Here is a 127,566-nt window from a genome sequence, read left to right as displayed (position 1 = left end):
AGAGGGAGGGAGAGAGCGAAAGACAAAAGCGGCTGTAAAAGAGCGCTGCTGGGGGGGGAAAGAGTTCCTTTCACAGAGTGTGAGTTGTCTGGCCAGGAGTAAAGTTGTGGGGGAGGGCAGGAGTGTTGAGAAGGAGGGGGTAGTGGATCACGCCAGCATCCAGCTCAAGAGCGGGTCAGCGGGCGATGGATAACAGGACAGCGGGCTGTGGAGCTTACTCCATATGTCAGTGTGAGTAACCTCAACTGGTCCCTTGTTCGCGCTGACATAGGAGTAAGCTCCACTGCCCGCTGTCCTATTATCCATTACCCACTGACCCACTCCGCTCTATGATCTTTGCTCTTGAGCTGGTCTCCTCACTGTTCAGACGGAGATCATTGCCAGAGGTGAGCGAGCCGGCAGAAGGCGCTGAGATGGCAGTCGGTTCCGCTGTCTGGTCCCGGCGGCCGCTTGTAGCCACGCGAGCTGCTTCCCTCCCCGGCCACAATGCGGTGGCTCCACGCCTGGAGCGCCGTGGAAGTGGTGAGTGAGTGGGTTACTGGCATGATCCCCGACCCCCTCCTTCTCAACGCTCCTCTCCCCGCAACTTTACCCCTGGCCAGACTCTCCACACGCTGTGAAACGAACACTCCCCCCAATTGGTCCCTTGAACTAGTATTGTCATTCAATAAGATCACAACTGATTCAACTTGTCCCGGTGTGCTCCTGTTTTTCCCACCATCTCGCCACCTGCCGTCACTGTCCACACCCCCCCCCCACCCATTCAGCAATTCAGAAAGAAGGAGATTTGGAAGCCTTGGGCAAATTGAATTGTTACTTTTTTTTTTACGATGAGGAGAACAATCTGCACATGTGCGGTTTAAGATTTTTTAAAAGCCGACTGACTGCCTACCCTGAGTAATTACTCATGGCACGTGCGTGAATATTTATAATTATATTTATATGAAAATTGTTCCCAATTGGGCCCCGCACCTCCTACGGCCGGCCCTGCTAGAACTAGTCACTAGCCGACTGGCTGGGACATCTTACAATGTCCACATTCTCAGAATGCACCTAGACCAAACTCTTTGTTTCAGATGAACCCAAGATTATCTTGAGGTTTAAATCTTTGTTTTAAATTGTAATCTGTGCTCCATGAGGGAGAGTGTGTCAGTAACTTTGTGGCTTCACTTTTATCTTGCTAATCTTTGCAGCAGCGTTTCTAGCAAGAGAATCTGTTTCAACTCTGGAGCCATGACAATGGCTTCATCACTGGCTGTGCCTCTCTTAGTTTGATTAAACAAAAGCTGGCCACAAAAGTATCATTATCTTTGTAGTGTGGATTTCATCCCCTTTATTATTTCTTCCTTTTGATCCCAATTCTAGGAGCTCTCTGATGCTTACGAACTGGTTTTAGAAATCAAACTGAACAGGCTATATTTGACTAATTTTATCAACAGGATCTATAGATAGGAAATATAGACTGAAATGCACTGCTGAGGTTTAGGGCGTCGAAATTTCACACTTTAAAAAATAATTCTGAAAAAGATACACTTTTTATATTGATTGAGAGAATGACAATCCACACTTTTTATGGAATGAAATAAGTGAAGCAGTGAAGCAGTAATGCTTACCATTTAAAAACACATATCACCTGCATTATGTAATCAGACTTTACAGTGCAAATGTAGTCAGTACTGGAAACTGCTCTAAACTAAACTGTAAAAGGGTGCTAAATCACACTAGTGAAGCAATGAGGAAGCTTTACATTTTAACTGCATGTAAAAACTCTGGCATGTAGAAGTCGCAGAAAAATAATGATGAATGGCATAGTTTTACTGTTATTTTTCACCACAGTATCTGAGCCTGCATGCTTTGGGGTCAACGTTTTGAAAAATAAGTTCAGATTACATGCGCAAGCTAATGACAGTCAACTGCAACAATTACATGATGACTGCTCAGCTGGCAGATAATTCAAATAAACAATCATTTTCTTTGGTTAAAATTTGGCTTCCATTACCAAAATATTCATCTTTCCTTTGTCAATGTGAAGCTGAACCCAACCTGTGGGCCACCCTCCTCCCCACAAAATATTACCTTGTTACCTGCATGTGGATAATTATAGATAACTAGACTAAGTGGGACCCGTTGGGTCCCATGTTCACACGGGAGGGCTGGTCCCCCGACGCAATATTCCACCTTTCCACCAATTCCAATATTGGTGGCCAGTAGGGGGGGCTTTCTGGAGTGCTGGTATGGGTTCTTGAGGTGGCAGCTCAGTCCCTCAAGCCTCATCTGCTGGCAGCTCACTCACGGCTGGTGGGCTGGCAGTTGAATCATGACTATTCCTTGAAATTCCATTTCAAACAGGGTGCAAGGCCACCAAATTCAAATCCATTTTCCTCCCATTTCAAGCAGGGTGCAAGGCCACCAAATTCAAGTGCAGTTTCATTCCACTTCAAGCTGGATCCACGGCCACCAAATTCAAGTGCAGTTTCATACCACTTCAAGTAGGATGCAATGCCGCCAAATTCAAGTGCAGTTTCATTCCACTTCAAGCAGGGTGCAAGGCCACCAAATTCAAATGCAGCTTCATACCATTTCATGCAGGGGGGAAACCACCATAAAACCACACAAAACACCAAACTCACACTTCAGTAGACATTCAGTGTGTTCAGATGATTCACAGTTCAGACAGTCATGACCTCTTCCTCCCCCATCATGCAGAGACTGAGCCACACCCACACTTCCAAGTTTTATAACCCCTCACCCCCCACCCCCACCGGAAAGGGTGTGGCTTTCATGGCGTGATTGACAGGAGAGAGATTCTCAACATTTTTTAAAAAACTAATAACACTTTTATTTTTCATTGATGGGAAGAATTCTCTGCACCTGCTCAGCGGAGGGGGACTGGGTAAGATGGCCAGAAATCACAGCCGTAAGTGGTAGCGGTTTATCTAAAATCAATATACAGTGCAAACAGGAAGTAAGTGCATTTGCAGTAGTGCCTTTCAACTTCAAGCCAAAGCACCCAAGCCACCATTTGCAGTAAGTAGTGTCTTTCAACTTCAAGCCAAAGCACCCAAGCGACCATTTGCAGTTAGTGCCTTTCACCATCAAGCCAAAGCACCCAAGCCACCATTTGCAGTAAGTAGTGCCTTTCAACTTCAAGCCAAAGCTCCCAAGCCACCATTTGCAGTAAGTAGTGCCTTTCAACTTCATGCCACCATTTGCAGTAAGTAGTGCCTTTCAACTTCATGCCACCATTTGCAGTAAGTGGTGCCTTTCAACTTGAAGCCAAAGCTCCCAAGCCACTTGCAGTAAGTAGTGCCTTTCAACTTTAAGCCAAAGCTCCCAAGCCACCTATTTGCAGTAAGTAGTCCCTTTCAACTTCAAACCAAAGCACCCAAGCCACTTGCAGTAAGTAGTGCCTTTCAACTTTAAGCCAAAGCACCCAAGCCACCATTTGCAGTAAGTAGTCCCTTTCAACTTCAAGCCAATGCTCCCAAGCCACCATTTGCAGTAAGTAGTGCCTTTCAACTTCAAGCCAAAGCACCCAAGCCACCATTTGCAGTAAGTAGTGCCTTTCAACTTCATGCCACCATTTGCAGTAAGTAGTGCCTTTCAACTTCAAGCCAATGCACCCAAGCCACCATTTGCAGTAAGTAAGTGCCTTTCAACTTCAAGCCAAAGCACCCAAACCACCATTTGCAGTAAGTAGTGCCTTTCAATTTCAAGCCACATATAAGCCACCATTTGCAGTGTTGTGCCTTTCAAACCTCATGCCACCATTTGCAGTAAGTAGTGCCTTTCAACTTCAAGCCAATGCACCACGCCACCATTTGCAGTAAGTAATGCCTTTCAACTTCAAGCCAAAGCACCCAAGCCACCATTTGCAGTAAGTAGTGCCTTTCAACTACATGCCACCATTCGCAGTAAGTAGTGCCTTTCAACTTCAAGCCAATGCACCCACGCCACCATTTGCAGTAAGTAATGCCTTTTAACTTCAAGCCATTGCACCCAAGCCACCATTTGCAGTAAGTAGTGCCTTTCAATTTCAAGCCACATATAAGCCACCATTAGCAGTGTTGTGCCTTTCAACCTCGTCAAAGCTCCCAAGCCACCATTTGCAGTAAATAGTGCCTTTCAACTTCAAGCCAAAGCACCCAAGCCACAATTTGCAGTAAGTAGTGCTTTTCAACTTCAAGCCATTGCACCCAAGCCACCATTTGCAGTAAGTAGTGCCTTACAACTTCAAGCCACACCCAGCCACTATTAGCAGTTTAGTGCCTTTCAACTTCGTCAAAGCTCCCAAGCCACCATTTGCAGTAAGTAGTGCCTTTCAACTTCAAGCCAAAGCAACCAAGCCACCATTTGCAGTAATAGTGACTTTCAACTTCACGCAAAGCTCCCAAGCCACGATTTGCAGTAAGTAGTGCCTTTCAACTTCAAGCCAAAGCACCCAAGCCACCATTTGCAGTAGTTAGTGCCTTTGGTGTACCAAAAACAACCTGGCACTAAACCCATCAAAGACAAAAGAACTTGTCATTGACTTCAGGAGGAAGAGGAGAGAGGAACCTGCTCCCTTATACATCAAAGGAGACATGGTGGAGAGAGTCAACGACTTTAAGTTCCTGAGAATAAACATCTCCCAGGACCTCAAATGGCAAATGAACACCGTCACTCTCGTGAAGAGGTCTCATCAGCGGCTGTATTTCCTAAGGTCTCTACGGAGAGCTAACGTCTCACAGCCGCTGCTGCTGTCCTTCTATCGATGCGCCGTGGAAAGTATCCTCACCTATGGAATCCTGGTGTGGTTTGCCAGCTGTACTGTGGCTGAGAGGAGGGCGCTGCAGGGAATTATAAAAACTGCGCAGCGCATTACAAACGCCAACCTGCCCTCCTTGGATGATATATACAAGGCCCGATGCTTGCGCAGGGCCATAAATATCAAGAAGGACACATCCCACCCTGCCAACCACCTTTTCACTCTGCTACCCTCCGGGAGGCGATTCAGGTCTCTGCAGGCTCGCACTGGTAGACTAAAAAATAGTTTCTACCATTGTGCGATAAAAGAGCTTAACTCCAATAGTGAACACTGGGAAGCAAGAAGTAACTTCGAGGAATACCGCTAAATTCTTTTAATCTCTTTTAAAAATGTATTTATATTCTACTATTAACTGTACATATGTGCATTGGTGTCGTGTTGTATTTCTTTTAACGAAGGAGAAGCAAATGGAATTTCGTTGCTCAGTTTTGTGCAATGACAATAAACATATTCTATTCTATTCTATTCTATTCTTTCAACTTCAAGCCATTGCACCCAAGCCACCATTTGCAGTAGGTAGTGCCTTTCAACTTCAAGCCAAAGCTCCCAAGCCACAATTTGCAGTAAGTAGTGCCTTTCAACGTCATGCCACCATTTGCAATAAGTAGTGCCTTTCAACTTCAAGCCAATGCACTCAGCCACCCAGTAAGTAATGCCTTTTAACTTCAAGCCATTCACGCCACCATTTGCAGTAAGTAATGCCTTTCAACTTCAAGCCATTGCACCCAAGCTACCATTTGCAGTAAGTAGTGCAAGCCACCATTTGCAGTAAGTAGTTCTTCAACTTCAAGCCAAAGCACCCATGCCACCATTTGCAGTATATAGTGCCTTTCAACTATATGCCAAAGCACTCAAGCCACCATTTGCAGTAAGTAATGCCTTCCAACTTCAATCCAAAGCATCCAAGCCACCATTTGCAGTAAGTAGTGCCTTTCAACTTCAAACCAATGCTCCCAAGCCACCATTTACAGTCAGTAGTGCTTTCAACTTCAAGCCAAAGCACCCAAGCCACTATTTGCAGTAAGTAGTGCCTTTCAACTTCATGCCACCATTTGCAGAAAGTAGTGCCTTTCAAATTCAAGCCAATGCACCCACCCCATTTGCCACCATTTACAGTAAGTAGTGCCTTTCATCTTCAAGTCAAAGCTCCCAAGCCACCATTTGCAGTAAGTAGTACCTTTCATCTTCATGCCACCATTTGCAGTAAGTAGTGCCTTTCAACTTCAAGCCAATGCACCCACGCCACCATTTGCAGTAAGTAGTGCCTTTCAACTTCACCCCATCATTTGCAGTAAGTAGTGCCTTTCAACTTCAAGCCAATGCACCCACGCCACCATTTGCAGTAAGTAATGCCTTTTAACTTCAAGCCATTGCACCCAAGCCACCATTTGCAGTAAGTAGTGCCTTTCAACTTCAAACCAAAGCACCCAAGCCACCATTTGCAGTAAGTAGTGCCTTTCAACTTCAAGCCAAAGCACCCAAGCCACCATTTGCAGTAAGTAGTGCCTTTTAACTTCAAGCCAAAGCACCCAAGTCACCATTTGCAGTAAGTAGTGCCTTTCAACTTCAAGCCAATGCTCCCAAGCCACCATTTGCAGTAAGTAATGCCTTTTAACTTCAAGCCATTGCACCCGCCACCATTTGCAGTTAGTGCCTTTCAACTTCAAGCCAATGCACCAAGCCACCATTTGCAGTAAGTAGTGCCTTTCAACTTCAAGCCACACCCAAGCCACCATTTGCAGTAAGTAGTGCCTTTCAACTTCAAGCCAAAGCTCCCAAGCCACCATTTACAGTAAGTAGTGCCTCTCAAACGTTCAACTTCAAACCAAAGCTCCCAAGCCATTTGCAGTAAGTAGTGCCTTTCAAATTCAAGCCAAAGCACCCAAGCCACAATTTGCAGTAAGTAGTGCCTTTCAACTTCATGCCACCATTTGCAATTAGTGCCTTTCAACTTCAAGCCAATGCACCCACGCCACCATTTACAGTAAGTAGTGCCTTTCAGCTTCAAGCCAAAGCAACCAAGCCACCATTTGCAGTAAATAGTGCCTTTCAACTTCAAGCCAAAGCTCCCAAGCCACCATTGCAGTAAGTAGTGCCTTTCAACTTCAAACCAAAGCTCCCAAGCCACTATTTGCAGTAAGTAGTGCCTTTCAACTTCATGCCACCATTTGCAAAAAGTAGTGCTTTTCAATTTCAAGCCAATGCACCCACGCCACCATTTGCAGTAAGTAATCCCTTCAACCTCAAGCCATTGCACCCAAGCCACCATTTGCAGTAAGTAGAGCCTTTCAACTTCAAGCCAAAGCACCCAAGCCACCATTTGCAGTAAGTGGTGCATTTTCTACTTCAAGCCAAAGCTCCCACCACTCTTTGCAGTAAGTAGTGCCTTTAAACTTCAAGCCAAAGCAACCAAGCCACCATTTGCAGTAAAAAGTGCCTTTCAACTTCAAGCCAAAGCTCCCAAGCCACCATTTGCAGTAAATAGTGCACTTCAACTTCAAGCCAAAGCAATCAAGCCACCATTTGCAGTAAGTAGTGCCTTTGTACATCAAGCCAAAGCACCCAAACAACCATTTGCAGGCAGTGCCTTTTTACTTCAAACAAACCATATTTTCATTTTCAAACCACATTAAAGGGAATCACAGTTGTGTGGACATTTGTTCAGTGTTATTCAGTGCTCAGAGAGACGTGACCCTTGACTTCATCCATCTTGAAGAGACTGAGTGAGGCACACACCTGGTTTTATAGTCCCTCCCCCTCCCTCCAGCAGGGGCAGCAGAGAGAATGGTGAATATTTTTAAAATATTAATATCTCTCTGATTTGTCATCGTTGGGAAAAATCCTCTGCTCCCTTAAGGCGGGGGGCTCTGAGCGAGGTGGCCGAAAATGATGGCCGTAGGTGACGGCGTTCTGTCAGAAATCGCAGCACAGTGGGCCAAAAGCGGTCAAGATCAGTGTTTTAGTAATATAGATAGGAACATTCTAAAACAGAAATGCAGTGTTGAATAGAACATTGAATTTTAGGTTTATTATTGTCACATGTACCAAAGTACAATGGAAAGCTTTGTTTTGCGTGTCCAATCAGATCATACTATACATAAATACAATGTCACGTCAAACTCAAGTATAATAGGTAGAGCAAAGAGGAAGATACTGATTGCAGAATATGCTGTAGTTCTCAAAGTTGTAGTGCAACAGTTCCATCAACAAAGTTCAATGTCCACGATGGGGTAGAGGTGAATTGGACAGTGCCCCAGTTTATGGAAGGATTGTTCAGAAACCAGATAACTGAGGGGAAGAAACTGTTTTTGAGTCTAATGGTGCACACTTTCAGAGTTCTGTGGCTTTTGCCTAATGTGACCAGGAAGAAGAAGAAATGACTGGCGTGGGACGGGCTTTTCATTATGTTGGCTGCTTTACCGAGGCAGAAGGAGTCAGTGGTCTGGTCTGTGTGATGGACATCCACAACTCTGCAATTTCTCAATGTATTGGGTGAAGACTGGTGCTGTAGACCGAGAGGTTTCAGTGACTTGCTCTTCTAATTTGCTGATACCATCCAACCCTTTGGTAGCCCTTTCAGCAATGTACTATTTCCATTTAACCATTAGACATAAGACATAGGAGCAGAATTAGGCCATTCAGCCAACCCTGTCAGAGTAGATAATGGCTGATTTACTGCAATGTCATGCAATAATGGCTGATTTACTTTTTTCTCTCAACCCCATTCTCCTGCCTTCTCCCCATAACTTTTGATTCCTTCCTAATCAAGAACATCAATATCCCCTTTAAAAATACCCAATTCCATGGCCTCTACAGCCATCTGTAGCAACAAATTCCACAGATTCACCACCCACTGGCTAAAGAAATTTCTCCTCATATACATTCTGAAGGTACGTCCTTTTATTCTGAGTCTGTTCCCACTAGTTATTGTTTCTCCCATTAACAATATAACTTTGTTATACCCTTCCAATACATAGGTGAGGGTCTCTGAGGGGATCCATGTCATGATAGGAAGGTCCGCCCACAGTAGGACTTTTTGGACCCTGCCTGTCCTAGTTTTACTAGTGCAGGACAGCAGTCGATTACAGGCATGTAGCAAATGGCTGCATCAGGGGCACGGAGGCACTATTTAGCCATTTTGTCGGCCAAAATTGGGTCTTTGTATCTTGTTTGGGTTAATCTCCCAGTCTCGAAATTTCATATGTTCTACTAAAGTGATTAGAGCTTCTGAGATCTTTCTTGATGTGTCCTTGTAACAATATGTCGTCAATATAGTGAGCCACCTTAATGTCAGGGGGCTAGGGAGCATTTGTCTAGGTGTGTGACCACTACTCCATGACATAATGTGGGGTTGTTTATATACTCCCGCAGTAAACGGCAAAGGTGTGCTGCTTCCCTTTCCAAGTGAAGACAAACTGATCTTGGGATTCGTCAGCAATAGGAATAGAGTGCAAGGCATTGACCAACAGATACTGTGACTGTTAAAAGGGGTGCATTCTTATTTGACTGGTAATAGTTGACTGTTGTTCACCAGTTGCCATCAGTTTTCTTAACCAGCCATACTGGCCTATTATAGCTGGAAACTGCAGTTCGATTGATTTCCACCTGCCCGACTATTTTTTCTCTGATTTCTTTATGGCTTCTCAGTATGCCGTTATGGGAATCTGGACAGGTTCCCATTTAGCATTGCCCACCCCCACTATCATACTCCGTATCCAAAACAGGGATTTTCCCAAAACGGGCTGTATGGTGAATCCCCTTAAACAGATCCATGCCTTGTATGTTTTCAGGTACATCTGGATTGCTTTGGGCAGTAATACTGGAGTCTCAACCTAAGAAAACGTACGGTTATGCTTATGCAAACCTGCAGATTCTGATGGTGCATTTCTTAAAAAGGTGATTTTATATTTTGTGTGTTGTATATTAATATTCACATAAATGCAATAAATGTTCTTTGAATACAACCTTTTTTTTTTAAACGTTGAGGAATTCTGAAGAATTTCTAATTTCTATATAAATATAAATAAAACTTTCCTTATTCATACCGATGCTGTATGGGCTACAGCAGAAAACATTATTGACAAATACACAACATAGCTATTTTACTTTGGGGACTGAAAGAAACAAAAAAGATCACTAACAATAATATGCAATAAAATTTCCAATAAAGTCCCAACAATGAGTTGGCATCTATTTTGCATCAATATTTACAGCATCATAGAACACTCAAGGAATCCGTTCAGCCCATCAATGGTAGAGTAATCTGCAAGTCACGTTTACCCAGACTCTGTAAATTACTTTCCTCAAGTGAGTTCTAATCCACTTTTGAAATAGTCATTGAATTTTGATTCAAATCTTCATAGGTAATAAGTTCCAAGTCGTAGTTACTCTCTGTGTAAAATGCTTGTCTTCATATTGCCCCTTCTACCATTCGGCCAACACTTGACTGGTCCTTGAACCACCTGCTAATAGGTACAGCTTCTATTGTACGTCTATGTATAAAATTTGCCATCAGCACATTAAAATGTCTTTTTTCATAACATTTCAATTTTTCTGTGAATCTTCTTCCTGAGATGCATCTCAATCACGTTAAAAACATTAAAATTGTATTATTAATTTCCATGTTTATACTATTCTTTTTGAATCTCTTCATCTTCGGCCTTTGCTTCAACATCTATCAGTCCTGAATAATCAAACTGTACTCCTGATTGTTTTATTTTGTTCTCAATCTTCATCACTCTTTCTTTTAGCTTCTGTTGTGCAGCATTGTATTCGGCCAGAAGGCGAGCAAATTTGGTCTGCAGATGATCAATTGCAAGGTCCAGTCTTGTCACTTTATCCTCTATATCCTTTGGATCAGCTCCAAGCAGGGCAATATCCAGATCCAGAAGACCATCCTTCATGAGAATCTGTTTCCCCTTTTCCTCCAGCATAGCTTTTGCATCTGGATACTCCGTGAGGGCTTCCATGAGGTCATCCTTCGAGAGGCAGAACAAATCTGAGTAGCCTATACTCTTAATGTTTGCTGTTCTTCTGTTCCCAGCTTTGCTACCTTTGATGTTCAGAATACTAATTTCACCAAAGTAGCTGCCATCACTGAGAACCACAAACTGAGTAATTCCATCATCAGCAACGACTGCCAGCTTCCCTTCTTTGATGATGTACATCTCTCTACCAATGTCTCCTTTGCGACATATATAATCGCCGGGGCTATACACTTGGGGTCTTAGCTTCAATACCAACTCAACTAGCAGGCCAGCTTCACAATCTGCAAAGATGCGAACTTTCTTCAGTGTATCCAGATGGACGTTGATTGCAATCTCTGCTCTGAGCTTATCTGGAAGATACTTCAAGACCTCTCTTTCATCTACAGCTTTTTTGTTTGACCACAGGTAGTCAAACCATTTGATAACTCTCTTCTCCAAATCTTTGCTGACTTTTCGGAAGCGCATGTACTGTTTGATGCCATCAATCCTTGATTGAAACTCTGCACGAGCTGCATTCATGTTGGAAATCATGGAACCAACATTACCAACAATGGTGGCAAAAATCAGCACTCCAACCAAGAAATCGCCCACCACAAAAAAGTATTCTGAATCCAATACTGGAGGAGGGGTTTCCCCAATGGTGGTTAGTGTCAGTGTTGACCAATAGAGGCTGTATATATACTTCCTAGCAAGCCGAGAAAATTCTGGAATGGTTACATCTGGATATACCCATGTGTCCGTTCCAAACCCTATAGCCTTTGAAATTGAATAGTACACGCAAGCATTCCAATGGATGATAATTACGATGTACATGACAAGATTGGATATTCTGAAAATATTCGGGTAGTTTGTTCTTGTTTCAGTTCTTGACACAAACTCAAACATTCGACTGATCCGAGTCAAACGATTTAATCTAATTTCTGGATATTTTAGTCCCAAAAGGAAATACAGAATATCAGTTGGTATGAGTGAGAACATGTCTAATTTAAACTGCAGTGTAGAAAAATAATTTTCTCTGAGCTTATTTTCATCATGGACTAAGAGACCTTGTTCCAGATAACCTGTAAGGGGCAAATAAAGTATTAAAGATATTAGAAAACATTTTCTGCAAGGATGCAAACTGTGCAATATGGAACAGGATGCTGCAATGGACACTATCTAAAATTAAAGAAAGCACAATTGAAACATACTATATTAAAATAATAGCAATAAATATCTTGTGTAAAGCTTCTGTGTAAATCTATACAAAAGCAGTCAAAAGCAGTCAAATAACATGGATCTCTGGATTTTTCTTTACCTTTAACAAAACAAAGAGTCTTGCTTTTCATGGCCACATCGAAACGTTAAATAAAACAAGAATGTTGTTTTTATTATGCAGATCCTTTATGGACCATTATTTACTTAAGCATTTTGCTGGGATCTGATTATCCCAATTATAATATTGAAATGAGGCTCATGCCTGAAACAGGAAGATACCTGGGGCACTGAGTATTTTCAGATTTTCAGGTTGCCAACACTTTGTTTCAGCCAAGTGGATCAATTAAAAATTGTCCTCATGCAGATAAAAAATAACTCCACAAAACAATAAAAAGCACACCCACCTGTCCTTGTCCTTAACAACATGTCAATTATGTAAATAACATCTGATACATAATCAAGGATGAACCATGCGATCAAGTAATCTGCTTGGAGTTCATCAAAACATGCTCTAAACAGGAAATGGGAAAACATGCGTTCATTCAATTAAATATGGTTATATTTTTCTACAGTAAAACTATCAACTAATTACCATATTCAAGAGTATCAGCAGTGTTTTTTTTTAAATTATGAGTTTTTCATTATTGAATTTCAATAACAGCACTTTTCCTTCTAGGATTTGTAAAGACATGATAATTCATGGTTTAGCTAGACTCTCAGGCTTCGGCATAATATTCATTTCTTCTAACTTACAGTTAAAGTAAGTCAGCAACACATTTATTTGTCTACCCACTGAGATTTCTAAAATAATTCACATGAAAGATATTAGCACTTTGAATACAACCTCTCAAATGCTCTGTCAATGCACCAATGTATGTTAACAAATGACAACGATTCCTGCCCCAACCTACCTTGCTATGATCAATGTCCAGTTATACATCACTGGCATAGTAATTATCATGAGCCAAGTGTAGTACATGTTTCCTGCTGGGTCCAAAACGGGTATCCTTTTTGTCCATCTAAACAAACTGCACAGAAGTTAAATCTCCATTATGGTAAAATTATGTTACATTTTAAAAATATAATCATTATGAGTGATTGAATGAATGAAGAACTACATTGAACAACAAAGAATCTAGAACAGTACAGAAATAGACCCTTTGGCCCACAATTTCTGTGTCAAACATGATGCCAAGATAAATTAATATCATCTGCTTCACATGATCCACTGTATATACCTGCATATCGCAAACTATCCATAAGCCTCTTAAATGTCACTATCATATCTGACTCCACCATTACCCCCTGGCAGCACATTCAGGCCCTCACCACCCTCTGTGTAAAAATATTTGTACCTCACAACTCATAGAGTCATACAGTGTGGAAACAGGCCCTTCAGCTCAATTTGCCCACATCGACCAACATGTCCCTCCTACACTAATACCACCTGCCTGCGTTTGGCCCATATCCCTCTAAACCTTTCCTATCCATGTACCCATCTAATTGTTTCTTAAACATTGCAATAGTCCCAGCCTCAACTAACTCCTCTGGCTGCTCGTTCCATATACCCTTTGTGTGAAAAGGTTAGCTCTCAGATTCCTATTAGATCTTTCCCCCTTCACCTTAAACCTATCTCCTCTGGTTCTCAATTCCCCTACTCTGGGCAAGGGACTGTATGTCTACCCGATCTATTCCTCTCGTGATTTTATACATCTCTATAAGATCACCCCTATACATCCTGTGCTCCCAGCCTGCCTAAAGTTCTTCTGGAGCTCAGACCCGCGAGTCCTGACAACATCCTTGTAAATCTTCGCTGTACCCTTTCCAACTTGACATCTTTCCTATTCCCAGAACTCCTTTAAACATTGCCCCTCTCACATAAAGCTGTGCTCTCTAGTCTTTAATATTCCCACCCTGGGAAAAAGGTTCTGACTGTCTACCCTATGTATGCCTCTCATAGTTTCATATACTTCTGTCAGGTCAACTTCAACCTCTGACGTTCCAAAGAAAACAATCCAAGTTTGACCAACCTCTCCTAATAGCCAAATTATTCTCCTATTCCAGGCATCATCTTGGTAAACCGCTCTGCAGCTATTTCAGAGCCTCCATATCCTTCCTGTATTGGGGTGACCACAACTGCACACAACATTCCAAATTTATATTGGCTGAAAAAATATATTATGTGTTACAGCTTTCTAGATGAAAACGGCAATTCAATTCCAAAATAAGTAACCATTGAACAGAAAAATTCCAAATCTTAGACTTAGGCTTTACACCAATTAATCAAGTCAAGGGAATTTATTGTCATGTGTCCCAGATAGAACAATGACATTCTTGCTTGCTGCAGCACAACAGAATATTGTAGGCATAAATACAGATCAGATCAGTGTGACCACATACCATGGAATATATATATATACACACATAAATAAACAAATAAAGTGCAATAGGCTGTTATAGTTCAGAGGTAGACAAAAGTGCTGGAGAAACTCAGCGGGTGCAGCAGCACCTATGGAGCGAAGGAAATAGGCAATTTTTTGAGCCAAAACCCTTCTTCAGACTGATGTAGGGTGGGGAGAAGAAAAGAGAAAGGAAGAGGAGGAGCCCGAGGGCTGAGGGAGAGCTGAGATGGGGAGGAAGGGAGGAGAAAGCAAGGGCTACCGGAAATTGGAGAAGTCAATGTTTATGCCGCTAGGGTGCAAACTGCCCAAGCGGAATGTGAGGTGCTGCTCCTCCAATTTCCGGTGGTGCTCACTCTGGCCATGGAGGAGGCCCAGGACAGAAAGGTCGGATTCGGAATGGGAGGGGGAAGTTGAAATGCTGAGCCACAGGGAAATCAGGTTGGTTAATGCGGACCGAGCGGAGTTTGTTTGAAGCTGTATTTAATAGTCTGATGACTGTGGGGAAGTAGCTGTTCCTGAATCTGGATGTTGCAGATTTCAGGCTCCTGTACCTTCTACCTGATGGCAGCAGAGAGATGAGTATGTGGCCAGGATGGTGTGGGTCCATGATGATGCTGGCATCCATTTTGAGGCAGCGCCTGCGATAGATCCCCTCGATGGTAGGGAGGTCAGAGCCGATGATGGACTTGGCAGTGTTTACAACTTTTTGCAGCCTTTTCCGCTCCTGGACGCTCAGGTTGCCGTACCAAGCCACGATGCAACCGGTCAGCATGCTCTCCGTTGTGCACCTGTAGAAGTTCGAGAGAGCCCTCCTTACCGACTCTCTGTAATCTTCTCAGGAAGTAGAGGCACTGATGTGCTTTCTTTACGATTTCATCAGTGTTCTGGGACCAGGAAAGATCTTCGGAAATATGCACGCCCAGGAATTTGAAGTTCTTAACTTTTCCACCATATAAATGGAACGTTGGGTCTCCATCCTACCCCTTCTGAAGTCCACAATCAGTTCCTAGGTTTTGCTGGTGTTGAGAGCCATGTTATTGTGCTGGCACCATTTGGTCAATCGGACAATCTCACTTCTATACTCTGACTCGTCCCCATCAGTGATACGTTCCACAACAGTGGTGTCATCGGCGAACTTGATGATGGAGTTTGCACTATGTCCGGCTACGCAGTCATGAGTATAGAGTATGTACAGCAGGGGGTTGAGCACGCAGCCTTGAGGTGCTCCCATGCTAATTGTTATCGAGGATGACACATTTCCACCAATACAGACAGACTGTGGTCTGTGAATGAGGAAATCAAGGATCCAATTGCAGAGGGATGAGCAGAGACCCAGATCTGAGAGCTTGGTAACCAGCTTGGAGCAGATGATGGTAATAAATGCCGAGCTGTAGTCTATGAATAACAGCCTGATATGAGTTTTTGTTGTCCAAGTGGTCCAGAACGGAGTGGGGAGCCAGTGAGATCACATCCATTGTTGATCTGTTGTGGCAGTAAGCGAACTGCAGTGGGTCCAGGTTTTTGTCGAGGTATGAGTTGATTTGCGCCATGATCAGCCTCTCAAAGCACTTCATTACCACAGACGTTAGTGCCACTGGTCGATAGCCATGAAACCTACTACCTGCCCCCTCGACACTGTCCCCTCTGCCCTCCTAAAGGACGTCATTACAACAGCTGGTCCCAGCATCCTCGCCATCTTCAACAGCTCTCTGGCCACTGGCACTGTACCTACCTGCTTCAAGCATGCGGTGGTCCAACCACTCCTGAAAAAACCTAACCTCGACCCCACCTTGCCAGGCAACCACAGACCCATTTCTAAACTGCCTTTCCTCTCAAAAGCCCTTGATAAGGTAATTTTAAGTCAATTTATACCTTACCTTCATCAAAACACTATCTTGGAAACTTTCCAATCAGGTTTCATGGCTCACCACAGCACAGGGTCTGCCTTGCTGAAGGTACATAATGACCTACTCCTCACCGTCGACTCCGGTGACTGTGCAATTCTGCTCCTTCTTGACCTCAGTGCAGCATTTGATACAGTCGACCACACCATCCTAATTGACCGTCTCTGGTATGGGGTTGGTATTGATGGCACTGTCCTGAACTGGTTCATCTCCTACCTCAAAGGTAGGAGTTTCCCGACTAACATAGGCAACTCATTCTCCTCCCCAGCTAATCTCTGCTGTGGGGTTCCACAAGGTTCCATCCTTGGCCCCATTCTCTTCTCCCTGTATATGCTCCCCTTAGGCCAAGTCATTGAAAGGCACAGCATTTCCTTCCATTGCTACGCAGACGATACCCAACTCTATCTCCCCCTGAAGCCCAAAAAACAATCTAATCTGTTTAACCTTACCCACTGCCTCGAGGATATAAAGTGTTGGATGGCCCAGAACTTCCTCCAACTAAACGAGAGTAAGTCTGAGGTCATCCTTCTCGGCCCCTCGGACTCAATCAAAATGATAGCAGGCAGTCTTGGAAGCCTTACCCCACTACTCAAACCTCACGTCAAAAACCTTGGCGTGATATTTGACTCAGCACTGAAATTTGACAAACAAATCAATGCCGTGGTAAAAGCTAGCTTCTTTCAGCTTCGGATGATAGCTAAAATATAACAATTCCTCCAGTTTGATGACCTGGAAAAGATCATTCACACATTCATCTCCTCCCGCCTAGATTACTGCAACTCCCTTTACTCTGGCATCAGCCAATCTTCTCTGTCCCGCCTGCAACTGGTCCAAAACGCCGCAAAGAGACTCCTGACGGGCACCCGAAAAAGGGACCACATCATCCCGATCCTGGCCTCTCTCCACTGGCTCCCTGTGCGGTTCCGTATAAACTTCAAAATACTCCTCCATGTCTACAAAGCCCTCAATGGGCTTGCCCCCACCTACATAAAAAGTTTTCTCACCCACCACTCCACCTCTAGGCCCCTCAGATCAGGGGTTGCTGAATATCCCGCGGTCTAGGCATAAGCTCAGGGGCGACCGCGCCTTTGCGGTTGCAGCCCCTAGACTGTGGAACAGCATCCCCTTCCCATCAGAACTGCCCCCTCCATCGACTCTTTTAAGTCAAGACTAAAGACTTATCTACACTCCCAAGCCTTTCCTGACGTCCTCTGAGTGAGGGTTACATGTATATATATGTATGTAGTCTGTTTTGTTGTGCTATTCTTATAACAAATGTAAAGCACTTTGGCCAACGAGAGTTGTTTTTTAAATGTGCTATATAAATAAATGTGACGACTTGACGATAATCATTGAGGGGTGGGCGGGGGGTGTGGGGGCGGGGGAGGGGGGGTGTGGGGGGGAGTGTGTGGGTGTGGTGAGGAGGGGGGAATTGTGTGGGCGGGGGGGGTGTAGGGGGGGGGGGTGTGGGGGTGGGAGGGGAGGTGTGTATGTGGGCGGGAAGGGTGTGGGAGGGGGGGGGGGGGGGGTGGTGTGGGAGGGGGGTTGTGTGTGGGAGAGGGGGGGGTGTGGTGGGAGGGGTGTTGTGTGTAGGGGAGGGGTGGTGTGTATGTGGGCGGGGGGTTGTGGATGGAGGGGGGTGCGCGGTGGAGGGGTGTGTGGGCGGGGAGGGGTATGTGGGGGACGCTGGGCTGGTTCGGGCTGGGCTGGTTGTGGGGTTCTCTGGACGGGCTGGGCTGGTTCGGGCTGGGCTGGTTCGGGCTGCTTCAGGTCCCTCCGAAAATTATGTCCGGTTGGAGACCTCCGCCGGCCATCCTCAGATCCAGTAAAGTCACGATGGCGCAGGAAGGGGCTGACCGTCCCGGGGAGTGATAGGAGAAGAGATCGACCTGCGCACGCGCGGTTTTAAAGATTTTTAAACCTCACTAACTTTTACAACATTCAACGACTGGAACGAAACTTGGTGTACTCGCAACACAGGAGAAAGGCGAGTGAGCTGGCGAAAAATTGTAGCGTTATTGCGCAAATAGAAAGACTGTGCAAACCGGAAGATAAAAAGATCAGAGTTTTAATTATGCATAGATTTTCATTCAATTTCTTGAAATTAATTTTCCCACTGGCCATGGAGTGATCCCAATTTTTGTCTCCATGATCCAGAACTTTAGCAACTAGTCCATTAACATAAGGAATGCACAACCATACCCTTAGCAAGGATTGCTATCAATTCTACTATAATACTATAAATTAATCGCATCCCTTGAGTCTCCATGTTTATAACCATAAAATAAAAGCATGTCCAAAACTTAAATCCCCACAGCGTATACACTTTATTGAACAGGATAAAATCCAAGGACACTTACTCTGCCAGGCTCATCTTGCCGTCGCTCTTCTCGTCGTTCTTCTCGTCTTTCTTCTCATCTTTCCCTTTTTCTTCCTCTTTATTTTTATTATTCTCTTTGTCCTTTTTCTTCTCTCTATCCTTTTTCTTTTCTTTTTTGCCATCAGTTTTACTGTAACATAGATTGGTATTTGACACTTGTTCAATGTGAAACATGGTTTCAACAGAATATACTTTCCACTCACCCTTTTTCTTTTTTATTCTTTTTGGATTCTTTCTTTTTTTCTTTTTCTCTGAAAATGAAGATCATATGTATTACTAGTGTTCAAGAAGGAACTGCAGATGCTGGAAGGTCGAAGGTACACAAAAGTGCTGGAGAAACTCAGCGGGTGCAGCAGCATCTATGGAGCGAAGGAAATAGGCGACGTGTGTAGTATGTATTACTAGACCAGGAGCTAGACCACTGGGCCCAAGGCATTATTCCAACACTGATCCATAGCCCCCAACAGCGCAGGCGTGGCTGAACGGTTCCAGTTGTGACACCAGAGGACTCCGTTGTGACATCAGTCACGACAACCCTTCCCCAACTGCGCAGGCGTGGCCACCAAGTGGGACCGTGACCGCGACGTTTTTAAAGTTCAAAATGGCAATAACCTGTAAAATATAAGATCAATGTGAACGCATCTCACTCTCCCTCTTCACTCCCCTATTCCCCTCTTCCATTATCCTCCCTCGCCCCACCCTCCACCAACCCTCCTCTGTTTCCTCCCATAACCCCCTTCCTCCCCTCCTCCCTCTTCACCCCCACCTACTCCATTTCCTCGCCATCCCACTTCCTACCCCTATCCTCCTCCATTCCCCCTCATCCCCAGCACTCCATCCTCTTCACCCTCTTCTTTCCCCGCTCCTCCTCCCCTCCCCCACTCACTCCCTCACCTCTCCCTCCCTCTCCTTTACCCTACCCTCAGTCACACCGTCTCTCCCTCCATAACCCCTCTCTCCTCCATACCCCCTCCCCTCCCCCCTAACCCTTTTAATGCAATTCTCAATAAAGTAACCTCAACACAATGTTAGCTGTTAATGAAAACGGATCCCATTGTGACGTTGAAAGCGGCTGACGGGCAGGGCAAGTGGAAAAATAGTTTTGTAAAGTGTTTTTTTCTAAAGTTTAAAATGTGAATAACATAAACTATACCATCAATCGGAACGAAACGTGGCTAAAGCAAACTCCAGGACAATGGCAAGTAAGGTGGGCCAAAAATTGTAGCGCTATCGTGTACCATTTTGGTGCAGTTCCGGGAGCACACGGACAGACACAGACAGAATCACAGACATAGAAACAAACAAGATGAGAATTTTAATAATATATAGATTCTGTATGCCATAATTAATATTTATAAACCCATCATTCACCGTAATTGAGGCTTTCACAATGTGGCATATTTAAATTCTGATGTTATTAAAATGTTTCTATTTTAATAGGACGGTCCAAAAGTTAATGAGATTAAGTAACAATTGAGTTTACATAGCCCTTTTCCAAAGCTCGGGATAACTCAATTTGCTTTATAATTAATAAAGTAATTCTGAAGTGTAGTCACTGCTGTAATGTGGCAACCAATCTTTGTATTCTCTCTAACACAAATGAATCAATGACAACATTATACAGTATGTTGCCCATGTTGATTGCGCATGGTTAAATGTTAACCATGGACAAACTATCTATATCTGAAGGGGCAGATGGACTTCACATTTCATATGAATGAATGCTGAAGTCAGTACTCCTTCAGCACTTAATTGAAATGCCAGTCCATGTTATGTTCTCAAATGCTTGAAATAGGGTTTGAATCTTCTGATTCAATGGAGAGGATGCCACTCTGCCTCATATATATGATACGTGCATGTTTTTTGAAATAATCTTATGAAATGTACAGTGACAATTCATAATTTCAGAAATACAACTGAATACTTACTCATCATTGTTATTACAGTTGTTAACGTTGGACAGCTCCAACTCAGAAGCTTGGGGTTGATTCCTAAGAGACAGCAAACCGGTTGGAAATATTGTTAACTTAAAACAAAATTCATAAATGGAGTATTTTTGAGAAGACATTGATCTGAAATAACTTTGCATTGATGAATATGATACATCCCAGTCTTAAAATGCAGCAGAAATTGGCATGTAAAGGATATTAATTAGATTTTACAGTACAGAGGTTATACATCTTTGGTAAGATTGTCAGTGATTTCATCTTCACTTGTGTTCAGAACAAAAGCAGATTTTCCAGGAGAGAGTTTGTGTGATACCGTTGTCTTCTTGGAACTCCTGAACATCCATCTGACAGCTGAGTGTAAATGTGCAGGATTTATTGTCAGAATCATGGTGCCCATGGAAGTAATGTGCTTATCAATCACAAATGTAATTGATGATAGATAAGGTAACAATTGTTTTATTCCCCAGAGAAGCAGCGTTATAAATGTTCTATTTCATAAATTGCTAGACATAAAGACAATCATTTGTTCCACATAGCATTTATTATTTTGTGAAATAAACAGCCAGAACATTTCATTATCAAGTAGGTTTGCCTGTGTCACTCGGGAGGGTTTAAACTAGATTGGCCGAAGAGAGGGTCTCTGAACAAAAACAAAGCAGCTGAGAAGTTGGGGGCAAATACAGAAGTCAACGGGACACACGACGAGGAGATGCACACAAAGAGATGGGAAAGACCACCGATTTAAAATTAATTTATTTCATGCTAGAGGCTTAACAGGTAAGGCTGACAATCCCACAGCATGGAATTGCTTAGGGGATTGGGATATTATAGTCATAACAGAAACATGGTTAAGAGAAGGGCCGGATTGGCAGCTAAATCTTCCAGGCGTGATAGAGAGGAAGAGGAGGTTGCCTTTTTGGAAAACAAGGGCATAACTACAGTGCTCAGAGACGTCATTCTTGAGGGATCATCCAGAAGGCTATATAAGTAGAACTTAGAAACAGGAAGGGAATGATCACTTTGATGGGACTGTATGAGAGCCCCCCCAATAATCAGTGAGAATTAGAAGAGCAGCTGTTTACGGAGGTTACAGATAGCTGTATGAATAATAGAGAATAATAGAGTAGTATTGGTGGGAGTTTTCAACTTCCCTAATATTAACTGGGTCTCACCTAGTGCAAAGGGCTTAGATGGAATGGAATTTGTTAAACATGTCCAAGAAAATGACTTTAATCAATATACAGAGGGCCCTAGTAGAGAAGATGCAACACTAGGATTTCTCTTTGGGAACTAGGAAGGGCAAGTGACTGAAGTGTCAGTGGGCGAGCACTTTGGGATAGATAGGGACAAAAGCCAATTTTGGAGACAAGAGCTTGCAGAGGTTGATTGGGTGAGTCTGTTTGCTGGTTAGGGGGTGACAGGCAAGTGGGAGGCTTTCAAAAGTGAGCAGCAAGAGCAAAAGGGGAACATGTTCCTGTTAGGATTAGTACAAGACTGAGAAAGACAGGGAATCCCGATTAATGAGAGATATTATCGTCAGGAAATAGGATGAATACAGTTGGGATCAAGCAAATCCCTTGGTGAGTATAAGTGGAGGAGTATGCTTAATGAGGCAATCAGAAGTTAAATAGAGGACATGATATGGATTTGGCAGGCAACGTACAAGAAAATCTAAAGACATTCCACAGGTATATTAGTAGTATTAAGAATCACAAAAATTAGCATGGCTATCTTTGTGTAGAGCCACCAGAGCTGGAGGAGTTATTAAATGAATATTCCTTATCAGTTTTTATGGAAGTTAAGAATTGAAATATATGTTGTAATGTCTTAGACCATGTATGAATTCTGAAGAGAGACTTTAATGGTTTTAAAGTGTGTTAAGGTTAATACATCCACATGGTCTGGGGTGGAAGATTGCAACCTTGACATGGTCCACCCTGTTCGACAAATGCAATCAACCCGATATGCACGAACATTACACAAAGGTCTACAACTTTAGGCCATACGCAAGAAGAAGAAGATCCACATGGCTTGGCCAAGTGCAGCCTTGGACCTGTGGGAAGACTTCTTTAGCGAGAGGTTAAGTTCTAGAAAACTGGAGGAGAGCTTATGTTTATTTTAGAAGGGCAGCAAAGAAAAGCCAGGGAACTACAGGCTGCTGAGCCAGACGTCAGTGGTGGGAAAGTTGTTGGAGAATTCTGAGGGACAGCATACAGTATATCAGCATTTGGATAGGAAAGGACTGTTGAAAGATAATCAGCATGGCTTTGTGCATGAGAAATTGTATTTTGTTAAATCTTCTGAAGAGGTCATCAAGGAGATTGATGAGGCTAGGGTGGAAAGGGTGTAAAGAAATTTGCCACAATGCTACTGGGACTTGAGGGAGGCTGGATAAGCTGGGACTTTCTTTTAGCATAGGAGACTGAGGGACAACCTAATTGAATTTTATATTATAATGAGGGGCATGCGTAAAGTGAACGCTCACAGCTTTCTCCCCCCAAGTTAGAGGATTCTAAGACTAGAGGACATAATTCAGTTTCAGTTCAGGTTAGTTTATTGTCACGTGCACCAAGGTACAGTGAAAAGCTTTTGTTGTGTGCTAATCAGTCAGCAGAACAAAAATACATGATTACAATCGATCCACTTACAGTGTACAGATCATGATAAGGGCATAACGTCTAGTGCAAGGTTATGCCAGCAAAGTCCAATCAAGGGTTTTACATGAATTATCCCAGAATTGAGTAGGTTAACCAATGAGCACTGGACCTGGAGTTTAGAAGAATGAGGGCAGTCCTCATTGAAACATACACAATAGTGAAAGGCTTGGATTGAGTGGATGTGGAGAGGATGTTTCCACTAGTGGGAGAGTCGAGGGCTAGAGGTCATAGCCTCAGAATTAAAGAATGTTCTTTTTGGATGAAGAGAAATGTATTTAGGCAGAGGGTGTTGAATCTGTGGGATTCTTAGCCGTAGAAGGCTGGGTGGATATTTTTTCATCAGAGATTAGTGATTAGTACAGGTGTCAGAGGTTAGAGGGAGAAGGCAGGAGAATGGGGTTAGGAGGGAGAGATAAATCAGCCATGATTGAATAGCAGAGTAGACTTGATAGGCCAAAAGAAGTAGTTAGTAGTTCAGCACTGCTCTCTGGTTGCAGTAGGATGATTCAGTTGCCTGATAACAGCTGGGAAGAAACTGTTCCCGAATCTGGCGGTGTGTATTTTCACACCTATATCTTTTGCCTGATGGGAGAGGGGAGAAGAGGGAGTGGCTGATTCTTAATTATGCTGCTGGCCTTGCCGAGGCAGTGTGAGGTATAAATGGAGTCAATAGATGGGAGGTTGGTTTGTGTCTTGGTCTGGGCTACGTCCACAAATCGCAGCAATTTCTTGTGGTCTTGGGTGGAGCTGTTCCCAAACCAAGTTGTAATGCTTGGGTGGGCAACCTACAGCCCCTGGGCCGAATGCAGCCCCTAACCCGAAATCATCTGGCCCGCAGGCGGGTTTGTTTCCCCGTAATTATCCGGCCCGCAGACTTCCTCCCGGGCCTGAGACTGCGGTGCCCAGGCACATTGACGCAAGGAGGCAAGGAGGCCTGTGCTGGCAGCGGCAACAGCGGAGCCGCCGAGCAGATGTTGATCTTAAATTGTCTTTAAGATTAGCACAATTTAAGTGGAGTGGAGTTGGCCGACCAATGCCACTCTCGTAGCGACTGCTCCGCGGAACCTGCCATGCCTTCGACCCTGGAACTGTGTGAAATGGGGAGCGGCTGTAAATGGACAGCGCCGCTGGGGGGGAGGGGGGTAGAGAGTTCCTTTCCAGAGCGTGTGGGGAGTCTGGCCCGGGTCAGCACGTCTGGGCTGCACAAAGTAGTAAACTTGGCTGGGTCGCCAGGGGTAAAGTTGTGGGGAGGGCTGGAGCGTTGAGAAGGAGGGGGTCGGGATCATGCCAGCAACTCATTCACTCACTCATCAGCTCTAGTGACTGTGATTGGCCGCCGGGACCGGACAGCGGAACCGGCCACCACCTCAGCGCCTTCTGCCGGCCCGCCTGCCATCCTTCGGCGCAGGCGCAACCAGTGTAGGTGGTGGTTGGTGGGTAGCTACTGGGCAGAAAGCTGGCTGCTCCATCCTGGGCTCACGCTCTCTCTCTCTCTCGCTCTCTCTCGCTCTCTCGCTCTCTCTCTCTCTCTCTCTCTCTCTCCCCGTTATGTGATCTCCCTGAGCCAGGAAGTCCCCATCCCTCAGACCTGAATGGCACAACGCATTGTGGGACAGGCGAAGATGGAGGCTCCCCTGTCCTCATTGCCTCCTTGAAGGAATTTCATATCTCCCTTTCTACTGACTAAACCAAACCCATCAGCATTTTTTCAAAATTTAGCAACTCAAAATGGGGGTGTGTCTTCGTCACCGGGAAATACGGTAACTCAAATTACGGACATGACGTTGCCGGGGGGCGGGACCTGTTAGCGATTGGTCCAGACCCCCGTGTCCATCACATCACTGTCCCAAACCTCCGCTCCACCCGACCCGCAGCGGGTGTCCCGAGCGATGCACATCTTCAGCCGCTTTCAACTTGGTGCTTGGGTTCAGGTTGCCCATTCACCTACGGCTTGTGTGGGAAAATGAACCCCACGCTCCCGTCTCCCCCTTCTCTCTCCCCTCTTCTCTCTCTCCCCCTCTCTCTCTCTCTCCCCCTCTCTCTCTCTCTCTCTCTCTCTCTCCTCCTCTCTCTCCCTCTCTCTCTCTCTCTCTCCTCCGCTCTCTCCCTCTTCTCTTTCTCCTCCTCTCTCTCCCTCTTCTCTTTCCTCCCTCTCCCCCCTTCCTCTCTCCCCCCCTTCTCTCTCTCTCCCCCGTATCTCTCTCTGCCTCTCTCCCCCAACCCCCCCATCTCTCCATTCTCTCTCTCCCCTTCTCTCCGCCTTCTCTCTCTCCTCTGTCTCCACCCGCAGGAGCGTCCCACAGTCACTGACCGCGATGCACCACCACCGGACCCCAACCTCCACACCAGGGTGATTTCCCCCCTCTGACCCCCGGGACACAGTGACCCAGCCGATGAGGCTGCTGTCACACAGTGACCCAGCCGGTGGGACAATGTTCATGCTTTCACAGTGATGTGATGGACACTGAGGTCTGAACCAATCGCTGACAAGTCCTGCCCCCACGGCAACGTCATGTCCGTAATTGGATGTTTCTGTTGAGCGGCAGTTGGTCATTTGGCCTGTAGGTGATGCACCATTCAGGTAGGTGGCATTTCGACAGAGCGGCCATTCGGTAAGTTTGCTTTTAGGCCACGCGGCTTTTCGGTTCGTTGGCTTTTAGGTGTCCCGCCCTTTCGTTTAGTTTGCATTTAGTCGTCCCATCCTTTAGGTTAGTAGGCGTCTCGTCTTCGGACTCTTTCGGTTTATTGACGTTTCAGCCTCGTTTCCATTCGGTTCTTTGGCTTCGACATTTGCTTCGGCTTCATGTCTGTGGCGGCGCCATGTCCGGGTAGCAGTGATTTGGCCTCCACTGCCCTCTGTGGCAGGGAATTCCACAAATTCCCAACTCTCTGGGTGAAAAAGTTTTTTCTCCCCTCAGTCTTAAATGACCTCCCCTTTATTCTAAGACTGTGGCCCCTGGTTCTGGACTCGCCCAACATTGGGACCATTTTTCCTGCATCTAGCTTGTCCAGTCCTTTTATAATTGTATATGTTTCTATAAGGTCCCCCCTCATCCTTCTAAACTCCAGTGAATACAAGCCTAGTCTTTTCAATCTTTCCTGATATGACAGTACCGCCATCCCAGGGATCAATCTCGTGAACCTACGCTGCACTGCCTCAATCTCAAGGATATCCTTCCTCAAAATAGAGACCAAAACTGTACATAATACTCCAGATGTGGTCTCACCAGAGCCCTATACAACTGCAGAACTTAATAACAAAACAATTGCTGACAAGGCAGGATGATATATGGTCATGACAGGGGAAATACACAATACAACCTTAACTCTAGGTAATATATACGCACCCAATATAGACAACGCTTCATTCTTCAAATGTCTTTGCCCTTATATCTGCTATATCTCAAATGAACCTAATAATAAGAGGAGACTTTAACACTGTTTTGGATCCATACCTTGACAGATCATCCACCAAAAAGATCCCAAGGAACAATTTAAGCGAATTCCTAAATACGTTGCTCAAAAATATGAATCTTTCAGATGTACGGCGGGTCGGATCGTGAACTACTCTTTTCACTCCTCAGTACATAACTCATACAGTAGAATCGATTATTTCCTGGTAGATACAAAATGAATGCCCTTTAGAACAAATGTTAAATAACACAATATTGGGATCTCAGATCACGGTCCTCTCACTTTTTTGCTGTACTTCGAAAACATGACCTCATCATATAGAACCTGGAAAATGAATCCGCAGCTACTAAATGAAAAAGAGATTTGTGAATATTTAAAAACCCAAATTAATATTTATTTTGAAACAAGTGATATCCCAGAAACCACCCCTGCCACATTGTGGGAGGCCTTTAAAGCATATTTGAGGGGATGTGTAATCTCAATCGAAATTGCAAGAAAAAACCCCAATAAAATAAAAATAGAATTAGAAAAACAGATCCAACAATTGGACAGGGATAACGCACTCTCTCCCTCCCCTGATTTACATAGGAAAATAACAAATTTGAGATATCAATATAATCAATAACTCTCTGCAAAAATAAGCAAGGCGTTTTTATACACCAAACAAGAATACTTCAAATTCAGAGACAGACAGCACAAATTATTGGCATGACAGCTAATAAAAATGAAGACCGCAATACATAAAATTAAGAGTAACAATGGAACGGCTCTAACAAAATCCAAAGACATAAATGATAGATTCCTCCAGTTTTATTCCAGCCTATATATGCCCAGATGCACCGCAAACTCCCCTGTCATGAATGACTTTCTTAATAAATGCAATCTCCCTAATTTGAGTGAAGAATAATGCAATGGTCTTAACTTTGATCTCCATGTTATAGAGATTCAAAAAGCCATCTCTCTTAAAACTGGTAAAGCACCAGGCCCAGATGGACTTCCAAGTGAATTATACAACAAATTTAATGATACTCTGACACTGTGTATATATATATAGAATGTATAGACAAGCACAATCGGACGGCACCCTATCACCAACACTAACTGAAGCAACAATTACAGTGATTCATAAGAAAGGAAAAGATGCCCAAGAAGCAAGTTCATATCGTCGGATCTCATTGCTAAATATAGATGGCAAGTATTTGCTAAAATCTTAGCCAATAGATTAAGCTCATTAATAAGTAAATTAATACACAAAATTCAAACGGGGTTCATACCTAATGGACAATCCACCTTTAACTTGAGATGTCTTTAATATCATGTACACAAAAAGAAAAGGAAACAACGACTTGGCTATACTAACGCTTGATGCAGAAAAAGCATTTGACCAGATTGAATGGCCAGACTTATTCAAGCTCCTCAAGAGATTTAACTTTGGATACAACTTTATGGAATGGATTAAGCTTCTGTATAAAAATCTGACAGCACGAATTCTCACAAACCAAACCTTCTCATCTCCCTTTAATTTGTTCAGGGGAACAAGACAGGGCTGCCCCCTATCAGCATTAATATTTGCCCTTGCTATAGAACCTCTTGCTCAGAGTATTCGATTAGATCCCCGTATTCATGGTTACCACACGAAAGAGACTACAAATAAAATATCTTTGTATGCGGATGATATCCTCCTGTACATAACGGAACCTCAAACCACTATTCCAGCGATACTGGAAAAAATTAATCTGTTTGGTACATTTTCAGGCTACAGTATTAATTGGAATAAAAGTATACTGTTGCCAGTTCATACCATCCATCAGATACATTGGAGAATTTTCCTTTCATTTTAAAAACATTTTTTTTTTAAATATTTTTATTCTAAGTGACGTACAATAATAATAATAATAAGACACGAATAACATATTACATTTCATGTACAACTTCTTATTTAAAATTTAATAGTAGAAAAAAAAAGGTAAGAAAAGCAAGAAATATAGAGAGAGAAAGTATTGTATAGCTCTAAAAAGAAAAGTGGCCGTGATGTGAACTCAGCGAAAAGTAGTGGAAAAGAGAAAAGAGAGAGGAAAAAAAAGAAAGAAAAATAAATTGAAAGGGATATGCCTCCTTCATATCTTTACCCACCTCTCACCCGGTTCTGAAAGACTTCATTTCTAAGGTTGTGTTGCACCACGTGCTTGTAATAGATCGATAAATGGAGACCAAATCTTTATGAATTGGTCTGATTTGCCTGATAGGACGAATCTCATATCTTCAAGGTGTAACATTTCCGTCATGTTTGAGATCCACATTTTGAGCATCGGTGTGGGTGCGTTTTTCCAAAATTTAAGTATACGTTTTTTTGCCATTATTCAGCCATAATTAAGTAGAGATTTTTGAAACGTAATCAGCTTACATCCGTCTTCCGTTGCCCCAAAGATAATCAGTTCTGTATTGGGATTCAATTTTATTTTAAATAATTTTGTGAAAATTCCAAAGATTTCCTTCCAAAATTTATGACGTTTTATGCAAGAGACAAAAGAGTGTACTACTCTCTGGTGTACTTCCACTCCCTAGGCCCTCACCCCCTCATCTTCACCACGGACGTCCAGTCACTCTACACCTCCATCCCCCACCAGGATGGCCTCAAAGCCCTCCGGTTCTTCCTCGACCAGAGGAGCAACCTATACCCAGCCACTGACACTCTCCTCCGCCTAGCGGAGTTGGTCCTCACCCTCAACAACTTTACATTTGACTCCTCCCATTTCCTCCAAACACAAGGCGTAGCTATGGGCACACGCATGGGCCCCAGCTACGCCTGCCTCTTTGTCGGGTACGTTGAACAATCCTTGTTCAATACGTACCAGGGCCCCATCCCCGACCTCTACCTCCGTTACATTGACGACTGCTTTGGGGCCACCTCCTGCACCCACACACAACTGACTGACTTCATCCACTTCACCACCAACTTCCATCCGGCACTCCAATACACCTGGACCATTTCCAACACTTCCCTACCATTCCTTGACCTCACCATCTCCATCGCAGGGGACAGACTTCTGACCGACATACACTACAAACCAACTGAATCACATGGCTATCTGGACCACACGTCTTCCCACCCTGCCCCCTGTAAAGACTCCATCCCCTACTCCCAATTCCTCCGCCTACGCCGCATCTGTTCCCAGGATGAGACGTTCCACACCAGGGCATCGGAAATGTCCTCGTTCTTCAGGGAACGGGGATTCCCCTCCGCCACCATAGATGAGGCTCGCACCAGGGTCTCATCCATACCCCGCAACACTGCTCTCTCTCCCCACCCCCGCACTCGCAACAAGGGCAGAGTCCCCCTAGTCCTCACCTTTCACCCCACCAGCCGGCAAATACAACAAATAATCCTCCGCCATTTCCGCCACCTCCAACGTGACCCCACCACTCGCCACATCTTCCCATCTCCCCCTATGTCTGCCTTCCGCAAAGACCACTCCCTCCGCAACTCCCTTGTCAATTCTTCCCTTCCCTCCCGTACCACCCCCTCCCCGGGCACTTTCCGTTGCAACCGCAAGAAATGCAACACCTGTCCCTTCACCTCCCCCCTCGACTCCATTCAAGGACCCAAGCAGTCGTTCCAGGTGCGACAAAGGTTCACCTATATCTCCTCCAACCTCATCTACTGCATCCGCTGCTCTAGATGTCAGCTGATTTACATCAGGGACACTTAGCGGAGGTTGGGCGATCGTTTCGCCGAACACCTCCGCTCAGTCCGCAATAATCTACCTGAACTCCCAGGTGGCTCAGCACTTCAACTCCCCCTCCCATTCCCAATCCGACCTCTCTATCCTGGGTCTCCTCCATTGCCAGAGTGAGCAACACTGGACATTGGAGGAACAGCACCTCATATTCCGCCTGGGTTGCTTGCGTCCGGTTGGCATGAACATTTAAGTAAAAGAAGTACTGACACTTTTGAAAAATATAAAAGTGGATAAGTCTCCAGGTCCTGACAGGATATTCCCTAGGACATTGAGGGAAGTTAGTGTAGAAATAGCCGGGGCTATGACAGAAATATTTCAAATGTCATTAGAAACGGGAATAGTCCCCGAGGATTGGCGTACTGCGCATGTTGTTCCATTGTTTAAAAAGGGTTCTAAAAGTAAACCTAGCAATTATAGACCTGTTAGTTTGACTTCAGTGGTGGGCAAATTAATGGAAAAGATACTTAGAGACAATATATATAAGCATCTAGATAAACAGGGTCTGATTAGGAACAGTCAACATGGATTTGTGCCTGGAAGGTCATGTTTGACTAATCTTCTTGAATTTTTTGAAGAGGTTACTAGGGAAATTGACGAGGGTAAAGCAGTGGATGTTGTCTATATGGACTTTAGTAAGGCCTTTGACAAGGTTCCTCACGGAAGGTTGGTTAAGAAGGTTCAACTGTTGGGTATAAATGCAGGAATAGCAAGATGGATTCAACAGTGGCTGAATGGGAGAAGCCAGAGGGTAATGGTGGATGGCTGTTTATCGGGTTGGAGGCAGGTGACTAGTGGGGTGCCTCAGGGATCTGTGTTGGGTCCTTTGTTGTTTGTCATGTGCATCAATGATCTCGATGAAGGTGTGGTAAATTGGATTAGTAAATATGCAGATGATACCAAGATAGGGGGTGTTGTGGATAATGAAGAGGATTTCCAAAGTCTACAGAGTGATTTAGGCCATTTGGAAAAATGGGCTGAAAGATGGCAGATGGAGTTTAATGCTGATAAATGTGAGGTGCTACACCTTGGCAGGACAAATCAAAATAGGACGTACATGGTAAATGGTAGGGAATTGAAGAATACAGTTGAACTAAGGGATCTGGGTATAACCGTGCATAGTTCCTTGAAGGTGGAATCTCATATAGATAGGGTGGTAAAGAAAGCTTTTTGGTATGCTAGCCTTTATAAATCAGAGCATTGAGTATAGAAGCTGGGATGTAATGTTAAAATTGTACAAGGCATTGGTGAGACCAAATCTGGAGTATGGTGTACAATTTTGGCCGCCAAATTATAGGAAGGATGTCAACAAAATAGAGAGAGTACAGAGGAGATTTACTAGAATGTTGCCTGGGTTTCAACAACTAAGTTACAGAGATAGGTTGAATAAGTTAGGTCTTTATTCTCTGGAGCGCAGAAGGTTAAGGGGGGACCTGATAGAGGTCTTTAAAATGATGAGAGGGATAGACAGAGTTGATGTGGACAAGCTTTTCCCTTTGAGAATAGGGAAGATTCAAACAAGAGGACATGACTTCAGAATTAAGGGACAGAAGTTTAGGGGTAATATGAGGGGGAACTTATTTACGCAGAGAGTGGTGGCGGTGTGGAATGAGCTCCCAGTGGAAGTGGTGGAGGCAGGTTCATTGGTATCATTTAAAAATAAATTGGATAGGCATATGGATGAGAAGGGAATGGAGGGTTATGGTACGAGTGCAGGCAGGTGGGACTAAGGGGAAAAAAATTTGTTCGGCATGGACTTGTAGGGCCGAGATGGCCTGTTTCCGTGCTGTAATTGTTATATTATACTATATATTATATTATATAACATTGAATTCTCCCAATTTTGCTAGCCCTTGCTGTCTCCTCCCCTTCCTTAACCCTCGAGCTGTCTCCTCCCATCCCCCCGCTTTCGGGCTCCTCCTCATCCCTTTTTCCTTCCTTCTCCCCCCCACCCCCCCATCAGTCTGAAGAAGGGTTTCGGCCCGAAACGTCGCCTATTTCCTTAGCTCCATAGATGCTGCTGCATCCGCTGAGTTTCTACAGCATTTTTGTGTACCTTCAATCTTCCAGCATCTGCAGTTCCTTCTTGAATACTGTAGTAGCATTTTGAGATAGGCATTTATCACAGATGGGAGAAACATTTGGAAAAATTTTATTCAGTTTGGTTTTCGAGTAATATAATCTGTATAAAATTTTAAATTGAATTAAGTTATGTCTTACATTAATCGAGCATTTATGTACATATAGCAAGTGTTTTTCCCATTTGTCTTTCGGAATTTTTACAGATAATTCTTGCTCCCAGTCTCTTTTAATTGTTTCTGTCGATGGTATTTCTATATTTAAAATAATGTTATACAAATATCATATTAGATTACTTAATTCCACATTTCTGTTCATTTCTTCATCTAATATATCTGCGGTTAGAGTTTGATATTCTTGTGTGTATTTTTCAGATAATCTCGGATTTGAAGGCATTTGAAATATTGATTACTTTTCAGGTTATATTTTAATTGTAGTTGTTGAAATGATAACAGGTTTCCAATTTCGTAAATGTCTCCAAGCATTTTGATTCCTATTTTTTCCCAATGGAGTAAACGTTTTATCAATAATAGATGGTTTAAATGACGGATTATTTACTATTGGAGAGCGATAGATTTCTTAAGTTGAGAGTTACTTTTTTTTCTTTCCAAATTCGTATTGAACTATGAATAATTGGATTCTTCTTGTGTGTTATATTGTTCAGTTTTATTGGGGAGAAAAGGATCATTCCTATATTAAAAGGGGAGCAATCCTCTTTCTCCATTATTATCCAGTCTACTTGTTGAGCAGAGGTGTCCAACCAATGAATTACATTTTTAATATTCACTGCCCAATAGTAGTACAGAAAATTGGGAATTTTCCTTTCAGAGTAGCAATAGATAAATTTACCTATCATGGGAATGGGGTTACAAAGTGTTACTCTTCCCTTCTACAGGACAATTTCCTTCCCTTATTAGAAAACTTAAAAAGCAAAATCCAATTCTGGAAAACTCTTCCAATTTCCTTACTCGGAAGAGTGAATACCATTAAAATGATCTTCTTACCCTAGCTATTATATCTAATTCAGAGCATTTCTATTTCTCTTACAAAAACATTTTTTAAGAGATTAAACTCAATAATAATACCTTTCTTGTGGAATTACAAAACTCATAGGATAAACAAAAATCAGCTCTACAAATCAAAAACTAAGGGCGGGCTTGCTCTTCCAAATTTCAGATTATATTACTGGGCCTCTGACATCAAGTCCTTTGCTTTCTGGCTTGACACCTCAAACATCCCTCTGAATTGGCTAAAAATAGAACAAGAAGATTGTCACCCATACTCAATAGGTACCATCCCACTAACTCCTACTTCAATTGATAAATCATATTATGGATTTAATCCTGTTATACACAATTTGTATAATATGGAATATGTATATGGAAGCGAATCAGAACCCATTTTGAACTTAAACCTATATCTCTCGCTTTGCCCATAGCAAACAACCCCACATTCAAGCCATCTATTTTAGATAAGACTTTTTCTACATGGAGTGAATTAGGAATCCACAGTGTCAGAGACCTATATATCGATGGTACGTTTGCCACCTTTACACAGCTACGAAAGAAACTTGAACTCCCAAATAGTAACTTCTTCAGATACTTGCAAATTGGGGTTTATATACGAAAGCATCTGTCAGGATTTGAAGTTGAGAGGCAGTCTCAAATACATGACTGCCTTAAAACATCACCATATAAAGACAAATTCACCTCCTATATGTATGATGTCCTTCTATCAATAACCTCTGCATTCTCTAGCAAGTATAAGATCAATTGGGAAAAAGACATAAATGTGCAAATACCAGATGAAATATGGGAGGAAAGCCTTAAACCTATACATAGGTGCTCAAACAATGCGAGACACTGCCTCAAACAGTTCAAAATTATACATATACTTCACTACTACTACAAGGCAAAAATATACAGTATATATCCAAATGTTTCTCCTACTTGTGATAAATGTCACTCCTCAGATGCTACTCTTTTTCATAAATTTGTATCATGTCCGAAACTCACCTCTTTCTGGTCTGATATATTTAAGAATATCTCAGACATTCTTAACATCCCATTAAACCCAGAGCCCTTACTAATCACCTTTGGGGTATCTGAAACATCAAGGCAACTCACAACTGTTCAACGACAATTCCTCTCCTACTGTCTCATTATGGCAAAGAAACTACTGTTCATGTCATGGAAAAAATACAACAGCTCCCAATTCCTGAATGTGGCTTCATGACTTGACCAGTACATTACATTTAGAAAGAATAAGATATGTTCTAAAGGATAGAGTCAACCAATTTAATAAAATCTGGCAACCATTTCTTTAATTTATTGCACAGAAGAATATTGACACATAACACAAACCTATCTACATACATTTTAATGAAATTATGATAGAAGACAAGAGAGTTAGAAGCTTTGAAACAAGAGTCTTTACAAATAATTATTGCACTGAACTGCTCCCTATGTACTGTAGTCGCCTTCTGCACTTTACTTATGTATTTATTTATTTTTATTTTTATTATTTACCTTTTCCCCTCACCCATTATTTATTTATTTATTTATTTATTTTTAAAATCATGTTGTTTTTATAAACATGCCCGTCCATGTTGTTTGTATAATACTCAAATGTTCTGTTTTGATATGTACATTCGGAAAAAATGAGCTTGGGTATGGCAACATAATCTGTACCCATTTTTTGATCGCTCAATTAAATTAAAATATAAATAAATGGGGGAGGAATTTTCAATGGGGAATACCAATGTTTTCCTTAGGTCCTGCTGAAATTACTTTTCAACATTTTGAACAGCTTTCTCATTTAAAACAAACCGAACAGACCGACTGAAAGTCAAATGAGCCGCCAAGAAGCAGATGAAGAGTCAGTTCAACTTTGGGTGGAGATCAAGGTGGTTGGATAACATGGAGGAGGGAATGGGACTACATTTGGTGGGAGCGAAACATGACGGTAAAACTGATAGTTCGGCTATCTCACAGCTCCAGGGACTTAGGCCTGATCATAAACATGTGCGCTGTCTGCATGTAATTCACACATACTCTGTGACTAGACACACAGTGCAGAAATAGGCTTTGTGGCCCACCATATCCATGCTAATCCTTTTGCCCATTTGCTCTTATGCCATCGGTTGGGTGCACCAGTTACCTCCCAAAGGTCTCAAAGATGTGCAGGTTGGTTAATTGTTAATTGCAAATTATCCCCTAGTCTAGGTGGAAGAAGAATCACAGTGTAGCTATGGGAAAGTGAGAAAGAATAAACCAGGGAAAGTATAGAAACATAGAAACATAGAAATTAGGTGCAGGAGTAGGCCATTCGGCCCTTCGAGCCTGCACCGCCATTCAATATGATCATGGCTGATCATCCAACTCAGTATCCCGTACCTGCCTTCTCTCCATACCCTCTGATCCCCTTGGCCACAAGGGCCACATCTTACTCCCTCTTAAATATAGCCAATGAACTGGCCTCAACTATCCTTTGTGGCAGAGAGTTCCAGAGATTCACCACTCTCTGTGTGAAAAAAAGTTCTCCTCAAGTATGGAGTATGGGTGGAATGGAAATGATGGGATTGCTCAGCTGGGAGCTGCCAAGGACCTAATGGACTGAATGGTCTCCTTATAATTTATAATAAGTAATACTTAAAAAGTAAGGTCCTTTTGCACGGTGTTTAAAATGTAACTCGTGGGCCAGAGTTTCGATTTATACCACACATCTATTTCTTCGTATAACTATTTATTTTCAGGCAGACAAACAAATCATTTGAGAATGTAACAAGAGTTATTACTATTGCAGTCACTCAAGCTATGCAAGTTATATTGACTTGTTTTTAGGTTGGTAATAAGCTGTAATATTAACTTCAACAGACTTTGGTCCAGGATACAGGTATAACTTTTACAAGACTTTGGAATCCTAGTTGCACTTAGCCACATGTTTGGGAAAATTGCAGTGACTCTGGAGAGGCATTTTCATTTCCCAAGGAGATGCTTAACATTTTCATGTTAGAAAGAGAGGGAGTGCTGCAATAACATAAGTTTTCCTTCACTTATGGAGCCAATGCTATAATACCCAAATTAGATTTTAGGCATTCAATTTGAGAACAATTCAAACTAGATAATTGTGACCAGTGTTTGTATCTAATAATTAAGATACAACATTAAGACATCTTAAATTGAATTGATTTTTACATACTGTACCTGCTTTGTCCATTCTCCATCTGTTCGACTTCATCGCTGGCAGGGTGAACTGACACCTGGGGAATGCGGAATCCGGTGGTCCGGTGTGTATTAATCACAGCCGCCATTTTGATGAAAAAATTTATTCCTAAAAAGAAGCAAAGCAACAAACAATTTGAAATGGTGTTCAAGCCATGAATGTAGCACTCATAACTTTCAAGTCCACTCAATTGAGATGCATGAGTGAAGAGTTCTTCATTATAAAAAGCACCTGTTAGAATTTTTTGCACATGTATGGCATGCTGATGACACTGGCCTATATGCATGCAGTAGAAGAAGCAATATGCCATGGACAGCTATCTACTCAGTCTTCAGATCACAACTCTGCAGTTTTGACAAATCTGATCATGTGCAGTGGCAAATAATGAATTAATAAGAGTCAGAGGTGGATCCATGAACATTACCAGCTTCAATGATGTTGGATCTCTGCACTTGAGTGCAGAAGATAGGACTGAGAAATGGAAACTACTTTCCCCCAAGAATACTTAATAATTAATTTATCATCTAAGAAGATGCCTTAACTTGAAGCAATCCTTTCATACCTGCTTTGTCCATTCTACATCTGAGTGATTTCATCACCTGCGGGATGCTATGACACCTGGAGAATGCAATAGGTAGCTCCAGCAAGTATTGTTCGCACCTGCCACCTTGATAACAAGATTGATTCACCCTCGGCCTCCCTCTTGAGATCTTTACCATTGCACAATTTAATTCAGACAATTCATTTCAATTCACAGTACATCAAGGAACAGATCAGTTTATTGCGTTCAACCAAGTGTAAGGAGTCCAGCCAGATTCTGGGTATCAGCCTGAATGTTTCTTGACAGCTACATTACTAACATTATCCTGAGAGTAAGGAATGCCCAGGTGTGCTGTTCAGGACAAATTCAATCTGGCCAGTGATTTTTCAGAAGCCTACAATCAACCATCCAAAAATATTAGAAGATGCCATCTATAATGATGCCAAATGGAACTTAATCATCATTGGCCATTAGTGCCGAATCAGTAATGCATAAACTGTACTCCCTGTTGAATATATCATGGCTGTGCAAAGGAGGGGAAGGCACACAGACCAGCACTGCTGTTAGATGAGGTGAGAGGAGGGAGGTAAATGTTCTGTGGGAAATTCAACATTTTGACTCAGCAATGGCCAACCTGGCTGGAAAAAATTCTAAGGACCGGATTCATTTGCATTTGGAAAAGTTGCAATTAATCAAAGATTAATTCATGGTTTTCTCAGGAGGAAATTCTGTTTGATCAATTTAGAAACACAGAAACATGGAAACATAGAAAATAGGTGCTATTCAACCCTTCAAGCCATTCAACCCTTCAAGCCAGCACCACCATTTAATATGATCATGGCTGATCATCCAGAATCAGTACCCCATTCCTGCTTTCTTCCCATATCCCTTGATTGCATAAGCCCAAAGAGCTATATCTAACTCTCTGCTGAATACATCAACATTTGAATGATTTTTTTTGAAGAGATAACAAATTGTACTGATCAAAAGATTTTAGTCCATGGGATCGGGACCAAGTTAAAATTTTGTATCCAGAATTGACTTACTGATAGGAGGCAGACAATGATGATGAAGGTTTGTTGTTGTGATTAGAAGCCTGTGACAACAGGGATAGGTATTGGGATCCTTACTGTTTGTGTACACATTAATAGTCTTATTACAATGTATGGACTATGATTATTGAGTTAGCAGATACTATTAAAAAATGATAATGTTTTTGACAGTTAGACGAATAGTTGCAGGCTTCAGTTGATCTAAAAAACTTAAAAAAAACAAACAAACTAACATCATTTTGTCAGATGGGTAGAGTAATGACAGGGAAATGTAATCCTATTTTTTGCAAGATGGTGCATTTTGAAAACACGAATAAAAGTAGGACATGCACAATGTAAGGTGGGTTCTTAAAAATAACTGAGAAACAGAAGAAGTTTGGTGTACAGGTTCAAGGAGCTCTGAAAGTAGATGAGATTGTAAAGAAAGCATATGAGATCCTTGAGCAAATAGTAAGCCACTGGAGGAATAATGGGTCAGGCAGCATCTATGGAGGGAATAATCGGATGATTTTTTCAGGTCAGGTGGGTATATCATGGACGACCTGACTGTCACCACGGAGTCAGTGCCAGGAGGCAGGTGGATCCTGCAGGGGTTGGAGAAGCTGATTGGATGGGCAAGGATGAGGTTTAAGCCAGGATAATCAAGGTCACTGGTGCTGAAGAAGGGCAAAGTCATCGACAGGATCCGCTTCAGCATCGAAGGGTCACCAATCCCAACTGTCTCCGAAAGGCCAGTGAAGAGTCTTGGCAAGGTGTTTAACAGCAGCCTGAAGGATACAGCATCTGGCCAGGCAACCTGTCAGGAGCTGGAGAGCTGGTTGAGAGCGGTGGACCGCTCGGGGCTTCCCGGCAAGTTCAAGGCATGGATTTACCATCATGGTATCCTGCCAAGGATACTCTGGCCACTGCTTGTCTATGAAGTCCCAATCTCCATCGTAGAGAGATTGCAGAGGAAAGTCAGCTGCTTTCTCAGAAGGTGGCTGGGACTGCCCAGGAGCCTTAGTAGTATCGCCCTTTACTGAAATAATACCAAGCTCCAGCTGTCTCTGAAGTCCCTGGAGGAGGAATTTGAGGTGACTCGGGCCAGAGAGGTGATGATGTACAGGGACTCCAGTGATCCCAAGGTGGCTCAAGCAGGGGTGGAGGTGAAAACTGGGAGGAAGTGGAGAGCCGGCGAAGCCGTGCTGCAAGCGGAGTCTCGGATACGCCACAGAGTCCTGGTGGGAGCAGTGACTCGGGGAAGAGCTGGCCTGGGAATCTTCCCATCTCCCCAGTTTGACAAGGCCAAGGGGAAGGAGAGGCGCAGGCTGGTCCAGGAGGAAGTGAGGGCAGTGGTGGAGGAGGAGAGGTCTACCAGAGCAGTTGGCCTGAGGCAGCAGGGAGCCTGGACAAGATGGGAGCAGGCCATGGACCGAAAAGTCACATGGACTGAGCTCTGGCAGGCTGAACCACAATGCATCAAGTTCCTGGTCCAGGCAGTGTATGATGTCCTGCCCAGCCCATCGAACCTCTTCATCTGGGGCAAAGCGGAATCTCCAGATTGCCCGCAATGCTCAGGCAAGGGGACGTTGGAACACATCCTGAGCTGTTGCCCAAAGTCTTTTGGGCAGGGCCGGTACACATGGCGTCACGACCAGGTTCTCAAACCCATTGCAGAAGCCATCAGCATGGGGATCAGCAGCTGTAGACGAGAACGTCCCACCACCAAGATGATCACCTTCGTGAAGGCAGGAGTGCAGCTGCCAAGAACCACAGCAGCCAGGAATCTGGCAGGAATCCTGGCGACAGCGCAGGACTGGCAGCTTTCTGTAGACCTGGTGAAACAGCTGAAGTTTCCACAGCACACTGCCACGACCACCCTGAGGCCAGATATCCTCCTGGTCTCAGAGGCGACCAAAAACATCCTCTTGTTGGAACTGACAGTGCCGTGGGAGAACCGTCTGGAGGAGGCCCACGAGAGGAAGTATATGAAGAGCTGGTCATAGACTGCCGCAAGCAGGGCTGGAAGGCAAGATGTATGCCCATCGAGGTTTGCTGCAGTGGTTTTGCAGGGCAATCGCTCTACAAAGCTTTGAGTGTACTGGGCATCAATGGGATGAAGAGGAGAAAGGCCATCAAGAACACCACAGAGGCAGCAGAGAAGGCCTCAAGATGGCTCTGGATCAGGAGAGGAGGTCCATGGGGAGGAGCAAATGCCACCTGAACACAAGTCGTGGTCTGATCAACCACGGCTGGGTCGCCTGGGTGAGGGTGCCTGATGTTGAAAGACCCAAAACACCCAATGACCCCAGGTTACATCATTGATTATGTGTTCAGGAACCAATAGATGTATTTTTATCAATATCCAAATATCATTTAAAAATAATGTAATTGTATATACGTTTCTTTGTATGATATCCATTTTATACTGTGGGAGAGATTTGTCATCATCATCATAATCATAATCATGCTTTATTAGCCAATTATGTTTTGCAACATACGAGGAATTTGATTTGCCTTACAGTCATACCGATAATAAGCAACAAAACACAAAAATACATTTTAACATAAACATCCACCACAGTGACTCCTCCACATTCCTCAATGTGATGGAAGACGGAAAAAAAGCTAAATCTCTCCGTTGATGGGACGATCATAGCTCCCGTAGCTGGCTTTCAGGCCCTCCGCGTCGGGGCAATCAAGCTCCCACATTGGGGGGATCTCAGCTCCTCGTGACAGGCAATCAGACCCCGGGTCGGGGCTGGTCAAACTTCCTGTGACTTGGAGCTTCTCGACATCAGTCTCTACCCGAGACTGCGAGCTCCTCGATGGTGAAATCTGCAGGCCACGGTTGGAGCGTCGATCCCAGGCAAGGGATCGTGGCTCCGATGGTAAGTCCTCGGCCCCGCGGTGGGGCTCAAAGTCAGTCTCGAGCAAGGCTGCCAACTCCATGATGTTAGCCGGCAGAGCGACAGGAGATACGATCCGGAAAACAATCGCATCTCCGGCAAGGTAAGAGATTGAAAAAAAAGTTTCCCATCGACCCGCCCCCCCCCACCCTCCACATAAAACAAACCAGAGAACATTAACACGTACTTTTAAAACACACTAAAAATAACAAAAAAGACAGAAAGATAGACAGACTGTTGGCGAGGCTGCCATCGCCATAGAGTATCATGTAGTCATTTTGGGTGAAGCAGCGGTCCTGTTTAAAAAGGAACGTATAAGTTGTGAGCCTGGTTGTAAAGGTTGCAGCAGTGCTAAACATGTGAGAATATATTGGGCACACATGCCTGTGAGGTATGAGTTCAAATTGCTTAAGCCAATTAATAGGAATGTGTTGGCAATGCAATGAATTAGAGTCATAGAGTGATACAGTGTGGAAACAGGCCCTTCAGCCCTACTTGCCCACACCGGCCATCATGTCCCAGCTACGCTAGACCCACTTGCCTGCTTGTGTTTGGTCTATATCCCTCCAAACCAGTCCTATCCAAGTGCCTGTCTAAATGGCCTGTCCCACTAACGCGACTTTTCAGCGACTGTCTTCGACCTTCAAGCTTGAAGGCACTCGCCTGAAAAACTTCGAGCTGGATCGATCGTCAGCGATGAAACCGCGAGCTGGATCGACCGACCGCAGATACACACACAAGCGCATCGCAAAGGTGGGGGCCAGGGAAAGCGGGGAACGCTGTCTAAAATTCACACCCGCGATGAACAGGGAGGTAAAAGACGGCTTGCACAGTTACAGTAAGTCCTTTAGAGAGCGGGGGGGGGGGGGAGGGGGAGAGAAGGGGAGAGAGGAGAAGAGAGGGGAAGAGAAAGGGAGAGAGAAGGGGGGAGAGAAGGAGTGGAGACACTTTTAAGAAGCCAGACAACTTTAAATAAAGTTTATCAGGCATTTAACATTACCGGTCGGTTTTTCTTGATTCTGAAAACTGCAATGAGCCAATTAAAATGCTTGGTCAGCAAAGGAGATTGCCTACGGCTACCCTAAACTGCCTGTAACTAAATAGCGACCCCACTCCACTGCATTACGAGATCAAAAGAACCATGCCGACCAACTTTTACTCGCTGAAAAATTTTCAGCATGCTGAAAGATTTTCCTCGACCAAATGATTTTCCTCGAGTATGCGGGAACTTCCCTTGAGCATGAAGGAGAGTTAAGGGGCTGTCCCACTGTGGCGACCTAATCTGCAAGTTTAGAAGAGTTTGCCCTCGACTCAAACTCGCAGCATGGTCGACACGTGGCCCTAGGAGGTCCTATGAGGTCACTGGAACACTCCTTCATGCTCGAGGGATGTTCCCGCAGATAAATAATTAAGTCCAACAAATGTTAAATAAAAAAAGATGCAGTTTCACAATTTGACAGGAACTCTATCCACAATGAACGTGTGCAAAATTTAAAATCCAAAATTGGATGCTGGAGACACCAAACTAGTAGCATAGTCTCATCAGAGCATGGAGCCAGAAAGCTATCAAGGTTCAAGGTTCAAGGTTCAAGGTTTGTTTATTGTCACATGTACCAATTAAGGTACAGTGGAATTCATAATACAGCCATACAGCCATACCAATAAAGAGCAACAAGACACCCAAATACATTTTAACATAAGCATCCACCACAGCGACTCCCCCACATTCCTCACGGTGATGGAAGGCAAAAAAAGTACAATCTTCTTCCCTTCTTTGTTCTCCCGCAGTCGGGGCACTCGAACCTTCTGTTGTCGGGGGCGATCTTGGCTCCCGCAACTGGTGGTTGAGCCCTCCGCATTCGGGCGATCAAGCTCGCGTGTCGGGGGATCTCAGATCCCCCCGCCGGGTGATTGGACTCCAGAGTCGGGGCTGGTCGCACCTCCTGCGACTTGGAGCTTCCCGACATCAAGCTCTACGCGATATTGTGAGTTCCTTAATGTTGAAATCCACAGGTCGCGGTTGGAGCATCGATCCCAGGCAAGGTAAATCCACAGCCCCACCAGTGAGGTTTAAAGTCAGTCTCGAGCAAGGCCGCCAGCTCCATAATGTTAGGCCGCAGAGCGACTGGAGTTTTGATCTAGAAAACACTTGCATCTCCGGCAAGGTAAGAGATTCAGGCTTTGGGAAGATCGCCAATTTCAGGCAATTGATCTACAAAACAACCCACTCCTAGCCTCCCCCTCCTCCCCTCAGCCTTTGTCCCCCTCTCCTCCCCGTGTCCCACATAAATACGCACCCACTTCACCCTTTCCCCGTCACTCCATCCCCTTCCACCTATATTACGTCCTCTGACCACATTTTGCACCTCTTCTATGCTTATCTCACACTTTGTGTCTTTTCATCTTTGGCCTTTGTCCAACCATCTGTCAATCAACCCCCAGCCCCCCTAACCCCACCTTGTATTCATCAATCACTTGCCAGACTTTGTTCTGTCCCTCATCTTTCTTCCAGCTTCCTCTCCATCCCCCAAACTCCCCATTACTATCAGGCTGAAGAACGGTCCCAACCTAAAACATCACCTACCCATATTCTCCATCGATGCTACCTGATCTAGTGTGTTACTGCAGAACTTTGTGTCCATTTTTAAGTGTCCATGTGCATTTTCTGCTATTGCAATATGTTCCTTTTAAGGGGCTGTCCCACTGCGACGACCTAATCTGCAAGTTTAGAAGAGTTTGCCCTCGACTCAAACTCGCAGCATGGTCCACACGTGGTCCTAGGATGTCCTATGAGGTCACTGGAACTCTCCTTCATGCTCGAGGGAAGTTCCCAAATACTCGCGGCCTCAGCTAAATCACAGAAAATTTTGCAGCATGTTGAAAGATTTTCCGCGAGTAAAAATTGGTCGGCATGGTTCTTTTTCACTCGTAGTGCAGTGGAGTGGGGTCACTATTTAGTTACAGACAGGCGAGGGCAGCCGTAGGCAATCTCCTTCACTGACCGGGCATTTTAATGAGCTCATTGGAGTTTTCAGGACCAAGGAAAACCGACCGGTAGATAAAATCCTCTTTATTATACCCTCTCTCCCCCTTCTTCTCTCCCCTTCTCTCCCCTCCTCCTCCACGCTCTCTAAAGAACTTACCGTACACTTTGCAGCCGTCTTTTACCTTGCTCTTCATTGCGGGTGTGAATTTCAGACAGCGCTCCCCCGCTTTCCCTGGCCCCCGCCTTTGCGATGTGTTTGTGAGTGTGTGTGTGTGCGGTCGGTCGATCCAGCTCGCGGTTTTCCAGGCGAGTGCCCTCGAGCTTGAAGGTCGAAGACACTCTTCTGAACTCGCAGACAGCCCCTTTAGCACAGATTCCTCACCTAGATTGTTTTATTCTCTTTGTAGACCAACAGTTTTGTTTAAGAAATTTGCGTTCAATGTTCAATCTTCAAGACCAGAGCTCGTTTAGTTAAACAATTCAAAAGCAAAATATTTAGAATGCTATCAATCTGAAATAAGAATAAATTCAAGTCAATGTAAGATCAGTGAACTAAAACATTAGTTCTCTCCACCTTTTCATGGATGCTGCTTGATGTACTCACACTTTTTAGTCCTTTAACTAAATGAAATAAATGTTCCATTTCGTAATGATCCTGCAACTTAAATGGAGACTATCGGGACTCCCAGAAAAATAGCAGAAGCTGGTGTTTTCTGTCACTGCTGGAGTTTCTCTGTAAAAGTAGTCCTAAGTTATTTTGGTTGGATGACGAGGAATGTTCATTTAGCCCATTTAATTCACAATCTTGAATATCTTAGAAATCAAATATAATACTGCAGATATTATAGATCTAAAATAAAAGCAGATGGCATGTAGACTGAAATGTAAACTCTCTCCCTTGTCCAATAGATGCTGCCTGACTCATTGCGTGTTTGCAGCATTTTCAGAACTTCGGGAATTGACTATGGTACATTTGTGGAACAACTCGGGTAGAATTGAAAGGAATCTCCACATGTTCACAAATATATTCCCTATTACTCTTAGCTGACTCCTCCAATCGTTCTTGACAGATTTAATTCACAGCACGAGGAATAATAATTACCCTGATGTTTACCCAAATAAGCGCAAACCTTTACAAGAGATCAAACTGGGAAATATATTAGTAACTATCAATATTGTGATCATGTTTAGTATAAGTTCTAATCATGTTTTTTTATTCTACTGCTGAAGTTCAAAATGCTTTAGACCAGTGAAATTGGTTCATCACATATTGTATCAGTTGGGGACTTGTCCAGCAAGATGTGGGACATTGTCTCCTTGTGTATCTCAATGTCAAAAGTTCATTGACAGATCTTACTACATTAATAACTCTCTCCCTCTCTCATCACGTCCCATTGTGATGTCATTGTGGCACTCGGCAGCTTGAGAGCCAATTGTGATTGGTGCACTGTGAGTGGCATTGTGACATCATCACTGCAAGCTGCTGGAAAAAGGCAGTCTGTGAGAAGCAGTTTTTGGCTTTTTTTAAATCTTTAATCGTGAATAACTTGTGAAATATAGGATGAAATCGTAAATGAACCTGAGTATGGCGTGGAGGGGGAAAATGTGCATTCGAATATGTAAAAATTTAAGTGCTAGCGAGTAGTGTTTTGAGGAAGATACAAGACATACAGACAGACACACGATGAGACTTAGGTATAGGTATACAGATAGATGATCCATGATGGACATCCCTGTTTTCATTTCAAAGTCTAAAACATTGCCTAGTGTTTTAGTTTATTGTCACGTGTACCGAGGTATAGTGAAAAGCGTAGGAAGGAACTGCAGATGCTAATAAAGATAGACACAAAATGCTGGAGTAACTCAGCGGGACAGGCAGCATGTCTGGAGAGAAGGAATGGATGACGTTTCAGGTCGAGACTCTTCTTCAGACAAAAAGATTTTGATCTAATGGAACATTCACTGTTTTAGTCTACAAAGTAGTGCTTATTGATGTAATACTAAAATTAAAAGTGGCTCATGTTCTGAATATCAATTGATGGAAGTGATGACATAGATTTTCCAGTTAGGCATGCCTTATTAAATGGCAATTTCTAAATCAATATCGGGGCATAATCTCTGTGGACATGGAATCTATAACAACTTAAGACACTAAGTAGAGTGATCTAAACAGCTGAACTTTTACATCAACTGTACTCCAGTCTAAGTGACATTCCCACATGTCACTTTATCTGGTATTCAAAAATCTTAGTATCATTCATAACAAACAACTTAGCATCCCATGGAATAAAACAAGTCCAAAACTCATGTTTCTCTGAGCTAAGAAATGTCTGCTTATGCCTGTTTAAAAAGCCAATCCTTTACTTGAATCTATAAAATTTAATTCCAAGATATCCAGCTAGGGAAACAGTCTTGAAGCATCTAATTTTTGAAACCTTCAAAGGACGCTTAAGAATGCTTTTCATCTTTCAAAACTCCAGTGAATTTAAGCCTATATCTCCTAACAATGGAATTTCCCAAGGAATCAATCTAATGTGCTGTATTTCCACCTCCTAAGGCAACAATAAAATTATTTATCTATAGAGACTAAACAGTGCCTAGATATGTTCTCATCAAGGCTCTTTATGATTGCAGAAATACTTTCATATACACCAAACCCTTGCAGTGAAGGCTAGAATAACATTTTCCTGAATAATTGTAGTCCCTAGGTATTAACTTTTTGTTATTCATTGTAACATCGCCTCCTCCCTCGAATGCTGCTCTGATCCCCATCATTGGTTGACTGGCCAGGGGAAGCCAATCCCCAGCATCATTGGTAACAGCTGAGACCAATTAGCTGATATTGGTTGGTCACTTGTATCTCATTAGCCTACCACCTAAACAACCCAAGCATTCTAGTCAAAGGGAAGAAAGCAGATGGTGAGAGAAGATGCAGCAGACAGACAGATGGACGCACACGCATACACACACACACACACAAAAAGGGAAGAAAGAAAGAAGGATTAAATAAGGGGAAGGGAGAGAAAGTGGTTGCCTCCCTGCTTGCTGTGTGCCCTGTTGCAGGTTTGAGGAAGACTGAACCACTGAACAAACCTGAGACCACCAACACCACTGTGTGGTCGACTGGACTGCCAGGAAGTCTAGTCTCAGTGAGTGGGAAAAAACCTGGCAGATGACATTCAAGACAACCATATGTCATACCATGCATGTCTCACACAAGATCAAACCACTTTTATCAGAATAGAATGTGGGTAGCCATACATTGCTTGGTCGACGATCAACCAAATCTAGGAGTTAAATTAAGCAAAGATTTAAGTTGGGCGACACATATTAGTCAAGTGTCCAACAGAGCAAATAGAACTTTCAGCATTCTTAAAATAAATTTTCACGCATGTAGTACATCCATCAAAGAGAATGCCTACAAGTCCTTGGTCAGGCCCAAATTGGAGTATTGTGGAGCCGTTCATGGGATCCTTTCAACAACAACAACAACAAGATCACCCTGGAGAAAGTACAGCGCCGAGCAGCCCGCTTTGTATGTAATGACTACAAGCGCAAATCAAGCGTGAATAATATGCTGATTTCTCTCGGATGGGATACCCTAGAGCTCCGCAGAATCAGGCTAAGACTTATTGCAATTTACAAGGAGATTCGCAAATTCACGCCATCAAATCTCCCGTCACCCCAGAGCACCAACTACCATGAAACAAGACAAAATAACGGTCCCAACATCATCAACTTGCTAAATTTCAATAAACCAATATTCCCTTTACCCAAGGACGATAAGCGAATGGAATATGTTACCACCCAACCCACGTGCTGCTCCCGATGTTAAGTCATTTAAAAAGGGGATTGAGCAACTCCTCAAATTGGTCAAAATTGAATCACTACTCTACTCACTCCGACCTGCGCCAGATAACCACTGATGAGGTGTTTGTACAGTCATCAACCAGAACCAGAACCAGAGGAAGTCCTAGATAGCCAGTGCCTCTACTTAGGCTAAGATTGAGTGGCTGAGACAACCTGAGATGCCAGTGCCTCTTACTGCCCACAGACAAAGTGGGACTGTGCCCATACAGAGGCAAAGACAGAGCCACCAAGATAATCCAGAGAATGCCAGCACCACCTGTTCAAGCCCATAGCTGAGCTGCCAGGATAAACCTGCAACCGCCAGTGCCCCCTCTTGAGGCAATTGTGAACTGCAGGGAAAAGCCAGAGACTGCCACGTCTCCTCCGTCGAGACCAGAACTAAGAAGTCAGGACATGCCTGAGATTGCCAGCACACATGCATCCTGATAGTGAGGGACAGCACCCCTAAGAAGTCCTAGACTTTCTTACCACTGTGAATAAAATATATACATGAGTTCACCCTACTGCGAGTGTTGGTGTGGTCACTGCCGAACCTGGTGTCATCCCAATGCTACATCATTCATAAAGCCTGCCAAATTCATCTGAATGACAATATTAACCAGTCTTGTATCTTTAAAAATATATTCTGCTTTCTATCTTTCCTCATAAAGTGGACGTTTCACATTCGTCTTGCATTGGAGACCAACTGCCACAGCCTTTCCTAACCACTTACTCATCTGCATCCTCCTCACATCTTCCTTTGACCAGCTTTGCTTTGCATAGGCAATGGACTTGGAGATTTTTGGCTCTGCCATCTCATCTGTGTGCAGGTACCACATACTTAAAAATTGCAGACTTTCCTGAATACAAAACATAACACTGAAAGAATCCAGCAGGTCAAGCAGCTTCTGCAGAGGCAAATGGTATGTCAATATTTCAGGTTAAGACCCCGGCTCAGGACCGAGAAGGAATGGAAAAGGCTGGCAGATTGGTGGAAAAGAATGGGAGGATTATGGTGTCATAGAGGCTGATAGATGGAATGAGATTGGGAGGGGTCGATGGGTAGAAGGAACCAAGTTGGGTTGGGTGGTGGGATAGTGACTGGGGCTGATAGCAAAAGGATTTGAGTATAGGAGCAGCGAGGTTCTACTGCAGTTGTACAGGGTCTTGGTGAGACGACACCTGGAGTACTGTGTACAGTTTTGGTCTCCAAATCCGAGGGAAGACATTCTTGCCATAGAGAGAGTACAGAGAAGGTTCACCAGACTGATTCCTGGGATGTCAGGACTTTCATATGAAGAAAGACTGGATAGACTCGGCTTGTACTCGCTAGAATTTAGAAGATTGAGGGGGGATCTTATAGAAACTTACAAAATTCTTAAGGGGTTGGACAGGCTAGATGCAGGAAGATTGTTCCCGATGTTGGGGAAGTCCAGGGCAAGGGGTCACAGTTTAAGGATAAAGGGGAAATCCTTTTGGACCGAAATGGGAAAAACATCTTTCACACAGAGAGTGGTGAATCTCTGGAACTCTCTGCCACAGAAGGTAGTTGAGGCCAGTTCATTGGCCATATTTAAGAGGGAGTTAGATGTGGCCCTTGTGGCTAAAGGGATCAGGGGGTATGGAGAGAAGGCAGGTACAGGATACTGAGTTGGATGATCAACCATGATCATATTGAATGGCGGTGCCGGCTCGAAGGGCCGAATGACCTACTCCTGCACCTATTTTCTATGTTTCTATGTTTCTATAGGTAGAGCCAGATGGGGTGGGCTTTTGGGCAGATGAAAAGGTAGAGGGAGGGAGGAACAAAGAGAGATTAACTAGGTGGATCAGTGAGCCCATGAGAGAGGAAAACACCAGAAGTGTGGGATACCTGAAATTAGAAAAATGAATATTCAACCATTGGATTGTAAACTACCCGTGTAATATGAGAGGTTGTTCTTCCAGCTTGTGTTGACCTTTCTGTAACGAAGAAGGATGAGAACCTTCAGGATGGTGTGGGAGTGGGGAAGATATGCAACTGGAAGCTTCAAATAGCCATGACAGCAGACACAGCACAAGAGCTCCGTAAAGCAGTTACTTACTTATGCGTGGCATTACTAACATAGAGGAGGCTACATCGCATGCACCAAATGCAGTAGACCAGATCCATTTTTGCCTTGCCTGGAAGGACTATTTAGATCCCTGGCTGGGGGTGAAGGTGGGTGAGATTAATGGATCGGGCATTACATCTCCTTTGGTTGTAGAGGAAAGTGCCATGGATAGGAAGGAATAGGAGGACTATGGCATCATAGACAACGCAGTCCCCATGGAAAGCAAAAAGGAGGGGGAGGGGAAGATGTGTCTGGTGGGGGGATCAAGTGGAAGCTACTGGAAATATGCAGGCTGATATGTTGGATGCACAGTCTGATGGGTTGATTGATGAGGACCAAGGGAACTCTATTGCTGTTCTGCCTAGGGGCAAGGTGAATGGGGTGTCAGAGCAGGTGTGCAGGAAATGGTGAAAATGCATCTGAGGGCTGCAACAATAACAGCAGAGGAGAAACCACAATTCCATAAGAAAAAACATATTTCAGAAGTTGTAGACGTCATCATGGGAACAGATGGGAATGCAAACAGAAACATTGAGAAAATTGATGGTATCCTTACAGGAGGCATAGTCTAGATAGCTGTGGGTAGGTTTACAGAAAATACCAGTGGCAAGTCTATCTTGTGAGATGGAATAGGCTTTGAACAAACACTGTTCTATGTAACTGTTCCAACTATTCCCTTGAAACCAACCGTAGACAAGACAACCGTTTTGCAGAGCACCTGCATTCTACCTAAAAATAGCCAATGTTGACATCCAGTTACATGTCATTTTGACTCTCTTTTCCACTCCCACATTAACCTATCTGCTCTCATCCATCTCAATTGCAATGGAGAGGCCAAACACAAAATGAAAGAGCAACATCTCCTATTCTGATTGCATTGGAACAGGTGAAGGTCAATCAGGGATGGACAGGTGGGATGGACAGGTATTGCTCATTGGTATGAATGGCCATTTTTGAATTTCAGGCAACCCATACCTCTGGTGTTTTCTTCTCATATAGCTGAAAAATATCACAATTCCCCTGCTGGACCCTATGCAGTTTGCATATCGGGCCAATAGATTTGTGGATGATGCAGTCAACCTGGGCCTGCACTTCATCCTACAGCACCTAGACCGCCAGGGGACCTATGCGAGGATCCTGTTTGTTGATTTTAGCTCTGCATTCAACACCATTGTGCCAGAGCTACTACACTCTAAACTTTCCGAGTTGACTGTGCCTGAACCCCTTCTTCTTCTTGCATATGGCGTGCAAAGCCTAAAGTTGTAGGACAATTGTTCTATCTGATCTTATTTGATTGTGCACACCAGGTTGATTGCATTCGTCGAAACAGGGCGGACCACGTGAAGGTTGCAATCTCTCACCCTCCTGAACCCCTCTGTCGGTGGATCACCAGCTTTCTGACAGACAGGAAGCAGCATATGAGGCAGGAAAAACACATCTCGGGCCCACAAACGCTCAGCATAGGAACACCACAAGGCTGCGTACTCTCTCCTCGTCTCTACTCTAATACACCAATGACAGCACCTCCACAGACACCTCTGTCATGCTTCTCAAGATTGCGGATGACACAACCCTGATTGGACTGATCCAGGATGGGGAGGAATCTGCCTATGGACAGGAAGTGTCACAGCTGGCATCCTGGTGCCATCGCAACAATCTAGAGCTCAATGCTCTTAAGATGGTGGAATTGGTTGTAGACTTTAGGAGAGCTCCTCCTCCCCTCACCCCACTCACCAACAACAACACCACAGTCACATCTGTGGAGTCTTTTAAGTTCCTGGTAACCATCATCTCCAAGGACCTTAAGTGGGGGGGGCACCATCAACTCCACAGTCAAAAAGGCACAACAAAGGATGTACTTCCTACAGCAGCTGAGGAAGCACAATCTGCCACAGGCAATGATGGTCCAATTCTACACAGCCATCGTAGAGTCTGTTCTCACCTTCTCCATCATGGTCTGGATTGGCTCAGCCACCAAGCACGACACCTGGAGGCTGCAGCGAATCGTCCGATCAGCTGAGATGGTTATTGGCTGCAACCTTCCCTCCATTGATGAACTGCACACTGCAAGGGCCAGGAAGTGAGCGGGCAAGATCATCTCTGACCCCTCTCACCCAGGCCACAAAATCTTTGAATCACTTCCCTCTGGAAGGCGACTCCGGACAGCCCAAGCTGCCATGGCCTGACATTATCCACGAGTAGATGCTCTACTCAACAGCCAAAAACCTGTAGCCTCCCTTTGATCTGGTATTTTGTTGGTCCACATGCTTGATCAATGGTGTTTTATCATTAATGTTTTATTATTCTTATTAATGTTTAGTGTTTTCCGAGTCATTTGTAACTGTCATTGTATGTCATGTTGTTACTTGTGGGCGGAGCACCAAGGCAAATTCCTTGTATGTGAATACTTGGCCAATAAACTTACTTACTTATACATTCGCCAGGTCCACCCAGTGTTCTTCTCTCTTTTGCACCTGGTTCCATCTGCCCATCATCCCCTCCCCTTCTGCTTTCACCTTTTACCTACCAGCCTCTATTCAAACCCTCCCTTCCCCCATCCTGCCCCGCTCCCCACCTCCCCTAACCCCAAACTGCTATGCATGGGAAATCTTTCCTGTTTACCTCTTAGGCCTGTTGTAATTGTTCAACACCAAACATTACAAGGACAGAGTCCCCCTAGTCCTCACCTTTCACCCCACCAGCCGTCACATACAACAAGTAATCCTCGGTCAGTTTCGCCACCTCCAAGGTGACCCCACCACTTGCCACATCTTCCCATCTCCCCCCATATCTGCCTTCCGCAAAGACCGCTCCCTCCATAACTCCCTTGTCAATTATTCCCTTCCCTCTCGTATCACCCCCTCCCCAGGCACTTTCCCTTGCAACCGCAAGAGATGCAACACCTGTCCCTTTACATCCCCCCTCGACCCCGTTCAAGGACCCAAGCAGTCATTCCAGGTGCGACAGAGGTTTACCTGCATCTCCTCCAACCTCATCTATTGCATCCGCTGCTCTAGATGTCAGCAGATCTATATCGGTGAGACCAAGCGTAGGTTGGGCGATCGTTTCGCCGATCCGCAATAACCAAGCTGACCTCCCGGTAGCTCAGCACTTCAACTCCCCCTCCCACTCCGTCTCCGACCTCCCTGTCCTGGGTCTCCTCCATGGCCACAGCGAGCAGCACCGGAAATTGGAGGAACAGCACCTCATATTCTGCTTGGGGAGTCTGCATCCTGGGGGCATGTACATCGAATTCTCCCAATTTTGTTAGTCCTTGCTGTCTCCTCCCCTTCCTCAGTCCCCCTGCTGTCTCCTCCCATCCCCCAGCCTTCCTGCTGTCTCCTTCTTTTTCCTTTCTTGTCCCCGCCCCCCCCCCGATCAGTCTGAAGAAGGGTTTCGGCCCGAAACGTTGCCTATTTACTTCGCTCCCTAGATGATTCTGCACCCGCTGAGTTTCTCCAGCTTTTTTTTGTGTTGCTCAAAGATACTGTTTGATCTGCTGAGTTCTTCCAGCACTTTGTTTCTAGATTCTAGCAGCTACAGTCTTTTTTCTGTCTCCGTCATTGTCCTCCTAAACAACACTATTGGCAGAAGAGGCCTGTTCTTCCTAATTGCATCATTATGAGATGGGATAGTTGTTAAATAGTACAAAGTACCAAGCAGTATATTTACAGGTCAACAATGTTAAGGTAAGTATATTTTAGGCTGCTACATATGCTCTTCAATTTTATCAGCTTACAGTAGAACAAAGAAGTTCAGTTCAAAGTCCGGAAGTGGCGGCGCTGCCCTGGCAGCAGCTGCTCGCCTGCAGTCCGTTTGTCTTTACTTTTTTGTGTTGTTTTTTTGTTTTGTCTAGTTAAGTTTTTGGTTTTTAGGTTGTGTTTATGTGGGGGGGGGGGGTTGAAACGGGGCTTGCTGTCTCTCCCTTCGGGGGAATGCGACTTTTTTGTCGTATCCCCCTTCTCTGCCTCCGTCTGCGCTGAGGCTTAATGGCGGAGCTGGCGACCTCGAGACTCCGGAGGCAGAGCCAGTCAGGACTTGCCCTGGGCTCGCTCCCGTGAGGGCGGTCCAGCTCGGGGCTGGAACGGCGCTCCCGTGAGGGGCTGTGACGCTCCCGTGAGGGCGGCCTGGCGCGGGGCTGAGACTCTCCCGTGAGGGGCTGTGGCGCTCCCGTCGGGGCGGCCCAGCTCGAGGGAGGAACGGCACTCACGTGAGGGCGATCCGGCTCGGGGCTGGAACGGTGCTCCGGTGGCTGGGACGGCGTTCTGGCGGCGGTGACCTGAGTCCGGGGTTCAGCCGCGGGCCAGCGGCTGCGTCCGCTGGACTGGAGGGCGGCAGCTTCGACCACCCCGGGCCGCGGTGTTTGAGCCGGCCCGTTTGCGGGGTTCGGTGAGCCGCGGGACTGTTTGTACCATCGCCCGGTGGGGAATTGCCTCAGCGCAGAGGGAGAAGAGGAGGGAAGAGACTGCAGCCCTAAGATTTTTGCTTCCACCACAGTGAGGAGGTGCTTGGAGGACTCACTGTGGTGGATGTTAATTTGTGTTTATTGTTGTTTCTATTATTATATGTATGACTGCAGGCACGAAATTTTGTTCAGACTGTAAGGTCTGAATGACAATAAAGGAAATTCTAATTCTAATTCAATTATTTGAATAATTTATATCATCTTGATTTTCTGGTGGCGATTCCCTTAACCTGGGAATATGAAAGTAAAACAAGCCAATCTATCTACCATGTCCACATGTGTGGAAACAGGTGCGCTTATCTTATGTCAGTAGTGGTGTCTGATGAAGGTTGCAATCTGAGCAGAAGGTTGCATATAAGTCAAGACCAGTCATGACTTGACTCTTGACTTGATTTTGACCAGACTCAATATGCTGTTAGTCCTTGCCCTCTCCTCAGCCCTCCTGCAGTCTCCTCCCATCCCCCAGCCTGCGGGCTCCTCCTCCTTTTTCCTTTCTTCTCCCCGGCCCCCCACCCCCGATCAGTCTGAAGAAGGGTTTCGGCCCGAAACGTTGCCTTTTTCCTTCGCTCCATAGATGCTGCTGCACCCGCTGAGTTTCTCCAGCTTTTATTGTGTACCTTCAAGATATGTTAATCCCTGAGTAACCATAGTTGGCTTTGTTTAGAGGAGCAATACAAGCAAAGCACTTCACACCTTCACACTTTCATTGATATTACTCCATGGAAGTGTGAATGTTGTTCAAAAGCTGGCATTGTCTGATTTGTCACATCTAACAAGCTGTCATGTGCTATATATGCAGGCCATGGTATATTGAATTGGCAATAGGTGTTTGAAAACGTGTGATTTGAAAGCATAACCATATGGATAGCCAAAATGATGTTGGACACTAGCAGAATGATGTTGGACACAAAGATGTGAAACCATGTTTCAGACCACAGCTGACCTGAAATTTGGTTTCACATCTGCTGATACTCTAAGATTCTGACATTACATTAACCTGATGCAGAACCAGTATATAGAAACAAAGAACTGCAGATGTTGGTTCATACCAGACATAGACACAAAGTGCTGGAGTAACTCTTGAGAAAAAGGATGGATGACGATTTGGGTCGGGACTTGGGTCATCATCACACTGAAAGTAGGGGGTGGGTTGAAGAGTTGGAGGTGAGAAAAGACCTGAACCAATCAGGGCCAGTCACAAATGACCTCAGGCAGGGTGTTGTTGTGGGAGGCCCATTGTTGGCATGGGAAGGTGTGATTTCAAGAGAAGAACAAGATGGAGAGCAGTGGAACTGGTTAAACGACTAGGGTGAACAACCACCTCTCTTTCAATGCTCAGGAAATTAAACTACATCATTACTTTCCTACAAATGCCATATTTAGCCTTTGAGATTCCTTCCTTGTCATTTCTGCCGTTTCCTTTTTTGATGTTCTTCAATACTACATTGGATACTTTCTGTACGGATCTAGAATGAATTTCTTACCATTATGACTTTGCTATTATGGATTGCTTGTTCTTTTAAATTTCACTGATGCGCCGTCTTTCACCACTACTACTCATTCAAATATTTTCTTTTAGCCCCACAAATCCAAAATTGCAGCATCAGCAGCGTGTTTGATATTCTCCCACTTATATGGGTCCAGGATTTTCCAATGTTGGGTCTTATTATCTGTGATCCTTTCAAACAGGCAAGAATTACATGTCCAAGCGACTCCACCTGGTATCGTCCGTCTAATCTTCACGTTGAGACGTGGGTCACTCTAATGATGGACTAATTTGGGAACTAACTCTGATTGTCATGTATAGCTACTAATGCAATGTGACAATAAGAACTTGGTCTGATGCTCTGCCCGGGCGGGTGTTAAAATCACAGATTGCACTGTGTTAATGGGCTTGGCAGCCATATCAATTTTTAATCTACTCCACATGTGCTGAGAAACAATGGGAAATAATTGCCCTAAAACAGTCCTGAATGCCCATGAACATCTAAAAGAAGTTAAATAAATCATCAACCTTTTTAAATGCTTGTTACCTCACGTTGTTGATTGTTACCAATTAAGAGAAAGAAAGATTTATAACTAAATTCCGTCTATTATTACAAAGGCATCAAATAAATAGATAATCAATCAAATAACTTTCACAGCTCACATGTGTCGGGATTAATAATGTGCAATGTAATTTGCCTTTAGATTGGTGTAGAGATACATTGCGGAAACAGGCCCACCGAGTCAGCACCGAGTCAGCACCAAGTCAGCAGCGATCACCGTACACTTGCACTATCCTACACAATAGGGAGAATTTACAATCTTTACTGAAGCCAATGAACCTACCAAACGTGTACGTCTTTGGAGCATGGGTGGATACCGGAACACCCGGAAAAAATGCACACGGTCACGGGGAGAAAATACAAACTCCATGCAGTCAGCACCCGAGGTCAGGATCGAAGCCAGGACTCTGCCTCTGTAAGGCAGCAAGTCTACCGTGCCACCTGTAAATTTATATGCAGTAGTGAAATAATCAGTGATATTAAACCAATTGATGCAAATATTTTGAGTTATTGAACTTGAAATACTTTCATAATATACAACTGAGTACTTGGTTTGGGGATTTTTTCTGAAAAATATTAATGCAGAAAAATGTCAGAACTGAATAATATTTTGTTATTGCGTTACTCAGGATGGCCAGCATTATTAATACAATATTCATTATTCAATCTTATTCTTGTCAAAGCTTACACCTTTCTGATTGTGTATTTCTGTTTCTAGTTGGTTTAGAGTCATAGATAGAGTCATAGATTAATACAGTGTGGAAACAGGCCCTTCGGCCCAACAATGTCCCAGCTACCCTAGTCCCACTTTCCTGCGCTTGGTCCATAACCCTCCAAATCTGTCCTATCCATGTACGTGTCCAACTGTTTCCTAAACGATAGGATAGTCCCAGCCTCAACTATCTCCTCATGCAGCTTGTTCCATACACCCACCACCCTCTGTGTGAAAACGTTACGTCTCGGATTCCTATTAGATTTTCTCCCCTTCACCTTAAACCTATGACCTCTGGTCCTCGATTTCCCTACTCTGGGTAAATGACTTTGTGCATCTACCTGATCTATTCCTCTCATGATTTTGTACACCTCTATAAGATCTCCGCTCATCCTCCTATGTTCCACGGAATAGAGACCCAGCCTCCTCAACCTCTCCCCATAGCTCACACCCTCTAGTCCTGGCAACATCCTCGTAAATCTTTTCTGAACCCTTTCAAGCTTGACAATAACTTTCCTATAACATGGTGCCCAGAACTGAACACAATATTCTAAATGCGGTCTCACCAACGTCTTATACAACTGCAACATGACCTCTCAATTTCTATACTCAATATTCTGACTGATGAAGGCCAAAGTGCCAAAAGCCTTTTTAACCACCTTATCTCCCTGCAACTTGACCTGCAAGGAACCATGCACTCCTCAATCCCTCTGCTCTACAACACTACCCAGAGGCCTACTATTTACTGTGTAGGTCCTCTCCTTGTTCAACGTCCTTGTCTTTACTAATTTATTTGTAAAGGCGGCACGGTGGTGCAGTGGTGGAGTTGCTGCTTTACAGCGATTGCAGCACCAGGGACCCGGGTTCGAACCCGACTACGGATGCTGTCTGTATGGAGTTTGTACGTCCTCCCCATGACCTGCGTGGATTTTCTCAGAGATCTTCAGTTTCCTCCCACACTATAAAGACTTACAGGTTTGTAGGTTAATTGGCTTGGGTTTGTATAATTGGTATAAGTGTAAATGGCTAGTAAAGTATGTGTGTAGTGTGTAGGCTTGTGTTAATGTGTGGGGATCGCTGGTCGGTGGGGATTCAGTGGGCCTAAGGGCCTGTTTCCACACTGTATCGCTGAAATCGAACTAAACTAAACATATTGGCCCATACCATTCCCGCCTAAATTATTTATCTCCTTTACAAGTATTTTCCAACTGATCTCCACCAAGAGTATTTATTTTATTGTGTTCCTTTTTTTCCTCTTTTACCCTCTTCCATATTTCCTCAAGCCAAATTCCACACAAAAACATCTTTCTTATAATAATGTAATTGTACACAAATATCTTCATAACAGTGCTGAACATTGCAGCGATAAAAATATACTGTACCACTCTCAGCAGCACTGTGGCGATATTATGGTCTGAGATGCTGGAGGAAATCATAGACCAACTAAGCAGAGTTTCAAATTGATAGTTTGTCAAATGATTCAACCCGGTTTTTTTTTTACAATCCTCAATATGCTGAATTAAAAGCTTGGGCTAATCCAGCCCTCTCGTATTCAACGAGCTTGTTCATCTGCAAGTGCTCATTTAAAAAAATCAATATGCCTGTCTAGTCAATATGCCATCTAGCAATGCCATCTGGCAATATGCCATCTAGTCAATATGCCATCTAGACAGTCAATATGCCATCTAGCAAACAAGAACTTACCACAATGAGGTTGTCCTCCGGGCTCACGCAAGGTGTCTACATTTATGTTGGATCCAAGTAGAAAGATAAGGCTGCCGGTAGTAAGCCTGAGCCAATGCCTTCATTCAACAGCAACAACAATCCTCAGGCATGTTGAAAACCGCAGAATAAATGAATCAATCATCTGTAGTTACGACAAAAGATCAGTAAATCTTCAGCGCCACAACTTCAATATGTAGCTTGTATCAGTTACACTGACTTCAGCTGATTATCAGACTCTGCCCACTCGCTATAATACGGAACATTATGACTTAATCTCCTCTTCTTATGTTAGCACCACTAATCCATTTTGTTTTTGATTTTAATTTCCCAGCGCATGGATGTAAACATAGGCTTCAAATTGATGTTATTGGCCCAGGTGGTAAGCTAAATTTTAATAGGAAAAATAATATCAAATGACGATACATGTACGAAATAGAACTGTGAAGATTTAACTGAGGTTTAGTCATTATTACAATCCAGGGCGACATGGCAACAAGTTTATTTACAGCTAAATCTCACACTTGTGAATGAGATAAACTACATTATAATTAGTTTTTATGATATTGCTTTAGGGATAAATACGGGCCTACAGATTAGGATCTACTAATCATTACCCAAACTCACTTTTAGTTACTTGTCTAATTTATCAATTTACAATTTCAAGGCAATAGGAAGCAAAATTTCACACAATGCCTGAGATATTCATTTAATTTTTCTATTTTATTCTCGTAGACAACAGCAGCTAATTGTTAATGTTAATACCAAGCGCAGGCTCGGCGATCATTTCGCTGAACACCTCTGCTCAGTCCGTCTTAACCTGAAGGCCCAGCACTTCAGCTGCCCCTCCCATTCCCAATCTGACCTTTCTGTCCTGGGCCTCCTCCATTGGCAGAGTGAGGCCCAGCGCTAATTGGACGAACAGCACCTCATATTTCGCTTGGGTAGTTTACACCCCAGCGGTATGAACATTGACTTCTCTAATTTCAGATAGCCCTTGTTTTCTCTTCCCCTTCCCAGTTCTCCCACTGGTCTTACTGTCTCCGCCTACATTCTATCTTTGTCCCGCCCCCTCCCTGACATCAGTCTGAAGAAGGGTCTCGACCCGAAACATCGCCCATTCCTTCTCTCCTAAGATGCTGCCTCACCTGCTGAGTTACTCCAGATTTTTTTTGTCTACATTTAATTGTTAATCCTTGATTAATATGTGTTTCTACAGAAAATACAGTCCCATCAATATTAATTTATTAAAGGCAAATTGTAAAAAGGTTTGAAATTCGACAATGACTCTTCTTCTTTCCAACATACAACATGTCACACTATCTTTATATTAAATTATAGTTGATGAATATCTGCCCATTTCACTGGATTTCGGACTAGGTTTTTTTTTGTATTATGTATTGTTAATAGATATATATATATGTGGAATGGCATTAAATTTCAACAGTGAACTTGCAGATACTGACAACATTTTGAAGCTGTGATATATGGTTTCATACTATAAAAAGATAGTTGAAAATACTGGTAAGAAATTAAGCAGACAGTCAGTAACAATGGCAACATTTATATCCATGATATAAATAGAAATTTTGTAGGCCCCTCTCGGTCATGACTGACCATGGGTGATACATCCTGGTCAGATGCAAGCCTGGGCGATGTCATATGGAGGACAGGCTGTTGCCATGCAGCATGTCCCCCCTCTCCACGTCGCTGATCGATCTAAAGGAACAGCAGGGCCGTTACAGTTTGGCACCAGCACCGTCGCAGGAGCGGCCAGAGCGTGGGTTGTAGACAACGACGAACTGCCTTAGGGACCCCGACTCGGATTTTCTTGAAGTTTACTCTAGGAGCTTTTTCCATGAATGGGTATGGCCACAAGGCAGTGGAGGTTTTAAATCAGAGTTTTCCCTCTCCTAGATGGACTGCCTTCCCAGGCTGACGAGCCCCATCTGCCTGAGACTCATGGGGGTGGGAGTGTCTACCTTCCTGTGCAGGTCTATAGCACCTGCCCAATGCCCACAATGGAATATTTTGTTTCATTTTGTTTAGTTTCTTGTCGCGGGATACAGTGAAAAGCTTTTGTTGTGTGCTAACCAGTCAGCGGATACATGATTACAATCGAGCCATTCACAGTTTACAGATACATGATAAAGGGAATAATGAATAACGTTTAGTGCAAAATAAAGCCAGTAAATTCCGATCAAAGATAGTCCGACCGTCTCCAATGAGGTAGATGGTAGCTTAGGACTGCTCTCTAGATGTAGTTAGATGGGTTCAGTTGCTTGATAACAGTTGATATTGATATTGATATCAATTGATATCAATATCAAGAGATACAAAAATGGCTAATGGATAATTTAAAATCCCGTAATTTCATTCAAAACGACAGTAACAATAAACAACTGTTTCTCGATACCTCACAGGGTGACTGAGTAAAAGGACAAGTTTGTTTGGATTTATATTAATGACTTGGATAAACAGGACATAATTTCAAATACTGCTGTTGGCACAAAACTCCGAATTGTAGTAAACAGAGGAATGTGTCAGGAAATGGAATGGGCAGAAACCTACAAGATGACATTTAACTGTGAGCGTTATGGCATGATGCATTTTGGAAAGAAGAGTCAACCTAGGGTAAAGGGGTAAGTTTAAAAGGAGTACAAGAAGAGGCAGACCATTTTGTTAAAGGAATTAAAGTACTCTGATATTTTCCATTTATATTTATCCTTAAACATTGTACTATGCTTTTTGATTATTGTGATGTGTTATTTTGCATTTGTATGATCTCCCCAATACAAGTGACCTGCTGTTAAAATTAGTACTATAGTTGTACAGTATATATCTGAAATATTTATTTTAGTAATATTTCTTTTAGTAATATTTCTAATATCTGGCAACAATTAAGAGCTTTCCACTTCTTCTTTTTAATTTGTTTCTATATCAATTTCCTGTACCAGATCCAGAGCATATTCAGTTCAAATAGATAACCTTGAGCAATGGGTTATGTGGTACTGAGATTTTCCTTTTACTAGGCTAGTTTTAATCTTGTACCAAATGCTGCTTCGTCAGCTTTGTATAATTCTTCAAAATCCTATTAGAACCAGCCACATCCATAAGCCCTAATCTGCATAAAAATAGATTTCATGCAATCAGTGAAAGCATAAAAAATAAGAGCAGATAAGATAGAGGTGGGAACTAAATATTCTAAAATACTTTGTACATTATTATGTTAATGCATGTAACCCACAATAAGTGTGGTTAGCCAGCGGGATGCTGGTACATGTCAATTGACTTGCAGCACACACACCCTAACTTTGATTAAGATTAAAGTAGACATCATGTAATACAGGCAGCCTATGCAGCAATGCTATATCTAAATATGACCTGAGTAACAATTTAGATGGTAAAGTTTGCAATGTTGTGCAAATGGGTCAAGCCTGGCATAGTGGTGCAGCTGGTAGAACAGCTAGCTCCCATGACCTGGGTTCAATCCAAACCTCTCGTGCCTTTGTGGAGTTTGCAGTTACTCACTGTGAATGTGCGGATTTTTCCATGGAGCTCCGGTTTCTGTCCATATTCCAAAAAAGTGTGCTTTGTTAGGGTAAATGACCACTCGGAGAATCTGAGGGGATTTAATGGGAACGTGGAGAGAATAATGTGGGAATACTGTAAAATTAATATAATTGTGTGTTCAATGGTCAGCATGGACTCGGTAGACCTAAAGGCCTGTTTCTGTGATGCATGATTCTATGACTCTATAATTTGAATGTCTAAATATTACCGAATACAAACATCCACCTCAAGAAACAGTCAAGTCAAGTCACATTTATTTATATACCACGTTTAAAAAACAACTCTCGCTGACCAAAGTGCTTTACATTTGTTATAAGAATAGTATAAACAAGCAAACTACATACATATACACATATAGTCCTTGCTCAGAGGACGTCAGGAAAGGCTTGGGTATACAGATAAGTATTTAGTCGAGACTTAAAGGAGTCGATGGAGGGGGCAGTTTCGATAGGAAGCGGGATGCTGTTCCACAGTCTAGGAACTGCAACCGCAAAGGCGCGGTCGCCCCTGAGCTTATGCCTAGACCATGGGACATTCAGCAACCCCAAGTCGGCCAATCTGAGGGACCTGGAGGTGGTGTGGTGGATGAGAAGACTTTTAATGTAGCAGGGTGCAAGCCCATTGAGGGCTTTGTAGACATAGAGGATGGTCTTGAAATTTATACGGAACTGCACAGGGAGCCAGTGGAGAGAGGCCAGGAGGCCTCAGAACATGGTGGTCATTGCCAGGAGATGAAGAAACTAGTCTGATTTCACAATATGCAATTAGGCCAACATGTTTGACGACAGAAACCAAAAAAAACTGTAAATCACAATATCTTATTGATCTTGAGCTCCCCACAAAGACACTGTGACAATCTGTGCTTTTTCAATCTGACTCGGTTTGGAACACTTTATTCATTACTGAGCAAGACTATAGGGTTAAGTGCTGGATGGAATTCAGAAGGTCAGGCAGCATCTGTGGAGAACATGTATTCATTCAATCCCTATTTTACTTCGGAGTCACGTGAGTGACCACGTGAAGACCCCGCCAGCACGCGTGCGTGTCATTGCGTCCCACGCAGTGCAACAGCGACGGGCGGGCGTGGAGCGCTCCCGCGGGAAAAATTCAAACGGACCTACACAGGTAAGGAAAAACTGAAGTTGTATTCTTCCCCTTGCTGTGCTTTATGTTACAGCACGTTGGACAAGGGGAAGAAAAAACGGACCTGGACCGCAGGCTGCCTGCGGGGAACAAGGCAGTTCCCGGCAGCCGACAGCCACGAGCTACCAGCGGCTCCAGGACCACAAGCTGCCGCGGGGAACAAGGCAGTTCCCGGCAGCCGGCACCATGGACGCCCAGCGGTTCCAGGACCGCAGGCTGCGGGGAACCAGGAAGGTTCCGGCAGCCGACAGCCATGGGCAAACAACGGTTCCAGGACCGCAGGCTGCGGGGAACTAGGGAAAGTTCCGACAGCCATGGGCAAACAGCGGTTCCAAGACTGCAGGCTGTGAGGAACTAGGAAGGTTCCGGCAGCCGACAGCCGGGTACGACCAGCGCAGGCTGAGCCCAGCACCGCGAGCTGTATACCTGGAAACAACACAGCGGGCTGCAGGCAGGCAGGAGTCGGTACGGCCGATAGACTCAGGGAGTCCGGCCAGAAGGACGCACTGCCCAAGGACAGTGAAAGTGACCGTTGGCGTGGTTACTAAGGTCCACTTACCGACTCCAAGCTGAATCCAGCGCCATGAGTCGTACAGCTCAAAGCAGCGCAGCAGGCTGGAGGCAAAGCCCAGCAGGATTCAGCCCGGCCGATCATACTCATCTGAGTCCGGCCGAAGGGGCGCGCTGCCCGAGTGCAGCAGAGGTCCGCCCGTGACTTGCTCCGGGAGATGGAGCAAGCTCACTATGGGAGTCTTCGCACTCCCACAACAGCACCTTATCGAGGGCTGTAAAACAATGCATCTCCCTCGATAGAGGAATGCGTTGTGGACCAGGGCTGGGCTGGTCCGGAAGAAGGGGACATGGCTGAAGAAAACGGCAGTGTGCAGGGGGTGCAGAATCCTAAGGAGCTACTGGGAGTGATCACCAAAATTACGGATCAACAAAAAGTACCATTACAGACCAGGCTGGCGGCCAGCATCGACTACCTGTACTTCCATCTTCTGCAGGAACAGGCAACAAAATTACGCAGAAGTATAGGCCTCCTGTGAACTTTACTTCATTTTAAAAATGCCTGCAGCAAACAATGCGATCTGGGGGTACAGTGGGACTGGCACAAAAACCCAGGAGGTCAAACTACAGAAGATTTCAAAACTTCTGACAGCAGGCATATCATTGGTTGCTCGCCCAGACGATGGTACAGAGAAAAGCTCGACAAAGAGATTAAAGCTGTCGGGCTCATAACAGCGTCATCAGCAATGGCAGCACCCCTATGCAACCACCAGCAGGTATCAACACCAGGACTCTGGTGAAAGCATGAGGGCCGCGCAGCACCACGAAGGTCCTTTCAGGCCAAGGCCCAGAGCGACCCTCATGGAAAACGTGCCAACCCCGCACTCCGGCGCCTCTTCTGCAGAAGAGGCAGAAATTGAAGAAAGGGACGTACCACCGGCAACCAGGTAAGTAGGTGGATCTGGTTCCTTCCAGAACATAAAGGTGTATGACCTGTACTAACAGGGGGAATATTACACTTGTTTTGGGAAACATGGAGGGATCATTGTCGATACCTAAAATTTAACTGGATGGGGCAACAATGGCAGGGCATAGCGTTGTCTAATGGTCTAACTTCAGCCCCAAGACTTTTCACCAAGGTATTAAAATGGGCCTTGGCAATATTAGAAACAAAAACCTATTGTCATGGCATATCTTGATGATATATCAATTGTGGGGAAAAAACCCTAGATCTAGCTAAATCAGCAGTTTTAGCTACCAAACATTGGGTGAAACTCTAGGGTCATCTCCATCCAGATAAATCTAAGTTGACGGCATCCACAACTGGACCTTCTGGGATTTACAATTAGCGTTATCCATATATCTGTAACATTGCCAAAGAGTAAAGCAGACTTGGATAAACCTACAAAATAATGAATTACTAAAAACACTGGTGTTGGGTGCGTTTTATGGTCTAAAAGCCTACTGCTAACAATGCACCATCTGCATGTCCGCCTACGAATTGATAATATCACAGTGGTGGCATATATTAATCATATGGGAGAAAAGATCGATACCATGTGTCAATCTGGCCAATATATTTGGCTATGGTGTGTTAACATACATATTTGACTATCAGCAAACTTACCTACCAGGTAAGCTCAATACTGAGCCATATACCAGGTCATGAAAATTCAATGACAGCATCGAATGGCTGTTGGACCACAAAAAAGTTGCTGATATTACCAAAAGAGGGACACCAGATATCGATCCATTTGCATCTAGACCCAATCACCAGTTACCAACATATGCCGCTTGTGAACCACACTTGGGGCAGCAGCAATGGACGTTACTCACTTAATGCGGAATAATTGTTCACAATGTTTTTCCCTCCTGCCTCATCAATCGGATCCTAAGCAAAAACACATATGGACTCAACATCAAGTGTCTTGAAAGTACCTGATTGGCCTACACAGCCATGGATCCCTGTGGTTTCGGACATAGTCTCCGAACCATAGTCCACAATGCTAGATCCGGGCTGGCGGACAGGACCATGAGCTTGATCACGGCAGCCTATCAAGAATCAACAAGGGCTGGTGTAGCGTATAATACAGCGACAACCACCAATGGCCTGGGAATTCCTATCCAGCCTTCATGTAGATGAAGGACTGAGCTGCAGTACTATAATTATGCAGGAGTGCCCTGTCAGCTTGCTGGTGGCAGGTGCCATGACAACTCTCCATGGGATCTCACCCTCTAGTTGTCAAACTTATGAGGATTATTTCAACACCAACCCTCCTAGAGGGAAGTACTCCCAGATATGGGACGTCAGTGTTGTACTAAAATTGCTAGGGGCACCAGTCCCTGTCCCTGGGGGGGGGGGGGGGGGGGGGGGGGGGGGGGGGGGGGGGGGGGTAATGACTGACATTTAAAAACAGTATGCTGATAGTACTGGTCTCAGCTCTAGGGGTCCAGTTTCTACATAAACTGAGACTGGGATAAATGATGGCATCTCCAGAAAAGATAACTTCGCATATTAGAGCTTGTTAAACAAGATAGACCATGATCATCAGGACAAAATTTGGAATTCCAGATATACCCATCTGACACCCGACTATGTGTAATGACACACCTTCTATTATACCTTAAAACTACTAAAACTTAAGAGGAAGTAAATTAGCACTATGGGCAGCCATAAACAGCCTAATGGCTGGGTATCAGCACTAACCATCGCTAGATGGCTCAGACAGGCTTGGGAACTGCTGGGGTAGATACTGACATCTTAAGTTTCTATCCACAAGGGCAACAGCAACACTGGCAGCTAGAGACAAGGAAGTGCCTATGGACCATATCCTGGCTACAGCAGGATGGTCAAGAGAAAGACCTTCCAATTCTTTATAATAAACCAATAACCAAACCTGCGGTATTGCAGAATTGAGTTTGAATTCTGCAATATAAATAGCCTAGGGAGGATTATTTTGTTAAAATAAATTGTTATTGCCCGAATTGGATGCATGTCTGAATACAATAACATACTTCCTCTCTTGAGTGACTTCGGCAGTGAATGAAGCATGGACTGTTCCACGGCTTGAAATCACAGAGTTTTAAAATCTTCACGTAGTCACTCACATGACTCCGAAGTAAAATAGTAAGATTAAACGAGAACTTACCAGTTTGAAGTTTGATCTTTATTTTATGAGGAGTTACGATGAGGGATTACGTGCCGTCTGCTCCCGCCCTCAACTATAAAGGTCAACTGGTATCTTAGTTCTCCTTGTCTTTACTATGTTTACTTCAATTACTATTTTCTGTGATTCTACACCGTTACTTTGAAGAATGTCTCGCACGCGTGCTGGCGAGGTCTTCACGTAATCCCTCATCGTAACTCCTCATAAAATAAAGATCAAACTTCAAACTGGTAAGTTCTCGTTTAATCTTACTATTTTTCCTCTCTTTAGGAAAAGGCTGTGTTCAACAATGGTGGAAGTGCTGAGAGATGGACTAGGTCAGCCATCCAATCTATTAAACTCTCAAATACAATATTGATATTATCTGAGATAAAGCACATAATAGAAAGGAATATATCTCAGGGTAGTTTAATGATATCTTAACTAAGGAGACATGTTTTCAGCAAGTTTAAAACAGTGACCTAAATGTGGTGCTAAATGTGCTATTTACAATGTATTTCACAACATAAATCTGATTAACTATACACAGGTCCCCGGTGTTGCTCTTTCATCATGGTTACCAAAGGCTGCAATCTGAACATGTGTTCATGGGAGATATTGGAAATGTAGAGGAACCCACACCAATGCAGCCATCAATGTGATGGGAAATTAAATGAGGGTAAGCCTGAAAAAAGGGATGTTGCACATTTAATTTTCCCTATGGATGCCCAACGACTGCATCTCCACCAGAATAGCTTGTGGACTCTTTCCTTCTTCTTTGAACTGTTCTCACCATTGATACCATTATCTATTGGCTGACTGTTCACACATTGAAAAATAAGTCCTTTCTCACCTCCTTCAGGTCTCACCAATGACTTGGAATTTCCATCAGATTCTTTTCCTATTTTACCAAATGATGGAGTTCATGTTTTGGCCAAAAGCATCCCTTGACCATTGTGCTTTCCATTGTTTCCATCATTGTATCCACATTGAGAATCCATGGCACCCTTGCAATTAAACATAGAAACATAGAAACATAGACAATAGGTGCAGGAGTAGGCCATTCGGCCCTTCCAGCCTGCACCGCCATTCAATATGATCATGGCTGATCATCCAACTCAGTATCCTGTACCTGCCTTCTCTCCATACCCCCTGATCCCTTTAGCCACAAGGGCCACATCTAACTCCCTCTTAAATATGGCCAATGAACTGGCCTCAACTACCTTCTGTGGCAGAGAATTCCAGAGATTCACCACTCTCTAAGTGAAACTTTTATTCTCATCTCGGTCCTAAAAGATTTTCCCCCTTATCCTTAAACTGTGACCCCTTGTTCTGGACTTCCCCAACATCGGGAACTTTGATACCTCTACAGATATGTGCTATAAAGTTTAAGAAAGAACTGCAGATGCTGGAAAAATCGAAGGTAGACAAAAATGCTGGAGAAACTCAGCAGGTGAGGAGCATCTATGGAGCGAAGGAATAGGTGACATTTTGGGCCGAGACACTTCTTCAGACTGATGTGGGGGGGGGGGGGGGGGGGGGCAGGAGAGAAGAAAGGAAGAGGCAGAGACAATGGGCTGCGGGAGAGCTGGGAAGGGGAGGGGAGGGAGGGGATAAAGCAAGGATTACCTGAAATTGGAGGTCAATGTTCATACCGCTGGGGTGTAAACTGCCCAAGCAAAATATGAGGTGCTGCTTCTCCAATTTGCGGTGGGATTCAGTCTGGCCATGGAGGAGGCCCAGGACAGAAAGGTCGGATTCGGAGTGGGAGATGGAGTTGAAATGCTGGGCCACCGGGAGATCAGGTTGGATATTGCAGACTGAGCAGATGTGTTGGGCGAAGCGATCGCCAAGCCTACGCTTGGTCCCACCGATGTAGAGCAGCTAACACCTAGAACAGCAGATGCGAGAAATGAGGTTGGAGGAGGTGCAGGTGAACCTCTGCCACATCTGGAAAGACTGCTTGGATCCTTGAATGGAGTCAAGGGGGGAGGTAAAGTGACAAGTGTAGCATTTCCTGCGGTTGGAAGGGAAAGTACCAGGGGTTTGGGTGGGAAGGGGACTGTCCTTGTTATGAGTGTGGGGATGGGAGGTGAGAGCAGAGCTATGAGATATAGAGGAGACCCTGGTGAGAGCCTCATTTATAGTCGAAGATGGGTTCCCTAAAGAATGATGACATCTCCGATGCCCTGGTTTGGAACACCTCATCCTGGGTGCAGATGCGGCGTAGACAGAGGAATTGGGAGTAGGGGATAGAGTTCTTACAGGAAGTAGGGTGGGAAGAAGTGTAGTCCAGATAGCCATGGGAGTCAGTGGGTTTGTAGTCGGTCGGTCAGTAGTCTGTTACCTGCTATAAAGTAATTACTTTTCTTAAAATTGTAGTCTGTGCTGCTCAAATCTTTTAATGTGTGTTCACATATCTGGTGTGTGTTCCTCCTGAAGTCGAACAAGCCAAAGGAGGATCCTAAAAGCTACCGGCCCATCTCGCTCCTCCGCATCCCATACAAACTCCTTGAGAGGCTGATCCACGGGCGTATCAACCCCATCATAGACCCTCAACTACCCCACGAGCAGACTGATTTCTGCCATGGTCGAATAACTGCTGACCAGGTAACCTTCCTCACCCAAGACATCGAGGAGTGCTTTGAGGCAAATGAGAAGGCAGGAGCTGTTCTTACAGATCTGACAGCTGCCTGTGACACCGTGTGGCACCGGGGACTAACTGCAAAGCTACTTCGGGTGCTGCCAGACAGGTGCATGATACACTACATCATGGAGCTGATATCCAGGCACAGAAATCGCTATCAAAATATGGAGGGGACTGGGGGACAGGGGGGACACAATTTTATGGAGGCCGCGTGAAGAAATGTAAAAAGAATCTTAAGAAAGAAATTAGAAAAGCTAAAAGAATATATGAGGTTGCTTTGGCAAGTAAGGTGAAAGTAAATCCAAAGGGTTTCTACAGCTATATTAATAGCAAAAGGATAACAAGGGATAAAATTGGTCCATTAGAGAGACAGAGTGGACAGCTATCTGCAGAGCCAAAAGAGATGGGGGAGATATTGAACAATTTCTTTTCTTCGGTATTCACCAAGGAGAAGGATATTGAATTGTGTGAGGTAAGGGAAACAAGTAGAGTAGCTATGGAAACTATGAGATTCAAAGAAGAGGAAGTACTGACACTTTTGAGAAATATAAAAGTGGATAAGTCTCCAGGTCCGGACAGGATATTCCCTAGGACATTGACGGAAGTTAGTGTAAAAATAGCAGGGGCTATGGCAGAAATATTTCAAATGTCATTAGAAACGGGAATAGTGCCGGAGGATTGGCGTACTGCGCATATTGTTCCATTGTTAAAAAAGGGTCTAAGAGTAAACCTAGCAATTATAGACCTGTTAGTTTGACGTCAGTGGTGGGCCAATTAATGGAAAGGATACTTAGAGATAATATATATAAGCATCTGGATAAACAGGGTCTGATTAGGAACAGTCAACATGGATTTGTGCCTGGACAGTCATGTTTGACTAATCTTCTTGAATTTTTTTAAGAGGTTACTCGGGAAATCGATGAGGATAAAGCAGTGGATGTTGTGTTTATGGACTTCAGTAAGGCCTTTGACAAGGTTACTCATGGAAGGTTGGTTAAGAAGGTTCAATTGTTGGGTATTAATGGTGGAGTAGCAAGATGGATTCAACAGTGGCTGAATGGGAGATGTCAGAGAGTAATGGTGGATGGTTGTTTGTCAGGTTGGAGGCCAGTGACTAGTGGGGTGCCACAGGGATCTGTGTTGGGTCCACTGTTGTTTGTCATGTACATCAATGATTGGATGATGGTGTGGTAAATTGGATTAGTAAGTATGCAGATGATACTAAGATAGGTGGGGTTGTGGATAATGAAGTAGATTTTCAAAGTCTACAGATAGATTTATGCCAGTTGGAAGAGTGGGCTGAAAGATGGCAGATGGAGTTTAATGCTGATAAGTGTGAGGTGCTACACCTTGGCAGGACAAATCAAAATAGGACGTACATGGTAAATGGTAGGTAATTGAAGAATGCAGGTCAACAGAGAGATCTGGGAATAACTGCACAGTTCTCTGAAAGTGGAATCTCATGTAGATAGGGTGGTAAAGAAAGCTTTTGGTATGCTAGCCTTTATAAATCCGAGCATTGAGTATAGAAGTTGGGATGTAATGTTAAAATTGTACAAGGCATTGGTGAGGCCAATTCTGGAGTATGGTGTACAATTTTGGTCGCCTAATTATAGGAAGGATGTCAACAAAATAGAGAGAGTACAGAGGAGACCTTTACTAGAATATTTTGCCTGGACTTCAGCAACTAAGTTACAGAGAAAGGTTGAACAAGTTAGAGCTTTATTCTTTGGAATGCAGAAGGTTAAGGGGGGACTTGATGGAGGTCTTTAAAATGATGAGAGGGATAGACAGAGTTGACGTGGATAAGCTTTTCCCACTGAGAGTAGGGAAGATTCAAACAAGGGGACATGACTTGAGAATTAAGGGACAGAAGTTTAGGGGTAACATGAGGGGGAACTTCTTTACTCAGAGAGTGGTGGCTGTGTGGAATGAGCTTCCAGTGAAGGTGGTGGAGGCAGGTTCGTTTTTATCATTTAAAAATAAATTGGATAGTTATATAGACGGGAAAGGAATGGAGCGCAGGTATATGGGACTAGGGGAGAATACGTGTTCGGCACGGACTAGAAGGGTCAAGATGGCCTGTTTCCGTGCTGTAATTGTTGTATGGTTATATGGTTATATGGTTAAAGCTGAGTGAAGGCAAACAGTGTCAACAGCATTCCATCTAAACAACAAGGAAGCTAAGCGAGAGCTAGCTGTCTTCGTTAACAATAGGCACTTGGACTTCCAACAAACACCCACTTATCTCGGCGTAAATCAGGACATGTCACTTACATTTCGTCAACACCTGGCTGGTCTCCGCGACAAGGTGGCTTCATCCGATGCCTGGCAGGAACAAGTTGGGGAGCCAATCCATCAACACTTCACACCTCTGCCTTCGATCTTGTGTATGCTCCAGCTGAGTACTGCGCACCCGTATTGAGTAGAAGCAGACATACTAGCCTAGCAGACATGAGCTTGAACAGCACCTTGCGAACCATCACTGCGTGCCTTCAACCTACTCCAGTCGAGCAGCTCTCTATACTTGCAGGCATTCCGCCTGCAGGGATCCGAAGGCAAGCAGCAGCTCTTGAACTATCCTGTCGTGCCATGGACCCGGATCGCCTCCTCCATCAGGCTATCAGCAGAGAGCAGAAGCCACCCAGACTGAAGTCCCGTCACCCGTTTCAATGCCAGCATGTGGAGATGGGGGCTCCGCCAGAGCCCAGCCTGTGAATGCGGAGCAGAACAACAGAGAGCCAACCATGTCATCTCTACCACCCACCAAATGGAGCTCAAGGCCTGGTAGACATTGATGCAGAAAGAACAACCTAGCTGCTCAACACCTGGCTTGAGATCTAACTATTCCTTTGGTTTATTTATCTTTCATTCGCAAGAAGACATATCTTTCTGTTTGACATCATGCATCATCTTCATTGTTAGTATACCTATGCTCTCCTCAAAGTGGACAACTATCAACAACCCTCCACATTGTACCTTAGGTCCACTTTTATGCTGATGCCACAACACATCATTCTCTTGAGCGAACTAAATAGACAAGAATTTTTATGTCTTTATCAATTTTATGTCTTTTATGTCTTTATGTCTGCATTTACGGAACTATTACAAGCATAAGGTGTGAAAAAGTTACTTTTATAACTACTAAACCAGGTTCGCTTCTTAATAAACAGACACCACACAAACTGTTTGGTAGACCAGTTCAAAACTTTACTTAACATCGGCCGAAGGAAGGGAGCGAGAATTCCAGCTAAGTGACCAATGTAGACACTCGACTGTCCTCGGTCCCCTTCTCTGAACAACAGAATTACATTGCCTTAAATAGGGTTTTTTGTCCCCTTAGCACATTCCACAGACATTAGTCATGGTCAGAGGTACAGGAAAAGGTTTCCACAGAATGCATCACATCAAAGGCCTTTTGTTTACATGGTACAAGATATACTAAAAACATTGGCCATTTGTTTTAGGTCATTTTATCTTCAAAGAGATCACCCTAGCTCTTTCGCTGCTTCCTCTCTGTCACTTGGTCCCTCATAAACATAGACCATTTGGTTTATGGCATCTTATCTTTCCACTTCCCTGGTTCCTCTCTCGTCACTTCGCCCCTCATAAACCTCTCTCGTCACTTCGCCTCCTCCCCCATAAACATTGGCCATTTGGTTTATGACATCTTACATCAAAGAGATCTCTCTAGCTTCTCCTCTCTGCTTGTCACTTGGGAGACAATGTTATAGGATTTATTATCTCACACACCGCAACCTGAGGCAAACCTAATTTGAGACTAAATATAAGATGTAAGCTAGCCCAGAAGCCAATTTAATATCTTTTTATATTTTTAACTAAAATTTGGCTTCATCAGGTGCAATAGTAAGTTAAAATATAAAGAGTACCAGGATCTGGTAACAGGGGGTATAAAATAAATTTTTAATAAAAACACGGTTGGTATATCCTTTTGGGCGGAGTTTTGTGTTACAATAGAGCGATTGTTTTTTTCCTTTCTTCTTTTTTTCTTTTCATTCTAGGGTCTTATTTCCTTTCTTTACTTCCCTCTCTAATTCCTTCCCTAAGGGGCTTTCTTCTCCCAACACTTTCCTGCACCTTCACGATTCTTGCTTACTTTCCTTACTTCTTTTATTTCTATCTTTTTTAAAGCTCAAAAAATGAAGTGGTACAACATAATGTAATAAGATATATGTGATGTGTATTAATGTAAGTTACTGTACTGCTAATAAAAATAAAATTAAAAAAAAAAAATCTCTTCAAGATTTTGTCGGTTAGCCGATATAACCATTTTTTTATGACACAGATAAGACATAGGGTAGATGCGGAAGACTGGAGGGTAGCTAATGTGGTGCCTTTATTTAAAAAAGGGCTGCAAAGAAAAATCTGGGCTCTATAGACCAGTAAAGCCTAATATCTGTGGACGGAAAGTTATTGGAGAGGATTCTGAGGTCTAAACTATACAGGCATTTGGAAAGACAGGAGTTGATTAGGGATAGTCAGCATGGTTTTGTGCGTGGGAGATTGGGTCTCACAAATTTGATTGACACTTTTGAAGAAGTAATCAAGAAGGTTATTGAGGACAGGGTCATCAACATTGTCTATATAAGGCCTTTGATAAGGTTCTGATTGTCAAAGGCCTTTGATAAGGTTCTGATTGGTAAGCTGCTCTGGATGGTCAATGGATAAGCAAGGAAGAATAGGGTGGAAAGATTTTTTTCAGACTGGAGATTTTTTTCAGACTGGAGATCCTTCAGGGGGGTGAACCCTCGGGAAGCGCCTGGACCTGATAGAACCCGGTCGAGTTCTCAAAACCTGTGCAGCCCAACTAGCTGGAGTTTTTGCGGACATTTTCAACCTCTCATTATTGAGGTCTGAGGTTCCCAGCTGCTTTAAGAGGGCATCAATAATACCGGTGCCCAAGAAGAGTAAGGTGACGTGCCTCAACGACTATCGACCAATGGCACTAACATCCATGCAGATGAACTGCTTTGAGAGGTTGGTTATGGCATATATCAACTCCTACCTCAACAAGAACCTCGACCCACTACAGTTCGCCTACTATCACAACAGATCAACGGAGGATGCAATCTCACTGGCTCTCCACTACACACTGGACCACTTGTACAATAGAAACACTTATGTCAGGTTGTTGCTTATAGGCTGCAGCTCGGCGTTGAATACCATCATCCCCTCCAAGCTGGTTACCACCAGAGAGATGCCCCTGTCTTGGCGGAGGGCTGTTGTGGTCCTTCTGCCCAAGAAGGACGATCTCTGCCTTCTAAAGAACTGGCGCCCAGTCTCCCTCCTCTGTACCGACTACAAGCTCTTTGCAAAGGCCAATGGCCAATCTTCTGGGCCCAGTGCTTGCCCAAGTGATCCACCAGGATCAGCCTTACATGGTCCCGGGCCAGTCCATCCAGGACAATATCCATCTGGTCCCTTGGTCCGAGACGCAGGGAGGCGTGTCCTGTAAGGGCTCCTCCTCCACACCCTGCACTTCTTCGCCCTGGTCCACCATCCAGACACCAAGTGGCGGTCGGTGTTGCCTTCCGGTCGCGAGGGGGGCCCCCGGTGGAGGTCCCTCTACGCAGGGATTCTCCCCCTCTACATTGGGGACCTGGGGTGGAGAGTAATGCATCGAGGTGTTCCCTGTAACCTGTTTCTCTCGTGGTTCACAGACTCGCCAGCCGCCTGCCACTTTTGCGGGCTGGAAGAGTCTGTGTACCACGTGTACATGGAGTGCGTGAGGCTGCAGCCCCTGTTTGAATACCTAAAGGGGCTGCTCCTTGCCTTCTGGCTGCATTTTTCACCCACCATCCTCATCTTTGGACACCCTGTGCATAGGGGAGAGGGTAGGGCTGAAGATGTCCTGGCCAAGCTGGCCATCCGCAAGTCAAGGTGCCAGGCGGTGGAGGGCTCTACCCGAGCCGGCTGCCTGCCCCTAATCCAGGGTTACGTCTGTGCCCGAGTGGGATTAGAAAGGGAATACGCCCTGTCTGTGGGCACCCTGAGGGAGTTCCGGGACCGCTGGGCTCCACAGGATGTTGAATGTATCCTCAATAAGGATTGTATCATAGTTGTATAGTAGTTTATTATGGATATATGTTTGTATTGTATTATGGTGGTGTTTACATATTCTGTTGTGCTGCAGCAAGTAAGAATTTCATTGTTCTACAGTGTATCTGGTGCACATGACAATAAAGCACTCTTGACTCTCTCTCTTGAATCAAGACTGGTGGTGTGCCTCAAGGATTGGTGCTGGACCCATTGCAGTTTGTCAACTATAACTGGAATTTGGAAGAGAATATACAAAGCATGATTAGTAAGTTTACAGATGACACTAAAATAGTTGGTATCGTAGATATCAAACATTACAGCAGGATCTTGATTAGCTGGACAAGTGGGCTTAGGAATGACTAATGGAGTTCATTTCAGATAGTGTGAGGTGTTGCATTTTGAGAAGTCAAACCAGGGCAGGACCTTCATGGTAAACTCTATGACCCTGTGGAGTGTTGTAGAGCAGAGGGATCCCTGAAAGTTAATTTCCATTTAAATAAGATGGTGAAGATTTTTGGCATGCTGGCCTTCATCAGTCGGGACATTGAAAACATGTTGGGACATTATGTTACAGTTGTTCAAGACATTGGTGTGGCCTTAGAAACATAGAAACATAGAAATTAGGTGCAGGAATAGGCCATTCGGCCCTTCGAGCCTGCACCGCCATTCAATATGATCATGGCTGATCATCCAACTCAGTATCCCGTACCTGCCTTCTCTCCATACCCCCTGATCCCCTTAGCTACAAGGGCCACATCTAACTCCCTCTTAAATATAGCTTGGAGTATTGTGGTCAGTTTTGATCACCTAGCTATAGGAAAATATAATTAAACTTAATTGCACAAAAAGAATTACGATGTTGTTAAGATGTTGTTATGTTGTGGGTGTCCAAATAACTGAAGCTTTACACCATGATTAAGGTCCAAAGACTTTATTAACGACATACCATAGGTGAGTTCATGCTAGCCTGTTTTTCGAATAATGCAGGAACCACGCAGGGAGGGTTACTGTAATGCTAGTGGGCGTAACTACAAAAGGCTGACTCATAACATGAGTGACACTGATCTACATCCTCCCTCTTAAAGAATCAACAACAGTACAAACCCATTAACTAAATAAGGCATGCATAGCAATTGTTAATAAAAAACATACAATTGTAGGTTTACTAAGTGAAGTGTGTTGTGATATATGTGTGTTGTATCAAAGGTATCAAAGGTATTTTATTAGTCACATTCACATACACCCAGGTGTAGCGAAGTGAAATGCTTTTTGACATTTTGCAGCACACAAAAAAAAAGAATACAGACATAACACCAATAAGAGTCTTAAACACAAAGAACATCCCCCCACAATGGCTCCCACCATGAGGGAAGGCACAAAGTCCAGTCCCCAACCCCAGTTCACCCATAGTCGGGCCCATTGAGGCCTCCACAGTTGCCTCTACGGAAGCCCGATGTTCCCCACCAGACTGGCCGGGAAGCTACTGGAATTGGGGCTCAACACCTCCCTGTGTGCCTGGGTCCTGGACTTTCTCACCGCCAGGCCCCAGGTAGTCAAGATGGGAGGGAATACATCGAAGTCCCTCACCCTGAGCACAGGATCGCCCAAGGGTTGCGTCCTCAGCCCCCTATTGTACTCCCTGTACACACATGACTGTGTGGCTAGGTTCAGCTCCAATTCAATAATTAAGTTTGCTGATGACACTGTGGTGGTGGGCCTGATCTCAGACAATGATGAGAAGGCCTACCGGGAGGAGGTGGCTGATCTAGCACTCTGGTGCCAGGAGAACAGCCTCCTCTTGAACATCAAAAAAACGAAGGAGCTGATCATGGACTTTAGGAGGGCACACTCCATTGAGTATAAATGGGGATCCTGTGGATAGGGTGAACTGTTTTAAATATCTGGGAGTCCACATCTCTGAGGATATGACATGGTCATCACACGCCTCAGCACTGGTGAGTAAGGCAAGGCAGCGTCTTTACCACCTCAGGCAATTGAGGAAATTCAGAGTGTCTCCGAGGATCCTACAGTGCTTCTACGCAGCGGGCGGTGGAAAGCATCTTGTCCGGGAACATTACCATCTGGTTCGGGAATTGCTCTGCCAAGGACAAGAAGGCTATGCAGAGAGTAGTGCGTTCGGCCGAACGCACTATGGGAACTTCACTCACCCCCCTGCAGGAACTATACAACAGGAGGTGCAACTCCAGAGCAAACAAAATCATGAGAGACCTCTTCCACCCCTGCAACGGACTGTTCCAGCCGCTACGCCTCCGTTGCCATGCAGTGAGAATGGAGAGGTTGAGAAGGAGTTTCTTCCCAGAGGCAATTCGGACTGTAAACGCCTTTCTCTACAGGGACTAACTCTACAGAACGTTTTTCCTTCTATTATTTATTATGTAAAAGAATATGTGTGTTATGATTGTGTTTATAATTTGTTTGGTTGTTTTGTTGTTTGTCTTTTGCACAAAAGTCCGCGAGCATTGCCACTTTCATTTCACTGCACATCTCGTATGTGTATGTGACAAATAAACTTGACTTGACTTGACTTGTTCCAGGCCGTTCTCGCCGGGTGATGTTGCTCCGGCGTCGGGAGAGTCTTCACAGCGGCCTGGGAACCCTAGAACGGCCGCTTCCGCACTGGAGGCCGCAGCTTCCAAAACCAACAAGGCCGCACCGGTTGGAGCTCCACAACTGGCGATCTCATCTAGAGATCCCAGGCTCCCGGTGTAAAGTTCAGCGCCGCCGCCCGCAGCTGGTCGCTCCACAGTCCCGCAGCTCCGCGATGTTTTACCCGGCGGTCTCAGCTCACCGAAGCTCCAGCGCGGCGACCCAGGCAAGGCATCGCCCGCTCCGCGATAGCGCTACAGCGCAGTGCCACCGCCGAAGACGAGGTTCTGGGCGATCCCCGACAGGAAATGCCGCTCCAGGCCCGCTGGTTGGCCGCGAGGACGGGTTGAAGCTGCAGCCCGGAGAAAAGCTGCTTCTCCGACCAGGTAGGGATCCGGAAAGGCAGTTTCTCCCCTCCCGCCCCCACCCCCCACATAAAAATGTCTAGACCTCCAAACAAAAACACTTAACTAACTAAAATAAAAAATAAAAGATGAAGAGACAGACAGCTACTGGCTGGGCAGACATGCACAGGACAGCGCCCCCTGCTCTCTTTGTTGCTGCTCTGCAAAAATCTTGGCCATTGTTAAACTTGCAGAAAGTTTCAACCACGCTGTGCTCAAATGATAAGAATGTACTGAGGTGCACACTCATGATTTGCACATGAACATGGCAGAATAAAGGCTTCATAATAACAGCCTTACGACATGTTTAATAACAGTCTTACACCGAGCCGGGACCTCGAGGGTCAGACGGAGGAACCGGGCCTTGCGGGTCGGATGGATGAGCTGGGCCTCGCGGTTCGGAGTCCGAGTTCCGGAGCCGGCGGCTGGGGCCCAGGTCAGCACCATGGAGGCATTAAGTGGGGCGGTGACGCCTCCCTCGATGGCGGCAACAGTGAAGCCTCGCGGCGATGGGGCGGCAGCAGCGATGCCTCGCGGATCAACCCGTGGTCGACGGTCGATGAGAGCATGAGGGACCATCGTGAGGGGAGAGGGGAAGAACAATGGAGGACCCGGCGTAGGGGGACTGTGGTGAGCGGGTGGGGGAAGAACAATGGACAATGGGGAGGGGGTGAGAACAAAGGGCAATGGGGACCCGGCGTGGGGTAACCGCTGTGGGGGGGGAAACAAAAGGAGGAGCCGCTGTGCTTTGTAACTTTATCAGTGCCGTAGGTGGCAGCTGTTTGTTTACATTGGGTATGCAGCAAAGAATTTCACTCTCACCGTGACAATAAAGTATTCCACATGCTTTTGCAATGCTGCATATCAACATTCTCCATTCCATTCCTAGAACAATTTATTATCTGTGAAACTAAGCAAACCAGTTCACCTTTAAAAGGCTCATTATGTGCATGGTCACATTGCATAACTTCTCTTACCTCACCCATATTTACCTTTGCGTATTAGAGGTTAGTTTCATTGACACAGAACCACGCCAAATGGCTTTCCTATTGTTAATTTAATTTTTTTTAAATTATTTTTAACCATCTATATCAACTGACAAAATATCATAGGAGTGTCTGCCCAAATTCTCTGCAGATGAATGAGGGTGAAATTAAAGGTGATGCTGATTTAGAAACTTAATATGACAAAATTGCCTGCAAGGTGTTGCCTCTTTGTTGTTCTGTTTCCATGGGGACTGGTCACCCATATGTATATTGTACAAATGTATGAACATGAGCTGCCCGAAACCTTTACAATAGTTAGCATTATGCTGACCTTATTTTAGCTGAGAAATTGGAATTCGCTCACTTCCGTTGCTATAAATGGGTGGTATACATAAAAATGGGTGGTGTGAACATAAAATGGGTGGTGTAAACATAAAAAATGCATTGTATCCCTGATATATATGGAAATCCTCATTTAACATATCACTGGTGGATGTTTCATTTATGTAAACGTGCTAGAAACTAATTTATGCAGGATATGCGCTGTTAAAGAGCTTGATCTATGACAGTTACATGTTTCATGCAGATGAGGTGGGGCAGGGAAATTGAGAGAAAGAAGAGACATTGAGGAGATGAGGGGAAACGGGTCAGACCCAAATCTGGCTGTGTTCAGGCTGCAAAAGAACAGTATTTGTAAATCAAAGAGGGGAAACATAAAGGGGCTGTCCCACTGTACGAGATAATTCAAGAGTTCTCCCGAGTTTCCCCTGATTTGAACTCGGAGAATTACGGTAATAGCCGTTCGTAGGTACTCGGGGCTCTCGTGGACATTTTTCACAGTGCTTAAAAAACTTCACGAGTTACCATGTTTCCCGAGTACCTGCCGTTAGCATTACGAGCCGCTACGAGACATCCACGAGCTCCGACGTAGCCACTGCGTACATTCTACGTACTTACCACGAGTTTGATTTTTTTTAAACTCGGGAGAGCTCATGAATTAACTCGTACAGTGGGACAGGCCCTTAAACTGAAAGTAAAATCAATGACTGAGGGAACCCTTTAATTCCCAGATGGTAGAACAGAAAATATTGGAGTAGCTCAGCAGGTCAGGCAGCATCCATGGAGAAAACGGATAGGTGACACTTCAGACTGAAGTAGGGTCCCAACCCGAAACATCACCTATCTGGTTCTGGTTGATTACTGCGCAAACACCTCATCAGTGGTTATCTCGTGCCGGTCGGAGTGAGTAGAGTAGTGATTAAATTTTGAAGTGGGCCTTTTTGACCAACTTGAGGAGATCTAGTTGCTCAATCCCCTTTTTAAATGACTTAACATCGGGAGCAGCACATGTGTTGGGCGGTAACATATTCCATTCCCTTATCGTCCTTGGGTAAAAGGAAAATTAGTAGCAAAGTTTATTGAAATTTAGCGAGTTGATGATTTTGGGACCGTTATTTTGTCTTGTTTCGTGGTAGTTGGTGCTCTGGGATGACGGGAGATTTGATGCCGTGATTTTGTGAATCTCATCGTAAATTTCAATCAGTCTTAGCCTGATTCTGCGGAGCTCTAGGGTATCCCATCCGAGAGAAGTCAGCATATTATTCGCGCTTGATTTGCGCTTGTAGTCATTACATACAAAGTGGGCTGCTCTGCGTTGTACTTTCTCCAGGGTGATCTTGTTGTGGTTGAAAGGATCCCATACGACTCCACAATACTCCAATTTGGGCCTGACCAAGGACTTGTAGGCATTCTCTTTGACGGATGTACTACATGCGTGAAAATTTCTTTCGAGAAGGCCGAGAGTTCTATTTGCCTTGTTAGACACTTGATTAATATGCGTCACATAACTAAGACAAATATCTATCTATCTATCTATCTTCTATACTATTACTAAAACTCTCATCTTGACCGTTTCCAGTCTGCATTGTATTAAAATTTGCGCAAATACGGTGTCCTATAGCGGTAGGTATCCTTTTTCGCCAGCTTACTCACCGTTCTCCTCTGCTCCAAGCGCAACAAGTTTTATTCCGACCGGTGGGATATTACAAAAGTTATGAAGGTTTACAAAATCGTGAGATGAGCAGATTGGTCTTCTCGCCTGTCAGTCACCATGAAGGTAACTCCCCTTCCGGCACTTATTGTCCGGCGGGTAGAATAAAGCTGAAGCGGACTGCGAGCGGGGGCTGTGCTCTGCGAGTGGATGCTGTGTTCTGCAAACGGGGGCGGCAACCATCGTGATGACCCGGGTGCCGATGTGTGCAGCCGGGGACGAGAGCCGGTGAGTGAGTCTGCAGCCGGTAAGTGCGGTCGGAGCCGGGGGCCGGGAGCCACTGAGCATACACACCCCCTCCTCCCCTCACACCACCCACCCACCCCCCACACCACCCCCTTCCCCCCCATACCACACCTCTCCCCGCACCACACCCTGCCCTCCCACACCATCCTCTCTCCCCCTCCCAAACCCCCACCTCACACACCGCCTCCTCCCCTCACACCTCCCCCCACCACACACCCTTGCCCTCCCACACCATCACCTTCCCCCCCTTCCCACACCCCCCCCCTCCCCCCCCTTCCCACACCACCCCCTCTCCCCCTCCCACAACCCCCACCTCACACACCGCCTGCCCCCACCACACATCCCCCTCCCACAACCACCCCTCCCCTACCCCCACCCACCCCACGACCCCCTCCCCTACTCCCCCCAACCCCTCCCCCCCCTTCACCCCCCCCTCCCCTGCACCTGCCCTCCCCTACACCCCATCTCCCCTAAACCCCCCTCCCCTGCATGTGCCCTTCCCTACACTGCTCCTCCCCTACACCCCACCCCCCGTTCTACACACACCCATCCAACACCCCCCTCCCCTGCACTCCCCCTCCCCTGTGCCCCCCTCCCCTGCGCCCCCCCTCCCCCTATACCTCCCCTCTCCAACACGCGCCCCTCTCCTACACACCCCTCCCTTGAACCCCCTTCCCCTGCATCCCTCCTCTCCTGCACCTCCTCTTTAACATTTAAATTGTTGTTATATTTTAAGAATTATTCACATTTTAAACTTTAATAAATCCCTTTTCCACTTGTCGTGCCCGTCAGCTGCACCCGCGCAGTAATACCTGCATGGTCTACGTCACAATGGGAACGCAATGGGAGGGAATTGCTGCGCTGCCAGAGAGCCACTAAGTGGATGGGGGGGCGGGAGAGTTTGAGAGGGGGATGTAGTGAGTGCGTGTGGGGGGTGGAGGGGGGGGGGGGTGGGCAAGAGGTGGTGTGGGGGTGGAGGGGGGGGTAAGGGGAGGAAGGGGGATCAGAGGCGTCACAACGGGAACCCGTCAGCCGTGCCCGCGCAGTTGGGGGCTCTGCGTTAGTGGTGGAATATTGGAATTGGTGGTGAGGTAGAATATTGCGTTGGGGGACCAGCCCTCCCGTGTGAGAATGGGACCCAATGGGTCCTACAGCCTAGTACATAGTAAACGCAATAGTTTCTGATATAATTTCAACTGTGGTAGTGGTGACCTGTATGCCATGTCAAACTGTTGCAGCATGTCAGTGTTCCCTTCTCCCTCATTCACTCTCCCAACCAGAACTCAACTTTTTCTTTTCATTTCAGGACAAGCTAATGACAGCTGACACTTTCTCATCAATGTTCCCAGCAAGCCTGCATCCTGGTCACTAAAATCAGTCTGGATCAGTGAAGCAATAACAAATATTGACAACAAAAAAGACATTTGCTCATTAATCACCTTTCACTATAGCTTAGGGTTGACTCTTGTCAAGATTATTCAGCAAAAAATGTGATTACAGCCTTGGTACAGATTAAAATACTGAACGGCAGCGAAAACGAGTATTCTCCTTGCTATCCAGGGGAAATTCACTCAAATGACTCATGCTCTGCTGAAACCCAAATCAATGAAGATCCGGAGAAAATTCTCCAGCGACTAGTCACACTGAGCACAAAGGAAGATAATATGGTTATAAGATGCCTCATTTAACACTAAAGTATCTGAAGGCAACTTTGGCTCAATGTCTTCAGCTGGTTCACCAATGGCCTTATCTATATTAGTAAAACTCTGTTCTTGGCCGGTTTTGGCTTCCTGTGCTGCGGTTTCCGAGAGAACGCTGCCACCTACGGCCGTCATTTTTGGCCACCTCGCTCAGAGCCCCCCTCCGCCACACGTGTGCCGAGGATTTTTCCCGTCGATGAAAATCTACAGAGATATTAATGATTTTACAACATTCTCCATTCTCTCTGCTGCCCCTGCTGGAGGGAGGTGGAGGGACTATAAAACCAGGAAGTAATGTGCCTCAATAAGTCTCTGCAAGTGGTGTGCCTCAATCAGAGCTTTGAATGACACTGACAAATGTCTACAGCTGTGAGTACCCTTAATTTGGTTTGAAAATGAAAATATGGTTAGAGGTAAAAAAGCACTGCCTGGGTTTGGGTTGAAGTAAAAAGGCACTCTCTCTCCCTCCTCCCTCCTCCCTCCTCCCCTCCTCCTCTCCTTCTCCTCTTCCCTCCTTCCTCCCCCCCTCTCCCCTCTCCCTCCCCCCCCCCCCCCCCCCCTCTCCTCCCCCTCTATTAGCGTGGGTGCGGGCGGGCGGGGGGTAGTTAGTGTGTGACGATGCCCCCCCCCCCCCCCCCCCCCCACACCCCACCACCACCACCCCACACAACCGCACGTTGGGGGCACAGACCCAACGGGTCTGCACTTGGTCTAGTCTCAAATAAAGGTTGAGTGGCAACACAAGAGACTGCAGCTACTGGAATCTTGAGGGGGAAAAACAGAGGGGAACAGTGGGAATCACAGAGCTACTGCAGGAGGAGAGCATGAACCACACAGGGGGAACAGTGAGAGAGGGTCAGAAGAGAAGTTTAACGTGGGTTTCCTTCCACATCCCAAAAATGTGCGGGTATGTGAGTTAATTGGTCTGTGTAAAATCCCCCCTTCTGTGTAAGGAATGGGTTAACATGTGAATGAATGGGTGATCAGTGGTTGGCGGGGACCGAAGAGCCTGCTTCCACACTGTATCTCTGAAGTAAACTCGAAACATAATGCCAGTGCAATGCGTTAGCAGGTCGAAAGAAAACTATTCTACCTAAAATCGTCACTAATGACATCACGCAACTGCTTGGGGACAACGAGTCCCCTGCACCTCCTGTGAAACAAGGGCGGGACGGGCAGGGTGGAGCGGACTGGCTGTGCGCCAGGTTAACTCCTCATTGACACCTGGGGTCTGGCGAGCAACACGTGGGAGGGACGCCTGGCGGCAGTGTCCGCAGCCCCGCTATGCAGTAGGTATCCAGCCGAATGGGGGAGACTAGCCACAGAGTTAAAAGTATAAGGAGTTTCAAATTGTGAGCTGGACAAAGATTTTGGTGAGCAACTTTCAGCGCGCCCAAGATATTAGCCAAAAAAGACCTGCTTATTTAGCTCCGGAGAAACACCGCTTCCAGATATACAGAGACATCTTTTAATGGGTGCAGCGTGTGTTGAAGGTAATGTAAATGTCTTTTAGCTGTGCCGGCCATGATCACATTGAATGGCGGTGCTGGCTCGAAGGGCCGAATGGCCTATTCCTGCACCTATTGTCTATTGGCCTGCCAGTCCTATTTTAAGTGCTTTATATTTGCTGTTGAAAACTGTTTTATTTCCACCCATCGCACAAATATTACACGGGGCATTTAATATTGCACGATTTGAACTTATCATATATTTCATGTGATTACGTAGTTGTACTTCCTTGTCAACCTACAACAATGTGAAGGCAATCGAAACGCTGTGTAAACGTCATCCTCTGTTTGTGGAGCTCAAAGCTGCCCATAGTAGTCCAGTACTGAGCTGACCCATTTTATATAGGTAGACAAAAGTGCTGGTGAAACTCAGCGGGTGCAGCAGCATCTATGGAGCGAAGGAAATGGGCAACGTTTCGGGCCAAAACCCTTCTTCAGACCTTGTAGGGTGGGAGGGGGGGGGGGTGGGGGGGGGGGACGGGGAGAAGAAAGGAAGAGGAGGGAGAGCTGAGAAGGGGAGGACACAGCAAAGGCTACTGGGGGGGGGGGGGGGGATGGGAAGAGAGAGCAGTGTTACGGGGTATTAAAGAGACCCTGGTGAGAGCCTCGGCTATAGTAGGGGAGGGGAATCCCCGTTCCCTGAAGAATAAAGACATTTCCGATGCCCTGGTGTGGAACACCTCATCCTGGGAGCAGATGCGGCGTAGACGGAGGAATTGGGAGTAGGGGATGGCGTCCTTACAGGAAGCAGGGTGGGAAGAAGATTAGTCTAGATAGCCATGGGAGTCAGTGGGTTTATAGTGGATGTCGGTCAGAACTCTATCACCTGCGATGGAGATAGTGAAGTCAAGAAAAGGTAGGGAAGTGTCGGAAATGGTTCAGGTGTATTTGAGTGCCGGATGGAAGTTAGTGGTGAAGCGGATGAAGTCAGTTAGTTGTGTGTGGGTGCAGGAGGTAGCACCAAAGCAATCGTTGATGTAATAATAATAATGAATTTTATTTATGGGCGCCTTTCAAGGGTCTCAAGGACACCTTACAAAAATTTAGCAAGTAGAGGAAAAACATGTATGCGAAATGAAATAAATAGTAGAGACATGACTAGTACACAAATTAAAGACAGAATTCAATTCAAAACACAATATGAGGCAATTCAAGCACAGATGAAAAGGGAGGGGGACGTGGGGCTAAGGATAGGCAGAGGTGAAGAGATGGGTCTTGAGGCGGGACTGGAAGATGGTGAGGGACACGGAATTGCAGATCAGTTGGGGGAGGGAGTTCCAGAGCCTGGGAGCTGCCCTGGACAAGGCTCTGCGGAGGTTGGACTTGTGGATGGAGACCGGCTGATGTGGATCTGAGGGACCGTGAGGGTTGGTAGGGGGAGAGGAGGTCAGTGAGATATGGGGGGGCCAGATGGTGGAGGGCTTTGTAGGTGAGGACCAGGATTTTGTAGGTGATCCGGTGGGAGATGGGAAGCCAGTGAAGTTGTTTGAGGACTGGCGTGATGTGATGCCAGGATTTGGTGTGGGGGATGAGTCGGGCGGCTGCGTTCTGGACCAGTTGGAGTCGGTTGATGTAGGTGGAGCTGATGCCAAGGAGAAGTGAGTTGCAGTAGTCCAGTCGGGAGGAGATGAAGGCATGGATGAGTCTTTCAGCAGCGGGAGGTGTGAGAGAGGGTCTGATTTTGGCGATGTTGCGGAGGTGAAAGAAGGAGGTTTTAATGACATGGCGGATGTGAGGCTCAAGGGAGAGGGTGGAATCAAAGATCACGCCAAGGTTGCGGGCCTGGGGAGATGGGGAGACAGTGGTGCAGTCGATGGTGAGAGTGAGAGATGATGTAGCGGAGGTAGAGGTCGGGGATAGGGCCCTGGTACGTCTAGAACAAGGATTGTTCGACGTACTTTACAAAGAGGCAGACATAGCTGGGGCCCATGCGCGTGCCCATAGTTACGGCTTGTATTTGGAGGAAATGGGAGGAGTCAAACGAGAAGTTATTGAGGGTAAGGACCAACTCCGCTAGGCGGAGGAGAGTATCAGTGGACGTGTATAGGTTGATTCTCCGGTCGAGGAAGAACCGGAGGGTTTTGAGACCATCCTGGTGGGGGATGGAGGTGTAGAGTGACTGGACGTCCATGGTGAAGATGAGGGGATAGGGGCCAAGAGAATGGAATACCCGGAGACAACGGAGAGTGTCTGAGGTGTCTTGAACATAGATAGGGAGGGATTTAACCAGGGGGGATAGGATGGAGTTAAGGTATGTGGAAATAAGTTCGGTAGGGCACGAACAGGCAGAGACAATGGGTCTACCAGGGCAGTCAGGTTTGTGCATTTTGAGGAGAAGGTAAAATCGGCCTGTGCGGGGCTGGGGAACGATGAGGTTGGAGGCTCGGTCAGGCTGGGAGCCGGAGTTGATGAAGTCGGTGATGGTGGTGGAGATGGTGGCCTGGTGCTCGTCAGTGGGGTCGTGGTCCATGGGTAAGTAGGAGGAGGTGTCCGAGAGTTGGCGCGTGGCCTTGACTTTGTAGAGATCGATGCGCCAGACTACCGCGGCACCTCCCTTGTTGGCGGGTTTGATAACCCAGTCTGGGTTGTTGCGAAGTGAGTCGATGGCTGTACGTTCAGGGGGGGAGAGATTGGAGTGACACAGGGGAGTGGAGGTGGTTGAAGTCGCGACGGCAGTTTTGGATAAACGGGTCTAAAGCTGGAAGGCCATGAGAGGGTGTCCACGGGGAGGGGGTTCGTTGGAGACGGGAAAAGGGATCATCAATGGGGGGGGGGCGAGGACTCCTTCCCATGGAATAACGCTGTGAGGCGGAGGCGATGGCAGAAGACCTCCAAGTCGTGGTGGGCGCGGAACTCATTGATGTGGGGATGGAGGGGGACAAAGGTTAGACCTGCTGAGGACCGACGGTTCGGTGTCGGAGAGGGGGAGGTCGGGGGGGATGGTGAACACCCGACAGGGATGGGGGTTGGGGCCGGAGGAAGGCAGGTAAGTGGACTGAGGCCGAGGGGATGTCTGGTGGTGGGTGGTCAGGGAGGAGGGGGGCATGAAGACTGTAGTGTGGGTGGTGAAGAACAGGGGTCACATAGTTAGAGGGGGATGGGGAAGTCGCAGTCGAACAGCCACTGAGGTTACCTGGGTTGGGGAGACTAGCACTATGACCCAATGCAGTCAAACCCAGGGAAGTGGAAGTTAGCAGCGTGGAGGCTTCAGGCCCAGTGCTGAGTCTAGGCTGCAGGTAAGGCGACAGCTGAGAGCTGCTGGAGGGCGGTGGAGTGGCGAGCTTCGGTGGACCCGATGGTAGGAGTCTGCGGGCAGTAGAGTCCGGGTCGGCGGGCGATGCGTGGGAGGTCCCGGTGGGTGGATGGTCGGTGGGGAAGCGCGGTGAGGCCAGCCCGGTGAGGCAACGAGGTGAGTAGGGCGCGGTGTAACGGCCATGTCTACGGAGAGCCCCAGTCCGGCGGCGATGTTCAGTAGGTCCGGTGCGACGCTGATATTCGGCGTGTCCCGTGTGAAGGCGATGTTGAATGGGTCCGGTCCAACGGCGATGTTGGATGGGCTGGGTGCAGCGATGAGGTTAGGCGGTCCTGGGGGATGGATTATATAGGTTGTTTTGTAAATTTCACTGCTCTTGGCATCAAATTCTGGCATTCATCAAGTTATCACTTATGAAATTGGTTATCACTTGGGAAATTGTTATAATATGAAACTTACTGCTGTCGCCGTGTAAGGAAGGGCGTTAATAGGGTTTATAACCAGAAAATCGAGTCTGCCAAAAATCAAATCTCCGTTGGTTATGAAATGTCACTTAACCCCAAACGTAAATTTGTTGGGGGACATTGACATGTCATCACAATTTACATTATTCAACCTTAACTCGTGGTACTGCTGTTTACAGAGAAAACAAAATATTTCAGCTCTGTGGCCTTTTGTTCCATGACCATATTTCAGAGCAGGTTTTTTTGCAGAAACAATCGACAGCAGATGCTGGCTTACAAAAAAAGACACAAAGTGCTGGTGTAACTCTGTGTGCCAAGAGCATCTCTGAGAACATGAATATGTGACGTTTCAGGTTGGGGCCCTTCTTCAGACTGATTGAGTGGGGGGAAAATGCTGGAAGAGAGGTGGGGGCAGGATAAAGCCTGCCAAGTGATAGGTGGATACAGGTGACATGTGCAGTCTAGTTTTCTTAAATTCTAGCAATATTTTAAACTGTAGGTTAATTGGATGTCATTTGTGTGATCAAATCATGGGATTTTGTAGGAGGGAACTGCAGATGCTGGTTTAAACGGAAGATAGACACAAAATGCTGGAGTAACTCAGAGACAGGCAGCATCTCTGGATAGAAGGAATGGGTGACGTCTCATGAGATTTTATTGTTCTGGTATATTTGACCTGCAATGGTGACAAATTGGGTACAATATTTGGAGTCCAGTTGGCATACTTTCCAAGAGTGGAACATATACTAGATATCAATATTATACTTGTAGAATTTAATGTTTTACTGCATAATAAATAGGTTTTCTCCAAGCAAATATTCATTATGAAGTCAATTTTATCCCAGTAGTTATAATTTTATCCTAGTAGTTATAATTATATGTTGGGTTAAGTTTAAAGGCAGAATGTTTAGAGCCATTGGAAAATTCAATTCAAGATTCCTGTTCAGAGAACACTCATGAAACAAAAACTTGTTTGTATAAATTAAGGAAAAGCAGGATTTAACATTAGCTTTTACAAACAATATTGATACATATTTTATGCCGAATTTACTAATCTGAGACCAAAAAAGAGAATCCATGATCTTGGCAGAATTCTGTTTACACATTCATACTACCTTCCTATTCATTAATTATCATCTTGGAAATCCGGCAGCAAATTTGATTTGTGGTATAACTGCATGGCTCTCGAATAATCACATCTTTGACCTCGATTTTGCTGCTTGATTTCATTTTTAGTCCAAAGCCTACTGAGGGCCTGAGAGTGCAAAATGTTTTTGAGAAGTACGTCCTTATCTCAGTTTTAAATGGTTAAACACTTATTCCCCCACACCTGCTCCTTCATAATGCCTCCCAATAGTATCTACTTCAAGGCCCCTCTGAATTCCATCTCTTTCTTCTAAACTCCAGAGATCAATAACCAATTTTGCCCAGTCGTTCCTCATAGGTGAACTTCTCATCCAGGTGAATATTCACTGCAGTACATCTAAGCAAAAAATATATATTTTATGTTTTAATAAAGCAACCAAAACTGTGCAATGCTTCAGGTGTGGTTGAGCCTAAAGGGCCTGCCCCACTTACATGTCCTTGGCAGGTAAATTATGCGAGCCGCGACGGTCCCGCGAAGGTCGTGTGTGATTTCATGCGTACGCACAGCCGTCTGGAGCGTGTGACGTCATTTGAAGATGGACGCAAAATGCAGGAGTAACTCAGCGGGACCGGCAGCAACTCTGGAGAGAAGCAATGGGTGACGTTTCGTGTCGAGACTCTTCTTCAGTCTGAAAGAAGGGTCTCGACCCGAAATGTCACCTATTGCTTCTCTCCAGAGATGCTGCCGGTCACGGTGAGTTACTCAAGCATTTTGTGTCTATTTTCAATCGTCTAGGCCCCGCTCTGGGAGTAGAAGTGGGGGCGGATCCGGACCGCAACGGCCGTGAGCCACAGGCCGAGTTCGGCGATCGTTTGCCTGTTTCTGCTGCTGTTGGAGGTCTTGGGCCTGTCCCACTTTGGCCGTCAGTTCCGGGACAGGCCGTTGGTGCGCGAAGATTTTGTTTGCTACAAAAATTTCGGAGCCCCGCGCGACGTCGCGCACAACTACATTCCCCTTCGCGCTTCTCAGTGGGACCGGCCCCGCACAGCCTTACGATGCCTGTGCGCCTCAACATGACCACGAGGTCGCGTAATTTGCGGGCCAAGGACATGCCCTTAAGCCTGGTTAGCTGCAGCAAGGCTGCTTTACTCTTGCAGTCCATCTCACTACTGGAAAGGGCATTTGTGTTCTTAATAATTATTGTTCCAATTTGATCATGTTATTGGATGAAAGCACCTAGCTTTCTCTACACATTGATGATTAGCTACACATTAGTCACAATTTGGATGCTTTATTCCTGTTATGTTCCAGTTCAGACGTTTACAGCCTGATCAAAGTTACAAAAATATCAAGCAATACAAATCAAATATAAAATCTGATGTAAATATCCAATTGTTTTAACTTCAGTGCAGAAGCAAATGGGCTCATCTTAGCAAAGGTTCTTTACATTTACACTGAGGAAACCAGTAGAACTTTTTATTTGACTGTTCTGTGATCCAAATTCTTGACCTAAAATTATTTATTCTCACTCTGAAATTATTATTATTTATTTATTTTTTTTAATTTTATTTTTATTAGTGTACAATTGCTGAAATTATTTTTGTGTTTGGTCTTGATCTGACGCACACCGAGTCGGATCCCAATATGCCTTTTATGTTTTGGTGTTTCAAGTGATCATCTGAATACTACTAAATACGGCTAAAATGTCATGGGAGTATCTGCCACCAGCAAGCCCTCAGGCAGTGCATTCCAAATCAAAAGCATCCAGTTGGTGAAGCACCATTTCCTCAAATCACCTCTGAAATCTCTACCCCTTGCTTTAAATCAGTCCTTTGGTTATAAACAGACACCCCTGTTTTGGAGGAAAGTTTCTTGCCATCTACCCTACCTTGTGTCTTATAATATAGAAATGTCAGGTCCCACCCACCCACAACCCCCTCTTGCTCCAAGGAAAACAGCCTATCCAGTCTTTCGTCATAGCTGAATCACTACCCCACTATCCGGTCTTTCCTCATAGCTGAATCACTACCCCACTATCCAGTCTTTCCTCATAGCTGAATCACTACCCCACTATCCAGTCTTTCCTCATAGCTGAATCTGAGGCACCACCCTGGTACCTCTCGATTGCTTCCTTTATGGTGCAATCATATCCTTTGTGTAGTGTAGTGATCAGGGCTATGCACTAAATGATTACCCCTTTGACCCCGGATAATGAAAGCAAGTATCCTGTCTGCTGTCTTGAGTATCACCTCTAGTACTCCTGCTACAATCTTCAGGGATCCTTGTACACTCAGATTCTTTGTTTCTCAGCACTTACTTGGGTCCTACAATCCATTGTTTGTGTCTGAGTCATGTTGGTCCATCACCTCGCATCTCTTTTTTATCATGATCAATTTCCATTTGCTCTTACTTTGCCCTTCTTACCAATGCATCAATAACATTCTGTAGCCAAGGGCTCTGTTTAAAAAATTAAAAAAAATTAAAAATTAAAAATGCTTTTAGCAATATTTGAAAGTAATCCAGTGTTTTGGGTTAATATATTTTCTTTGTTCAACATCATCATGCACATTGTCTGGTCAAAAGTGGGTGGTATTCTAGATAGTGAAGATAGTTGTCAAAAATTACAGCAGGATCTTGATCGGGTGGGCTCGGGAATGGTTGATGGAATGAGGTGTTGCATTTAGGGTGCACTAACATGGGCAGATCCTACACTGTGAATAGTAGGGATTTGGGGAGTGTTGTAGAGCAGAGGGATCTAGGAGTACAGGAATATAGTTAGTTGGAAGTGGCATCACAGATAGATGGGGTGGTCAAAAAGGTTTTTGGCTCATTGTCCTTCATCAGTCAGAGTATTGAATATAGAAGTTGGGCGGTCATGTTGCAGTTGTATAAGACATTGATGGAGCCGCAATTGGAGTATTGTGTTCATTTTTGGGCACCATGTTATAGGAACGATGTTGTCAAGCTGGAAAGGGCGCAGAGAAGATTTACAAGGAAGTTGCCAAGACTTTAGGGCCTGAGCTATAGCAAGAGGTTGAGCAAGCTGGAACGATTCTTTGGAGCGCAGGAAGATGAGGGATGATCTTATAGAGGTGTACATAATCATGAGGGGAATAGATCGGGTAGACGCACAGAGTCTCTTGCCCAGAGTAGGGGAATCATGAACCAGAGAACACGGGTTTAAGGTGAGGGGGGAAAGATAAGAACAAGAGGGATAACTTTTTCACACACAGGGTGATGGGTGTATGGAATGAGCTGCGAGAGGAGGTGGTTGAGGAAGGTACTATCACAATGTTTAAGAAACATTTAGACCGGTACATGGATATGACAAGTTTATAGGGATATGGGCCAAATGCAGGTAGATGGGACTAGTGTAGATGGGACAAGTTGTAAAACTCTATGACTCTATTTCAAGAAGGGCCGAGATGGCCTGTTTTTGTGCTGTAATTGTTATATGGTTATATGGCTATTTGTAAGTTTTAACTGGTTTTGTTCCTTTCTGAGGGTGACTGACTAAACTGGTATGTTGTAAACTGGGAGCCTCTTAATGGAATGGACTGCAGCTGTGTCAATTTGTATTTCTATTGCGTATTCATTGTGACGGTTGCTCTCAGATTCATGGTACATTAGTTAAATTATCACCATGTATTCACAGTCATGGATGTTCTTCCTCCAGCCTCGGCTACCCTTCTGTGCCATTTTCCCCATTCCCTCACCTCTTTCAAATCGTGAGGAAGAAAAGGGAGAGCATTTTAAAAATGAGGTCATTTTGAAGCATAAAATTCTGCGTGGTGTTGATAAGATAGATGCTGAGGGGGAAGTTTCCTGATGGGATGGAGATTTGTCAATAAGGGAGGGGGTGAGGTACATATAAGATGGAGGTAAAGAGGAATTTCTTCTCTAGCAGTAGCTACACCAAAGGCTGTATGAAGGCTGAAATGGAAAGGTTTTTGAGCTATTGGGATACAAGGGGTATGGAGAACAGGCAGGAAGGTGGAAGGAGGGCTGGATCAGATTTACCATCATCTTAGTGAATGAAGGTGAAAACTGTCCATATCACAATTTTAGATAATGCAACGCGGTGTCATTGATACAAGTAGGTATGTTACAAAACCTACCTGAATCGTCATTGGGAATCTGCCCTCAGCCAGGCCCGCGATTTTGGCGCTGTTTGGAGGGGGCGGGTTTAAAACGCGATTTTTACTAGGCTGTACTAATCGCACATGTTCAGCCTAGTAAATCATTAACGAAAAATCGCTGCAAGACCCGGTCGCAAAAGGTATTATTAGTTTTATAGGCCTCGATAATATAGTTATAATAGTTTTAAAATTACTCTCTGATTTCGCAACCTCTCGCAGCCCCAGGGTTTTATAAAGCAAACAATTAAAGGTATGTACCTTATTTTTACATTAAATGGGGCATATATATAACCCTGAATATCAAGTTATCTATAACGAATAGTTCATTTTGGGCTTTTTATATCCCGCAGTATTTTTCTCGGCATTTGAGGGCACCAATCCAGCGCTATGTCAACGTTCTAAACCAGCGCGTTCCACATGAACCCACTAGAAAGCCGATTTAAATGGGCATTTATTTACAGCAATTGAACACTAAATTCCTTCCATTTGGCCTATAAATTAATGTAAATTGGATATAAAAATCATGTTATATTGTGAATTATTTGTGAATAATCTTTGGACACTTAGGCTATTTAAAAATGTTAATCTTTCCTTAAGAAATGGGCGTTTGACTATCAAAGATCACAGCTTTTTTGTAATGTCCATTGAAAATCAATAGGGAACAAGATGCTAATTTCCGAGTATGAAAATGGTCATAACTTTTTTAATACTTGAGATATGAAAGTGAATTTGGTGTCAAATTAAACTTATTGTTATGCTTTATCTGATGGGATAAATTGCAGACTTGATTTTTTAAATCTCAAAATTTTGTAACATTGCTAATACAAGCTTAGAGAAGTGTGTTTGGAAAAAAATTATTTATTTACTTTTTTCACAAATTGTGTAAGGGTGAATTTTATTTCATATCTCAGATCGTTGGGTCGTAATTTGTGAACTAATAAGGGTGAATTTCTTTTACACAAATCACTATCGTTGGGGTTGTCTGCATTGGAACAGATTTATGAATCTAAATGCCTAATTCTCTCGTTTCTTGGGTTGGTTTTTTCACATTTTTGGTACTTTAATTATGAAATTTAAAAAAATTGCAAAACTGAATATTTTGAGTAAAATGTGGTATTTTAAAAATAAATACAAATTCGCTAAAATACATTTCTCAATTTACTTTTTTAAAACCCTTTAGTGACATCATCTAATCATAGGTGGGGTACTTATGTATAACTTGAAGTTGCACCTTCATGTGTTCAAAAATATGTTTCTTCTTTAGCTTGATTAAAATGAAAATGTTTTCCCTTACAGGTTCCTTCATTTCTTTAGCTTGCCCTTCTGCTCGACAGGCTTTATGTCAGATCATCAATGTAACCGAATTGAAAGACATGCACCGCCAAAAGCAAAATGAAGAATTCAATGGGACAGCCCTTGGAAAAGTAACTTGGCCCGAAACGCAATACAACTTGTATATAGGGTTGACCTTAGCAATTACATCCAGCCTCTTCATTGGAAGCAGTTTTATACTCAAGAAGAAAGGTCTCTTGCGATTGGCTGAAAAAGGAATTGCCAGAGCAGGTAAATGTTCACATATTTTTTAGGTATTTTGAAATCAACATACTATAAGTTTCAATGATGAAGTGGCTTTGTAATTTGTTGGAACCACTGACTGCACAAATTGATTAGCCAAAATTCATGTACCAATAAAGTTTGAGGGAATTTGGACACGAGCTTGATATAAATGGTGTATAAATAGAAGTATGGATGACATTCAAACTTTATTGCCATGACAAATATCTTGAGATAACTTGCGAATAGAGACCATGAAATTTTCCTTTATAACCAAAGGATAAAGAAATGTAGCACTGTAGTTCAAAGCCACCCTTTCATAGATAGGTATGCAATTCTTTCGAGCTTGAGCAAAGTTCCTTGCAATCTTTATTGACCAGTCCTACCTGTTCATTTTGTAATGTGGGGTATAATAGCGTATGGTAATCAAATCATCTTCCTCCATTTATCCCGGCGATCTTGTTTTGGAATTTTTTGCAATAGTGAAGCAAACTTTGATCTTAAACTATAAAATATAATTAAGCCCTTAATTTCATCACGTAAACTTGAAAATAAATGTGCTGTTGAAGGACTCTCTGAACTTTGAATGCAGTTCATAGAAGGTTTACTAGATTGATACCTGAGCTGTCATGTGTGGAAAGGAGGGGCAGGCTAGGCTTGTATTTGCTGAGCTTAAAAGAGTGAGAGGGGACTTGACTGACACATAAGATCCGGAGAGATCGTGACAGCTTGGATATGGAGAGGATGTTCCCTTGTAGTGCCAGAGTATTGTAAAATTGCCCATTTGACACCCATTTCAAAACGGGGAGAGTGGGAGAGACAAGGGGTAGATAGTTATGGGCTGATTAGCCCAACATCTGTTGGAAACGTGTTCAGATCAATTATTGAGGAATTAATAGTTACACATTTGGAAAACTGGGTTATAATCAAGCAGTAGGCCTGTTTTTTTCTAAAGGGGAAAAATTATGTCTGCAAATACCTTGGCTTTATAAGCAAATCTTAATAAAGTGGATCGTGGAGAACCAGAAGATGTATTTGAATGTTCGGAAGACTTTTGACAAGGGTATCTCAAAAAGCTAAGTCATCAAAGCTAAGTCATCGGAGGTTAATCTATTGGCAAGGATGAGGATTGATCAACATGCAAATATGGATAGGGAGTTAAGATTGGTGAAAAACCAAGGAGTTTTGGTCTTCTTCTTGCGTATGGCGTGCACAGCCTAAAGTTGGAGGACAACTTGTTCTATTCGATCTTATTTGATTGTGCACGTCGGGTTGATTGCATTAGTCGAAACAGGGCGGACCACGTGAAGGTTGCAATCTCCCATTCCAGGAGCCTTGGTGATAGGTCATAAGAGTTCCTTGTTTCGGACATTATTGTCAGTCAAGGCATTGTTTCTGTTTAAATTGAAAAGGCATGGGGAAATGCAACCAGAAAGGTTCCTTGGAACAATGTATTGATTTTAGGGGAGGAGGGGTGGACTGGGGCTGGTGCGAGAAAGGGAGGTGGAAAACATTCAATGATGTCCCGATAGAATGCAAAGTACAGGCTATGATGGTATACTTAATCTTTTGAGTGATATGAGAAAGGATTATGGTTGATAGTACCAGGAGCGAACGTGTTGGGTTGATTGTAAGGTTACCATGACCCACCCATAGCCTACTTTAGAAAAATGTTAGCAACCTGACGGCCTACTTTCTCACTATTTGTGTGGACATACACAGCACAAAGCTGCTTTCTATATTAATTCAAAAGAAAAATGCTGCCATGCTAATTTGCTGAAGTTTATGTGTATTCTTAAGTTCACCATTACTGTTACTGGATTAATTGGTAAATTTCTGAGATCCAACTTCCGCTGAACTGCTAATTTTGCCTGCTCAGCTCTCATTAGTCTAGTTGCTGGAAGTAGACTTCAATTAATTATCAAAAATGTAGTTGATTCATTTTACATGACTCATTTTGTAGTGGCAATTAATACTTCAAATAATACAAAAGTAGGGTGTTAAAGTTTGAAGCTATGAATTTTCTAGGGAGGGGGTTGTTGAATAACTTTCTGCCTGTGACAATATGTTAAGATAATAATCCTATTCGTTTGCACTAATGGTTAAGGTGGAGATTGTTGACATTTGTTTGCTGGCACAAATACAATCTATCTTTTTAATTCTTCTGTGATAATTTCACAGGTCAAGGAGGATATGCCTATTTAAAGGAATGGCTCTGGTGGGGAGGACTTCTATTGAGTAAGTTGCTTTACATATGTTGTACATAAAATTTAACTTGAGCTGTTTAAGTGTGTAATCAATCCATTTGAGTTGTGTGTAATCAATTCATTCAAACCGAGCTTGCAGTATCGAAGTTACTATTGTGCAAGGTTGCTAAAGGTGATCTGTCTTAAATTTGCAAAGTAAATTGAAATGACCACATCTTTGGTTTTATTTTTAAGCCAATTTCTTGGGACCTACACTACAGATCTCGGAATGGAATATTGAAAGGCGAGGGCTAGTAGCAGCTGTTAGCCTCGCATCTATTAGTACTGATGCCCAAAGTCAATGTCTCCTTCTCCAGTCTTGCAATGCTTTCAGGAATTTTATGTTTTTTGATTTCTTATTGTTGTATTTTTACTTCCTTTTTATTCCTGATTTATGTGGTACACCTGCACAATAATGTCTTGTGGAGATATTAGTAAAAACAAACACTCTTCCCAGAGGAATATATTTTTTGAAATTTGAATTGGCATGAGTGGATTGCTTATAGAATAAGCAGCAAACAACATTTTATGCAGCTTTTAGTGACTACAACCACTGATCAGTCATAACATCAGAGATAGACAAAAATGTTGGAGTAACTCAGCGGGTGAGACAGCATCTATGAAGCGAAGGAATAGGTGACATTTCGGGTCGAGACCCTTCTTCAGACTGATGTGAGGGTGGGGGCGCGGGAAGAAGTGGAGACGGGCTGTGGGAGAGCTGGGAACGGGAAGGGAAAGAGGGAGAAAGCAAGAACTACCTGAAATTGAAGAAGTCAATGTTCATACCGCTGGGGTGTAAGTACCCAAGCAAAATATGAGGTGCTGCTCCTCCAATTTGCAGTGGGACTCACTCTGGCCATGGAGGAGGCCCAGGACAGAAAGGTCGGATTCGGAATGGGAGGGGGAGTTGAAGTGCTGAGCCACCAGGAGATCATCTGAAGGGAATACACCAATAAAAACTGTGAAGGGACGATAGTGAGACCCAGAATTGAAATTTGATGCTCATAAACAAAGTATTGGGCCACAATGGAGATACAGGAAACTGCAAATGCTGAAACCTTGAACAAAGAACAAACTGCTGGAGGAAGTCAGCATCATACTGCATTGAAACAGGCCCTTCGGCCCAACCTGCCTTTGCTGACAAATGCCCCATTTAGGCTAGTCCCATGTACCCGGCTTGGGAGCATGTCCATCTTTTCACTTTACCTCGGTACACGTGACAATAAACAAACTGAACTTTCCTATCCATGTGCCTGTTCAAATGTATTTTCAAACAATGTAATTGTGACTGTCTCAACTACTTTCTCTGGTAGCTCGTTCCATATACCCATGGGAAGGGGAGTTAAATAGTTAGCAGCAAAGCGATACCTGATTTGGGTGGAGAGCCACCTGACTAAGGTAGCATACATTCTTTAATTGTGATTTCACAGTTACCCAATTTTTACAAATGTACACTCCTGACATTTGGTTATGACGTGTGTGCGTGTGTGTATGTGTGTGTGTTGAGATTTTGTTGGCATTCATCCAAAATTTTTTATTTTGTTTCCCCTTTCGAACACATTCCTTTTGTAGATAGCAATGGCCACTCCCTGTAGTGACTCTCCAAAAGGAATGTGTTAAGAAAATCTGTTCTAGTCCGTCTACCCCAATAGCTAACAAAGGTACAAATGTAGCACCTCGTGTTGAACAACATAAACGTTTTATCTGTGTTTAGAAACATAGGCGCAGGAGGAGGCCATTCGGCCCTTCGAGCCAGCATCACCATTCATTGTGATCATGTCTGATCGTCCCCAATCAATATGCTGTGCCTGCCTTCTCCTCATAACCCTTGATTCCACTAGCTCTAACTCTCTCTAGAGCTCTAACTCTCTCATAAATCCATCCAGTGATTTGGCCTCCACTGCCTCTGTGGCAGGGAATTCCACAAATTCACAACTCTGGGAGAATTTTTTTTTTCTCACCTCAGTCTTAAATTATACCCATGGGAAGGGGAGTTAAATAGTTAGCAGCAAAGCGATACCTGATTTGGGTGGAGAGCCACCTGACTAAGGTAGCATACATTCTTTAATTGTGATTTCACAGTTACCCAATTTTTACAAATGTACACTCCTGACATTTGGTTATGACGTGTGTGTATGTGTATGTGTGTTGAGATTTTGTTGGCATTCATCCAAATTTTTTTTATTTTTTTTACCCTTTCGAACACATTCCTTTTGTAGATAGGGCCCTTTATTCTAAAACTATGGCCCCTGGTTCTGATCTCACCCAATATTGGGAACATCTTTCCTGCACTAGCTTGTCCAGTCCTTTTATAATTTTATGTTTCTATAAGATGCCCCCTCATCCTTCTAAACTCCAGTGAATACAAGTCTTTTCAATCTTTCCTCATATGACAGTCCCGCCATCCCAGGGATCAGCTCATGAACCTGTGCTGCACTGCCTCAATCACAAGGATGACCTTCCTCAAATTAGGAGACCAAAACTGTACACAATACTCCAGATGTGGTTTTACCAGATCCCTATACAACTGCAGACGAACCTCTTTACTCCTGTACTGAAATCCTCTTGTTATGAAGGCCAACATTCCATTAGCTTTCTTCACTGCCTGCTGTACCTGTAAGCCAACTTACAGTGACCGGTGTATAAGGACGCCCACGTCTCGCTGCGCCTCCCCCTTACCTAACCAAACCCCATTGAGATAATAATCTGCCCCCTTGTTTTTGCTGCCAAAGTGGATAACCTCACATTTATTTATATTATACTGCATGTGCCCACTCACTCAACCTGTCCACAGGGCCGGTCCTAGGCCGATTGAACCGATTTTTCCAAATTGGGCCCCGCGCCCAAGGGCGGCCCCGCGTTAATTTTCCGTACAAATTTGCTTTGTTAAATAAAAAATTTTAAAAATACATTTGCCATACGGATTTGTTTACAAAACGAACATGGATAACAACCGCTGTGAATAATAAACGATGTGTTAACTGCTACTCAACAATGGGTCATCAATGCATATCGATACCCATTCCTCAGTAAATACGTTAAATTGTGTCACTCGCTGCCGCAGGAGCGGCCGAGACTCTGGTCTGGACTCGGGGGAGGGGGAAGTCTACAAGGCAGCAAGCCCCAGCACCGCAGCGAACTCAGCCGTGAGTATTCAACGTTAAACGCTGGGAGCGGGCAGGCGGGCGGTATGTGCGTGAGAGGGGGAGGGGGGGATAGAGTTAAAAAACCTGAAGCGGAAACGAAAGACAACTGGCCGGATAATTGCGGGAGGGAGACAATCTGTGGATAAACAGATCTGGGGGTTGTGTTAACTCGTTCGTTGCCGGTACAACAGCAGACCAGGTTGGAGGTTTGAGTCTGTGTTACAATTGGTGTCGGGGTTAATGTCTGGGCCGGGGTACGGGTGGGATTTAACCCTGTCTGTTTGTGTGTGTCTGTCTGTATGTGTCTGTATCTGTGTATGTCTCTGTGGCTGTGTGTGTGTGTGTCTATATCTGTGTATGTCTCTGTGGCTGTGTGTGTCTCTGTGGCTGTGTTTGTTTGTCTCTATCTGCGTGTGTCTCTGTCTGTGTGTGGGGGAGCTGTGGAGAAACAGAAGGGGGATTTTCAGATGCAAACCACACGTTTTCAGTTAAGAGTTGGACACGATTATTGTCAATATGAGCAGCTCACGGAGCAGTCAGAATGAGAAACGCTGCTCGAGCTCACACACACTCGTGGACTGAACTGTAGACATAAACGTGGGTGGGGGAGAGGGAGAGAGAAAAGAGGAAGGGGAAGAGAGAGAGAGAGAGAGGAAGGGGGGGAGAGAAGGAAGAGAGAGATGGGAGAGAGAGATAGATAGAGGGAGAGAGAGAGAAGGGGAGAGAGAGAGAGTTCTCCCTTCTGCCTCACCACTGTTGGCTGCCCTTTGAGATGACTGAAGACCAAAACCAGTTACCCTTTAGATCTCCCTCTCACTACCTCCCTCCCCCCCCCTCCCCCTCCCTCCTTCTCTAGAGAGGGGCGGGTGATGATGAGGGTAGGAAGGGGGGAAGAGGGCGGAGGGGAGAGAGGAGTGTGCCTTGCTTGGTGAAGAAGAGGGATGTGGGGACGCTGTACGCAGGTGGTGACTCACTCTCACACTGGGATCCCCCCCCCCCTGTCATTGCACAGTCTATCTGACTCCCTGCAAATTCTCCCCCCGCCCCTTTATGGAGCGAAGGAAATATGCAACGTTTCGGGTCGAAACCCTTCTTCAGACCCGGCCCGAAACGTTGGCTATTTCCTTCGCTCCATAGATGCTGCCTCAAGCCCTGTCCCACTGTGCGAGTTCACCCAAGAGCTCTCCCAAGTTTAAAATCTCTGTGTAGCATCTCTGTCCCTGTCTTCAAATTCCCACTTTGAAATAAAAAACAATTTTCGACTTAAAAATTTCGCAGCAGGATCGCGATTAGTCGATTCCCACGCATTTTCAATCGTCGTTCGATTCAGTGTAATTTTCACACCTGGTTGATGTAGTTTTTTAAAAAAATATATAGTACATTACAATAAATAGTTTCAAGCATACCCGGTACTAAACGCACAAACATTAAGGTGGTTACTGATGTTACAAACTGTTATACGGCGGCAGGCGCGGGACACCGCAACGCCCTGTGTCTCCCTTTCAAGGGAGATGCTAAAAATGCATTTCGTTGTCTCTGTACTGTACACTGACAATGACAATAAATTGAATCCATTTCATTTCATCATTTCATTTCGTTTCATTTCATTTTTATAAATGAATATAATTTCAAAGTGAAATAGGAGATTTCCGTGGAAAGAATATTTAACCAGAATATGGTGAGGTCGCTGCAAAATGCTCACTTAACGGTTGGGACGGCCTTCTGGCGGCGGTGACCTGAGTCCGGGGTTCAGCCGCGGGCCGGCGGCTGCGTCCGCTGGACTGGAGGGCGGCAGCTTCGACCACCCCGGGCCGCGGTGTTTGAGCCGGCCCGTTTGCGGGGTTCGGTGAGCCGCGGGACTGTTTGTACCATCGCCCGGTGGGGAATCGCCTCAGCGCAGAGGGAGAAGAGGAGGGAAGAGACTGCAGCCCTAAGAATTTTGCCTCCACCACAGTGAGGAGGTGCTTGGAGGACTCACTGTGGTGGATGTTAATTTGTGTTTATTGTTGTTTATTATTGTATTATTGTATGTATGACTGCAGGCACGAAATTTCGTTCAGACCGTAAAGGTCTGAATGACAATAAAGGTAATTCTAATTCTTCTAAAACAATACGCTGTCAACTCAGGATTGTTTCTTAGCCCTCTGACAGGTGTTTCAATCTCACCTTGTAGCTCGCTGTTAATCGATTCATAGTAAAACATGTTCTTCTTTAAGTACTGTTGTTTCTGGGATGGGGGTGACTGATAACAAATAACCCACATTCTGTATTTTGTCATAATGTGGCTGAAACAATGGCATATCTTGTGATATTTATTAAGATAGAAAGTTACAACTGAGCTTGGGCAAGATATTACCTTGCAACATTCTGTATGTCTGATAGATATTGTGAAATGGAACTCAGAAATTATGGGAGGATTACATAAAACTACAATTCAAAGGTAATGAATATACAGAGTATTCTTATTTCCATCATGAACATACAATAGTGATATAGGACACCAGGTCCTACTACGGCAAACTCACGAGCTACTACGGTATGACTACGTGTTAAAAAGTATCAAATTTTTACATCCTGAGTATATTTTACTCGTGGACATTTTTCAACATGTTGAAAAATCTTCACGAGTCACCACGTTTCCCAAGTACCTGCCATTAGCGCTAAGAAATGGCATGTTGGCCTTTATAACAAGAGGAATCGAATATCGGAGCAAAGAGGTCCTTCTACAGGTGTACAGAGTTCTAGTGAGACCGCACCTGGAGTATTATGTGCAGTTTTGGTCCCCTAATTTGAGGAAGGACATTCTTGTTATTGAGGGAATACAGCGTAGGTTTACAAGGTTAATTCCGGGATGGCGGGACAGTCATATGCTGAGAGAATGGAGCAGCTGGGCTTGTACACTCTGGAGTTTAGAACGATGAGAGGGGATCTCATTGAAACATATAAGATAGTTAAGGGCCTGGACACGCTAGAGTTCCCGATGTTGGGCGAGTCCAGAATCAGGGGCCACAGTTTAAGAATAAGGAGTAAGCTATTTACGTCGGAGACGAGGAAACACTTTTTCTCAGAGAGTGGTGAGTCTGTGGATTGCTCTGCCGGTGGAGGCAGGTTCTCTGGAAGCTTTCAAGAGAGAGCTAGATAGGGCTCTTAAAAATAGCGGAGTCGGGGGATATGGGGAGAAGGCAGGTACGGGGTACTGATTGGGGATGATCAGCCATGATCACATTGAATGTATGTGATTTGAAAGTGAATTGGGTGTCAAATTAAACTTCTTATTATGCTTTATCTGATGGGATAAATTGCAGACTTGATTTTTTAAATCTCAAAATGTTGTAACATTGCTAGAAAATGTACCTGCATCTTGGAGGCCGGAGGTTAGGTTATTAGCAAAGAAAGACAGGCTTCGTTATCCCATCAAGAACGATGTTGCTGTACTGAGATATAGCCAAGTCTATCTCTCATTGCTAGCAGCTGATGGGAAGCGGCTGTAAAAGGGCAGCGCTGCTGGAGGGGGGGGGGTTCCTTTTAGAGCGTGTGGGTAGTCTGCCCAGGAGTAAAGTAGCAGGGAGGGCAGGACGGGTGAGATGGAGGGGGTCGGCCCGGGGATCATCCAGTTCAAGAGCGGGTCAGTGGGCGATGGAGCTTACTCCATGTGTCGGGGCGAGTAACCTCAATAGATCCCTTGTTCGCGCTGACACAGGATCAAGCTCCATCGCCCGCTGTGATGTTATGAATCACCCGCTGACCCACTCCGCTTTGCTCTTGAGCTGGTCCCCTCTCTGTTCAGACGGAGAACACTGCCAGAGCTGAGCGAGCCAGCAGAAGGCACTGAGATGGCAGTCGGTTCCGCTGTCCGGTGATGGAAGCCACTCGTAGCCACACGAGCTGCTTCCCTCCCCGGCCACAATGCGGTAGCTCTGCGCCCGGAACGCCGCGGCAGTGGCGAGTGAGTGTTACTGGCATGAACCCGACCCCCTCCTTCTCAACGCTCCCGCAACTTTATCCCTGGCTAGAATCCCCACACGCTGTGGAAGGAACTTTCCCTCGAATTGTCATGTGAGTCACGACACGCGACTCATTTATAATTATTTATTTATATTTCTACGAAAGTATTTCCCAATTGGGCCCCGCACCTCCTAAGGCCAGCCCTGCCTGTCCAGGTCGCCCTGCAACCTCCTAACATCCTCTTCACAGTTCACTCTGCCACCCAGCTTTGTGTCATTGCAAACTTAAAAAAAAAAAGAAAACAACATGCTCCCCAAATCTCCTTTAAATGTTACCCTTTTCACTTTAAAACTATGCCTTCTAATCTTTGACATTTCCATCTGGTGAAAAAGTTCCTGACTATCTTCCCTATTTACGCCTCTCCTAACTTTATACATTTCTATCAGGTTTCCCCTCAACCTCCAACATTCCAGAGAAAGAATCCATCTTTGTTTCCTTATAGGTCATGACCTCTAACCTATGCAGTATTCTGGTAAACTTCTTTGGCACCCTCTCCAAACCCTTCACATCCTTCCCATATTGGAGTGACCACAACTGTACTCCAAATTCAGTCTAACCAATGTCCTATAAAGCAGCAACATGACTTCCTGAATCTTGTACTCAATGCCCCGACTAATGAAGGCAAGCATACCTTATGCCGCCTTTTGCACTTTCAGGGAGCCATAGACTTGGACCTCCTGATCCTTTGCACATCTATGCTGTTAAGGGTTTTGCCTTTAACTATATACTTTCTTCTTCCATTTAACGTCCCAAAGTGCAACATCTCACACTTGCTCAGATTGAACACCATCTGCCGTTTCAATACCAATTTCTGTAACTGATCTATCTCCCACTGTTACGTTCCTCACTGTCCGCAACTCCACTTATGTCCGCAACTCCACTGTCGTCTCCACTGGTCACAGCCCCCCGGCCAGAAAACACGCCACAACCACCTGTCTTCCATGAGTAAACCAGTTCTGAATTCAAATGATCAAATCATCTTGGATCCCTTTACCTCTGGCTCAGCCTGCCATGGACTTTTATAAAATGCCTATAGACAACATCTCTACCCTACACTCATCAGTCACTTTCATCACCTGCTCAAAACCGAATCATGTTATTCCTTAAAGAACAGGATGAGGGGTGATCTTAGAGGTGTATTAGGTCATGAGAGGAATTAGATGGGGTAAATTGAGTCTTTTACACACAATATGGGTATCAAGAACCAGATAACATGGATTTAAGGTGCAGTGGGAAAGATTTAATAGGAACACTAGGGGCAATTTTTTTCACACACAGGGTATGGAACATGCTGCCAGAGGAGGTAGGTGAGGCAGGTACAATCTCCTTTCTTGTCTCTCTCAATAACCTCGGATAAATCCCATATTCTTGCTATTGAGGGAGTGCAGCGTAGGTTTACAAGGTTAATTCCCGGGATGGCGGGACTGTCATATGCTGAGTGAATGGAGCAGCTGGGTTTGCACACTCTGGAGTTTAGGATGAGAGGATATCTCATTGAAACATATAAGATTGTTAAGGGCTTGGACACGCTAGAGGCAGGAAACATGTTCCCGATGTAAATCTATTCCTTTACCTCCCGCTGGTGGTCCATAAATACAATTTTATTAGAGTGAGCACACTGATTTTATTAGAGTGAGCACAAATCTTATTTTTGAAGATGGACACAAAAAGCTGGAGTAACTCAGTGGGACAGACAGCATCTCAGGAGAGAAGGAATGGGTGACATTTTGGGTCGAGACCCTCCTTATTTTTGAGCTCTACCCATATTGCCCTAATAGATGAATCTTCCAGTATGTCCTCTCTAAGTATCACCATGACATTCTCCCTGGTTAATTAAACAACTCCTCCACCTCTTTTACTGCTCCCTATCCCATCTGAAGCAACAAAATGGTGGAACAAGTCTCCGTAATGGCCATGATCTTTGCAATTGGCCGTGCAAACTTTATAAAAGCTTTTATTATAAGATTCTTTCAAAACCAGTCTGCTTGATCATGAAGCCGCTTATTTTTTGGACACCCCCCCATTTTGGGTCGAGACCCCCCCCCTTAATAAGCGAGTTCGTTAATTAAACAACTCCTCCATATTCCGAAAAACGCAAGGAATCATGCTTGATCATGAAGCCGCTTTCCCCGCCCCCCTTAATAAGCGAGTTCGGTATTCCGAAAAACGCTAGGAATCATGGGATTTGTCAAAGGTCATTCACCATAAAGAAAAGGCGAACAAAGCGCTGTCTGAAAAAACTGTGTATAAATTCTTATCTTTATTCATAATTTATGCAAAAAAATATATTTAATCTGAGGAAGGGGGGTGCCGTGTGTTCACATTATAAGAAAATTAATGTATTCCAGACTGGAACACAACGAGGGGTGGGAGATTGCAACCTTCACGTTGTCCGCCCTGTTTCGGCAAATGCAATCAACCCGGTGTGCACAATCAAATAAGATCAAATAGAACAAGTTGTCCTACAACTCTAGGCTGTGCACACCATACGCAAGAAGACAAAGAACTCTACGATGATTGTTTCTGAGTCGAATTTCACTATTCTGCTACGTTCAAGGCAATGGAATTCTTCAGCCTCGTCTATGAATACGAATGAGCAATGAAATTATCGATTCCAGAGGGCCTTCCATAAATGGTCAACTCCTCATCTCTTCCCCCTCAAAGGGCAGATGCGAGTGGGAGACAGGAGAGCCGCACACAGACCCGTGCCTCATCCGCTGCCAGGATCGAACCCGGGTCCCTGGCACCACAAGCACTGCCGAACCGCCACTGGACCGCCCCCCCCCCCCCCCCCCCCCCCCCGAGTGTCCCATCCCCACCTGGGGGTGGCGGCCGGAGATGTCCGGAGCGACCCCAGGCCAACAACACCAGCGGCCCCAAGCCCACAGTGCGGAGAAGATGCGCCAACCCCAGTACAACTCCGCCTGACCCGCAAAGCCACTGCAGCACCCCGTGTGCATCCCCGCCGATGATCGGCGCTCGGTCCCCTCCGGCACCGAGGGGGCCAACTGACAGGCACTGGACAAGGAGAGAGGCGCAGCCGACGGTCTCCGGTCCGCCCGGGAGTCGGAGCCAGCGCCTCCTCCCCGCGGCAGCTGCAATCCCGGTCCGACTCCGGACAGGGACGGGACACCCGGGAGGGGACAGGGATGGCCCAGCAGCAACTCAACAGCACCCGCAGCATCGGAGACCCGGTCCCAACCCCGACCATGAACAAGCACGATCTCGCTCACTCGCCAAAGCATAAAGCAATAAAAACGACAAAATAATCTTAGCTTTTAACAAAGGAACAATAAATACAACTAGTTCATAGTTTGAAAGCAGTATTTTCTTACCTAGAAAAATCAATGCTGGAAAAAAACCAGAAGAAATGAAGGTGTATCTGTACACAGCTCCACTGCTTTCCAGCAATGTTTATGCGTAGTGACCTTTGACCTGGGCACGCGCAGTCCAAATATCAAACTCTCTTATTCTTGCCACCGAGCTTGATACCATAACCTTTAGAACAATTACCTCAACATATCATGCCTGTCTTCAAAGGGTCAGTTGTTCAAACCTTCAACAACACTTGGAGCCAAATGCTCCACTTTGCCCCCATTCTTCGTTGGAAGTAGTGTATTCAGATATACCCAGTGAAGGGCGCAGCATGGACATTTCCATCACAGAGCGGGCGAACCCTTGCTGGGGGTCGCCAGAGAGGTGTGCTCCGATCGCTGGCCCGCGGACTGTTACATCCTGACGCCGCGGTCTGTGGAGCTTCTAGCCGCGGGCGTGGCGTGGACTTGCCATCCGGAGCCTGGGATCCCTCGCTGGGGATCCCCGGAGAAAAGCTCCGACCGCCGGCCTGCGGCCTACATCATCCTGAAGCCACGGTCTCCGGTAAGAAAGCGCCGATTCGGGATTTCCAAGCTGCGGAATGTGTTTGACCATTCCAACGTCGGAGTTTCAATCATCCCGACGAGAGGCCCTATAAATCGGGCTGTCCATAGTGGCGACTGCGGAGGTTTATAGCCCCGACCATGGGTGAACAAGGAAGAGGGCTTACTAAACTTTGTGCCTTCCACCATAGTGAAGAATGCTGTGGTTGATTTTTGTGTTAAATCTTATTGGGTATTGTGTTTTCTTTTTAAGTATATCGCTACTGGCAAATTAATTTCACTACACGTTTGGGTGTATGTGATGAAAAATATTTGACTTTATTCCTTTTATTCCATTTTATTCTGCTATATTTCCAATAAATGCACCCAATCATCTCGTGGATCCACTGATTGGGGATCATTCACCAGAGCAGTTTCCAAAGATGAACCATGCTTTCTTTTGCACTCTTGTTGCTCTCAATAAATTTATTTTTAAAGGAAGTACTCTTTTTAAAGGAAAAGTGTTTTGCAGAATGTTATAACTCTATCTGCTGTCTGTTTTGTGAATTGCAACTAGCATTGTTGACTTGGTGAACATTTTTTTCAGAAGGGTGAGAGAATTAATTTGAACTTTTCAGAAGCAGCAGCAGAACTTGCTAAATGAAGTTCAAACACAGGGTACTGCTTACTCAAAATAGGATTATTAGGGCCGGGCATATTGGGAATCATTTATTTTGGCACTGAAATAAAAAATAAAACACTGGAAATAATACATAAAATAATCTGATGAATATTTGCAGTGCTTCTTTTATTTTGGAATTTCAGCAACCTGCAATATCTTGTTTTGGATTTATTGACATTTTTTTCTACTTTTCAGTTAGCTTAGATTTGCTATTGAAGGAGGCAATTCATCTCATCAGGTCTATACTAACTCCCTATAGAACTGCTCAATTCCACTTCATAGCTTATCAGCTATGATAAGTTATAGCTTTTGCAATCAATGTAATTTAATATTGGTTAATAAATAATGATTTTGTGTGTGCATTACAAGATTTTTTTTTAAATCAAAGGTCAGCTTCCTCTTTGGAAGTATAACTAAGCCACCTAAACAATAGCTAAAGTGTAGTTTGTTATTTTGCTCTATGTTAGCACTGTTATAATACAATGTTAAGGGAATCAGCAGATACCATTACTTCCTTTCTCAATACATTTCAGTGTGCCAGTAGGCCAAAGGCTGTGTGCATCACCTTCATTTTAATGTGTCTGGTATTTGTTTTTAAGGACCCAATTATTTTAGCGGTCTCAGCTGTTAATAAAACCAATAATGCCTGTATCTAGTCCAATTCAAAGTATCCATTCTTTTAATGAGCAAATATTTTGCTCCAGCTCTTCTATGGTTCCTAAGCCCCACTCCCATCTTGCCATTCCTTTCTCTGTGGTGCATCAAACTAGGACTGCCTATAAGCAGGTGACTTCTTAGGTGAGGAATATCAGCTTGCAAGGTAATATGCATACTGCTGGATCAATGAAAATTGAATATTGTTGATTGTAACATTTCCTGCAGTGCAGAAATGTTGTTCCTCCTCTAATCCTGAAAGTTGTCATGTTGAGGCATGCAGAATATAAGATAGATTAGTAAGAAAAACAGTGTCCCTAAAGTTGCACTTGTGGAAGATATGTGTTGGACAGAACACATTCACTGTTAATTAGCTGATGCTGAATAACATCACATTTTCTTTAGTGCTATCGATATTAGTGAAATTTACCAAATCCCAGGGGTCCTTTGGTCACAAGGTTTCTCTATGCTGGAATTGCATATTAATATTATTTGTGAGCATGCCTCAATATAAGATTGAAAAAATTAGTTTGGTTAAGTATTGGTTCATCTAGGAGTGTTTAATCAAAAATTGCTTCAAACATATATTAGTTTAGTAATTTGATAATAATTAAGTAAAAAATAATGACATTTAATTAATTGTGCTTTTGCTGGCTTCCTAATGAAACTACTCCATAAACCCTTGTTTCACCACCATAACCCTGCAAATGTTTCACTTTATGCTTATCAAGTTTCCTTGAATCTGTTTCCACCATTCTGACAGGTAGAGCATGTTCAAGAAGGAACTGCAGATGCTGGAAAATCTAAGATGGACAAAAGTGCTGGAGAAACTCACCCGCTGAGTTTCTCCGGCACTTTTGTCTGACAGGTAGAGCATTCCTAGTCATAACTTGATGCATAAGAAATAATGTTTGTCAAATATCTTTGAATTTGCATTATCTAGTTCCTGGTCTTGTGTCGATGAAAACTGTTTTCCCTCATTCACTCTCTCAAAACTCTTCATGATTTTTAGCATATCAATAGCACTAAAGACATTTTGAAAAAGTAAATCATTTGGCATTGGTCTTTCCCAAATTGATATGGACACAATGGAAAATGAATTCTAAAAGCTTTCAAAAAGCTAGGGTGGACAATCCCTTTCATGTTTCTAAACTCCTTCTTGCTATTTTGTTTTGCAGTGGGTGCTGGAGAAGCTGCAAACTTTTCTGCATATGTGTTTGCACCTGCCACACTGGTTACCCCATTGGGTGCACTAAGTGTACTAATAAGGTATGTTTTATTATTGCAATAATTAAAATGGAGGGTTGCATTTGAAACATTACCATATTGAAAGGTACAGCATGGAAACGGCCCCTTTGCCTCACTGACTCCATACTAATCATCGATACCCATTCACACTAGTTCCACATTTCCTACTCTTGAATCCACGTCTTGCAGACTAGCAGAAATTTACAGAGGTCAATTAAATTACAAATCTGCACGTCTTTGGGATGTGGGAGGAAACGAGCACTCGGAGGAAACCAGAGCACTCGGAGGGAACCCACAGGGAGAACGTGCAATCTTTACACCGACAGCATCCAGTAAGGTAAACAAAATGGGCTTGAAGGTCAGTTTATTGTCAAATGTACCAATTAAGATGCAGTGAAAATTGAGTTACCATACAGCCATACTAAGTGAAAAGCAACAAGACACACAATCACATAAAAATTAAGATAAAACATCCATCACAGTAGACATTTATGATAAATGTTGGGCCAGTTTTGAAGTGAAAGTTTCTTTCAAAGTTCTCAGTGGGTGCTCTAAATTATAACGGTAATCTGTTCAATTTTAAATGGGAGTTGACATCCCTGGTTTTGACTAGATTACGGCAAATATCTTTGTGTGCACTGCTACTTAACATAGAAACATAGAAAGTAGGTGCGAGAGTAGACCACCAGGTCCGTCGAGCCCGCACCGCCATTCGCTCATGGCTGAACACTAAACAGACACACTTACCCACAAACAGTAGACACAAGACACAGAACACAAGACACTACCCTCCCCTTTATACCGCTATCACCCCTCTCCACCCCAAGAACCTCGTGATCTCCTGGGGGAGGCAAAAAAACGGATAAAAACCCAGGTCCAATTCGGGAAAAAAATCCGGGAAATTCCTCTCCGACCCCAATCCAGGCGATCGACACTTGTCCAGGAGATCACTCAGGTCTCTGGGCATTACTGTACAATTAATCCTACAAACAAAAACTAGGCCATCCTTTTGTTAGGCAGGAGAAAACACAATGTCTCTGCCATAATGTGTAGGAAGAAACCGCAGATGCTGGTTTAAACCGAAGATAAACACAAAAAGCTGGAGTAACTCAGCGGATCAGCCAGCATCTCTGGAGAAAAGAGATAGGTAAAGTTTCGGCTTGAGACCTTTCTTCAGACCACATCAGGTGTGAAGAAGGGTCTTGACCCGAAATGTCACCTATTCCTTTTCTCCAGAGTTGCTGTCTGACCCACTGAGTTACTCCAGTCTCTGCCATAAAATGTTTTTTTTCTCTATGCATGTTTTAAAGCACAAGTCTGTCAACTTTCATAAAATCCAGACACACGAGACTGCAGATGCTGGAATCATGATTTTTAAAAAACTAACAGACTGACTTCGACAAGGGCAGTATTTGTGGAGGGAAATGGACAGACAACATTTCCGGTCAGGACTCCTCTTCAGCGGAGGTGTAGTCATTCTGAGGAAGGTTCTTGACCAAAAATGTTGTCTGTCCACATCCCTCCACAGATGCTGCCTGACCTGCTGAGTTCCTCCAGGTGTTTATTTTTTACCCATAAAATCTGGAACAGATGAATATTATCAATAGGAACACCTATTGAAAACTTAGAAGTAAATCAAACTTCCTTGTAAATGGGTTTGGATTAGTTATTGTGTTCAATATAGTCAGTGTAATGCCTGTGTACCATAACCTTATGTGTTGTCCTACAAAGAAAAGAAAATAGTATCTTCATCACCCAGGGGTGCAATGCACAGAAATAAAAATGTTTAGGGGGTCTTGTGCCTGGGGAAGTCTAAAGTAAAACATGCTGAAACAAGTAAATCAGGACAAAGGCATTGATAGTAAATGACAAATTTGCTTGAATTACTTGAGAATCTTATAATAGAGCCATGAGTGATACAGTGTGGAAACAGGCCCTTCGGCCCAGCTTGCCCACACCGGCCAACATGTCCCAGCTACACTAGTCCCACCTGCCAGCATTTGGTCCATATCCCTCCAACCCAGTCTTATCCATTTACCTGTCTAACTGCTTCTTAAATGTTGGAATAGTCCCTGCCTCAACTACTGTAACTTGTCTAGCAGCTTATTCCATACATGCACCACCCTGAACGACTGAAATACATCACTGGACCACATTTAAGAACCAATACTCATGGATCAATTCATTAATGCTGGAATGTTAATTGTCCAGGAAAAATATTATTTAAAAAAAAACCCATTATAGACTGAACAAATCTTCCTTTGTTTGCAATTCGTTCACTGCAGTATCCTGCTATTTTTTATATTTTCCAAACAGTGCTGTGCTTTCATCTTATGCCTTGCATGAGCGACTGAACATCCATGGCAAGTTGGGGTGCCTGCTCTGCATTGTAGGATCAACTATAATAGTCATTCATGCTCCGGAAGAAGAAGGAGTCCACTCCTTGGATGAGATGCAAGAGAAGCTAAAAGACACTGGTACATCCGTTTTATTTTAACAAAACATTTTTGCACAATAACCAATTTGGAAAAATCAGGAATGATTGTTCATTCTTAGACATTACTAGCTGCTTTCTTTGTCGTGGATACTGCAAAAATCTGGTTCAGCCTAATAGTTTTTTTTTTGCTGTAATTCTATTTGATTATTGCACCCAATTTTAATAAAGTAAGAAAACTATTGGTTATTTAGTTAGCAGAAACAAATGTTGAAAAATGCAGGAAATACTCAGCAGGTCAGTTAGCATCTGAAGAGCGAGCAACCAATTTAACATTTTCAAGTCAGTGACATTTAATCAGAGCATGGAAAATTTAGAAATCAAATGTATTTTTAATTGTGAAGAGAGAAGGGAACAAAGCGAATGGATTCCAGGAGCAGCTGAATGACATAAGACTGCTGCTGTCCGAGAGAGGCTAGTTAATCAAGGCCATTCTGTATGGAGATGTATAGAAGAGATAAAAGAGAAACACAAATGATGGAACTGAGTTTATAAAATGCTGCAGTTGCTGGAATTCTGAAATCAACAAGTTTAGACAATAGGTGCAGGAGTAGGCCATTCGGCCCTTCGAGCCAGCACCGCCATTCAATGTGATCATGGCTGATCATCCCCAATCAGTACCCCGTTCCTGCCTTCTCCCCATATCCCCTGACTACGCTGTCTTTAAGAGCCCTATCTAGCACTCTCTTGAAAGTATCCAATTTACTGAAAATAACAAGCCGGACAGGCAGAATGTCTAGGGAAAGAACATTACAAGTTGATCTTTTTTATTTCAGACTTTCTAATTACTGAAAATGAAAAAACTAGTTGACTGAAGCTGTTGAATTCTTTCAGTCTTGAGACATGAGCATCAAATGCAATACACTAAATTAGAAGAAGCACAAGTATATTTGTGCCTCGCTTGGATGAAGTGCTTAGATCCTTGGTTGGAAAGGAAGAGGTAGATATGACTCTCGTGCAGTTGCTTGGAAAGGTGCCATGAGAAAGGCAGTGAATGTCAACTGAGATGGATCAGTCTGGTAATGGAATCACATTGGGATGGGCGGTATTGGGTGATCTGTATAATATGGAGGCTAGTGGTTTAGAAGATAAGGAACAAAGAGCATTCTGTGTTTGTTTTGGTTGGGAGAAGGGGAAAGTGCATATGTATAGAAAATAGGACATAATGCTGCAAGCCATTTCAACAATTATGGAGGGGAAACCACAGATCAAGGAAAGGGGGGATATCTAGGCAGCACTGGTATAGGAGGTGTTGCCATCAAAATAGATATACCTATAACATACCTGGAGAAAATAGAAGAATAAAGTGCTGTCCTTGCAGGAAACAGTATGGGATGAGTTGCAGAGCAGTTAGAAACTGAGCTTGGAATGGATATTGGTCACTAACTTACCATGAGATGGGAATGGAAAAATCAAGAAAATGAGGGGGATAGTGGGAGATGGACCACTTAAAGGTAAGAAAAGAGGAACAATTAATAATGAGAGTGAAGCTTTTGAATTCTGTATGAGAGCAAAAAGCAGCATTAAAACATTTAGAAGAGGACACGTAGGGTTCAAGATAGTACTGAAACAGTTTCACATTTTCTACAATAGCTGAGCGCAATTTGGACCCCTGTGTTCATAGCTGCAGCCTACACATTTTTAAACCAGGCCTCCAGCGATTCACTTGCTCTAGTTCCAATTTGGTGTACTGCATTCAGTGCTCACCATTGGGGGCAGAAACCCGGGGGGGGGGGGGGGGGGGCAAAGGGGACAGGGATTTTAAAATCTCCGCTTTCCTCAAGACAGTGGAGGTGGGACTGCTGATTGGACGAGAGAGACGTCGGTCAGCAGGCAATGGGGGTGGGACATGATGATTCAGCTCGATGATTGGAGGAGGGAGGAGTGGGGGGGCTGGGACTGAGGATAGAGTGCGGTGATTGGAGGAGGGAGACGTGGCACAGACCTGCGCCTCATCCGCAGCCAGGATCGATCCCGACCGGGTCTCTGGCGCTGCCCCTTCCCCACCCGAGTGCCCCCCCACGGGTGGCCAGAGAGATCGGGAGTCAGACAGGAGCTGTACCCCCAGGCCCACAACCAACGCAGAGAAGCAGCGCTAAACCCAGCTCAACTCTGCCTGAGCCGCCAGGTTAACCTGCCTGGGCTTGCGGGAAATATGGCCCAGGTGTACAGCCAGCGTGGAGAAGCAGTGCTGGTGTCCTGTCAGTCCAGGCAGGGTTGTAGGTTAACCCGGCGAGACAGGCAGAGTTGAGCTGCATTTAGCGCTGGATTGAGTCTCCGATGCCTCGCGCATGTGTGTGTGAGTGTACGCATGCGCGCGCGGCCGCCAAAAAAATTGTGGCCCCGGTCTCCTCCATATTTTGATACTGAGTTCCGTGCCTGCTCACAATGCAGTCTCTTCCACGTTGGAGAAACCAAACACATATTGATTAACCACTTTGCAGAATACTTTTGCTCATTCTGAACTGCCTGTTGCCTATCACTTTAAATCATTACTCGACTTTTGGCCTCTTCCTAATCAGTATTTCCTTTTAATTGGGTAGATATCAAATCTCATGTATCAACATTGAATTTGGCAATTTGATGTAACAAGTCTTCCCATCTGCAAAGCCACTACGTCATCAACCTGTTACACTAACACAATTTTTCTCCCTACACGGGTACTGCCTGACATTTTTATGTTTATTTCTAAGATTTCCAGCAAATACAATGTTTTGTATTTCACTGTTCCAGCATTGTTCTTTGTCTTATCTCTCATTCCTCTGTCAGCGTTCACAGATCAGTTGCAGTTAACAAACCTTCACTGTCCTTTTTCAGCTGGCACCGCCAGTATTTGTCCTTCCATCTCTCTGAGACTTCACACTATCATATATATTCCCTTTGTCCTCCCCCACTTCCTGTATAACTGCATTTTAATCCAGGCATTGCATTTTAACTTTTCTCAGTTCCTGTGATCATTTTCTAAGTAAAACACCAGCTCTGATTCTCTCGCCAGATGCTGTCTGATCTGAGTGTTTCCAACCGTTTGTGTTATGGTTTAAGTTTTACAGCTTGTTTGTGGTAGATTTTCATCAATATTTTTCAGCATAATATATTTTTGAATCTCATGGTGAGAAACAGATTTATTAGAAAAATAAATATGGCGCATTTTTGAGAAGCATCACTGAAACAGCCCCTTCAGACCAACATGTCCATGCCGATCAAGATGCCCCATCTACGCTAGCCCATTTGCCTATGTTTGCCCCATAACACTTAATTTTTCCTGTCCAAGTGTCTTTGTTATAGTGCCTGCCTCAATTACCTCCTAGCACCTCGTTCCAGGTACCCACCACCCTCTCTGGAAAATGCTACCCTCTGGCTCCTATTAAATCTTTCCCTTCTCACTTTTAACCTCTGTGCTCTGGTTCTTGATTCCTCTACTCTGGGTAAAAGACTCTGTGCATTCACTCTTTCTAATCCCCTCAAGATTTTAAACACCTTTACAAGATCACTCATCAACCTCCTGTGCGCCAACTAATAAAATCCTAGCCTGCACAATCTCTCCCTATATAGCTCACGCCCTCAAGTCCTGGCAACATACTTGTAAATCTTCTCTGTACTCTTTCCAGTTTAATTACAAATGTGGCCTTGCCAACGTCTTGTACAACTGTAGCATAATGTCCCAACCTCTGTATTTGGTATCCTGACTGATGAGGTTCAATCTATCAAAAGACTTCCTGACGACCCTATCTACCTGTGGTGCCACTTTCAGGGAACGATGTACCTGTGCTCCTAGACCCCTCTGCTCAACAACACTCCCCAACGCCTCACCATTCACTGTGGAGTTCCTGCCCTGGATTGACTTCTTGCAACATCTTGCACCTATCTGCATTAAACTCCATTCCATCGCTCACTAGCCCAGCTGATCAAAATCCTGCTGTAATGTTTGATAGCCAGTTTCACTATCCATGACACTTTTGTATTTTTGAGCTGTATATTTTGGAGCTGTGTAGAGCCAGAATCTCGAATGATGCTTCTTGTTTGTCTCATTGAGACAAAATCAGTTGACTTATCACAACTCTGAAATCAGGTTGCCTTCAATTCTTTTTGAAAACAACAGGAATTATTTGTTAGTTCTGCGTTCAGGGGAACCATAAATGTGAATTACTGAATGCAGCTGGAGGATCTGTATTTAAGGTGCATGAACAACCAATCAGTCCGAGAATTCTGGGGAAGAATGCGAGGGGAACAAGATTTATATCAAACCCTCTACTTGCCAGAATTGAGCTGTGATATCAAATAAATTGCTAATGCTGTTGGTGTGTTTCTTATCACTAATTTTTCACTCTTTAGATGAGTTAAATCATACTGAGTATTGATTGCAGCTGTTATTCCCCATGTTTTCTGGTAAATAAAGTTGCTTAACAATTCATATTTGGCATTTTGCAAAGAGTTCCTATTGCCTTTGGCAATGGCAGGAGAAAATATGAAACGTGATCACATGGGCCTATTACACCTGTAAATGGATATTTTGTCAATGTGGATACATCGCTGAATATAAAATACTTGGGCAAATTGTGTGGGCAACTGAAGACTCCAACTCACTGAGGGAAAAGTTAGAGCGGCATGGTGGCGCAGCTGCCTCGGCATGGTAGAGTTGCTGCCTTGCAGAGCCAGAGACCCGGGTTCGATTCTGACAATGAATGCTTTCTGTACAGGTCACGTTCTCCCTATGACCGCGTGGGTTTTTTTTCCGGGTGCTCTGGTTTCCTCCCATATTACAAAGATGCACAGGTTTGTAGGTCAATTGGCTTGGTTAAAATTGTTCCTAGTGTGTAGAACAGTATTAATGAACGGGGATCGCTGGTCAGCACGGATTCAGTGGTCAGAGGGCCTGTTTCCGCGCTGTATCTCTAAACTAATCAAATTTAAAACATATTTGGTTATGTTTAATTTATGTTTTGTTTTTCTTTTTTCTTTCAGGATTCATCATATTTGCCAGCATAATAATCATAGTTTCTGTGGTGTTAATTTTCTTTATTGCCCCTAAATTGGGAAGAACAAATATTCTGGTCTATATCTTAATTTGCTCCCTGATTGGTGCCTTTTCTGTATCTTCGGTAAAAGGACTCGGCCTTGTGATAAAGGAGCTGATTGAGAACAGACCTGTGGTCAGCAAACCATTCAGTTGGGTTCTGCTCCTGACCTTGATCATTTCTGTTGGCACCCAAATCAACTATTTAAATAAAGCTCTTGATACCTTCAACATCTCCTTAGTTACCCCAATTTACTATGTGCTCTTCACAACTACCGTCATCACTTGCTCTGTCATCCTTTTCAAAGAATGGAATGGTGTGAATGTCAAGGATGTCATTGGGATTATCAGTGGATTCTGTACCATCATTTTGGGCATCTTTTTACTTCATGCGTTTAAGGATATTGAAGTCACTTGGCAACAGTTAGTATCTCTGACAAAGAAGATTGAAAAAGAAGCAACAAATGGATTTGAACATGATGATCATCATACATTATTGGAGAACATGGGCAGCCCATCTGCCAGATATGAAGATGAAATGCATATATTCTTTGATAGTAGAAATGATTATTTACAATAGTGGCCTAATTTAAATAGCTAATTAGGAAAAAGGAACATTATTTTGATCTGCACATTACCTGTGTAACCAGTGTATTAGATCGTAAGATCGCTATATGTACATCTTTTGATTTGCACAGTATTTACATTATTTATATCATTGGTTTCTAGATTTAATTGTGCACTCAATGGACAGTCCTGTGTTCTAAATTAAGTAATGCAAGTACAAAGGAACTACTAGCAGTTCATCTTTGGTCAGTGATGTTAAGTATTCTATAAGGTTGCATAATCATATCAGCATTTTGTATTCTACCTCCAGAATTCATTCCCTTGATTGAATTCTGATCTGAGAACACTTCTGCAGTTATCAACTAACACCATTTGTTCCAAACAAATTAGAGAGAGTTTTTAAATGAACTGCTTTGACTTGTAGGAAGTATAGTGCAATTTCAATGTGAGGCATTTGTTTCTGGGATCGTGGTGAAAGAATGAATATTTGCATTAGAGATTTGGTCTTCAAATAAGATTTCTGGAACTTGTTGCTGTGCTCAATTAAAATGGGCTGCCTCATACCATAAAACAAAAATAAGATCTGGGTTGCAACTCTTGAATTGTACAGCATGCCACATAGGTGGGTTTTTTTCAAAATATTCTAGCACTTTTGTTAACAATGTATTACAGATGTGTATAATTTGATAAAGTCTGTATGCAGTGGAGATTTGTAAACATAGCTCTCACTCCATGGCAAATAGTTCCTATTGAGGGTGAAAGTGTTTGAATATAACTGCAAATATTTGCTTTATTTTTATAAATAAAGGTTGGCCTATATTAAGATCAACTATCCGATCTGTACTTTTCTTAATTTTTGATAATCCATGTTTTCATATTGATGTTTTAGAATTATTTTAAATGTTAGCTTATCTCAAAATTATTTTGACTTCATCAGTAGACCAAATGAACATGTTTGTTTTCATATGTGAACAGCAGGATAAGCATTCAACCTAATACTTCACTTTGTGATAAAAAAAAGATGTGGTATACTTGTCTTCATAGGTCAGGGCATCGAGTGTAAGACTCAGGAAGTCATGAAGCAGCTTTATAGGACTTTGGTTAGGCCACATTTGGAGTATTGCGTGCAGTTCTGGTTGCCCATTACAGACAGGATGTGGAGGCTTTACAAATAGTGCAGAGGGGGCTGATAAGGAAGTTGTAGCTACTGGGAGAGGTCGGACAAACTTGGATTGTTTTCCCTGGAATGCCAGAGACTGAGGGAAGACCTGATAGAAGTATATAAAATCAGGAGATGCAGAGATCATGTAGACCTATCTCCTAAGATGGAAATATCCAACACTGTACATGAAGGTTTCTCTTTAAACTGAGAGAAGCAAAATTAGTGTCTGGTGAGTGTCTGGAATATGCTGCCATAGTTGATGATGGAGGCAAATACAATAGTGGCATGTATGAGACTTTTGTATAGGCACATGGATATGCATGGCAAAGGGGTAAATGAATTCTGTGCAGGCAGATGAGAGTTGTTCTTGGCATAGTGTTTGACACAGACATTTTGGGTCATAGGTGCTGTTCCTGTGCTGTACTGTGTTCTAACTTGTCGTGTTATAAACAAACAAGCTTGTGATGTGAAGATTATAAACTGTAGTCTCATTCATTTGAGTTTGAAGAAAGATCCCAACCTGAAACGCCACCTATCCATGCTGGGACTGAAGAAGGGTTCCAACCTCAAACATCGCCTATCTATGTTCTCCAGGGATGCTGCCCGACCTGCTGAGTTACTCCAATGCGTTGCATCTCATTTAAACATCTCAAGAAATGACATGAGTACAAGACAAGAATGTCAAATAGCTGGGGAATATAAACAAGTCTTTAATTTCATGCTGTTCCAAGTCAAGTTGTCAACATTTTGCTGGTATTTCCAAAATAATTGAAGTATTGGTATAATGTAACAGTCTTGGGAATAGCCAAAGCTGGAAAACCAGACAATCTTATTTTTACATGTCAATTTGTGTTTTATCTTAATCAGCTTATAAGTCAAAGTTTGTTACTTTAATAACTAGTGCGATTTATAATTGAAGGTAATAGTTGCTGGACAAACTATTCTTACTGCAGTGGTAACAAAGAAGATATCTGTTGACAAGCAGTAATTCTTGTACTTATGATATGCTCTGATGGAGGTAGGGAAGGATAGTATGTCCTCAATTGTTTTGGTATCATACTCCATTTGGGCATTGATTTTTGGTTTATTCTATTACTGTGGCCTGCAATTTAAGGAATTATATTCATATGCTTTTTTTTCCCCAATCAATAAGATAAACAAAACTACTGCAAGCAATGGATTCATTTTAAAGTGCACTTGCAGTCCAAAAAGGTCAACCAGCCAGGAAATATTGATTAGTACATACAATGATTTAAGGGATGTCCAGGGAGAAATCATGATCACACCTCCAGGAGAACTTACTGATATGTTTGAATAGCACCATGGAACCAACTAACTAATACAATAAACTGAATTCAGCAAATCAAAGTAATCAATGGAAGTCAAGATTTGTCCAACTTTTAATTTCATTTAGTTGGACAGATCAACATTAGAAGAAAAGAAAGAATCTAAATGTTTCCTTCATACGGAATTTACTTAAACTACGACACGTGATGTTTCAAAGGTTGAGTTGATATGCATTCCTAGTTGGGTTAAAGTAAACCCTTGACCTGATGATTGCAGCGATTTTGAAGAAGCAGTAACAAAAAAAAATGTGTAAGATAAGATATATAAAGGGAAAGTGCTAGGCTGTAAGAATGTATCATTTTTTTTCAAAATTCCTATTTTGGTCACATGAAACAAACCAGGAACTATCATTGGGGATTTATAGATTTTTTAAAATTGTGAATGACATAATTTAGATATTATTATAGTCATACAACACAGAAATAGACCCTTTGGCCCAAATTGTCCATGTTGACCAAGATGCCCCAATCTAAGCTTGTTCATAGAAACATAGAAATTAGGTGCAGGAGTAGGCCATTCGGCTCTTCGAGCCTGCACCGCCATTCAATATGATCATGGCTGATCATCCAACTCGGTATACTGTACCTGCCTTCTCTCCATACCCCTGATCCCTTTAGCCACAAGGGCCACATCTAACTCCCTCTTAAATATAGCCATTGAACTGGCCTCAACTACCTTCTGCGGCAGAGAATGCCAGAGATTCACCACTCCTGTGTGAAAAATGTTTTTCTCATCTCGGTCCTAAAAGATTTCCTCCTTATCCTTAAACTGTGACCCCTTGTTCTGGACTTCCCCAACATCGGGAACAATCTTCCTGCATCTAGCCTGTCCACCCCCTTAAGAATTTTGTAAGTTTCTATAAGATCCCCCTCAATCTTCAAAATTCTAGTGAGTACAAGCCAAGTCTATCCAGTCTTTCTTCATATGAAAGTCCTGAATTCACAGGAATCAGTCTGGTGAACCTTCTCTGTACTCCCTCTATGGCAAGCTATATTTAAGAGGGAGTTAGATGTGGTCCTTGTGGCTAAGGGGATCAGGGGGTATGGAGAGAAGGCAGGTACGGGATACTGAGTTGGATGATCAGCCATGATCATATTGAATGGCGGTGCAGGCTCGAAGGGCCGAATGGCCTACTCCTGCACCTAATTTCTATGTTTCTATGTAAGAACGTCTTTCCTCCGATTAGGAGACCAAAACTGTACGTAATACTCCAGGTGTGGTCTCACCAAGACCCTGTACAACTGCAGTAGAACCTCCCTGCTCCTATACTCAAATTTCCATTTAACTGTTTGGCTCATGTTAATCTACACCTTTCCTATCCATATACGTCCAAGCGTCTTTTAAATGTTCCCATCTACCTCTTCTGGCAGCTCATTCCATATACCCACCATCCACTGAGTGAAAAGGTTGCTCTTCAGGGGCTTAAGTCTTTCCCCTCTCACCTTAAACCTATGTTCCTTGGTTCTCCTACCCTGGGTAAAAGACTCCATGCATTTGCCCTCATGATTTTATGCACTCTATAAAATCATTCCTTGGCCTCCTATGAATAATGTCCTAGACCACCTAACCTCTCCCTATAGCTCAGCTTCTCGAGTCCTGTCAACATCCTCGTAAACCTTCTCTGCACCCACCGTATTGCTGTCAGCACGGAGGCCTCAGGATTTGTCCTCAACAAAGCACTTGACCCTCAACAGAGTCATTCCCAGCATGTGATCTGTGTTATATCTGCTGTGCTACTCACAGCAACTCATTTTAATTTGTCTAATTATCTTCTTGATCTCTTGCTGACTGCCTGCTCTGCCCACTAGACTGACCCAGTTTCCTTTTACTTGACGTTAGTTGAGTTTTGCTTTTGATTCAACGGAGTCTGGAACTTATGGATATTTTTTTAATGTTAGTCAAAAGAGAGTAGTTTGCTAGAAGCATTTATCTACTACGGCACATACAGGTTTCTCCCAAACGTGGTCGGTAGTTGTTCCCTTTGAGAAATACAGAATGGCATCAAGAATGAGCAGAAAGCAAGCTTCTTGAAGTGACACTTTGGCGGATCAAGGCAAAGACGGTTTGTTCAAATCAAATTTATTCTTAATCTGATTAACTGATGACGGTCTTGACAAAGCCACAGAAATGCAACTGACCACAACGGTCGTCTCCCAACGACTGAAGGGCGGAGCCCTAAAAACAGCGCGAAAACACGACCCCTCCCAGAGTCACGTGCACGCGGATTCTGACCGCAGGGTGCGATACTTGCGAGCACCTGCAGGTGCCACTACATCCCCCCCAGAAACATAGAAATTAGGTCCAGCACTTTGTTTCTAGATTCTAGCAGCTACAGTCTGTTCTGTCTTTGTCATTGTCCTCCTAAACAACACTATTGGCAGAAGAGGCCTGATCTTCCTAATTGCATCATTATGAGATGGGATAGTTGTTAACATAGAAAATAGGGGCAGGAGTAGGCCATTCGGCCCTTCGAGCCTGCACCGCCATTCAATATGATTATGGCTGATCATCTAACTCAGCATCCTTAACCTGCCTTCTCACCATACTTGATACCTTTAGCCACAAGGGTCACATCTAACTCCGTCTTAAATATAGCAATGAACTGGCCTCAACTACCTTCTATGGCAGAGAATTCCACAGATTCACCACTGTCTGTTTGAAAACATTTTTTCTCATCTCGGTCCTAAAATACTTGCCCCTTATCCTTAAACTGTGACCCCTTGGGGAAGTCCAGACCCCTTGTTCTGGACTTCCCCAACATCGGGAACAATCGTCCTGTCCAACCCCTTAAGAATTTTGTAAGTTTCTATAAGATCCCCCCTCAATCTTCTAAATTCTAGCGAGTACAAACCGAGTCTATCCAGTCTTTCTTCATATGAAAGTCCTGACATCCCAGGAATCAGTCTGGTGAACCTTCTCTATACTCCCTCTATGGCAAGAATGTCTTTCCTCAGATTAGGAGACCAAAACTGTACGCAATACTCCAGGTGTGGTCTCACCAAGACCCTGTACAACTGCAGTAGAACCTCCCTGCTCCTATACTCAAATCCTTTAGCTATGAATGCTAACATACCATTCGCCTTCTTCACTGCCTGCTGCACCTGCATGCCTACTTTTAATGACTGGTGCACCATGACACCCAGGTCTCGTTGCATCTCCCCCTTTCCTAATCGGCCACGATTCAGATAATAATCTACTTTCCTGTTTTTGCCACCAAAGTGGATAATCTCACATTTATCCACATTATACTGCATTTGCCCACTCACCCAACCTATCCAAGTCACCTTGCAGCCTCCTAGCCTCCTAGCATCCTCCTCACAGCTAACACAGCCCCCCAGCTTCGTGTCATCCGCAAACTTGGAGATGTTGCATTCAATTCCCTCGTCCAAATCATAAATATATATCGTAAATAGCGGGGGTCCCAGAACTGAGCCTTGCGGTACCCCACTAGTCACTGTCTGCCATTGTGAAAAGGACCCATTTACTACTACTCTTTGCTTCCTGTCTGCCAGCCAGTTCTCTATTCACATCAATACTGAACCCCCAATACCGTGTGCTTTAAGTTTGTATACTAATCTCTTATGTGGGACCTTGTCGAAAGCCTTCTGAAAGTCCAGATATAACACATCCATTGGTTCTCCCTTATCCACTCTACTAGTTACATCCTCGAAAAATTCTATAAGATTCGTCAGACATGATTTACCCTTCATAAATCCATGCTGACTTTGTCCAATGATTTCACCACTTTCCAAATGTGCTGTTATCCCATCTTTAATAACTGATTCTAGCAGTTTCCCCACTGCCGACATTAGACTAACTGGTCTGTAATTCCCCGTTTTCTCTCTCCCTCCATTTTTAAAAAGTGGTGTTACATTAGCTACCCTCCAATCCTCAGGAACTACTCCAGAATCTAAAGAGTTTTGAAAAAATTATCACTAATGCATCAGGCGGGCATCATCGGGCATCTGTTTCAGGAAAGCCAGTTCGAAAAGCAGGCAGGGGTGGTGACCATCCATCAAGGCAAGCATCCGGGCCATCAGGGCAGAGGGTCTTCGATCACCCATGCCGTCCATGTGAAGGATCCTTGCGGCATGGTCACGACGACTGAGCCCAAACGTGCGCAGTAACAGGGCCTTGAGGCCCTCGTACTTGGCCGTTGCAGGTGGGTCTTGCAGGTAAGGCAGCAAACGGGAGGCAGACTCCTGCGTTAGGGCTCCCACCATGTGAGAGTATGTAGTCTCAACCACAATGATGTGATGCAAATGGAATTGTGCCCCCACGTGCGCAAACCATACATGGGGTTGATTGGGCCAAAACGGGGGGCAGTCTGAGGCTGACCGTCTCTTGCTGAGCGACCGCATCACCGGCGGGAAGGTAATTATCCTGCATATTCTTTGCCGGTTAAACGCGTCGGGGTCACCAATTTGGCGGATCAAGACAAAGACGGTTTGTTCAAATCAAATTTATTCTTAATCTGTTTAACCAATTACGGTCTTGACAAAGCCGCAGAAATACAAGATACAAGATACAAGATACATTTAATTGTCATTTGGACCCCTTGAGGTCCAAACGAAATGCCGTTTCTGCAGCCATACATTACAAACACATAGACCCAAGACACAACATAATTTACATAAACATCCATCACATTGCTGTGATGGAAGGCCTAATAAACTTATCTCTCCACTGCACTCTCCCCCCCCCGATGTCAGAGTCAAAGTCAAAGCCCCCGGCTGGCGATGGCGATTGTCCCGCGGCCATTAAAGCCACGCCGGGTGGTGCGAGGTCGCACACCGGGTCTTGGTGTTAGAGCCCCCGGCGTGCGCTCGCAGAGTCCCGCGGCCATTCCGAGCCGCGCGGGGCAGTGATGTTAGGCCCCGCTCCAGGAGCTCTTTGACCCCGCAACTCGGGCGGGGGAAGTCGCCGTTGCGAGAGCCCTGAAAAGCGGTCTCCCTCCAGGGACCCGCGGGCTCC

General features: G+C 44.3%; 2 protein-coding genes across 3 annotated transcripts; one reads left to right on the top strand and one right to left on the bottom strand.

Annotated features, from left to right (window-relative positions):
- Nucleotides 1-9,877: 9,877 nt before the first annotated feature.
- On the bottom strand, nucleotides 9,878-79,762 carry LOC129705538 (cyclic nucleotide-gated channel rod photoreceptor subunit alpha-like). The gene is made up of 7 exons (XM_055649524.1): nucleotides 79,484-79,762; nucleotides 73,092-73,142; nucleotides 48,787-48,961; nucleotides 36,719-36,845; nucleotides 12,903-13,019; nucleotides 12,396-12,502; nucleotides 9,878-11,855 (listed from the first exon to the last, which is right to left on the bottom strand). The coding sequence occupies exons 1-7, from the start codon at nucleotides 79,760-79,762 to the stop codon at nucleotides 10,438-10,440; spliced, it is 2,274 nt and encodes a 757-aa protein (XP_055505499.1). The 3' UTR covers nucleotides 9,878-10,437.
- A 5,573-nt stretch (nucleotides 79,763-85,335) lies between these two features.
- LOC129697898 (magnesium transporter NIPA3-like) lies at nucleotides 85,336-120,912 on the top strand. 2 transcript variants are annotated; one of them, XM_055636635.1, is made up of 6 exons: nucleotides 85,336-85,454; nucleotides 95,913-96,179; nucleotides 98,352-98,408; nucleotides 111,939-112,029; nucleotides 114,325-114,485; nucleotides 119,465-120,912. In XM_055636635.1, the coding sequence occupies exons 2-6, from the start codon at nucleotides 95,990-95,992 to the stop codon at nucleotides 120,094-120,096; spliced, it is 1,131 nt and encodes a 376-aa protein (XP_055492610.1). In that variant the 5' UTR covers nucleotides 85,336-85,454; nucleotides 95,913-95,989; the 3' UTR covers nucleotides 120,097-120,912. The 2 variants fall into 2 exon arrangements, with proteins under 2 accessions (XP_055492610.1, XP_055492601.1); XM_055636626.1 differs by having other exon boundaries at nucleotides 85,345-85,658.
- Nucleotides 120,913-127,566: the final 6,654 nt, after the last annotated feature.

The sequence above is a fragment of the Leucoraja erinacea genome, chromosome 1, assembly GCF_028641065.1.
Source record: "Leucoraja erinacea ecotype New England chromosome 1, Leri_hhj_1, whole genome shotgun sequence".
Lineage (NCBI taxonomy): Eukaryota > Metazoa > Chordata > Chondrichthyes > Rajiformes > Rajidae > Leucoraja > Leucoraja erinaceus.
This window is presented reverse-complemented; position numbering and strand designations above follow the sequence as displayed.

What these genes read in the sequence shown, in the direction of transcription:
- LOC129705538 (XM_055649524.1), bottom strand. Translation starts at nt 79,762, where the DNA reads ATGGTCCCTCATGCTCTCATCGACCGTCGACCACGGGTTGATCCGCGA. An exon ending in TGTGAGGAGGATGCAGATGA is followed by an intron (nt 36,846 to 48,786) that starts GTAAGTGGTTAG and finishes GCTTCTTTTTAG; the next exon opens with GAATAAATTTTTTCATCAAA. An exon ending in GTTGTTAAGGACAAGGACAG is followed by an intron (nt 11,856 to 12,395) that starts GTGGGTGTGCTT and finishes TGCCCCTTACAG; the next exon opens with GTTATCTGGAACAAGGTCTC.
- LOC129697898 (XM_055636626.1), top strand. Translation starts at nt 85,637, where the DNA reads ATGGGTGCAGCGTGTGTTGAAG. An exon ending in GTGGGGAGGACTTCTATTGA is followed by an intron (nt 98,409 to 111,938) that starts GTAAGTTGCTTT and finishes TTTGTTTTGCAG; the next exon opens with TGGGTGCTGGAGAAGCTGCA. An exon ending in GCACTAAGTGTACTAATAAG is followed by an intron (nt 112,030 to 114,324) that starts GTATGTTTTATT and finishes TTTTCCAAACAG; the next exon opens with TGCTGTGCTTTCATCTTATG.